General features: G+C 43.9%; 2 protein-coding genes across 2 annotated transcripts; both read right to left on the bottom strand.

Annotated features, from left to right (window-relative positions):
* Positions 1–3,464: 3,464 nt before the first annotated feature.
* Positions 3,465–28,412, bottom strand: FNBP4 (formin binding protein 4). Its single transcript, XM_056850892.1, has 17 exons — positions 28,269–28,412; positions 25,386–25,478; positions 23,426–23,559; positions 22,517–22,700; positions 21,627–21,774; positions 21,420–21,549; positions 19,212–19,550; positions 17,689–17,887; positions 17,245–17,369; positions 15,947–16,051; positions 15,444–15,577; positions 14,307–14,482; positions 12,925–13,226; positions 11,289–11,433; positions 10,932–11,197; positions 10,039–10,196; positions 3,465–3,785 (listed from the first exon to the last, which is right to left on the bottom strand). Exons 1-17 carry the CDS (start codon positions 28,390–28,392, stop codon positions 3,695–3,697), a joined length of 2,853 nt encoding a protein of 950 aa, XP_056706870.1. The 5' UTR covers positions 28,393–28,412; the 3' UTR covers positions 3,465–3,694.
* A 19,108-nt stretch (positions 28,413–47,520) lies between these two features.
* NUP160 (nucleoporin 160) lies at positions 47,521–103,849 on the bottom strand. Its single transcript, XM_056851406.1, has 36 exons — positions 103,716–103,849; positions 103,531–103,611; positions 100,017–100,227; positions 97,275–97,497; positions 96,273–96,351; positions 94,656–94,770; positions 92,515–92,673; positions 91,805–91,882; positions 91,254–91,351; positions 90,004–90,088; positions 88,121–88,189; positions 87,147–87,230; positions 86,362–86,532; positions 85,804–85,903; positions 83,867–84,032; positions 78,389–78,516; positions 78,125–78,285; positions 77,033–77,166; positions 76,034–76,104; positions 73,897–74,053; positions 72,558–72,627; positions 64,149–64,247; positions 61,326–61,445; positions 61,086–61,181; positions 60,870–60,964; positions 58,915–59,011; positions 58,725–58,830; positions 57,723–57,883; positions 54,453–54,513; positions 53,203–53,313; positions 52,606–52,729; positions 51,546–51,647; positions 50,264–50,405; positions 49,143–49,268; positions 48,605–48,709; positions 47,521–47,749 (listed from the first exon to the last, which is right to left on the bottom strand). Exons 1-36 carry the CDS (start codon positions 103,847–103,849, stop codon positions 47,663–47,665), a joined length of 4,206 nt encoding a protein of 1,401 aa, XP_056707384.1. The 3' UTR covers positions 47,521–47,662.
* Positions 103,850–105,028: the final 1,179 nt, after the last annotated feature.

The raw sequence follows: 105,028 nt of genomic DNA, 5'->3' as shown, positions 1-105,028 counted from the left end.
GAGGAAGACGCCGTGAGGCGGCGGCGGCCGTTGGCGGTTATGGAAATGAAGCCGGAGGCCGCGGCCTCCGGCTTCATTTCCATAACCGCCAACGGCCGCCGCCGCCTCACGGCGTCTTCCTCAAGCCGCCCTTCCCGCACAATCTAGAAACGGAGGGGGGGGCGGCTTTCCTACGCGACAGACACACCTGCCGCCCCTCAGCTCCCCTGCAGGCCGCGGCTGGGCGCGACGAGGCCCCCGCTGCTTCTACACGCTCGGGGGCGGGGGCGCGGCGGCGGCGCGGCGAGACGCGGTATCCTAGCAACCAGCCACGCGGAGCCGGGCGCAAAGAGATCGCCGAAGCGGCCCTGTGGGGGCGTGGCTGTCCTGGCGGGAAGGAGCCGCCGTTCCCAGAGCCGGCTGCGGGCGCGCCGGGTTCGCAGAGCCCGCCCCCCGGCAACGGCGGTTGGCTCTTTTTAAGCGTGTCAATAAATGTGCGACGCGCGGGCAGGCGGAAGAGCGCCGCGGAGGTTTGCCACGTTTTTTTTCTTGCCGTGGCGGCCCTCCGTGTACTCTCGCCATGGAACAGAATAGGCCGTCAATGTCGCTTGCTCGTGTGTCTATGAAGTGCCGTCAAGTTGCTTCCGACTCATGACGACCCTATGACTCAAAGGCCTTCAAATTGTCCTATCCTTAACAGCCTTGCTCAGATCTTTTCCTAGCGTGATTGCCTTTTCCAGTGACTCTTGTCTTCTCATAATGTGACCAAAGTAGGACAGCCTCGGTTTTGATCGTTTCCAGTCTGTGGGACATTGTTTTGTTATCCATATCTGTTGGCATATTCTTGTAAAGATTTTGATGGACTCCACTTCTGTGGCTTTGAATAGTTCTATTGACATCTCCTCTGCTCCCTGGTGATGTGTTTCTCCCAATTGCTCTCAGTGCAGCTTTGACTTCACTTTCTAAAACTAGGTTCTTCTTCAAAAGATTCTTCTTGGGAGGAATCTGTCATCCTTTCCTCTCTTCTGTATAGTTCTTCAGTGTAACGTTCCCACCTTTTCTTTATTTTGTGCTATTCAGTTAATGTATTTCCATGTTGATCATTCAGCATGCCTAATCATGCTTTAAATTTCTCCGTGTACCAAATAAATACCATAAAATGTAATGCCAGATACTAGAAATACAAACTTTATAAAAGACACAGTCAATTTTTTTACTTAAAACACAATGACATTGTTACAGTATTTTTTTATTTAACAGTCTTATTGTTATTAAGTATGTTTATACTTTAAGTAAAAAATAAAGTAAAAAATAATATCATTAATTGACTTTGCATGAGTCTTCAATAAAGTCTGTATCTTGAGTCCCTGGCATTAATTTAAAAATTTTTAAACTGGGGGGTGGCTGCCACGGCTGGTGAGCTCACCAGCTCAGATCTAGATGGGGGGGGGGGCTTGGCTGGTGAGCCTGCAGCCCTCCACCAGTCCAGAAAGAGCAGAAGAGACAGAGGGGGAAAGAGAGAGACAGAAAGAGTGACAACGATAGGGGAGAGGGAGAAAGAGGGAGGAAAGAAAAAGGGTTAAAGAGGGGAGAGAAAGAAAAAGAATGAAAGAGAGGGACAGAGAGGGAAAGAAAAAGACGGACGGGGGAGGGCTGATGTCTGGGCTCGTGGGGCCGGAGCAACCCCCGGAAGCCAAGAAAAGGATGGGGGAGAAGGGAGTGGTGGCTGGCTGCCTCGGATCCATGAGCCGGAGAAAAGCCCTCAGCGGGTCTGTTTGATACCCCTGCATTAACGTATAAATTGCCTCCCACTCGCGCAAAGCCCAGGAGAAGCAATTTTTGCAGAACTTTGTGGTAGAGTTGTTGGGGTAGGGGCCTCATTGCTAGGAAAAAACAACCTCTTTTCCAGAGAACGGTCAACTTAACAAACTTCATTAAAAAGTTGCAAAGCTGTAAAAATATAGCAAGCTTCCATACGTGTTCTTAGGAATTTTTAACAACTGTTCCTGTATACATTAAAATTGTACATTAGCTCCACACCCTTCATCCTCACTTCCCTTGTCAGTGAAAGCCATATTCCTCTCATTATTTATGTCTATACAACCAGGAAAACCCCTCTTCTGTACCTGTAAATCAAACCAAATTACAGAATAGTTAAAAAGATAGGGATAGCCCCCAAAATTCCCCTAGGAATGGGCAAGGGCTTGATTTTCTCACTAAGGATAACCTGGTTTGTGAGGCATCAGTAAAGAAGAAGGCAAGGCAAACCTATCTAACCCCCACCCCCATTTCAAGGTTTAGATATATAATAGTGCAAGCATAATGTGATTCAAAATTAACAGAACCACAAAAGACTGAACATTTGTGATTTCATTTGTCAATTTGGATTTCAATCCAACTGTCCTGGATATGAAATGATTCCAAAACATAAAAATATGCAGAAGAAACTGTAATACAGCTTGAATGGATATTAATGTTATCTTCACATCTGCAGTTCAAATAAGAGGAAGATTCAGAAGTATAAAAAAGAATTTTATTAATGTGTATGTACAAATTTACAAAGCCAGAAACTATAGAAATACAAACAGCATTCAGCAATAAATTGCCTTTTTTTTCAGTTTACAGGAAATCATTACAACCTGATTCAGATTTAAAAAACAAAACAAGGGACAGAACTCAAGACATTTACAGGTTGGATAAATATTCAGCCTGGCTTTCAGCAGACGAAGATCCTAATTTTCTGGAACTTAGCAGGTTGTTGCTTCTAAAGAATGGTTTGTGACATTGACAGAATGCCAGAATATTGACCAGAAGGGAGAGGGTACCATCTTTACTGGTAGGTAAGGCAAGACAAGACAGCTGGGGCAAGCACTGTATAGGTGGCATGGTTGCTGACTGGCCAGCTTCCAGAACAGGCTGCATGTTAATTACAGCAGCCTCTGTTAAAGTGGGCAAGTCAGCAACTGTACATTTACAGACTGCTGACAGTCACCCATGCCACTGCCTCACCACGCTCACCAGAAAAGGCAGGAAGACATTCTCCCCTTCAGTCTGTGCTCAGGAGTGGTAGGATTCATACGGAACTCTTCCCCACCTGACTGGCTACCAACTGCAGCCACATCAATGGAACAATTAGAATGTTATAGCACCAAACCTATAAAGAGAAGATTGTTGCGTTACAATGTTACAAGTGAAAATACTCAAGAAAAATAAGAGTGATACAGATAATGACAGGAACAAGAGTCCATTCTCCGCGTCAACAATCACCAACAAAGAACAATGCTGCCCAAAACCAAGGTGCTGGCAAAAATCAGGGATTTGACATATTCTACAGCTATGTGAAAAGAATATGCATCCTTCATTTGCCTATTCTGTAACAACAACCTGCAGCTAATGAAAACAGCAATTATAGGTGGACATTTTGTAGCTGGACATTTTGCAGACAGGAGTTAGATGAAACTTTTTTATCTTAGCAAGGCAGTGGAAACAGTATTTCAGTTTTGTTTGAGGTGGTATTTGTAGGAGCTTCTTAACACATTATTTCAGAGGCCTACTTGCCATAAACACCTCCAAAATAATTTCCGAATCCATGGGATCTCTGTCAGGTCATTCAACTGAAATGCTTGTCTTTTCTAAAAGGTAGTTTATTTTACAACAGTGAAACTTTTTGATATGAACTGTACATGTGTGGCTTAAAAAAATGAAGAAAGATGACTCATGTGGTTGAAGTGACTTTCCTCCTCTTGAGCCGAGCTCGCCAGTCTTCAGGCAATGCCTCAAAATTAGCATTTCTCTCTGCCATGCCACTGTCAAAAGCAAGAGGAAAAACATTAGACTAGCAAACCTGCAAAGGAAAAATTACAAAGATCAAAAGTTTTTCCAAAGCCATGTCAGTCTGCAACAACATAACCAAGGAACCTACTTTTTGATATGTTATACTGTGCATATATACAGCATAGTAAAAAAGAAATATTCTGAACCTATTGTACCACTTTTTCAGAGAACAGAAATGCTAACTGGACTGTCCCACATTTATTTGTAAGAGCAGCTCCCTTATCCCATGATTCTGTACCCCTTTTAATCTGATGGCATGATCATGGGGGTCTTGGAGATACTGCATGCAAATAAAATCATCCATTTTGTAAGGTATGCACATACTTCACCTCGAGCAATATTCTTTTTTATGTACACAGAGGCACATATTTATCATGGAAATGCCATCTTCCATTCTGTAAGCAAGCCTTTCAATATAAAGTGTGGCAGAATTTCTGAAATTCCTTACTGCAAAAAAGTAAACCTGGACGAACCTTTTGAGGGCATGTCAAATTTTTCGTTATGTGGTGATTCCACAAATTCTGCCACCCTTCATTGTGCTTCTGAAGTATGAAGCTAGTCAGGTTTCCATCTTCATACAAGCATGTAAGATTTCTGGTGCTGCATGCTGTGACTGCTGGAAAGGGACAGCCCTTCAAAATCAAAGGGGACTTTCATCCACTACAACTCACATTTTGTCTGATGCTGTAGCAGGAGGTGTAACAAACTTCAGCAATTATGCTTTAACTGCAGATAACTGTGATTAGACTGACTTAAGGCTTGCCAACACCACAAGTCACTGTAATTCATAATACTTAGCAACACACCTGCAAACGGCTCAAATTGCCTAGATTTTTGTGTGTGTGCCAAAAACAAGGTATTTTAGGGAGCAGGATAGGGAAACCACTTTAAGCAGCTCTGTGGTTTCTCAGATTACCTATCTACCCTTGACCAATTTCAATCTGGCTTCTGGCTTAGTTTTGGGATGAAAAGCACTCCACTTGCACTGGTGGATCTCAGAATACCGCTGTATAAAAATAATGCTTTCCTTTCGATCCTTCTGGATTGTGATGGGCAGGACAGCCTCCTGTCCATCACAAAGAGAAAAACACCCACTGATGAGCCCATAGGAGTGCTGCTCCAGCATCCAGTCACCTTTGAGAAGGGGGATGAGATGTTGGAGGGAACACAGGAGAAGAGAGGAGTTAAGTTCTGCCTCAGGGAGTGAGCAGTGACAGCTCAGGTCTGACTCAGGAAAAAGAGTGAACAGAGGGAAGGGCAGCTTTGCCTGGTAGTGTGGAAGCAGTTTAGCTCTATCCCTGGGAGGCAAGAATGCTTGGTTCTTGGGCCTGTCTCTGGTGATGAGTAGACCTTGTACAATTTAGTCTGACTCTGGGGAAAGGTCAAGCTGCTGATCTATTCCTTGAGACTAACCTTTAATAAATAAATATTCTAAGTTGTTTATATTCAAATCCTGCCTCAGTGATCTCCATAAATTCCTTGTGCACCACAAAACTTACCTCCCAGCAGCAAACCGAAAGCCTATAGGACAGAGCTTCTCAAACTTTTTCCACTCGTGACCCTTTTTTGCCCGAAAAAACTTTTGGGGGACCCCACCGGGTATATAGGTATATAAAATTGTATATAAAACATTTACTGATAATAAATCATAAAGAAATTTATTTTAAAACAATTCTTTGGTGTACCTATAATTATACCATTTATTAAAGGATTTTAAGGATGGATTTTTTCTCTACTGCAGGGGTGGGGAACCTTTTCCCTGCCAAGGGCCATTTGCATATTTATAACATCATTTGGGGGCCATACCAGGTGTAGATCTCTCTTGGGGGGGGAGATGCCAGGGTTGCCAGGTCTCCAGCCACCACCTGGAGTTTGGCAGCCCTATTAGAGGAAGGGAAGGGGGAGGGATGGAGAAAGGAAGGAACTGGGAAAGGAAAGAGAATGAAGGAACTGGGAAAGGAACGAACGAACGAACGAACGAGAAGGAAGGAACGGGAAGAAAGGATGAAAGGAAGGAAGGAAGTGGGGGGAGGGACAGGAAGGAAGGAAGGAAGGAACTGGGAAAGGAAAGAGAAGAGAAGGAAGGAACGGGAAGAAAGGATGAAAGGGAGGAAGGATGGAAGGAAGAAAAAGAAAGAGGGGGAGGGACAAAGAAAGAAAGAGGGAGGAAGGAACTGGGAATGGAAAGAGAAGGAAGGAATGGGAAGAAAGGATAAAAGGGAAGAAGGAAGGAAGGAAGGAAGAGGGGGAGGGACAGAGAGAAAGAAAGAGAAGGGAGGAACTGGGAAAGGAAAGAAGGAAGGATGGAAGAAAGGAAGGAAGGAAGGAAGGGGGGAGGGACAGAGAGAAAGAAAGAGGAAGGAAGGAACTGGGAAAGGAAAGAGAAGGAAGGAACTGGGGAAGAAAGGATGAAAGGGAGGAAGGAAAAAAGAAGAGGGGGGAGGACGGAGGGAGACAGCAGGCCTTTCTCTGACGGACGTGCGGCTGTTGAGGGGCCACCTGGCCCTCCGCGAGCGTCCTGAGGCAACGGCAGCGGGCGAAAATGGCAGGGAGAGAGGAACCTGAGGAGGATGACGATGGCGGCGGCAGCCTGGAGCTGGACTTTTGGAAGCCGCCTGAGGGGGACGAGGAGGAGGAAGGCGGCGAGGAGGAGCTGCTGCTGGAGCCTGGAGGAGGAGGCCCGGCCTCCTTGCTGCTGGCCTCCCCGCCGCCTGTCAGCTGTTGCGGGGCAAGAGGGGGGGAAGAGGAAGAAGCCAGCCGCGTGCATGCAAGGCAGGAAGCCTTCAGCCCTGCTGACGCGCTGACGCACGCACGGTGGGGGGGGGGGGAGAAAGGTACTGTGTTGGCGCTCTTCCCTGATGCCCCCCTGCAGAAAAAAAGTTACAACCTGCCCTTCGTAGTGCTTAGTCAGGGAGCGCTCGGTGAAGGGGGCTGGGGGGAGGGGGCTGGTGACTTTTTCGCAACCCCAAGATTCAATTACCCACACTTTGAAAAGCTCTGCTATAGAATACCTGGTAACTGAGGGTAAGGTTTATAGTCCAAAACAAACCCAGATCCCAAAGGAGGCAACCCCCCTCAGTAGGCATAAAAAGTCTTGTCACACCCATCTACCTTTTCTAACTTTTGGCCTAGTTTTGGGATGAAAAGCACTTTTCTTACACTGGTGGATCTTAAAATACTGCTGCATAAAGGGAATGCCTTCCTTTCAATCCTGCTGGATCAAGGATTGCTCAATCTATTGGAACAGTTTTAAAAATGGGGTTGAAACACATGGTGTTAAAGTGGTATCAGTATCTTGTATCCAACTGTATACAAAAAGATGAATAATGAAGAATCAGGTGCATGAGACTCATCCTGTCAGGTTCCAGAGTTCAAGCTTTTCGCCCATTCTGTTTAATGTATACGCAAGACATTTGCATGAAATCATCTGAACCTTTATCATCAATATGTCAACGACAAGTTTGCTCTGTACGCCTTTGAATAAGTCATCAGGCAGGGGGGTTTATGTACTAGGCCAGAGCCTGGAGGCTGTAGCCTAGTAGCTGATGGGGAATAAGCTAAAGCTGAATGCAGATAAGCTGGAAGTGTGCTGACTGGTAAAGCACAAACCCCCAAGAATTTCCTTGCTTATAATAGATGAGATCATGATTGAATTTGACCCTCTCAGTAAAGAGCATAGGGGTATGGTTGGGTCCTACCCTTTTAGAAGACCAGGCAAGCGTAATGGCAAATAATGTCTTTTACCAGTTGCATTTGGTACGACTCTCCTTTCATGAGTTCTGAGGATTCAGCTGTGTTAATCCATGCTTCTGCAACTTTGAAGCTAGACTACACTAGAGTTACACTCTTTATGTGGGGCTGTTCTTGAACGTTATACTAAAGCTTCAAATGGTGCAAAATAGATCAGCTCATTTGTTGCTTACAGCATGCAGATGGAAACATATTACTCCCATCTCAGAACTGCTTCTTTGGCAACCAATGTTTCCAAGTCTAATTCAAAGTTCTCGTTATGATCTTTAAACCTCTACAATCTGGACCAAGCTCACTTAAATCTGTCCCAGTATAAACTGTTTGGCACCTCAGATCCTCATATGGCTTCTTCCTATTGGAACCCTCAGAGTAATCTAATCATCCACAGTGCAGGCCCACTTTCTCAGCTGTAGAGATTCTTGTGTCCAATATATGGCAGCTGGGCACACCCTTGCCATCTTGAAATATTGGTTCGCAACAAGCTCTGGGTCTCTGGAAAGATCCTGGCCAAAGTCCACTTCTTGAATACTCAAGGCACTGTGGGTGCCTTCCCTCAAGGCACTTTCTATGTGCCTTCCCTTCACTCAGCATTGTAGAATGCCCTCTCTAAGGAGGTGTATAAGGGTTCCATGCCGGCTGTTAACTGACAGGCCAGACTGTTTGGGAGGAAATGAAGAAGAGGCACACTGCTTTTCTATCTTAATGCTAAATTGATTAGTAGCTGCAGGTCAGGTTTTTTTCTTTTATTCGTTCATTTTTTTGGTAAGCCATCTTGAGCAAGCACATCTGATTGTTTTGATGTGCAACATATACTCTGGACAAGAGGCTACTGTTAGGACAGAATATGGAGAAATAGAATGGTTTCCAATTGGCAAAGGTACCAGACAACGATGTATTTCATCTCCCTGTCCAATCTATATGCAAAACGTATAATAAAAAACCAGATTACATTTAGATGAGGGCAGAGTGAAAAGTGGTTGAAAGAATATTAGCAATTTGAGATATGTAGATAATATCACAGTACTGGCAGAAAATATTGAAGATTTGAAATGACTACTGATGAAGGTTAAAACAGAAACTGCCAAAGCAGGATTACATCTGAACATCAAGAAGACACAACTTTCAAGATGACATTGAAGAAATTTAAATTGTTCAAGATTTTCTATTTCTTGGCTCAATCATCAATCAAAAGGGAGACTGCAACCAAGAAATCAGGAGATTGAGACTGGGAAGGGAAGCCAAGGATCTAGAAGAGAATCTTGTGTAAGGATGTGTTGCTGGCAACCAAGATCAGGATAATTCATGCTACAGTATTCTCCATTGCTATGTATGGGTGTGAAAGTTGGACAATGAAGAAAGCTGACAGGACGAAAGTTGATTTACTTGAAATGTGGTGATGGAGGAGATGTTTATGGATACCATGGTCTGCCAAAAATACAAATAAGTGGGTTCTAGATCAAATCAAGCCTGGGCTCTCCCTAGAAGCTAAAATTACTAAACTGGGGCTAACAGTCCCTAGAAAACACAATAATGCTAGGCAAAGTTGAAGGCAGCAGAAAAAGAGGCTCAAGTTGAGATGGACTGACTCAATCAAGAAAAGCCTTCAGGTTGCAAGACTCGAGCAAGGTTGTTAATTATATGACATTTTGGAGGTTATTCATTCATAGAGTCACCATAAGTCAGAAGTAACACACACACACCTTGAACAAATGATTTTGGGGTGTTGGTGTGAACATGGCATATAAACATTAAATAAATAATTACTGTATCTAATAAAGTTGCTGCTCCCCACTGCAACACAAAAGCAACCAATCCAGGCCACTCACTGACAAAGTAGGAAGTCTCACCATATTCTGGAGACTCTGCCCTCAAAAAGACAAGCTGATCAAAGGAAAAAGATGTACACACACACCTTAATGAGAACAGAGTCTATTCCAAGAGGAAAACACTGATAAGTCACAGCCAATTTATGGCGACCCTGTAGGGGTTTTAAGGCAAGACCTGTTCAGAGGTATTTGCTGTTACCTACTTCTGCATAACAACCCTAGTACTCCTTGGAGGTTTCCCATCCAAATACTAAGCAGGACTGATCCTGCTTAACTTCTGAGATCTGACAAGATTGGACTAGCCTGGGCTATACAGGTCAAGGCAGGATTTTATCAGAGGCTATTTATGGGATACAGTGTGATTTCCCTTCTGTGATTCTTGATGCCCTCAACTTGTAACACTCAATTCTCGGCATTTATGTAAGTGCTTTCAAGTATTCTAAGTGTACACATTAGCTATTTCTTACAACATCCCCATATGGTAGGTATTACTGTCTCCATACAGTAATAAGCAAGACTAGCTTACCTAAAGTGAGTTAGTGGAAGAGGTGCAATTCAGATTAGCGACATTCTGATTCACAGATCAGCCCTTCAGCAAATATGCTACAGCAACTCCTACATCTGTCATACCTTGCAATTCCCATCATACCTGATTAACTGCTGCTGTTTCCATTCCTCGATTCGTTTATGTGACATCACATCCCGGTCCTCATCACTGGAGCTAGAGTTCTCCTCCTCATCTAATTCCCGCTGAATGCTCTGCCACTTTTTTACTAAAGATGGCATCTTTGTCTTGGTCTTTTTTCTCTGTGCCAAAATATTTAGCATGATGCAATGAGGATCAGAGTAATGATATCAGACTACCCCTTGCTCCCAATCGTGACACAGATGCTGGCTAGGATAATGTACAATTTAGGGATGCTCCCTTTCTTACAAGACAGATGGGGAAGCAATATTATAGCATCTTGCTCCTTGACTTCAGTGGGCTTAAAAGGATGTAAATCTATTCAGGATTGCTCTGCTAGTCTTACACTGGGGTAATTCACATCAAGAGAAAAGAAAAAGCTTTGTGAGGATAGTCAAAGAACAGCTTTCAAGTTGCATTTACATTGTATTCTAAGGAAAAGGAAATTCAGCTATTTGAGGTAAGGGATGAAGTTGACTCCTATAATCTCTACAGAGCAAATAAGATTTCTTTCTGGAAAAAAGGCTCTTTTGGCATTTTGGCTAACAGAGCACATTTTCTGGCACAGAAGCCAACACTCTGGCACAAGAACAGGAAAACAAACAGCTTGGAACTAGTAACCTTCCAGGTGATCAGAACTGGCTGACTCATTGTAACATTTTTGGTTTACTTTGCCCATGGGCTTTGGAAATCCCATAGCTCTCTCTGCTTTGAAGATCCTGCGATATCCACCTTATATCCCTCACTGCAAGGTGTACACCAGTGTTCTAAAGTAAAATATTGCACATCACCAGATGCAGCTTGCTGCTCACTTTGGCTCTTCCAGAGGAAAAAAAAATGTAATATTAAGTACTCACCTTGCCACCTCTCTTGAGTTTTTTTGACTTCTCTGAGGGAAGTGTTTTGGGAGCATGTGGAGGTGGTGAGAGAGGAGGTGGTGGTGGTGGTGGTGGTGGCGGCTGTTCTGTAGTGCTGGTGGCAGGTGGAGCTCCTCGAGAAGGAATTGGCTGTGTGGTGCTAGCAGGAAGTCCAATGGAGACACTACACTCTGAATAGCTCATGAGTGCTGGCTGTGTTACTCCAAGGTAACTCTGCTGCAAGCTCATCCCTGGGGTTTGAGGGCCTGCATAAAGAGAGAGAGAAAGATGGGAATATTGCTAGAATTCTCTGCCAAGTATCAAATAGCAAAGAAGAATCTGATTGAGGACACTCACCTGTACCCAGGACAGACTGGCCATAGAGTACTGGACAGCTTCCAATAGTTGCTGCTCGTTGCACCAACCCTGCATTCACTTCAGAGGCTTTCCTTTTTAGAGATTTCTCCAATGGAGGTGTGGCTATACTGCTCTCAGAGTTGCTCTGGAAAGAGAGACAACAGTTTGGGTTGTCAGTAACTGGCTTTTGGAACACTGCACAAACCAATTAATAGGCCAGGGTAATCATTTCCTTAAAGCCAGCGTGGCATAGTGGTTGTGGCAGACTCTAATCTGGAGAACCAGGTTCGATTCCCCACTCCTCCACATGAAGCCTGCTGGGTGACCTTGGGCCAGTCACAGTTCTCGCAGAACTCTCTCAGCCCACGCAGAGGCAGGCAGTGGCAAACCACCTCTGAACATCTCTTGCCATGAAAAACCTACTGGGTCGCCATAAGCCAGCTGTGACTTAATGGTACACACACAATCATTTCCTTGCATAGCTTGATCTGCCAATTTTAATAAATTCAATGGTTTCCTATCAGCCAAAAAAGCCATGTCACATACTTCATTTTCAGTTTCAGAAATCTTTGCACTACTGGGACATTTAAACATTGAACCATCTTCTTTATACACAAAAAACCCTTCTTCCACAAAGTTTTAAATAAAGAGCCTACTTTAACATATAGATGTGCACCTCTGTGTCTAGGAACTTCAGGATTTCTCCAACTATGACACACATAGAAAGGTTTTCAATATTCTATAAGGATCTCTGAAATCTTAATTGTTAACTTGCCTGCATGCTTAACAATCCTTTTTTTAGAAAGGTTTTTTTAAAAACCAACCCTATTCTTGGAATGAGTCATCTTTCAGAAGTTGTCTTGGAAGTGCAGAGATTTGAATGTTAACTACTCAGATCTTACCAATGAGCATCTTTATGGATATTTGACAGGTAATTCTTTGCACAAATGGGACTCTTACTTCCTCTATCTGAAATAGTTCTGTGGTTTCCCCATTTGTATTATCATCATAACATCTTGAGTATTTCCATGCTGCGTATGGGCCAAATCAAATTGTGATTAACACTTCATGAACAAGATAGCACTTTTGTAAGAACTTTATCAGAGCAGCCAAGTAACTGAGAAAAACCACTTTTACAGTATTTATCTACAACTACAGAAACACTCAAACTTCAGCTGCATTAGTTTCCTTTCAGTGAATAACAGTAGACCTTAAGACTACAGTATCGTATACTTTTTGAGGCTTGGCATTTTGAATTCTTTTATTTAATATTGAAAGTATTGGTTGTCCGTCAATTTTCTTCTTTGTTGCATTTTGAATTTTTGGTGTTGAAATTTGTTTTGCGAGTAGCTGAGTACTTCTGCATATTCATATGGTAATGAGAACATTCAGATGAAGTGGATCTTTACCTGGAAGGCCAGTGAGTTTGTGTACAACTACTGTTACATAATCACAATTATGTTGCATTAACTCATTTGATATAATTTGGTTACCTTTACAGGCAACCTTTTCATTCTTAGCAAAAACAATTTCATCATGCAGAACATGAGAGTTTACCGAAAGGAAATTTGCAACTCCATACTGCTCACACAATAATACCTGATACAACCTCCTCAGGGTCTGCACACTACCTCACCTGACTACTGGCAACTGTTGGGCGGAGAAGAGGCTTCAGAACAGCATCTTCCTCTGTTCCTGGTGCAGGTGGCTCCTCATCTTCCTCATCCTCCATTTCTACTTCTTGTATTTCCCCATCTTCCCCAGGTGGTGGAGGTGGTGGTGGAGGAGGCGACTCTGGTGGCGGGGGTGGTGGGGGTGGCATTTCCAAGGGTAAAGGGGGTTGAAGTACAGGGACAGAAGGCTGAAGAACAGTCCAGAAGGGACTAAGAGGCACGAGAGAAGCAGCTGCAGCTAGACCAGACTCCTTACCAAGAGAACCTAAAAGGAAGAACATGTAAAATGTTTGATTACCTCACATCCATACAGGTAAACCATCCAGTGCATCATTTTACCTCTATGTTTTTAGGAATCTTCTTTTTCCAGTGCGAAACATTCCTTGTCAAGTCATCCTTTTGGCTTACGTCATTAAACACCCTACTAAACTAGATCCCCAAACTCTCAAGTGCAACTGGACAATACCTCAATGTAAGCAGCAAGAAACTACACTTCCAGTCCCCAAATGGTGCTGGAGGTATGCTGTGTGAGCTTCGAGGATAGCTAATGTATAGTATGGGTGCAGGAAAAAATTGCTCTGAGCATAATAAATTCCATTCAGTTCACCTTCACTATCCAGCTGAATGTTTAAATACATGAATGCATCTGAGCAACTGTCCTCTTGTATCAGGGGAAAAAAAGACTTTGCCCCTTTTATTTTATATATATAATTCTAAACTTGGATCACAGGTCAACATTAAAAAAAACTTCACAGTCAGGCCATGTATGGATAGAGAGATGTTTCTACAAACTTGGGGGAACCCTCCCAACGTCTGCTGAAAAATCTAGAACCTAAAAAAAGTATACTGGCGTTTTCAAAACTTCAGAATAGTAGCAACAACATGTATGCAAGTGGAGACACTGGAACTTTAAAAAATCCCAACAGAGATCTTGCATATCTAAACCAAGAGATCTTTGAGGCCATTCGGGGGAGTGCTCAACACCTCCAAATATGGAGGAGGCTTCTGGGCCTCATTTAGTGTCAGTCGAGAGGCAGCAATGTGTGAGAGGAGGAAAGAAAGCAAGGAAGCTGAGAAAGGCCATGGGGGATGCTAGTGGGAGGAAAGGGGGAATACGGCCGGTGGAGACAGAAAGGTAGGCGGTTAGTTGGGAAGGCAGCAAGCTGGTAATGGGAAGAGGCTGTGCAGGCTGTCCAGGGGAAGGAATGAGGAAGAGTGTGGGGGAATGCAATCGTCTCCAACAAGTCCTTGCCAGTCCTACCATTTTAATTTCTGTATTGGGATTCTACCCACACCTCCCAAAAACAATCTTCCATCTGGTCAGCAAATCCACCACTTGTAGTACCTGATATGTGATCAGTAGATTCCATACCAGACTCCATTTTCTCCTTCAGTCCTTGTTTAGGAAGAGCTTCTGCTTTATTCTCTAGGTTTTGTCCCTCCTCTTCCTCTTCCCCATCTGGGAACTCCCACTGGGATTCGCCTGTTTGCTCGTTAACATAGAAATAGCGCCTATGGTCCCTAAATCACAAGAAAGAAAACAAGGCTTTACTCTCTCCCCTCTGTACTGACACCATAAAATGGTCCTCTCCCGCGACAGCGGAGTGCTCTCACAGGAAGAACCTCTTGCAGTAGAACTGCTGTTAAAGGCAACAAACAGCTTTGAGGAAGAATATACAATACGGGCTTACTCCAAACTGTTTGTGCTGCTCGGCTCTGTAATCACAGCCCTGACCCTCCACTCCAAGAATAGAGGGTTAGTGAAACTGCCCGCTTGTGACTGGTATACTATAAGGGTTGAAGGATGCACTAGGAAACGGACTTTTTAGGTAGACTCAGGGTTCAATTCCTTCCAGAATAGCAAAGGAGAAACAGCCCAATTTATGAAAGATGGCTGCTCCCCCATGGACTGCTCCAGTCACATTTATGATATTCTTGGTGTCAGACATATTGAATTGTTACTGAGAGGGAGAGGATCTGGGAGCTGAAAAACAAAAGAGCAAAGATTTCAAATAAACAAAAATAATCAAGAAAGCCAAATATAAGAAGAAATAGTTTGGTCTGACCTGCTGGCAGGAGATAGTAATCTTGTTCTTCGTTGTGATCCTCAGTCAGTGAGCTTTCCATAAGGACACAGATGTTACTTGGGAGCGGAGTTCCTGAGATCCTGCAATGTGCACAGAGCTCTCGCATGCGCGACCCCCCGTGCCCGCCCTCCTTAGCGCATTTACACTCAAGAGTAACACCAGCTCTGTCCAATCGCGGAATCAAATCCATTTCAACACACTTAACACAGACTTTATATCTCTCCAATTTTTGTGGCTGGCCAGAACTCTGTATGTGCCAGAGGCTCTCTGCCCGCTCAGCACCGCTAAGTGCAGCTGCTCTCAGTCTCCAGACAGATGACGGCACGTCGGCAGGTGGTGATGGTCACAAATCATGTCTGAGATGTGAAAGGTGAAAGGGGGAGAAGAGTGCGTACCTGTCCCAGTGGCAGGACCAGCCTTTAGGGGCGGCGTTTATTTCATACTGTTTTAGCTGTTCAGCTGCATCTTGCAATTTGCGTTTGAGGTAGTTTCCTTGGAGAGCTCCTTCCCGCCAATCTGCAATACGAGTCTATGGCAGAGAAGCAAGAAAGAATGAAACATCTGGAGACAATTGGCCTTCAACATCCCACTGGACCCTGCCATCCCAGACAATGCTAGCTCATTGCCACACGTGGCAAAACAAATGACATACAACAAGATCAAGGAGATGATGCAAAGACCAACAAGGCCTTACATACAATGCTGAATTAAAGCATTCAGCTGAGGAGGTAGTGACGGGAGTGGGGAAGGGGGCAGAAAGGACAAAGATCCTTCTGTCCCAGCCACAGTACCTAAACTTGCTACATTCAGTCCTCTCATACAGCAGTGCTGTCAGCTCTTTGACTCCCCATACTACCAGTATATAATCTATTTCAACAAAAGCTAAAACTTCAGTTACCTCAGTCTGCAACAGTAGCATGTGGAAGTTAGAGATGGATTGTCTACTGATGCCCAAGAACTCAAGCTTGCTTATCAACATGTTGGCCAGCTCTCCAATCTGAAACTGCCAGAAATAAGGCAAGCAAGAGGTCAAGAATTTGTCAGTCACAAGGCTATTACACTAATCCCTGAAGCATACAGACAACATCTGTTTTAACAAGATGTGTGACCTAAGCAGCATCTGGCAATTGATGGAATTTGATAAGTTTTGTGACAGTCAGTTTAATTCTAGAGAATGCTAGAGTATACTCCTCATGGAACACTTTGATATTCCTGCCAGGACAAAATTAAATATTCTTGTCTTTAGCTACGGGGGTTACATAACCCATACATACAATGTGATTTATTCCACTGTAGTTTATTTTCATACAAGAAAGGTTGTTTCCCAACAGTAATTTTTAAAAATAACAACAAATAATTAGGAAACACCAAAACACATATTACCCAACAACGTCTCTCGCTATTTACCTCACTAACATGCATCTTAAAGATAACATATTTCAGTGCCGCTTTTCCAAGGTGCCAAAAAGTAAAAAGACACTCTCATCTGATGATGACTTTGAATGTGTCAGTAAAAAGCAATGCCAGAAATCACCCTAAGGCATAATCATAACTTAGAACAATTTCAAAAGCATTCTGTGCAATAAGCTGCAAGACCTTCAGAGTCCCTCAGGCCAGGTTAAGTAAAAACTGGGATCCAAGGGCCACTTCACACCACAGGAGAGAGAAAAAGAACATGGGAGAGTGACTTTAAGAAAAAAGAACTGACTCTTTTTCCTGCTAACCTGGTCTGCATGACTGTATGGCAACCAGCTACATGCACATATTCACTACAAGCTCGGGTCTCAGGCAATTTATTTATACCTTACTTTTCTTCCCCAATGGGGACATGAAGAGGCTTACAACACTGTTCTCCACTCCATCATTTTATCCTAACAACCACCCTGTGAGGTAGGTTAGGCCAAGAAAGCAGCTGGCCCAAGTCACCCAGTGACCTTTCATGGTAGAGTGGGGATTCAAACCTGGGTCTCCCAGATCTGACAGTCTAAACACTATATCAAGGAAAGTGTGAATCTATTACTTTCTTGAAGAATTGTTTGTTGATACATGTGCAGAGAGGACATACATGATTGGTCATTGAGAAAAAAAGAAAGAACATCTAAGTCTCTCTGAAGGCACACAATCACGAATGTGAATTTAGCCCAAGTAGTACTGTCCTAACAAGGAGAGCTTCATGCCTGCTTTGGCCCATGGTACCTTTAAGTCCTGGTCTTCATCTTCCACTTTGACAGACCCTTGTGTTTTCACTTTTTCTTGTAATTCTTCTGTGTCCAACTCATTGCCTGAGTTCTCATCAGCAACCTCTGTCTCTTCCTTCATCACTGGACAGAGAGCAAGAAAATAGAACATATTTGTAAGCCTCGTTCTCCACTAGCCATTCCTTACAAAGGAAGGTAGAAAAAAGATACAGAAAATTTGCCTGAAGGTAGAAAAAAAGATACAGAAAATCCTGATTTTCAACCTAGCTGTAAGAGTCATGTGAGACAATGCATTGCGATTAGAGTAAGAAGCTTTAGAAGAGTGACCAACAGCTGGTTACTTTATATTGAAAATATTTAGTACTAATCACAAAACTTAAACTGCCCTCATTATTGGATAGAAGCTTGGAGATCTGATATGGCCCTTTGGCAGAAGACTTGCCTGTTTCCCCAGGTTCAGGACTCTCCTGTCCTGTCTTACTTGACCCTCGGCTGGTGGATTCTGGGCTGGCAACCCCAAATAGCTTCCATTTCCCTTGCTTTGGTAGCAACCGCCGTGCTAGATCTGATTGACTCCCCTCAGAAAGGGGACTAGAGCCTGAAATACTCCCATCACCTTCTTCCAAAGCTCGCAGTTCTGCCTAGAAAAAGGGATATTAATTTAGTACCACAGAAACAAGTTCATTTGTTTCACCTTTTATCCTTGCAGCTCTTATTTGTAATCACCCTGATCTGTATAGAACAACCTCCTTCTACACATGAAGCATTTCCTTTCCTCCTTTTAAATCTTTCTTCAAAACCCACTTCTTTTAACCAAGTCCTTCCTCGAATTACAGCAATAAAAGTACTTACTTTTTCCATTTCTAATACCCACTACTCACTTTAAATCCACCATCATTTTCCATGCTTCCCTGAATTATCCACCTAACACAAAATCTATGCCCTCTGAGCAAAGTCTGTGTTAATTCTGTGTCCTGCACAGTGCCCACCATGCTGCTAACACTATATAAATGTGTAGTAGTAGCAGGGAAGACCTAATATCGTTTTGTATTCTATGGCTATATTGTACAGGATAGGACAGCCTACTACTGCCTTGAGACCACATGAGAAAGGTGGACTGTAAATAATGTAAATAAATAAATACAATGAGGGCTTGTTCTTCCCACAGTGCACCAACAGTACAGCATCTCCATTGATTGAAGGACATGCGATTTTTGCCAATTCCTTCCTCCCACTCTAGATGCCCACTGCATCCCCTATGTCATTCACATTTGTTTCTTACTTGTTGGATGCAAATCCACATTTCCCCCTCAATGCTGTACTTTTGCTAGGCTATCAGATTTTCCCACTCAACCCACAATATTTCATACCTGGAAAAATACAGTACATCTCCAAATCAGAGCAAACACTGCTGTTCCTATGCTCCTAATTGATACCTAATTGAGCAAAACGACTTCTCCTGCTTCACCCTCTCTTCAAATGCATTCATCACTTGGTAGATTAAAAAAAACAGTTCTGTAAAGACTGTGCATCCCTCACTGAACAACCCCGATGGTGGAGCACTTAGTCAACTGGGAGGAAGGAGAAAGGAGATCCGATTCATAACAGAGGTGCATGCCTCTTCTGCCATTCTGTAAGCCCTCATCATATTATTCGAAGACTGTGCACTCCTCCACTTGTAACATGCATTGCTTTTCCCCTCCCGCACCCCCCAAAAAAGACAAATGCTACACACAGTTTTAGAATTGTTCCTGCAGGGCAGGCTTGTATCTTACAAAAGTCAGGGCTCACAATTTCTCAGAATCAAAAGAGGCTCTTGCATGGGATCTTTCTGCCTCGACAGAGACAGCAAATGTCACCTTTCAGCCTTACTCTAGTGTAAGTTATTTTCTTGTTTCCCAACTGATAAACTCATTTGAGTCCCATTAAGAAAGAAACCCTATATCTCCAAGGGAACTCACTCACCTTCTTCCTTTCCAAGACCATCTCCAGCTCAAGAGTGTCCTGCTCTTCCTCCTCCTCTGCACTTTCCTCCGATTGCACCACACTGCACAAGTCCTCCTGAGAAGGATCATCGCCAATATCTCTGTTGCCTTCCAGCTCCTCAGCAACAGTTGTTGTTTGCTCTACTGTCACATCCCCTTCCATCAAGGGCTCCAGCTCTTCCTTACAGATAACCTTCCTCCTCCAGCGCTCTTCTTCCTCCTTCACCACCTCCGGAAGTAACGGAGCCAGCAGTGATGCAGCCACTCCCTTTTTCTCTTCTTCACTGCTTGAAAGGGCTTGGATACCTTCATTCACTTCCTGTTAAATTAATGAGATTTTGTTCCAAAATACTGACTTTCTAAAGCCCATGACATAACAATTAAAGCCATCTTACAGATACAAGAATTGCTAGGCTAATGACTGGAGAGATCATTTTAGTCATTAGTCCATTTCACACCTAGGTCACCTGCCATGTATAAACACAGGTGTGAGCTCCTGCAAGCCAAACGGTGATAAGGAAGATACTGCTTATTTCAGCTACAGAAGGCCCAACCTTTGCCCCAATGTATCAGAGGACCTTCCCCCTTCCTTTTCATATGCCTCTTTGTGAATGCTACTTTGTTTTACAACTGGTCAGTTTATACACTGAGGCATAGCTGCTACTATCCCTACTCAAATATTTCCTTTACCATAATTGTTTCTGCTATCATCTCTACACCACTGCTACTGAAGAGGATTATTCAAGCCAGTGATTCTTGTGAAGATGTCATCTGAAATTAAATGCAAAACGTTCCTCTTCACCATGTGAAGAAGACGGGTACTGAAGCAAGATGCACAATATACATCATGAAAGTGATCGGAAAAAGTATGTCTGAATCTGCTGATAGCTAGGGCAGGGCTGAAAATGTTAAGCAGGACTGAAACTCTGCACCACCAGGGAGAACACATTGAAAACCCCGACCAACATAGGTAGATGCAAGAATGCAACAATGTCAACAGGAATTCATAGATGTTATCCACTTGCTTCCACCTGGTAAGATAAAACAACTCATCTTCCTAGCAAGTTACTCTATAAATTCCTACAGCAAGCTGCAGCTAATACTCCTGTCACACACAGGATAATGGGTTAAGTGGTATAAACCCACACAATCAATTCCATGTAGAAACAGTTTAGCTACTTTTTCAAGGCATAGACTCAGCAAAACTAATGCTGCCATTTATTCATAATATTACAATACAATTTTTCTGTAGATGGCTACCTCTTTTGGCCTGAGCCCTCAAGAGTGCTATACTCATGGAGCGGCTTACAATCCCAATGCCAAAGGAGGTCAGGACGATTTCAGCTTACATTTGAGCTTTTCCAGTGGTAGCTCCACTGTCCTGTGGAATGGGATGTCTAGAGAAGCATGGGAAGTGATATTTCTGGCTATTTTTAAGGGGGGGAAATGAAAGAATTATTTAAAAGGGCCTTTGGAAGCTTACCTGTTTTGCTGACTGCCTGATAATCTGCCATTGTTGGTTTTAATGTTTATGGTATTGCCTGTATTTATGGAAACCGCTTTGAGTGTAAGACAGAAAAGCAGTATAACTTTTAAAGATTATTACCACCACCATCACCCATGCAGGCAATATGCGTGTCTAAGCATGTTCTACGTCTACAGTTTTCACCATAGCAAGCATGGAATTTGTTGCCAGACATCCTGGGAACCTCAACTTGTATTTTAAGAAAAACAAGTTACTCGTTTGCACTACTACCCTTCAAAGTAGGGCCAGCATTTAATGAAGGTTCAAAAACCAGAGGGAACACACTCAGAGCTTATACTAACAAGGGGAAATGATGTTCAGATACATCAGGGATTGAATTTGAGACGATCTGCATGTAAAGTATGTGCCTTACTACTGAGCTGTGAAACCCCTTCCTTTGCCAAGACGGTTCTCCAGATGGAACAGGGCAAATCCATCCATGACTTATTTATAACATTTAATAGTATGCGATGCTGCTAAGATACTTTCAAAGGTTGTTTCTGCCTTGGTGCTTGCAGTGTGCTCTCAATATTGTGTCATCCAGATAAACAGAACACTCTGTACCCATACACAACAGATACTCCAAAGAACAACAACATTTTCTGGTGAAGTTACAAGAGTAGACACAAATATGGTCTCTACACCAGCCAGAGTGATACTGACCTTCTTCAGCTCATGCTTAAAGGGGGCTGTCTTGCGTCCAGCACTGCCAGCAACAGCACCACCACCACTTTTACCCTGGGAGCTTAGGTCTGCAGCCATCAAATAGTTTTCATCAGCTTCTGTTACAGAACTAATAGAACAGCATACTTAGTAATGGAAACTCAAGGACCTTCAAATTTCAGCTGGCATGCTGGTGGCCCTTCTTACCCATGCTGGTAATGCTGGAGACCTTGCACCTGTGTTGCCAGGTCCTGGGGGAGTTCCCAAGTGACCTCGTTGGTCTGAGTATTCCAGTAATAATAGCAGCCTGTGTTTTCATCCCAAACTTCCTGCCAGTCTCCCATCTCAACTCCCACTGCAAAAAGAATGCAAGACTTCAATGAGTAGGCACCTCCATTAGGGTTGCAGACAAATAAATACAAACTATAGTACTGAGTATCCTCATCTATATGCCACAGGAGACAGATAATGGTTGTGAATGTATCCTTTCACCACTCGCACTACTGCCACTCACTGAACAGCACAAACTTGGCAGATTAATTATTGCAGAATCTTAGCTTTCACCTTCCCCCATCACAGACTCCAAATAAAGGGAAGAGACACTGGAATTAAGGATCCTATTTATCCTTGCTATTCATATGTAGAATACCTTCCTTCCTCCCCAAAAGGCATTTAAAGCAGCTCACATCTTTCTCCTCTTCTCCATTTTATCCACACAACCATCCTATGAGGTAGGTTAGGCTAAGACTGTGTGACTGGTCCAAGGTCACCCAGCAAGCTTCCATTGCAGAGTGGGATTTGAACCAGGGTCCTCCAATAGGGAGAATGGAGGAGGTGCCATCAGATTTACAACATGGAAGTCATTTCCAGGACAAACCCAGAAACCATCCTGGAACCCGTCAATGCAATATCACTTCCAGGTTCAGCCTGGATATGATGTCACACCATTGACGTGACAGTGAATTCTGGTTCATTTTTTCTCCCATCATCCTACCAAGCAGTAAGAGTTCGGGGCTGCTGACAGGAGGTCTCCCACCGGCAGCCCTATAGTCTGAAACTCTAACCACTATACCACACTGGTTCTATATGGAACTCACCTCCTACCAGCGAGCACTGAGTGTCATACTGCCATTCTGTTGCTTGATCTGTTCCATTTGTAGTTGATAAAATTTGACTGGTGACAGATTCCTTGGGCTCTGGGCGTGGAGGGGTTGGAGGTGGAGCAGCAGAAGAAACAACAGTTTCAGAAGGCTGGGAAGGAGCTGTAATTGCATCTATTTCCTTTAAAAATGAAATAAAACCAACAAGAGGACAAATGGAAAAACGATATTTGGTTCAAATCATCCACACTGGGAACAATGCAAAAACAGCCAAGTCAATGATTTAAACATTTTCAGCCTGTCATCTTTAACACACTGGTCTATTGCCCCCTTATTTTATCCATTTCCTGTCTGCCTTTTTTGCCATCAAGTCACAGCTGACTTATGGAGACCCTGTGTTTTCAAGGCAAAAGACTAACAGAGGTGGTTTGCCACTGCCTGTTTCTGCGTCACAACCTTAATATTCCTTGACGGCCTCTCATCCAAATAGTAACCAGGGCCAACCCTGCTTAGCCTCCGGAATCTGATGAGATTGGGCTATCCTGGGCTATCCAGGTCAGGGCTCCTGTCTGCCTTACAAACTATAATTTATTTCGCGATGGGTAGCCATGTTAGTCAGTCAACAGCAGTAGAAAAGAGCAAAGGTCCAATAGCACCTTAAAGACTAACAAAATTTCTGGCAGACACAACTCACTTCTGCAGATACAACTAGAATATGATTCCATCTATCCTTAAGTAGAGAAGAGTGAATTAGACACACAATGGTAATGTAAATGTCAAAAGCAAGTAAATGACATTAGCAGGTGTGATTGGATTAGGTGTGATATGCACAGGGGTAGAGGGAAATTTCCCCACATCTACTACAAAGTTAGTCAATCACTGAACCAAAACAGAATTCCTACTAACCGCTAGAAAGTTTGCCAGGGTGCTGTCAATATCTGTCGAATTATTGCTATTTGCCCCTGTAGACTGTAGTTTGACAGGTATCTCATTGTCTTCTTCATCACTGTCTGCATAGGCACCAAGCAAACATAAGCCACCTAGAAGAAAAAAGGCATAATGACCACGAATCTAGCCAGCTTTCCCTCTCACTCTCACCCAATTCCCCTCCTTGCTGCAGTTCCTGCCCCACATACCTTTTGTCCATGAAGCTCCCACGAACCCTAGCATGGCCTTTCTGAGGGTCAACAGAGAACCCTGCTTCCCCACTTTTCATCAGTGGAAAAGCTGATGCAACTCCATATCTACCAATGTACAGCAGCTTAATATTATAATCACCAAAAGAAGGATTCAGGAGTTGAAATATTTTTTTGCGGAGCCCCACCCCCAAAGAAGGGGGGAGAAATGCTGTGCCAAACCAATTACACATTACATAGTACTCACTTCCGTAAGAAATGCCTCAAAGGCATTTTATAGCAGTGCAGCAAAAAGGGTTTTCTTTTTAAACAATTTTGCACTTTGAAACGTATTACATTCCTTCCACTCAACCTAAAAAACTCTGTCCCTCTCCAATTCTCTTACTCGCAAAGGTCAAACAAAAACTGTAGAGGTCTATTAGTAGGCCTAACAATCCCAGGACAAACTCAGCAAGTCATTCCATGCAAGATTAGGGCTTCATAAGGCTTGTCATTGTACCAAGAGAGTGATGATGCAAGCTTTCAGTCCAAGCCACATTGAACAAGTTGTACTGGCAAGCCATCATTTGTACTGCTATTAGACTATGCTACAAAAGCAAATTAGTACACTCCAGTTTTGAAGACTGACATTACTGTTGCTGACACAAATCTCTACTTCATTCCAGAGATGAAATTATTTGATGAGCCAGCAAACAGCCCTGCACTATATTCCAAAGCATTTTGTTACTGGCAAAACAAAATGCTCAGATTTTTTTCTTCATCATTAATATATGAAAGAATACCTGGAAAGTTGTTTCTAATTTTTTTACAGTAAGAATGCAGAGTTCATCTACCCAGATGTATGTAAAAATCTAGACAAGCTGACAGCAGACACGCTGTCTTAAAAGGTTCAACCAACTATGTATAGATTGCGAATTCCCCCCATATTATGGGCTATAGCATTCTTTACAATAATCAAAAGATGCTTTTGATTTTTAACAACCTATTCTGTTGTATAAGCTAAGAAAGTTTAGAATCTGACCAGACTTCCACAAAGTCCTTCAACAATAACCGTTTTTTTAATAAATAAAGGGCTTAATATTCCATATGTTTCAAAGATAAAACAAAAAACATTTTCTTAATAAAAAAGCACTTAAGAGATCCATCACACAGCAGACAGTTGCCTTTACTATGCTCTTAAGAATTATCCGGACATCCCATATCTGGACTGATCCAGACCTTTCGAGCCAGAATGCAGGCAGATCCATGCTGCCTTCTTTCAATGTTTCCTCTTGTCTAAAAAAATTATAATACTGTGTACACTGCATCATTGGTGGAGACTGAAAGCCTGCCACTGTTATTGTTTGTTTGATGTTGCTCTTGTTTAACAGCTGATACAGGTATTCTGGTGAGATATTCTGGTGAGATAGTTACACCTTTGCTTTCTGATGGTTCAATGTACACAAACATTATATAAAATATTGTTTAAAATTACATTCAGACTATGTGTAAAAAGTGTATATGAAACATAAATTAATTTGGGTAACGTCCCCAAGATATCTCATTATGTATATGCAAAAATTCCAAAATATTCCAATATACAGAAAGATCCGAAATATGGACCACTACTGGTTCCAAGCAGTCCAGATACAGGATACTCAACCTGTACTTGTTTTATTATCTACAGTGAACCAACTTTTTAATCTTCATAACTACAGATTAGGGTATAAGGAAATAGAGCAAGATTGTACCTGTTGGTTTGACAGCCACAGGCCCAACAGGCATCCTACATTGGGCTGGGTTTGGAGCTGTTCTTTGAGATTCTTCTGTTGCCTCAAATTCATCTGGAAAAAGTTACATGCAAACAAAAAATTCTTCAGAAGGATTCAGCAAAATTTACTGGATTCTCCAAAAACTAATTAAATGGCAGCATACATATACTTATCTATTCTACTGAAGAATAGCAAAATAGTTGATACATTTTAGTGGCACCACAGAACTTCTGTCAGTGCATGGAGAACTTGCTATGTTTTACAACTATTTTCAACTTCTTACTTAGAAGAACAAAAATAACACATTATATAGCAGCAGCCATTAAAATATGTCTATTTAAGGGAAGCTCTGTATTTGAGAACTAACAGCAGTTCTAGAAACATTTATGTTTTCATTCACTCCAAGTAAAAATCATAGAGTATTCATGGAGCACATGGGCAGACAGACTCCTAAAAGGTGGCACAGTACACTCCCTGAATACATTTTGCATTTTACCTCTGCATCCTGACTTTCTTTGAAATACCCCTCCCACCTTCACACTGGGATATAAGAAATCAGGGATCTCCATTCGTACGTGTATCTGATGAAGGGAGAATTGACTCTCACAAACTTATACCCCCTTCCTCCAAATCTTCTTGGTTTCTAAGGTGCTACTGCACTCGACTCTAGTTGCTCTATTACAGACCAACACAGCTATCCTCTACAACTATCTTCCTCTCTTTCCACCCAGTTTAAATTATCAACAAAATAGCTCCAAAAAGAAGGCATGCACTTTCTCTCCCTGAGTTACTCAGATTGTCCTTGTCAACAAAACAATCAACTGGATACCACTGTTCAACAAGCATCACCAACAGAGAAAAAAAGATAGCATTTAGACTCATTAGAATGATATGTAGCCCACAAGAACAATACAAAGCAATTCAGGGCACAAACCTCTATGTTAATTTTTTTTAGCCATTAGCAGGCCATTCTAAACAGCAAGGCTAACTTTACCTTCCCCATTTTCTCCCAATGTTGCATACCATACAATACCATTTACTTTGCAGTTAGCTCATTACAGGGTACCACATTACTTTTGGACAAAGCATTAACACAGTTCTCGTAATTCTGAAGGCCTGTACCAGAAAATCATTTCATAGTGCAATACATGTGCAATTGTAATTCATTTGCTAGGTAGAACATTGATATTTTGTCACTGGGAAAATAGCCTTAGTCCAGCTAGCAAGTCCATTGCTATTTTGAGTGCCACATACTGTGGTTGCAGGACTGTAGTAGACAGATCTACCAGGAATTGCCTATACTACCACTAGTGAAAAATTATTACACTCCATTCCATATCTTTCTGTGAAAATTTGTATTGTCTTGTACTTGTTTGCAGCCTCAAATGACAAAGTTTACTTTGTCAGAAGTGACAAGGTGAGCTTTGACTCACAGAAGTGAATGACCTGGAAAATTTTGTTAGTCTTTTAAGGTGCCACCGGACTCAAACTTAGGCTGATTCAGACACGGTCCTTTTTGCCTTTGGACCAGTAAACTAATCCACAACCACTGGCTAGAATAAGATAAAAAAGGTCCCTCAGTTATCCTTGCCTATTTTGCACATAAACCAAAGTAACTGTTTTGGGGAGTTACTGGATCATAACCAGTTAGATCTTTTGTTTGTTTTCAATGAGTAAGTAGAGCATAATATAAACGCCTAGTTAAAGTTGTGAAAGAGCTCGGATGGACTTAAAACTGAAAACCACACCAGAACAGATTTACTCGGAGGGGGCCTGAAAAATAAAACAGGGGCCCCCGTGGCACCGTAAAGACTAACGACGTTTATTCCAGCATGAGCCTTAGTGAGTCAGAACGCCCTCCCGAGTCATAAATCGGCCGGACTGTTTCCTCAGCGGTGTGTGTGTGTTAAGTGCCGTCAAGTCGCTTCCGACTCATGGCGACCCTATGAATGAAAGTCCTCCAAAATGTCCTATCTTTGACAGCCTTGCTCAGATCTTGCAAATTGAAGGCTGTGGCTTCCTTTATTGAGTCAATCCATCTCTTGTTGGGTCTTCCTCTTTTCCTGCTGCCCTCAACTTTTCCTAGCATGACTGTCTTTTCCAGTGACTCTTGTCGTCTCATGACGTGACCAAAATACGACAGCTTCAGTTTAGTCATTTTAGCTTCTAGGGTCAGTTCAGGCTTGATTTGATCTAGAACCCACTGATTTGTTTTTTTGGCCGTCCACGGAATCCGTAACCCTCTCCTCCAACACCCCATTTCAAAGGAATCTATTTTCTTCCTATCAGCTTCCTTCACTGTCCAGCTTTCACACCCATACATAGTAATAGGGAATACGATGGCATGAATTAATCTAGTCTTGGTGGCCAGAGTCACATCCTTACACTTGTCCTCAGCGGTACAAATTGCGATAACCATGGCCTTCACAGCGAGGATGAACAAAAAAAGAGAGGGACCGAGAAGAGACACAGAGCGCTTCGGCTGATGGCAAAACGCTTGAAAGCAACGGCGAGACCAACGGCTGATCCAGACGGCGAAACTGTGAGGCTTTAAACCGAGGCGAAAGGGCGGCCAAACGCGTCACTCCTGCCTTTGACCTCCGTGTCTGCGGTCGGCCCCACCGCTACGGCGCAGGGCCTGCCCAGGAGGGTGGGGAGAGGCCGCCGCTCCGCAACGGGGGCGCCGGGGGGGGGGCAACCAGCGCGCAAACGGAGCCAAACCCCCACCCCGGCGGGAGGAGCAGAGGCGCGGGACGCGGCCCAGAGCCGCGCGGCGCCAAACCAACCCCGCCCGCCCCTCAAGCCCAGCCCAGCCCTAGGCCGCGCGGCCTGCCTGTCCTGCCTGCCTGCCTGGGCCCTCACCCGCCTCCGAGGCCGAATCCCCATCGCCTGGCGCGGCTTCTTCCCGGCCGCCGCGAGGCCCCGGCGGTGACAGCTGCAGGATAGGCCGGCGCCCCACCGGCGCCGCCCGCGACTTCTTCCCCATCGAGGCCTGCCGCGCTTCCCGCTCCCGCGGCGAAGCCGAGCCGGAAAAGAGAGAGCGGCGGGGCGAGGGGAGGCCGGGCCTGTCAGGGGAGGGCGGGGCGGGGCGGGGCCGGGCCGCAAGGAGAGCCGGGATGCCGGGGCGGGGCCTGCGGCCACCATGGACCCGGGCCTGGCAGCGGGGACTGTTGTGTGTGGCTCGCCCGCGGCCGTGTGCGGGTCGCCCGCGTGAGCTGCAACGGGTCTTGAAGGAGTCAGACTTCAAAGTCGCAAGGCAAACGGTCAATTTTCTGACAGAAAATTATGCACAAGGAAAGAGCCGCGGTGACACAGTACTAACATGAATGACAAGAACGGGCGTTGGGAATAATGAGAGATGCCTGAAGGCCTGTTGGATACATTGGGAGCCCGCCAATGCCGGCTCACTCGCATGAGCGCGGTTTCAGGATGTCACAGTATTGGGTAATCGGGGCCCCAGTTCCTGTAAAGGGAACCCCGATATTTAATTTATCTGCTACCAAATCAGAGGGATTGGATCGTTCCTCTTGAACTATGAGAATTGAGATCACACACACGCACAAAAGAGGCAAGACGCATTTGTCTTGAAGTAAAACAATCTTTACTCTAACTCAGGGTAGGGAAAAAGTCACTGGGATACAAAACAAATAATATCTGTCTACATTCTATGTTTCCTATACTTGCCAAAACCTTTGGCAAGGCACTAAGCTTACTTACGAGTAGGCACCCTTAGCAAAAGGAGAGCCTCTCTCCATCCTGCCTGTTCAGCAGTCAAGCAAAAAGGTGGTCAACTGCTTTCAGTTCTAACAAAGAAATCGAAAGCAGTTGAACATGCAAAATAGTTGTATACGTGACCCTCAAGCACGATTGCAATGGTCACTACAAACTGGCCATTTGGTCAGTTACAATATTAACCCCTTAACTGTCTGACATGTAACAAAGCTCGCTCTCTAATACCCAACAATCCCCTTTTCGAGGTTTAGTTACATTCAGACATATAAACACAATGCATCACGCAAGTATTCAAACTGTTGTCTGGGCAGTGGCTTCGTCAGGATATCGGCCACCATCTCTTTACTTTCACAGTACTTCACTACTACGAGACCTCTTTCTTGTTTGTCCTTTACTGAGTCCATTTTGAGTCGAAGAAGTTTCTTCCCTTTCTTAGAGTTCTCGCCATTCAGTAGTGCTATACACGATTGATTGTCCTCAAACATTGTAGCAGGTGTCAGTTCATCTAATCCAAAGTCGCGTAGCAGTTCAATTATCTCTTCCAGCTCTGTACATGCGCACTTGGCTGCTATGCATTCTGCTTCAGTTGAAGATGTTGACACAACTTGCTGTTTCTGGCTGGTCCAGGAGATTAGGTTTTCTCCAAAGTAGAACAGATATCCACTTGTAGATTTGCTGTCTGTTCTAGTACCACCTAGACTAGCATCCATGTATCCTATCAGTTTCAGCTCAGTATTTGGAGTTATCTTCAACTTCAAATCAATAGTTTTCTTTAAGTATTGTGTGAGGTGTTTGATTGCATTCCAATCATGTTCTGCAGGTGTGCTGGTCCTTCTACTTAGGATTCCAACTGCTGCACTTATATCCGGTCTACTAACGTTGCTCAAGTATAGAAGTTTTCCAATAGCTTCTCTGTATTTGTGATTGTTAGGCAATAGTTCACCTTCGTCTAGATCCATATATGAAGGGTCAAGTGGAGTGTCCTTGGTCTTGCACTCCTTCATATTCATGAATTGCAGAAATTCCAGTATCTTGTTCCTTTGATTGATTGAAAATCCATTGTCTTGGTGTCTTTCAATCTCCATTCCAAGATAGTTCTTTACTTCTCCAAGTAGTTTCACTTCTACTGATTCATTCAGTTTGTTTGCAATTTCTTTTGCAGCTTCTTCAGTGTCAGAACAAATCAGAAGATCGTCTACAAAGGCCAAAACAAAGTCCCATCCATCATCCTTCTTCCTTCTGAATAAGCATTTCTCTATATTTCCTTGTTCAAAGCCTTGAGCTTTCAATAATGAGGTTAGTTTGTGGTTCCATGCTCTTGCTGACTGTTTGAGCCCATATAAAGTCTTTTCAAGTTTACAAACTTGATTTTTAGTATCACAGTCCTTTAATCCTGGTGGAAGTTCCATGTATATTTCTTCTGATAATTCGCCATTCAGGAAAGCTGTTTTGACGTCGAGTTGCAGTACCACTTTATTCCTGGAGGCGGCTATACTCAGCAAAGTCCTTATAGCCGTGTGACTAATCACAGGTGCGTAGGTTTCTGTGTAGTCAGTTCCATACTTCTGGGTAAATCCTTTTGCAACTAGTCTTGCTTTGTATTTGTCAACAGTTCCATCCGAATTTTTCTTGACCTTGAACACCCATTTACATCCCACAGTCTTCTTGTTTGGTGGGAGTTTGGTTAGTTTCCAGGTATTATTCTTCTGCAGTGAGTCTAATTCTTCTTGAATTGCCTTCAGCCATCTTGACCGCTCCCCATCGGGCAACTTTTGCAGTTCGTCCCAACTTGAGGGTTCCACGTGGCTGTCAATTCTAGTGAAAAGACTCAGTTTCTCTGCTGGTATTCCTTTTGTAGTCCTTGTAGATCTCCTTAAGGTCTGAGAGGGTTCCGCTGTTCCATCAGCACCGGGATCAACCCCTTTTGAATCTGCAGTCTCTTGCTGTTCCGCAGGAGCAGGTGGATTGCAATCCCATGCTGTAAATGGAATCTCTATGGTTTCCTCTTCACAAACCTCTGGATCATCAAAGTTATTAATTTGTTGATTATTAATAACATTTCTTTCATCTATATATACTGCATTCAATATTTGTAAATTGTAAGTCTTAATGTCCATTATCCTGTACCCTTTTGAGAAAGGATGGTATCCCACAAGAATTCCAAGTTCTGTAGTAGGATCCATTTTTCCCCTTTTCTCCTTTGGGATGTATGCAAACACACGAGATCCAAATGCTTTCAAGTGTTTCAGACTAGGCTTCCTGCCATTCCATCTTTCATATGGAGTCATGTTGATAGCACTTGAAATTGTCCTGTTGTAAAGGTAAGCTGCTGTATTTACACATTCTCCCCAGCAGGGGTAAGGCAAGCCTGCCTGTAGCATTAAGCATCTTGCACTTTCCATCAGAGTTCTGTTAAACCTTTCTGACAAACCCATTGTTCCTAGGGGTATATGCAACTGAGGTTGCATGCTCTATTCCTTCAGATTCAAGAATTTCTTTCATTTCTTTATTAAGGTACTCAGTCCCTCTGTCAGTGTACAATAACTTTATTCCTCTGTCATGTTTATTCTTCATCAGGGCAACATAAGCTTTAAATTTTTCAGCTACTTCAGTCTTTGATTTCAACAAATACACATATGCAAATCTTGAAGAGCTGTCTATGAAATGCAGAACATATTTTGCCCCTCCTGCTGAAGCCTTGAGTGGGCCAATCAAGTCTGAGTGCACCTCTTCCAAAATCTCTGCCTTAACACTGCTTGGCCTCTGCACGTGCTTAGGCGCTGTTCCCTTTCCTCTGAGACACACTTCACAACGTTCTTTGTCCTTAAAGCATTCCTTAACTGGCATTCCACAATCAATCAGCAGTTGCTTCACTGACTTAAAGTTTTTATGAGCTAGTTTCACGTGCCATTGGTACAAACAGTCCTTGTGGTTACAATCTGCAGCCTTCTGCTCTGTCAATCCTTTATTAAAAGCAACTAGGCACTTTGATTCTTCCTCAACATTATCCTCATTTCCATCAAAATCACTTTCATCAGAATCAACATTGCTCTCAAAATCACTACAAGCATATTCCTCCAATTGACTTGCAACATTCTCCAGGCAATAGTGTGAGCCTACTGATAGCACTGGGTATTCTCTCCCTTCAGAATCAAATAAGCGACATTTGTCCTTTTTTATAGACACTTCAAAGTCTGCATCCACTAGTTTATTCACGGACAATAAATTTTCATCTGAATTAGGCATTAGGAATACGTCTTGTAAGGTTAAATGCATTACATTTCCACAATAGCTTTGAATTGCAATAGAAACTTCACCTTTCTGAGTGCATAGAAATCTTTCTCCACAAGCCATAACTAATGTTTCATCACAAGGCTCTAGAAAGTCAAAAGCTGATCTCAGGCCAGACACATGTACATCTGCACCACTGTCCAGAACAAATGTATTTACACGCTTTAAATAATTTTTGGTTGAAGCTTTATTCGAGACTAGATAAGCCTTTGGCTGGTGATTGTGCCATCTGGGCTTCCCTTGGCTTGGACTCCCTCTTGTGGATGATTGGGGCTGTTGCCTCCCATTTCCATCCCTCTCCCTTTGTGAGGATTTGGCGGGCTTTTCTTCCCGGCGAGAGGGGGGGGGGGAATTTCTCCCTTTGTTTCACGTTTCTCACATTGAAACGACCGGTGACCATGCTTTCCACATGAGAAGCATCTGATTGTGGATTTGTCATTTACACGCAGTACAGACACTCCACGAGATAATTCCCTCTCTTGGCTCCTGTCTGTGTCAAACTGTTTAAGTGCAGTCACCAGCTTAGTAAGGGTTAAGTCCTCTCTACCCAAAAGATTCCTTTTTTCAGCGTTATATTTAGAATGCAAACTTCCCAGAAATAGTACGAGAAACTCCTCTTCACCGATTTCCCCTCCTACAGCCTTCAATTCTGATTCCATATCTTGCATTTTCTTAAGGTGTTGCAAGAGGGTCATATCTCCAGACATTCTATTTGCATACAGTCTAGTTTTTAAAATCATTTTCTGGGTTTTGGACACAGTTCCAAATTTCTCATTGAGTGCATTTAGCATTTTCCTGGCGGTATCATTATTCAAAATTATCGCTGTCTCTTCCGGATTAATTGCGTTGGCAATCAAATTCATTGCCTGGGCATCTGCAATTTTAAATTTCTTAAGGGCTTCTCTATCTGTGTCAGCTGGCGGGTCTTCATTCAAAACGTGATTCACCCCAATTGCTGTTAAAGCATTTTCCACCATTCTCTTCCATACGGGAAAGGAGGCTTGGGTGATATGGGGGACAGAAACGGATTGGGGCCCTTTTGAATTCATACTTTCCTTATCGTTGCTCATTCCAGCGGCTCAGGGCTGCTTTCTTCCTCACAGGATTCAAGCGCGGGGTTGTGTTTCCTGCCGTCCTTTGCAGACCAGGCTGCTGGCTCCGTCACAGGAAAATTCCCTCTGGGCGTTTGTAAATCCTTTCGTCTCCAGTGAAGATCCCAAAATCAAAAAAAGGTGCGGTGTGATCCTATCTCAATAGCCAAAATAAAAACCAACCGTACTCTTATTGGGTAATCGGGGCCCCAGTTCCTGTAAAGGGAACCCCGATATTTAATTTATCTGCTACCAAATCAGAGGGATTGGATCGTTCCTCTTGAACTATGAGAATTGAGATCACACACACGCACAAAAGAGGCAAGACGCATTTGTCTTGAAGTAAAACAATCTTTACTCTAACTCAGGGTAGGGAAAAAGTCACTGGGATACAAAACAAATAATATCTGTCTACATTCTATGTTTCCTATACTTGCCAAAACCTTTGGCAAGGCACTAAGCTTACTTACGAGTAGGCACCCTTAGCAAAAGGAGAGCCTCTCTCCATCCTGCCTGTTCAGCAGTCAAGCAAAAAGGTGGTCAACTGCTTTCAGTTCTAACAAAGAAATCGAAAGCAGTTGAACATGCAAAATAGTTGTATACGTGACCCTCAAGCACGATTGCAATGGTCACTACAAACTGGCCATTTGGTCAGTTATAATATTAACCCCTTAACTGTCTGACATGTAACAAAGCTCGCTCTCTAATACCCAACACACAGCACGCAAAGGTTCCAGTGAAAACGCGGGATGCGTTGAGAGAAATCTGCCTGGGCCTTGAGTGACCACCCCCAGAGCAGAACAACGGCCCTTGCGAGTAGCATAAGTGTTCTGGGACTGGAATGTGCGCCTCCAGAGTGGAGGGATGGTCCCTGGCAATAGGATAAGGGCTCTGGGACTGGAATAAGAGACCCTAGAGTGGAGTGAGGAAGACCCAACAAGAGATGGATGGACTCAATAAAGGAAGCCACAGCCTTCAATTTGCAAGACCTGAGCAAGGCTGTCAAAGAGAGGACCTTTTGGAGGACTTTCATTCATAGGGTCGCCATAAGTCAGAAGCGACTTGACGGCACTTAACACACACAAGAGTGGAGTGACGGCCCCTGGGAGACCCTCCCCCAGAGTGGTGCAACTGCAATCACAAACCGTAGAGTGGAATAAAACACCTTACATTTTAATTGATATTCCTGGAGGTTGCGCAATGATCCCTGAATCAGCTCTGCCTCAATAGTTGTCCTGTTAGCTGTTCTGTTTACTTCTTGGGTCATAAAGCTGGTGTCAGCTGCCTCATTCTGTATCACTGACAAGTATTAATCTTGCCCTCTTCTCTCTTCCTTTCCTTCCTTAGAGCCAGTGGCGGACTGGGTCTAAAAATATTGGTTGCCAGGAGGCAACGGGGGCCCACCCACAACTATAAGGCTATCATTTAATTTTTACTAATTTAACTTTTAACATTTTGTCTAATGTTTAAGGGGGGCCCACTTCATCAGCTGCCCACTGGGCCCATTTGCCATCGGGCAAGCTGACCCAATGGCCAGTCCGCCACTGCTTAAACCCTCAGTGTCCAGGTCTGCTTCCTTCCTATCCTACATATTTCACACCTTACTTGAGCTCCCTGGGCATGTGTTCCAGTCTCAGAGCAGTTTATCTTGTCCCAGGGACAATCTTGGGGTGTGTGAGTGTCTGATTCCACTCCCAGAGCACACATTCCACTCCCAGGGACCCTCACTCCACTGGCAGGGCTCTCATTCGAATCCCAAAACAGTTACGCTACCACCAGAGACTGTCATTCCACCCAGGAGCCTCTAATTTCAATCTTAATTGTTTATCTGGGCTCAGGCTGTCATTCTGTGTCTGTATAAAGTGCTGTCTGTATAAAGTGCTCTCTGTGTCTGTATAAAGTGCTGTCAAGTCAAAGCTGATTTAGGGCAATCCAGTAGGGTTTTCAAGGCAAAAGACATTCAGAGGTGGTTTGCCATTGCCTTCCTCTGCATAGCAACCCTGGTATTCCTTGGTGGTTTCCCATCCAAGTACTAACCAGGGCCGACCCTGCTTAGCTTCTGAGATCTGATGAGACCCTGGGCCATCCGGGTCAGGGTGTCATTCGACTCCAGGGACTGTCATTCAAGTTGTGTATGTGTTAAGTGCCGTCAAGTCGCTTCCGACTCATGGCGACCCTATGAATGAAAGTCCTCCAAAATGTCCTATCTTTGACAGCCCTGCTCAGATCCTGCAAATTGAAGGCCGTGGCTTCCTTTATTGAGTCAATCCACCTCTTGTTGGATCTTCCTCTTTTACTGATGCCCTCAACTTTTCCTAGCATGACTGTCTTTTCCAGTGACTCTTGTCGTCTCATGACGTGACCAAAATACGACAGCCTCAGTTTAGTCATTTTAGCTTCTAGGGTCAGTTCAGGCTTGATTTGATCTAGAATCCACTGATTTGGTTTTTTGGCAGTCCACGGAATCCATAACACCCTCCTCCAACACCACATTTCAAAGGAATCTATTTTCTTCCTATCAGCTTTCTTCACTGTCCAGCTTTCACACCCATACATAGTAATAGGGACTACGATGGCATGAATTAATCTAGTCTTGGTGGCCAGTGACACATCCTTACACTTCAAACTCTTTTCTAGCTCCTTCATGGCTGCCCTTCCCAGTCTCAATCTCCTTCTGATTTCTTGGCTGCAGTCTCCCTTTTGGTTGATGGTGGAGCCAAGGAATAGAAAGTCTTGAACAATTTCAAGTTCCTCATTGTCAACCTTAAAGTTGTGTAATTCTCCTGTAGTCATTACTTTTGTTTTCCTGATGTTCAGCTTTGGCACTTTCTCTTTTAACATTTAGCAGTAGTCGTTTCAAATCTTCATTATTTTCTGCCAATAATGTAGTGTCATCAGCATATCTCAAATTATTAATGTTCCTCCCTCCAGTTTTCACTCCACCTTCATCTAAATCTAATCCAGCTTTCCTAATTATTTGTTCTGCATATAGATTGAAGAGATAGGGAGATAAAATACATCCTTGTCTGACACCTTTGCCAATTGGAAACAATTCCGTTTCTCCATATTCTGTTTTAACTGTGGCCTCTTGTCCAGAGTACAGGTTGCGCATTAAAACGATCAGATGTAGTGGCACACACATTTCCTTTAAAACCAGCCATAGTTTTTCATGATCCACACAGTCAAAAGCTTTTCTGTAATCTATGAAACACAAGCTGATTTTCTTCTGAAATTCTCTCGTATGCTCTAGTGTCAGGCTTCAGCAAATACACGGCGCTTCAGGCAATAGAACTCAAATCCAGACAGAGCAGCGATTCAAGGATTTATTCCGAAAGTCAGTGATTTCAGTAAGGAGACAAGCAAGGCTGGAATACATGACTGGGGGAGTATGGATACATATATAGGGCTGATACAATAGGGTTACAGGAACAAAGAGACAATGTAGTCGTTTCCTGCCGGTAACGACTTAAGTAAAACTGAACAGAAACAATTGTGAGCAATCAATGGAGGAGATGACCGAGCTCTCGGCTTTGTGCGCGGGCCCCGATATCAGATCGGAGATTTACACGGGCAGGTCCCAATACAATTGTAAATCCCTGGCCGAAGCTCGTGTGCAAAACGGGGGGGGGCAAGGAGTGCACGGAGAACTCCATCTTGTTTGCAGGGAAACCATCTTGTTTGGGAACAGAGCTGTCAGAAGCCCTATGTGACTTTCCGCCTCTCCAAAGACCCCCTCCCCGGGTTCCCAGGTTTGTCGGGGCAACTCCGATGGAACTCGGCAATCAGAGAGGGAGCGTTCACGTGTTCTGCCGCGACCCACTCATCATGACTCGAGTTCAAGTGTTTCCAGCGCACCAGGTACTCCAGCTGACCTCTCCGTAGCCTGGAGTCCAGGACCCTGGAAATCTCAAAATGCTGTTCCCCCTGCACCATGATAGGTGTCGCCACCAGGGGTTCAGGGTGCCAATTGGGAGCGGGAGAAAAGGGCTTCAGAAGGCTAATGTGAAACACGGGGTGTACCCCCTGCAAGGTCTTGGGGAGGTTCAGTTCAGCAGTAACCTCATTGATTACCCGAGATATAGTAAACGGACCCACATACTTTTGACAGTTTCCGACAAGGACGCAAAGACTTTAAATTCTTGGTGGAAAGGTACACCTTCTCCCCGACCACCAGATCCCACTGGGGCATTCTGTGCTTGTCAGTCTGCGCCTTGTACCGTTCCTTAGCCTGGTCCAACTGTTTTACTAGCCCCGGCAAAGTATTTCTGATGGTGTTGGACCAAGCCGATACCTCAGGAGGATCGCCTCCTGGCAGGAGAGAGATTGCCCCTAAAGGGTCGAAATCCATACCATAGACCGTCTTAAAGGGACTTTGTCCAGTAGCAGAGTGAACAGAGTTATAGGCGTATTCCGCCAGGGGTAGCAGGTCGACCCAATCATCTTGGTGATAGTTAGTGAAGCAGCGCATGTAGCATTCAACGACGGCATTCACCCTCTCCGTCTGCCCATCCATCTGGGGGAGGTAGGCGGAGGATAAACCCTGTTGTACCCCGACTATCCCCAAAAATGCCTGCCAGAATTTAGAAAGGAATACCGAGCCTCTGTCGCTCACGATCTTCCAGGGAAATCCGTGCAGACGGAAAACCTGTTGCACAAAAAGACGGGCCAATTTGTGGGCAGAGGGCAGCCCTTTGCACGGAATGAGGTGGATCTGTTTTGAAAACAGATCCGTGATCACCCACAGTACGGACTTCCCCTGGCTGGGAGGGAGGTTGGTCACAAAGTCCATACCGATCACTCACCAGGGTGCCTCCGGAGTCTCCAGGGGTTTTAGTAGACCGGGAGGCTTCCCCATAAGGCGTTTATTGGTGGCGCACGTTGGGCAGGACCTTACAAAACTATTGATGTCCTGTCGCATCCCGGACCACCAAAAGCGTCACCTAACCAGGTGCAGGGTCTTAACAAAACCAAAGTGCCCCCCTGTCTTGGAGCTGTAGCTCCATTCTAGCACCTCCCGGCGCAGCTTCAGGGGGACATAAGTCTTTCCCTCCGGGGCCCCGGCCTCTTCCCTCCCAAGAGACTTCCCCCCTCATTCTTCCAAAAGGGCTTCCCCCCACCTAGTCTGGGTGACAGAGGGCAGGTCGCTAGGGGGTCCCTGCGAGCTGGGGGGTTTGGCTGCTTCCTCTTGCGGGAGGTCAGGGGGAGATGGGGAAACTGTCGCCCGGGCCTGAGCCCGGGTCTGGACTCCCCGGGGGGGGGCGCTGCCGGGCTTGGACCCTCTCCGGGTCCAAGCCAAGGTGTTCTGGGGTAAAAAGGGACCCAATCGGCCGCTCGACTCTGCAGTCGTATTGCGGCATACAGGAGAGACCATCCGCCAGGTAATTCTCCTTCCCGGGAACATGCTTGATAGTGAAGCGGAATCTAGAAAAAAAAATCCGCCCAACGAAGCTGTTTGGCCAAGAGTTTCCTCTGCCTCAGGATGGCTTTGAGGTTACGGTGGTCCGTCCAAACCTCGAACGGTACCCACCCCCTCCAAGAACTGGCGCCAGACCGTGAGGGCATGTTTAATTGCCATGGCCTCCTTCTCCCCTATCGGCCAGTTGAGTTCGGCCCCAGAGAACATTTTGGAAAAGTAGGCGCAGGGTCGGAGCCTCCCCTGAGCGTCCTTCTGCAAGAGCGCTCCCCCCATCGCCCTATCGGAAGCGTCCACTTGAAGGGTAAAAGGTTGAGAACAGTCAGGGTGAGCCAACACGGGCCCATTAGTAAACTGGTTCTTAAGCAAGTCAAAGGCCGCCTGGCAGCGGTCGTCCCATGCTACCCGATAGTTAGCAGCAGTGGCCACCTGACCCCTCCCCTTGGTCTTCAGGAGTTCCGTGATCGGGAGGGCTATTTTGGCAAAATCTGGGATGAAACTTCGGTAGAAATTTGCGAAGCCCAGAAATGGTTGAACCTGTTTGTGGGTCCGGGGTGGTTCCCAATCCCGGACCGCCTGGACCTTCTCGGGGTCCATGATTAACCCGTTGGGAGACACCACAAACCCAAGAAAAGTAAGCTTGTTCTACTTAAAGGCACACTTGGACAGTTTGGCGGACAGGTGGTGTTCCCGCAGCCAGTGCAAAACCTCCCGCACCAATTTCCGGTGCTCTTCCGGGTCTCGTGAATAAATTAAAATGTCGTCCAAGTACACGATGACCCCCTGAAACAACAGATCATGCAAAATCTCATTGATGAGTTGCATGAAGCAGGACGGAGCACCAGACAACCCAAAAGGCATCACTCTAAATTCAAAAAGCCCATAGCAACACGAGAAGGCTGTTTTAGCCTCATCCCCCTCTTTAATCCAAACCCGGTAGTAGGCCTCCGCCAAGTCCAGTTTAGAAAACACCCTGCCCTCCTGTAGCTGGCTGAGAAGGTCAGGGATGAGGGGGATGGGATACGCGTTAGTTTCAGTAACTGCATTAAGCCCCCTATAGTCCACACACAACCGGAGGTCCGAAGTCCCCTTTTTCTTCATGAAGAAGCAGGGTGAGGAGAACGCAGCCTTGGACAGACGGATGAATCCCTTAGCCAGATTCTTATCCAGAAACTCCCGCAATACAGTTTTTTCCTGGGGGCTCATGGGGTAGACCCGAGCCTTGAAGGGCTTCATGTCCGCCGTTAACTTAATGGCACAGTCCGTAGTGCGGTGAGGGGGTAGTAAGTCACAGTCCTTCCCCTCAAAGACATCCGCAAAGTCCTGATATTCCGGGGGCAGCGTTATGGGAATCGCTGTCGTGGCAGTCACCCTCCCCTCATCGGGCATGTCCTCCCTGCAATGCCACCTGCATTGGGGGGATTCAAACACTACTTGACGCTGTGCCCAGTCGATGCAGGGATTGTGACCCGCCAACCAATTGCTTCCCAGGACCACCGGGTAAGCGATCCCAGGGGCTATGGTGAGGCTGATTTGCTCCCAGTGATCCCCCACCCCTAACAACACAGGGTCAGAGCGCAAATGAATGGGGGCCCCCTGAAGGTCCCTCCCGTCCGTTTGACGGAAGCGCAAGGGCTGGTCCAACTCCACCACCCCCAACTGTAATCGGTCAAACACTTCTTGGTCTATCAAAGTTCTGGAGCAACCAGAGTCCAAAATACCCACTACTGCAACTGGATCCCCTCCCTGGGGATTCTTTAGCACCACAGGTATCAGGAGAGTCTCTCCCTGGTCACTCACCCAGGTCGGAACCGATTTGGTTTCTTGTGGGGTAGCCTCCTGTGCCGGTTCGCTCACAGGAAGCTTCCTTCGTTTTTTGATGGTGAGGCCTCTCTGGAACAGCAGCGATGTTCACACAGAGCAGGCTCCAGATCCGCGCTTAAAGCCGCCGTTCCACACCGGGTGGGTGTTCCCTCCGTTCTCTTCAGGTCCGGACCTTGGTAGCCAGTCAGAGCCCTCCTGCCTGTCGCCTGTCTGGGCAATCCGCTGGTACACTTGGCTGCGAAGTGCCCCATTCTTCCGCAACGTAGACAGGACCTCTCTCTGAGGCGGCGCGCTCTCTCTTCCGGGAACCGGCTTCGAGTCCCCTCGCCTCGGTGTACCTCCGACGCAGCGTTTCCCTTGGTTGGGCCTCTGGGGGGGGGGTTCCTTCCCCGGGCGATCCTTGGTGAACTGCAGGGTAAGCTTGCGGTGTTCTACTTGCCCTGCCAGCCGGATCCAGCCCTCCACAGTGTCAAGATCTCCCAGAGTCAGGCAGCCGTCCAACACTTCCCAGCGTAGTCCCTCGCGAAAGTGTTGGACCTTGGTGGCTTCACTCCACTCTCGCACTTTGCACACCAGGGACTGGAACTCCTGGGCATATTCTAGCACTGACCGGGACCCCTGCTTCAATTTGCGCATGGCAATCTTGGCCCTTTCTGCCCGTTGAGGGTCCTCAAACCGGCAGTGCAGGGCTCCCAGGAACTCATCGAGGGAGCGCAAAAGTCCAGGGTTAACTTCTGTTGCTGCCACTGCCCACTCCACTGCCTCCTTTTCCAGAAGCCTGATGGCATACCGCACCCGGGCTTCTTTGGAAGGAAAAATCTCACCCTGGTCGTTCATGAAACCAGAAAGTTGTAATAAGTGGGGTAACTGGGTGCAGGTCCCATCAAAGGAGATGTTCAGGTCCCGGGCGACTGTGCGTGGAGGATAAACGGGGTGGTGGTGGCCGCAGCGCCGATGGACGATCGGAGTCCTCTCACTGTTCCTGCTAGCGCTGTCATCTCCCTCTGCAGGGCTCCCAGCTGGGCCTGAAGGTCCCGATTCTCCCGGGTCAGGTCGTGGTTTCACTCCTGTAGAAGATGGTGTTCCTCCTCCCGGGGGCAAGGGGTCGAGGTGACTGGCGCCTAGTCTCAAAGCGGTGTCTCCCTCCTGGAGTACCTGTCTTCCAGCGGGCCTCGGTACAGGTGAACGAATCTTGGGGTCGTTGTCGATCGGTGGAGCGGTGCCTCCTCGGCAAATTCTGCGGGGTACCCTGCCGGGGCTGCTTCCTCCTGGAGCGGGCCGGCTCCCTCCGGGCCTGCTTCTTCCCGGAGCGGGCCGGCTCCTTCCGGGGCTGCTTCTTCCCGGAGCAATGCCTCTCTCTGCCGTTCTGACTGGCAGACACGCTCGTACCGCCAGATCAGTTCGGCGGATCGGGACGACATAGAAAACATCTTTTTAAGAACAAAACTGGTAGAAAAAAAAATAGCGATTCCAGCCTAATGTCAGGCTTCAGCAAATACACGGCGCTTCAGGCAATAGAACTCAAATCCAGACAGAGCAGCGATTCAAGGATTTATTCCGAAAGTCAGTGATTTCAGTAAGGAGACGAGCAAGGCTGAAATACATGACTGAGGGAGTATGGATACATATATAGGGCTGATACAATAGGGTTACAGGAACAAAGACAATGTAGTCGTTTCCTGCCGGTAATCACTTAAAACTGAACAGAAACAATTGTGAGCAATCAATGGAGGAGATGGCCGAGCTCTTGGCTTTGTGCGTGGGCCCCGATATCAGATCGGAGATTTACACGGGCGGGTCTCAATACAGTTGTAAATCCCTGGCCGAAGCTCGTGTGCAAAACGGGGGGGGGGAGGAGTGCACGGAGAACTCCATCTTGTTCGCGGGGAAACCATCTTGTTTGGGAATGGAGCTGTTAGAAGCCCTATCTGACATCTAGTAACCAGCGTATATTTGCAATATGATCTCTAGTGCCTCTTCCTTTTCTGAAACCAGCTTGAACATCAGGCATTTCTCGTTCCATATATGGTAACAGCCTTTGCTGTAAAATTTTGAGCATCACTTTACTTGCATGAGAAGTTAATGCGATGGTCTGATAGTTGCTGCAATCTTTGATGTCTCCTTTCTTGGGAATTGGAATGTAAATGGATCGTTTCCAGTCTGTGGACCACTGTTTTGTTTTCCATATCTGTTGGCATATTCTTGTCAAGATTTTGATGGACTCCGTTTCTGTGGCTTGGAATAGCTCTATTGATATCCCATCTGCTCCTGGTGATTTGTTTCTCCCGATTGCTCTCAGTACAGCTTTCACTTCACTTTTTAATAGAACTGCTAGTGAACTGTTTTGACCCCCCAGCTCCTTCATTTCCTTATGTGCCTGCCACACGGCCACCCAGGATATGAAGGAGGGGGAGAGTAAATGCAACCTTCCAAGAACTCCGGTTGCTACTGGAAAACTAATCACCTTTGACACCTATGACAATGCCCAGGCAGACCATGCTTCCCCTTTTGGCGACACGAGAAGCCCTGGTTTTACAAATGGGGGTACACGTTAGCCCATGAGGCCCACTATGTGAGCCACATGGGAATGGGGGGAGGTTGGTTGGGGGAACTTATAATCTTTTGATTTAGTTATGTAGTTATGTAATGATTAAGTTTTGTACTAATTAGTCAAGTTATTTACTAATACTGGATTATCGTGGGTGAACGCATTTCCCACAGCCATGATACATTCCTGTTTTCCTGTTTTTATTTTAAGTTCTTTTTCCTCCTCACTACACCAGCCTAACGGAGGAACGTGACATGATTACTAAATATGTTTTGTCTTTCTTTAATACTTTTGAGGGTCACCCAAGGAGAGGTGCAGAACTCACAATCCGTATGGGCTGACGTGGCATAACATCCAGCCAGGGGACCTGGTGTGGACACTGACATTCCGCAGGCACAAGTTCCAGCCAAAGTGGGAAGGGCCGCACAAACCGCTCCTGGTAAACCAGCTACTTCTACCAAAGTCCAGGGAAGAGACCAGTGCTTCACACGCAAAGGTGGTGGTGTACCCTGAGACGACTGCAGAACAAGCCAGCCGAGAGCCAGGCCAACCAGGAGAAGACAACTCTATCCCGATTCCCCCGCCTCTCTTTACGCTACAAGAGGAGGCGCTTCCTGCGACCACCAGCCCAGTGCCCCAATGAGAACCATATTTGCCTACAACCACGCCACCAGCAGCCAGAGACACCTCATGACCCTTGTACATACTTTAGCCCCCCTGTACCAACTGAACTGTTGGGGCGAATTCTGCCGTTGGAGTGCATTTTTGTTTTGAACTTTTGAACTTTCATTTTGCTTTGAACTTTGACTCTCTGATCTACAACGACAAACACTTGCTGATAATAAAAGTATACAGTATTGCCACCCCATCTGAGATAGTAAGAATTTTTTATTGGGCAGATAGTCAGGAGTATCCCACTGGACAGGACTCTGGGAGAAATCCCTCACCAACCCCCAGGACGCTTTAATAAAGAGAAAAGAAACCCCATTACCCCATGACAATCCAGACCTATTTAGGGAATTTTGTAAGTGTGTGTGTGTGTGTGCAGTGTTTTTCGGATTGGTACTAAGCAATGTCTGTGAACGTTGAATGATGGTGGGAGGTATGTTGTTTTCGTTTCTGTGGGGGTTTGGGTATGGGATTGTTGAATCTGTGAAAGGGCTCTAAAATACAGGGCTGTTCTGTTCACAGTTCTAGCCAGCAATCTAATCTGAAATATTCCAAATTTAGTTATTTTAAATATACCCCAGGATTCTTGATTCTGGACATAGTTTATGCAAAGCAAGCATTTGTTATGACTAAATGGGGGACCTCAGTATGACAACATTTTACTTTACAACAAATTGTAATAAAATGGTCCCAATATATATTACATCCATTCACAGACACAACAACTTCATACCACTTTGCAACGCCCACACACACATTGAAGGAGGAGCTTTATAAAAGTGCTCCACAGAACGATGGTATGTAGACAGGAGAATATATTAGAAAGTGTAAGGGAGGTGTCCAATAAGTTAAGGAAATAGGATGCATAGAATGGTTTCAGCAGCTAGCTGATAGAAAACAAATGAAAGCAACTTGCACAGCATGACATTTATGCAAACACAAACCCCAGGATTATTTTTCATTTACAGAATTGGTTTCCAAGATTGACAGGATGGGTTAAGATACTTGTGTAATGGTTAGCACTCTGGACTTTGAATCCAGCCAGCAATATTTATACTTTTAGGCCGCAACCTGCTAAATTGTTTGGGTTTTTCTTAACCCAAAAATGGGGGACTGTAGTGAGAATATTTTATATTAAGTTTGTGTTAAGAAAAACCAATTTTATTAATCTGTAGCTTATTAATCTATAACTTAGAAGCCATATGAAGACCTGACTTATAGCTGACCTCAGCTCCAATTAGGATTTTGACCCTAAAGGGCATAGGAGATTGCATTGCTAGGAGCTAGTCACCCAAAGCACATTAAGTGCTCCAATGTTCAGAGGAGCAAGGCCATTTAGAGGGAGATTGTTTTGGTACATTGGCTGACCGGACAGAACAATCAGTCATCAAACCTGGACACTGAAATAATTATTATGGAACAAGAGATCCTCTAAACAACTTACAGCCATGATTTGTGAAATCTCATATCCTGAAAAATTTGGCAGGAGGGGGCCATGTGAGACCATCTCCTCACGGTCCAGCCTATAAAAAGGCGGTCCAAATGTCCAGTCCTTTGTCCTTCCCAGGGAGAAACCATTCCGTCTCTCTTTTGGAATGACCCAGAGCAGCTCTGATTGTCTGTCTGTGTATCAGTCTCTATGTGGGGTGTTGTTAAATCTGTTTAAGTATTCTTCTCTTTGCCTTACAACCTTTTGTAAGTTTAATAAACCTATATGCTTTACTGCTATATGTGTGTGGTCTGAGACTGTCCTAAGCACATGGTTTGTGTTTCCCTATTACGTTCTCTGACTTTGCTTTGGTAAAAGGCAGGCAAAGAGGGCCATGCACAACGAACTCAAATTTTCTAGCCACAGTCTATACTCAATGCAAATGCATTTTAGCACCTGCAAACCAATTTATAGTTATTATTCCAAGTCTGCATGCACACAAATAAACATTTAAATAAAAAAACAGCAAGACAACAACCATATAAACAGAAACTGGCTGACATTACTTTAGTGATTACTGGACGAGATGGATTATCTGGATCCTTTTCAATCTGATTTCCAGAAGTTTTGGGGCACATACTATTTTGCAGGTGATCTATGCTAGGGAGGAGTGTGTCCCTGTTGATTCCTCTGGACCTCTTAGCAGCCTTTGGTATTATCAACCATGGTTTCCCACTAGACCAATTTTGTAGACAGGGAGTAGGGTACACAGTTTTATAGATGTTCTAGTAATGTTTGGTAGGCAGGTGCCAACTGGTGAAGCTGGGAGTCTACTGCTATTTCAGTAGGATTCCATCTTATCCCTCATGCTATTTAACATGTAACTGCTGAATGTCACAATTCAGAATCCTGGAGTTAGGTGAAATCAATATGTGGATGACATTTATCTCTCTCCATCAGATCCCAGTGAACCAGTTGACAACCTTGGCTGCTGTCTAGAGTCAAGCTAACTTAATCTAGAAAAGATCAAAATCCTATTAATCAGTGACAATAGAGGGAATAGGTTTACAGTCTATTTTGGATGAGGTGGCACTCTTTAAGAATCAGATTCATGGATTGGGTGTACTTCTGAACCTGGTTCTGTTTTCTGGAGAAACAGTTTGCTGAAGTGGGCAAAATTCAAAGAGCTGATGATGACTTTTAAACCCGATATAGATCAGCACCAGCATTTCTGCATGACTACTTTCACCCATACCTTTGAACATAAGATTCTCTGAGAGTCTTGCCCCGTATACCCCTAGAACTGGAAGCAAGGAGAGTGGACATTCTGGACGAGGCCTTATCAGCAATTTCCCCCAGATTATGGAACATCTGCTCTGAGAGTATTTGCTCAGCCTCCTCACTCCAAGAATATCAGGTTAAGGCATTCTAGTTCCATAAGACATTTGGTGAGCTACTGGTTGATGCTATTTTCCTATTTTATGGCTTGACTGCTGCACAAACCTTTTAAAATGCTGCTGCTGCTTTTCAAAACTGTATGGCTTTTTATGAATTTCTTTTATTGCTATATATTTTTGTGAGTCACCTTGGGCATTGTTTGTTAGTAGAAAGGTGGGATACAAGTGTCCTAAAATAAACTGATTTTCTTCCAGCAGAGAATTATCATTGCAGGCAGCAAATAGATACTTCCAAGGAAGGCTGCTGATAAGTTTTGCCATTCCCATGAAAATGCCGATCACATTTTGTTTCCTTCAAAACAGGCAACCTTAGAAAAGATACATAATTTTAAGCCACTGAGATTTTAAAACAAAGTTTTCATTTTATTAAAGGCAATTCAAAAGTGTCACAATAAATAAAACCTTATTTAGAGCCCATGTATTGTACAATACAAGAAAAGAAGCAGATAATACAAAATATTTCAGTAGAAAGATGGTGGGAACATGCAATATACAAACTTATATTACTGGAAATGACCACCGACTTTTATGTCAATTCAGCATCTCCAGTATGTTATAAAACATCTTCCGTTTCCTCAAAGGGAATGTTTAGGATCATTATGAAAAAATAAAATTTGTATAATAGCACCACCAGCAGCGCACAGGGCTCCTTATGGCCCCAGCCAACATATTCAAAGCTAACAAATCTCACATATTTCATGACAGTTATGCACATCAGTCTCGAGCTCAGTTTTTGTAGCTTTGTCTTGGGAGCCACCAGGCACAAGGTGATTGAGAGAGGCCACATACTCCAGGCCATTTGCTAGTTTTGAAGATACAGGAGATCATGAGTAGTCACGGCAACTTGTTGTTGGTAGTCCTCTAATTTGTCATGAACCTTCTGGTATAGCTGAAAGAAAAAGCGGTGTGATCACTTGATGGCAATAGGCATTAGTTGCAGAGATTCAGAATGGAAGATACGATTGCCTTTTATAATCCATCTTGCCCCATTACTGAAGGGGTTTATCTGTGACAGATCTGTTTTTATGGAATAATTTTGCTTGTCCCCAAGTAAGAACTGGTGCCAGGATTTGTGGGATGTGCACTAGGTCCTGCCTACACTTTTTTGAGCCTGAGTGAAGCCACTAGAGCAGGGGTAGGGAACCTTTTTCCTGCCAAGGGCCATCTGCGCATTTATAACATTATTCGGGGGCCATAACCAGGTGTAGATCTCCCGGAGGGGGGGGGGAGACTATGGTTTCCAGGTCTCCAGCCACCACCTAGAGGTTGGCAACCCCAGGGGAGACCACGCAGAGGCCTGGAGGGCGCCCCCAAAAAAGAAGAAGAAAAGCCTTCCCCCCCACACAAACACCTGTGCACGCCGGCCCCATGCGACCAGGCCCCAACCTCCACGCCTCCCCCCCCCACACCCCCGGCCCCGGAGCTCCTGAGGGCCGCAGAAAATGTCCTCAGGGGCCGCATACGGCCCCCGGGCCTGAGGTTCCCATCCCTGCACTAGAGAAACCTATTAATTTCCTACAGGTTGGAATCTAGGTTCTGCTAATGGAGTGAACTTTCAAAAGTAATTTTACCTCCTTCATCCACACATTTCACCCAACAGCCCCTGTGCTCCCCCCCCCCCACTACTGAGTAAGTAAAACAGTAAGTCATACAGCACAGGGAGCTGCAGCAAGAACAGGAAATCAGGCAAACACCACCCATCCCCCCAGTTTAACTAATTCTATTTTTCACTCGATGTACTTACCACTGTGTTGTGATGACTGGCTGTGTTTTCCCCTAGTGCCTGAAGAAGCTGGTCAATGGCAGAATATGGAAGCCAAACTCTTGGAGATGTAGCTGACAATGGGACCTAAACAACAAAAAAACGAAACTTGAATATAATTTAACTACGGAGATTCCTATACATTAACTACATCACGAAGGAAACATCCCAGCTATGACTGGAGTGAAGGACCACTATTTGGACCCACAGTTGGCCAGTGTCAAAATTGCACTCAACCAAAATTTCAAAAAGGTTTGAATTCTGGATTAAGTAAGAAATTTTGCTGAACTATTTCCTTCTAAACACATTTATTCATGTTACCAAAATAAATCCTAAAAAATGTAGGCAGTAGGAAGCTTGTTTTTAAAAGGCTTCATTGCAAGCAAGGCACAAATATTTACTCTTTTTGCACTTTAAAAATCCATTGGAAGCTTCAGTTCTATAAGCTATATACTCTGATAATACAAAAACACTTTTAATTTTTTTCCAATATATTATGAATTAGCGAGCATTTCTTTACCTCAATTCCAAAATAGCTGTGTCCTTTCCCAAGTACGGCATCCACATACTCTAATACCAAATCCACAGCTTCTTCTAGCAGGTCATAGTTCAAATAGAGGCGGAGAAGTTCAGCAGCATCTACCTTCTGTGAAGAAATAAACAAAATTCAAAGCTAGCTTGCATGGTGGTTTCCCAGCCACAAAACGTTTTACATTTGAGCAGTGTGATGAATCATCAACAAGTAGCCCTCATTTGTTGTTGATGAGGTTTCCAAGAATCCAAGGCAAGCCTGTTACCCAGAAACTCCTTGCAGATTATTGCAAAATCCTGGATCAATTTATGACAATCGAGGAAAAAGGCTATCTTGCACTTAGCCTATGGCAAGTTCACCTTCCTGCCATTCTCTCAGATCCCTGTATCCCTTCCAATCTTCACCATCTTACTGTGCTCCTTGGTAAGGCAGGAAACAACTGAACTCCTGCCCAGGAGACCGGAAGTTAGAGTTTTGGTTCTGCCTCCTTACTGGACAGATAGGACTCACCCATGACAAGATGCCCCCCCACAGAGTGAGAATAAACACTGAGTGCCAAGCACAGGTCAGCAAGTCATACAAGAGGAAGAGGGGATTGCTGAGTAATGATGCCAATGGAGTCAAGGCCAGGTCCATGAGTAGCAGACCCAGAAAATCAGAGTCAGAAAACCAAGCATCAGGAGGTATGCCGTACTGATGAACTCCACCACTGAGTAACTTAGCCTCAAACATCCTGCTACTGCTGTATGTGTGCAGTAGCAGCATGAACTCGCAAAAATCAGCAAAAACGGTAGTTCTTTAGGGGCTTGCTACCCATCAGGTAGGGCTCTGTGACCTAGCTGAGGGTTCCAACTCATAGGTTCACAGGGTAAGCCATCTAATGGTATCCTAAGGGGGGGGGGAGGGGAGATTCCCTGTTCTATTAAGAACACACAATATATATAACAATTCTGATCTTGAGTTCCTTGAGAAATATTAAACAAGTTTACACAAAGCTACAAAAAAGCCACTGAAGTTAAGTAGTCACTGAAATAGATTTAACACACATTGTTTTGTAACATCCATGCTCCCCAAACTACAATTTAATAATGCAAAAAGAAAGTATTTACTTTGTAACTGTTGATAAGCCAGTTAGGCAAGGGCACCCCATGAGACAGTAACTTGTTGATTACACAGCGATGATGTAAGTTGCTCTGAGACTTGAATCTGTCCAGGTAGGATGATAAAAGACGCCATGCTTCATCTGTTGCACTACAATTCAATTAGAATACACTTTACTATGTTATCAGATCTACCTGTACACATAAGTATTGGGCTACCAGTGGAAAGCTCTCATCCCCAAATTTTGGCTTGACTTTTATTAGCCAAGCTATTATTTGTGGTTGCTTCTGGCCTTTCCCTAACTCCAATGACATATACAGACGACTAATATTTTTACATTGGGTTTTTGCACCCTTTCTGCAGTCCTATATTAGAGAAACTGCTCTGCTAGTACCACCCAGACTGGGATACTTAAATTGAAAGAGCCCCTTCTATCTGGGACTTTTTACTGTTGTACAGGCCTGCTTGTCAGGTTTGTCTCTTACTGGGTTGTTACTTTTTGGTTGGTTCCATTTTTCCCCCCTTATGCTGTTAATCTCTCTCACCAGTTAATATTAGTGTGTAATGTTTCTTCGAATCCAGACCCTGATGTCAGTTTAATTTCATTTCCATTCCATGTTTGTATACTTTCTTGTCTTGCATTTTTTATTGTTCAGTTGTTAACAAGGCTACTTTTAAAAGGCAGTTATTTAGTCTGTACAATTAATTTAATTTGTGTTATTGCTTGATATACTTTATACTGTGCAAGTAAGCAGCTCTGAAAACCTCAGTAGTTGAAGAATAGCATATAAATCTTTCAAACAAACTTCTTCAAGAATTAATTGATCCATCATAGTTTTTCTTGCTCTCACTGTCTGATTTGGTTAGTCATGCATCTGTCATCATACATCTAGTTCCCATGATGACACCCCCCTATATGGATCAAAAAACCAAACAAAGCGGGGTCCACCCAGGGAAGGGAAGATCTGAAAACTAAAATGGGGGGTTAACACCCCCAAGTATAACATGATGTATGGAGCCATTAAGGGAGGGGGGAAAGACATGCAGGTGGTATTTCGGGTTGCTGTAGCAACCTGAAATTATTCCTCAATGTAGTTTTCAAAACAGGTTTTTAAATGGGGTAGAATAACAGAGGGGACATAGGGGAGAGGGCATATGATATGGGCTGCCATAAAAGGCACAATCAGAAAATATGTTACTTTACTTACAAGAAATCTTTATTTTTATGCAGATTTACCACAGTTGTTTTGCACACATTAACAGCTTATTTTCCTACAAGGATGCCATTACCTGGTCTCTTTGGTTGCAATAACTGATGAGAACTGATTTGCAGCTAGCCAGTCCCATGCTTCTGTCAAAGCTGCTTCTCCTCCAAATTGGAGCTGAATGCATCTGGAATACACATAACAAGCAAAGGTACATAAAATGTAACTAAAAGTGTGTGTTTTTTAAAGGAAAAAATCTTTTGTATGCATCCCTTCCTGTAAAAATGGCATACAAGAAATTATCCTGTTTTACCCTGGCAATCATGTGTGGTTGATTGTGCTGAAGAACAGAGATATACCCAAGGCAACCTGACCAGGGATATGGACCTAGGCCTCGTTCATCCTCAAAGTCTACCCCTTATACTACACTGGCTCTTTACTTCAATTAGAGATAACTAGGGCAGTGACTAAAAATGGCTTCCAATGAAGAGCCCTAGATAGAAACCTGGCTAGATGGGCACTCTTGGAGCATGTGGAGCTGTTTTGCTGCCAATGGGAACACGCTGGCTCCATTACTGGCCTACGCTTGTGTCATGCCTCCCCTTATTCGGAAAATTTAAAACCCAGGGTACAAGGATCCATGACTGAACTGGCTATAGGGATTGTTGAAATCAAATCGGTGTGAGCATGAAAGCAATCTCATCAACAGGAAAGGAAAAACACAACAATACAAATAAGACTGATTCCCACAATGGATTGAGTAGAAGTAGTGAAAATTAACACCAATAGTAACGTTTTCACCCAGCAATTCACCTAATCTCATTTTGCTTCCACAACTTACAGCAACTGTTCACCAAGGCAACACATTCCACAGATCTCCAAGCCTCTCGAACATTTCAGCCATATACCCTCATCCGTATCACATTCTCCTTCTTTACCAACCAGTCCCAATGCTATAGACACAGGACTGCATCCAGAGGCAGAGAAATCGTTTTTGTGGCAGACTATGGTTTCAACCAAAAAAGGATACACACACTCAAGCATAATTTAAAGACAATACATTATGACAGCAGATCAACAGATGTTCCTTGATATTACAGCACTAATGTTAAGTACCTGAATAAGCCCAATATTTTGTTACATACTTGAAAGTAAGTCCCTCAAATACAGGTGTTAAGGAAAGGTTGAAGGTCTGGCAGAGAGAAATGGCAGTGTCAAAGAGACCAGCCTGAACCAGCAGGACAACCAGCTCCTCAGGGGATGAGCTTCCTGGGTAAAGAATGAAACTGGATTAATGTTGCCTTAAAACCAAAGTACTCAGGATTTCTGGTTAATCAATATGCTATACTATTACACATTTCAATACTATCAATATAAAAATCCCAATTTCAGTACTGGTCATAATTTTACACATGCAGCTGTTGCAACGTTTTTATAGAGGAAACCACCCAACCCACCTTTAATCATTGGGTGAACTGGGTCCATTATGGGCATGAAAGCCCTAACAGAATCTGGCTGCTTTGCATATTTAGAGACATCATAATAAATGATGGCATTTTGTGGGCTGAAGGTTTGCCACAAATTAAGATTTCAATTCCACTCCACACAACTGCAACATACAGAAGCTGGAATAAGAAGTGCACAGTAGCACCCCCCTAGCTGGCTTCCACCACCACACATGTAGACCAAGTTACTCACATCTGTATTATACTTAGGTGCTGCAAATACAATTCTAATCATACCTGCTACAGCAGCGGATGATGAATCATGCTGAGCCAAAGTTAGCCGTATGTGAGCCAGGGTGCATTCTCTTTCCAAATCTTTTAGTTCCAAGATTTCAATCTGGCTTCCCGCTATATTAAAATATAATTTCTTTATATTGGCAAGTTCAAGTGTCTATTCTTCAGACTTTAGAGTATAAACAGGCAAAATGAGGACCAAAAACCAATAATGGCAAAATAGCACTATCCCCTTTATTGCACTAATGTAATCTCCATTTCATAATGGAAGCCAAATAGAAGTCATACTTATCCTGACTTAACAAGGACTTTGATTTTTCTTCAGCGTTAGTATAAAGGATCCCATTAAACAACCGTCTGCAAGTCAGCGAGGCGGGAAGCAGAACCGCCGCAGCCACACCCGCCTCCTTCACCCCAGCCCCTCAAAGACCTGAGAGGCTTCAGGGACTGCTGGGCACTGAGCACCACAGTGGGCATCTCAGAGGGACAAGTGATGCTGCAGGGGCTTCACAACAATTTAGAAAAACTTGGGTATTATAAGCTAAAGAGATCTTATCACCTTTCCCCTCAAATAACTACAATGACAGCCAGAATTCTCTTCTACTCTACTCATGAAAACATAGAAGCCCTCTTAACATGGGGACTTGGCACCCTTCACCTGTTTGGCCTCCTGTCACAGTACTTCAGTTCCCACAGTTCTTGACTATTCCCTTCCTGACAACAGCTATCATACTCCTTTTAAGGCAGTTCTTAAAATATGTACTTTTAGAGTCCAGATATAAAAACCTGAAAAGTCAAGATTAATTTCAAACACTGATTTGAGCTTCACTAAACCTACCATACAAAAAGGGAAATAAGGATACAAAGGCATGCTTATTTTCTTAGTGGTGCGCAGTTTTATTCTTGTTTACTGAGTTGGCATTGAAAGATTTTAAAGTGGAATGCCAACATGGTACTGAAAACTGTTACAACCATACAGCTATTGAGCCAGAAATGTGATAGACCAGCAAGCCAAACTTTTATATCTCAAGGAGATCTTCTAGCTACTTAAGCAAATACACATGAACACAAGGAAAAGAATGTGTGGTGACAAGGCCAAAGGAACGGAAAGATATTACTTAGAAATCCAGCGAACCAGATATAGTTTAACCAATCACAATTTAACAGTATTCATTACATTTATATCTAGCTTTTCTTTCATTATGGAACTTATGGCGGCAGGCACAGCGCTCTAAGAACAGTAAGCCACTCACTTGGGACAGCAGCACATTCACCATCATGACTTCTCTTGGGAGATGCGCCCGGGCGTTCATACTAGTATGAAACAAGATAAGCACTCTGAATTTATTATCTGTCCCAAGTCTCTACAACATCTTCAGAATTACTTAAGGAATAATCAGGATTGTGTACTTTTCCATCCAAAATTTCACTACAAAGGTATGGAACATGGCACCTTTACTCTGTCAATCCTCTCAGCCCATCAATTCTAGTCCTTTTTGATAAAAGGAGTATTGCTAAAAAGGATAGCTTAGGGAGGAAACCTATCTCAAAAGTCACAGATAGGTTCAGAAAGCAGTCCATGGAAAAAGTTTAAATTAAACTGAGCAGCCCCTTGCCATTTTGACCACAGCCCTATTCCCAGGCTAAAACAATTCACCTATTCTCATATCCTTGTTTCTCTTCTCCAATACTGAAGCTACCGAAAGCAATATGACATATTCTGCAGGAAACTGGGAGATTAACACAGTAGAATTGGTCAGACCTACAACTTCTTCTACCATCACATAGGAACAGTGTTCAGTTCTTCACAAAGCAATTCAGCACAGTATATATTTGTTGCACAAGACTTTTCCTGCTGTCAGTGGCAGACCTCTCTTCACGGTGTTTTAAATGGAGTACAGAGACAATGCAAAGAATCTCATATGCACACTTACCTTAATCATGCTTAATATACTTTTATCTGGAGATTTTTCCTGACAGGACACACTGGGACAGTGTATCTGTGGCTAGTAAGCCATGGTGACTAAATGGAGCTTCCACATTCAGAGGTAGTAAACCTCTGAATACCAATGCCAGGAGGCAACATCAGGGGAAGGCCTGGGCCTCTATGTCCTGTTGTTGGACTGCCAGAGGAACTGGCCGGCCACCGTGTGAGACAGGATGCTGGACTAGCTGGACCACTGGTCTGATGCAGCAGGGCTCTTCTTATGTTCTTATGTACCGGTACCTTTTTTAAAAACAGCCCTTCAGTTTTTTTAACAGCCTCCTTGGACAGGCAGCAGGAGGAGAAGAAACTTAGAGTGGGGGGGAAAACTCATGAAGTTAAAGCCCCCACTGGGCTGCTGCCCCCCAGAGGCTGCACACCACCAGGCTGCAGCTTCGTCGGAAGGCAACGGCACGTGTGTCATGTGACATATTCCTCCTTTCCCAGTCTGCTCAGCAGCAGCCATTGTTGTCCTCGTATTGCCCTGGCAGTCTGCCTGCCACTGCAGAAACAAAGCAGGTAGTTAGCCAAGGAGAACCCTCTCTTCTTGGGAAAGGCCTGTCCAGCAACACAGACTGACTGCAGCTCGTTCTTGGGGGTGGGAGGTCTGCACAAAGTTCCCTCTAAAGTGGATATTGTTGGCCAAATGCCATGCTGCATTTAACTGTTTCATTAAACGTGAGCTGGAATACAATTACCCTGCTAAGACAAGTTCCTGGGATTTAATGCCACCAGTGCAGAAAGGGCTCTTTTTTGCATTATTGTCTCTGGTCTGCTGGACATTTGCTATTTCACCAGAAAGCAGAACTTTCCCCACCCACTTGGCCTGTCTTCCTGCCAAAGAACTCTACCAAAGATGGGCATCTGGGTGGGGGACAATTCAGTTCACCCACCCCTCTTGAAAGTTCACCAGAGCAGCCCTCCAGCAGAGCAGCTGCCCTTCAGAGCAGCGGAAGCCCAATGGCAGGGGGTAGAGGTGGAATGGTTCTTTAGGATGAACCCAGCGTAAGAAGGGGAGTCAGTGGTAGAAGGGTGTGTGGCACTGGCCAATAAGGAAACAATTCCTCCGATTACAGCTGCTGCTGCTGAGCTGATCTTGTCAGGTCAGATTGGGGTAAAAAGGAAGAATTCCAAAGGCCAAAGTGAATACAAGAAAACCCTTGTGGTGTGTGTGTGTGTGGGGGGTGGGGGGGTGGGGGGCTCCTGGCAAGGGTTTGCAGGATTTCCGGGTTCTGTACTCTACCCTTCTCCTCTGAGTTTGCTCTGTGACTCGAATGACAGCCTGACCCACAGAAAAGAAACAGGAGGAAGCTTTTGCTATGACTGTTGCTCTGTCACATGAAAAAAACACAGTTCAGGGCACCTTAAGGACTCCTTGTCCCATTCTCTCAGTGTATGTGTGTGTTTGTGAGTGTGAATGAAAATGTGGTACAATAAATTGGTTCTTCAAGGGCAACTGAAGCGGTTTGTGTTGGAAACTTAAAAGGGTGTGTTATTAACGTCTGCCCATCCCCACTTGCAAAGTCTGTCATGCCAAATGAGGAGACCTCTCCACACATGTGAGGAAAGGCAATGAGAACAGAACTGCTCATACTGTAAGGCCTCTGTATAGATCCACAGCATGGTCTCATTTGGAATATTGCTTACAGTTCTGTTGCTGCATTTCCAATAGGCTACTGAAAAAGCTGGAAAAAGAAGATGGCAACCAAAAAGGCAATGGAGTGATCAAAATAATCAATCATGTGGTGGCTTTCTGAGGGAGGCTTGTGTAGGCACCAGAGGGGAGAGATGTGTGTCTGTGGGCTTCAGGGTGGGATGGGGGGGCTCTGCGTGTGACAGGAAATGAGAGCGAATGCATGAGAATTAATCTCTTAACATATTTTAATCTCTTAATTCCATATGATTCCTTATACATTATTTAATTCCTTATGTATGAGTATGTGTCAGGCACTGGCCTGGAAGTCATGCCCTGAGCGCAGGTGGCTCTCCAAGGACTCTGGCTTGTGTAGCTTTGCTATTGTTTTGTCTGCTGAAATTGCTGAAAGTGTGATAACTGTAAACTGTAAGCCTTCATGGGAACCAGGGAATCGTCCTGGTAACCAACGTACTGTTTGATTTCTGTTATTATGTGCTGCCCTGTCCCTTTCCCCCCATTGAAGTCCATGACTAGCTTAACGTTAGTTTCTGCTCCTCACTGTATGCTTTCCTTAATAAACCTGCTTCTTAGGATACCTGCCTGGACGTCTGGTTTTTGGGAATTGCTAGGCGAACTCAGAGCTGACAGTATGGGCACCTTTTTGTTGCAATTTTTTCATCAAAAAAGCAGTACTTTTATCTCAATCAAACTGTCAGATAACTTAGGGGAATTATTATTGTGAAAGTTTCAAATTACCTAGCCACCTGTCTGTCTCCAGTGTAATGCTGGAAAATGTTTTACATGCGCTAATGAATATGCTAATCACGCAGTAACTGGATATTTATGAGAAAGAGACTGCTAGTAAGCAAACCCTAAAAAAGGAAAGAAATAAATTGTTCATACCACTGCACCAGAGGCTGGCTGTACTATCCAAGCATATTCAGGGCGAATCAGCCGCAAACAATTAATAGCTGCAAGGTAACAGTTTGCTTGCTTCTGCAGTCCACGAAGTGTGCGAACTTCTCTACCCAGACGCATTCCATATTCAAACATCACTGTTCCAGCTAAGGAAGAAAATACATAACATTTAATAACAGCACCATCTTACTTCTCTGGAAACTGCTATTTGAAATTTAACTAGGCTAAGAAATAATTTAAAAATTATCTAGGGTCTAAGGAGCAATACACAACAAAACCAGCCACACACACACACACACATATACAAAAGTGTAAATTTTCAGAGCTGGACACTAAGGTCTGGTTTACACATGCAATATAATGGGGTGATAGAGTGGACTTTAGACTACAATGATAGTTTTATGTGAAAAAGCATTTGGAAGTAGAAGCTGTCTTCTTGAAACACGAAGAAGCCATGTGCTATGAAAAAGAAAACATCACTGAGCTGTGAAAAAAGCTTGTTCCAAGAACAGTCATCATCAAGCTCCATACAGAGCAAGACTCCATCACATATGGGTCGTATCCAGTGGTGTCCAGTTCTTAGATGCCTCTGATGCTTTTCTTCAATTTTTATAATAATTTATCTAATTGATCGGAGATTCAGAGTAGAACTAGACGTTATTTTGGCAAACACAAAGGGCTGGATCCAAACTTTTGCAAAGAGAACAAGTTCATAGAAGCAGATCTTTTCCACCCTTCACTTCTCTCAGCAGCTGAACAATAAGCCAAAATAATAAGCCTCACGGCACATGGTTTTGAGAGTCTGGAAGCAGCAGGGGCAAAAGAGATTGGAACTGTCTGGCACCCATTAGCTATTAAAAATAAAGACTTTAATCCTATGTAGCATGTACTAGATGCCACCTTGTAAGCTTATCATATATGTTAAAGGCCACATGAACTGCCATTTGGAAAATCAAGGCAACTTCCTTTTAATTCAATCAGACGTACCTTTCCGGTAGTTATGGCGATAAATGTGGAAAGCATATAGCAGCTCATAGTAATTGTGAGTCATCAGATCTACTGCACGAGCACGATATTCAATTATCCCCACAACCTATAACACAGATAATTATGAAGCATAACTGAAGTATTCCCTTATACACCCTTACCTTGTCTCTAACAACCACAGACTACTTACTTCATTATGAAGATTCACATAAGGGAACTCCACAAGATCCTGAAGCTGGGAACGCTCACAGAGAACCACTACCAACTGTCGCAAACAATCCAGTTGCCTAGGGAAAAACCAGGTCAAGTTTTCTCTCTTTCAAATACTGAACTTTACTAAATAATCCTATACATGAATAGCTTATAAGCAATAGGATCCTCACATGTTACGTTGATATGAAAAAAGATTTGGCATATAGGATATAAGCCTGATTTGCTGTTGAATCTCTCTAAGAGAACAATGTGTGTGGCTGGAAACAAACTGGGACACAAGTTAGTATTACCATAGAAGGGGAACAACTCACACGAATACCTTCTCTGAACACGTTACAGTGTCTATCACCCCCATAAGAAAGTCACATAGAGCAGATTTACACAAGTGTTCATTACTCTCAACACAATTTGAATCTGAATGTATAAAACAGTTCTATTAAAAACAATTGAGAGTACATGGAAGTTCATTCTGTAGTGTTTCAACTGCGATAAAACTTAACATTTGATCCTGCAGGAGAGTGAGAAACACTAGTGGCAACCATAAACTTAATTATGGTGACCAATGCTCGTGTGAGGTTCTCCAGCCAACCTCGGCAATCCCAAAAAGTCACTCGCTCAGACAGGCAGGTCTAAAGCAGGTAAACGTTTATTCAGGAGCCGCAGGTACAGCATAAGCAATCCACAGATTCAAAGATGCTAATGGCAAACCAAACTACAAAGCATAACTTTAAGCACAAAGCAATCCCAGGTGCAAAACCAAGCAGGCCTGGGAATTAGGAGATAACGGTGCCTGGTAGGAAGTAGGGAGTGAGCACGCCATAATACTGAAGTTGCCTGCCTGAGACTCAAGGTCAGAGCAGGGGGGGAAGGGAAGGAGCGGGGACAGCTTGAACAGCTCAGAGAAACAAAACCAAAAGATGCACTTGAACAGAAATGGGCCTAACTCATGTCAAGAGCCTGTCTGGACAGCATGACTCCTGACAGCTCGTCTCTCTTGTGAAAGAGCAACACCCAGACAGTGCAAAAATCTGAGAGATCCCCCTGCACACCTAATGCTGGATGCAACAGAATGATCTCCCTGACTTGAGCCTCTGTTCTCCTCTTCCACATTATGCAATATTTGGTGAAAATCAGAAGCAGTATGAATGCTTCAAACTTTATCCAATTCCTTATGCGGCCATACAAAATAAGAGATAAGGCTGTGCCTTTCCCTAAGTTTTCTGCATGTATAGGTGTCTGATTGGGGTGGTGGTGGAAGTAAATGGAGAATGAAGTAACAGCTGGCAACTAAACTCAGACAAAATATGTAAATATATGATAATGTGCACTGTGAATGTGCCCTAATGAAATACTGAGCACAGAGATTTGGGTCTCCATAGTCATTACCAAAAAAACAACATCTAAGTATAGATGCAGGCTGTATTTAAGTATGGTAGGGGAGCCAAACATGGACTGGCCCTTTCACAAGAGGAAGATACAGAACTATGTATCATGGGACTGCAGAATCCACCAAACGGAGGGATAAAGAGGTCACATAACAGTCCTTTAAACAAACCTGCCTGCCTGCCCTCTAATAGAAATTTGCAAGTGTCAGCTAGAGTTGCTTACACGTCCAGCTTCATTCTGGAAAACAAAATTACCTGTTTAATAGATATAAGAAAGAAAACCTTCTTTTCTCCCAAACAAGATCTTCACCTACATTTTCTCTGCTACTGTTCTTTCTGCCAGAATAGACAAAATGCTTCTGGCAGTGGCAACACTGCACAAGTGAAAATCCAGCTACAGGCACAGTTCTCTCCCATGCACACACTCCTCTTCTTTGGCCTAGAATTACTGTCACTATTTTACTACTATAGCAAAAAGCCCAAACCAGTCATTACAAGCTGCACACAATTCAACTATACTACATAGCTAGGAGATAGGCAATATTACCTGCTAGAGTCTGGATTATGGGTCAAGGCTTCATATGCTTCATTGTTATGTCCTAAATCCAAGTGGTGTTTGAAAATGCACGTCCTCAAGGTAGCCTATGACACAAGTACATTAGTTTCAACCAAACTATAACCTGCAACAAAAGTTATTTGATGTAGGAGGAAAATGTGGTATCAGAAGGGAGGGCAACTCTGCATGAGGAAATTAACCCCTTACCTGACTTCTCCAATCATCAGCTGCTTCTGTAACTGCTAAAGTTGCCAGTTGAATTATCAACTCAGGTAGACCTATTGTGTCTAACAAACGTAGAACCTAGAGAAGAGATATTCAGCCTCTTAAATGATACCTGATCTACTGTGAAGTCTTAGACTAATAAAATGCTATGTTACCTCCCATAAACAGGGAGCACATGCACACCATTAGAAACAGTATTTCATCCACTTGTTAACAAAATACCTTATCATAGTACTGTAGCCGTGGGGTTGACACCATTTCTACATCTTCTGATCTAATTAGCCTGTCTAAAAATTCTTCTTTTTCAACTTCTGAGGCTGCTTCACAGAAACAGTCCAGAGCCTGTAAACAAAGCAGAAATCAAGCTAACATGCCCCATATAACACAAATTAAGTCATGAGAACAGAATAAACCAGATCAGTTCAGACTACCGTTATCAGAAAAGTGTTACCCAATATAATAGTATACCTTACAAAAATAAAAATGTTATTGGCTGGGATCCAAAAGTTGCATACACAGGAGGGCTTTTCAGCTCTCCTTTGTTACCACAACTCCCCACCCCCCAACAGCCATCCCTGTAGATTGGAGAGCCTACTAGAAGGGCACTCAACAGGGTACAAGAGGCTGCCACTGGGAGAGGACCACCCCTATGTGACCAGAATCTATGTGAATGTATGTACATTAGCACCACTGGATTCCAGCCTCTGTCCACTTCCTAGCCATCTTAGCAAAGCCATCTAAGATTACTTCTCACCCATTTCACTCCTGTTAAAAAAATCATTCAAGTAGAGCCTAACATCATGATGTTACATAAGTAGGAGGAAGATAGGCTTAGGTAGTTAGTCAAATTGTAATTTATTATATTTACAAAATTTATGTCCTTTCTGCCATCATAAGGGCCACCAAGGGGGCTAACAATTTAAAACATACATGATAAAACCACATTTTAAAACCATTAAAATCAACCCCCTCAACATATATCATTAAAACAGAATTAAAATATGTACAAAGACATAAGAACAACATTTAAAACAGGTAATGAAAGAGGTAAATTAGGCTTCAGGTGATAAGAAATTGAAGGGAACAGCTGCTCTAATCAATGCAGAGGCATTACTGTGAAACTGCAGGATATCGCTGTTTCTAATTTGGTAGCCCTGGCCTCTGTGCAGACAGCAAATCCCATCCAACAAGGCCAGGCATGGGGGAGGGGAGTTGCATATCCAACTTTTGAAAAAAACAACTTCTCTCTTAATACTCAAATTAGGGCAAGCCCTTCCCCCCCAAGGATGCAGCCGAATAATTAGGATTCCTAACTGCTAAGGTTGCAAAGCAATCTAAATATAGCATGTGAATTCTTGTGATACTTCAGGCACCATTTTGGGTTAGCTTGACAAGCCAGATGATTGCCACAGCTTCTGCTCCCATTGTGCCATGGGACCCTCCAAACTGTACAGTGCTCTTAAAGATCAGTACCACACATCTGATGCTTATAGAATCATAGAGTTGGAAGGGGTCACCAGGGTCATCTAGTCCAACTCCCTGCACAATGCAGGAAATTCAGAACTACCTCCCCCACACCTCCAGGGACACCTACTCCATGCCCAGAAGATGGACAAGGTGCCCTCCCTCTCTCATGATCTGCCTAAGGTCACAGAATCAGCATTGCTTAGCCAAGGGCACTGCACTCTGCAGACATGATCCACAGCAGAACAGGAACTGCATGCCTCAACACCCATCAGGTTGCTGAAGCAACCAAAAATGCATGTGAAATCTTACAATGTCAACTTGCAAGCAAGCGTCATTTTGGGCTGCAATAGCCACCCAGCAGATGCCAAGGCCAACCTGCAAGTGAAGAAGATGAACAAGACACCCCGATTTTCTCTACCATAAGGAGTCTCAAACTGGCTTACAATCACCTTCCCTTCCTCTCCACACAACAGACACCACGTGAGGTAGGTGGGGCTGAGAGAGTTCTAAGGGAACTGTGACTAGCCCAAGGTAACCCAGCAGGCTTCATGTGGAGGAGTGGGGAATCAAACCTGGCTCTCCAGATTAAGAGTCCACCACTCTTAACCACTACACCATGCTGGCTAATGAGGAGGAGGAAAATGAGGGAACCCTCTGCCATTCTTCAGGGGTTATTCAACTGCATATTATTAAAATAAACCACCTGTTAGCAGGCAATAATCCCCAGATCTCGATCCAGGTCACTAGATACTGCATGTTAATATGTAGGGCTTGAAAATCACAGCGGTAATTTTTAACTTTAATTTATTTATTTTAACAGTCATAATTTTTTTATAGTATTCCTATGGTTTGTCTTTAAATTTGCCTTCTCTTTATTAGTAAGGCTGAGGATATGCATTTCTGTATTTTTATAATGCTCGTCAAATGACCGTAATAAATTGAACTTGAACAACTGCATATTTTTTTCCAGTGGCAAGTAGTATAGTTAGGGATCAAGTAGCTGTCCATATGAGTTGGAAGACACAAATTTACATATTTTATACATCTGCTGAGTTCTGAGTAACATGAACTGTAATGAAGATGTTATTTCAATCTCATGCCTGTGGGTAATAACTTTTCCATCTTGTTAGGTAATAGACCAAAGCTTTTAGAATAGCAGATGAATGCAATACTGGAAAAAATCTTATTATACTGTATTTGAAGTAACTTGCATATATTGTAAAGTACCATGCTAAGTGAGACAGCCAATAGACAGTCTGGCACACAAAATAGCTTAACCTCAAACAAAGTTGCAACCAAATGCTACCCAAATGCTCAGGAAGATGTGCTCTCTCACACAAGTCTCCTGAAATAATTTCTTATGAAAGTTCCCTCACCCCTTTTTCAGTGCCCTTCTTGCTTTTCCCCTCTTTTATATTCAACCCAATATTTCCAGAGTCATTTGAAATTAAGAATGAAATCAAAAAGAATCTAAAAGCACATCAAGCTCAGTGCATAATACTCTTTAACAGCCACTGCCTAAATCAATTCTTTTGTCTCAAGCGAGCAGACATTTCATGCTTGGAAAGAAAAGGTTACCTTGTGTCCTTCACCCATAACAAGGTAGCATCGTCCCATCATAAAGCAGCAGGATCCCACATTCACATGACACCAAGGTTCAAGTAAACGAATATATTCCTAAAATAAACACAGCTCTCACCAATTAGAGCAAGGTTCTTTCTTACTTACATTCTTCCTTCCCACTGGTGTTAAGTAAAAATCCCCTTTCCTCAATGAAATTCAGTTAGAATGTAGACAGCTTGAGTTCTGACTAAGACATCTAGTTTGTATCTATGTTTTAGGGACTACCAAATCATTATACAGTGCTTTAGTACACAGGATAAAAACAGTGTTGCACTTACCTGTAACTGTTCATCTAGTGGCCTTCTGTTCAGGCACACGTGAGACTGCGCATGCACAGGGCAACCGCGGAGAGCTCTACAAGCTTCTAGAATCGTTGGCTCTGCCAACAGTGCTCCCCACTCCCTTTGGGTAGCAACAGCTTCCTGCCTAAACCATCATGTGACCAAGGTGGACAGGGCACTCTTTCCCTCAGTTCTCCTCTCTGCCGCTGGGGACCACTCCTGCAGGCTGAAAGATTAGTCCACTGCGGGGAAGGAGAGAGAGATGTGTGCCTGCACCGAAGACTACTCGATGAACAACAGTTACAGGTAAGTGCAACACTGCTTTTCATCTTCGTGGCTTCTGTGCAGTCCCACATGTGAGAAAAGCAAGCTTTCCTACCAAGGAGGCAGGAGTGTGACTGCTACTTGAACAGTGATTGAAGAACCACTCTCCCCACAGCTGCCTCATGAATTGAGTGGACATCCATGGAGTCGTGTCTCACGAACTTCAACGGTGTGGACCAAGTCACTGCCTTACAGATGTCAGCAATGTCAATACGCGCCGAGATAGCAGCAGATGCAGCTTGCAACCTAGTGGAACATGAATGAACCTGGAGAAGAAATCCATTGAGACAGGGTCTGGGAGGACATTGTATTTCCCTTGTTCTGACCCTTAAAGCAAATAAGTTGTCTTGTTTCCTGAAAATAGCTGTACTGTGTAAGTAAAATAATAATACCCTCTGAATATCCAGACAGTGCAATGAGCATTTGGATGCAGATTCCAGGTTAGGAAAGAAAACCGGGAGGACAATGTTGTGCAACAGGTGGAACTGAGGATGACTTTAGGCAAAAAGTTCAAACTGGGGTGGAGCACCACCTTGTCCTTATGAATGGCGGGTCATGGCAAAGAGCATAGGGATTGCTGACACGCCTAGCCGATGTTATGGCCACCAGGAATGCAGCCTTATAGGACAAAAATGATATATCACAAGTAGCCATAGGCTCAAAAGGGGCTGTCATAAGGCGGGATAGCATCAAGGAAAGACTCCACGGGGGGTGGGGGGTGGAATGGGAAACAAACTGTTCAGCCCTTTCGAAACCTCTTAGCTAGAGGGTGAGAAAAAATGGAGCCTGAGTCCAATCCAAAGTGGAAAGCAGATATAGCCGCTAAGTGTACTTCAACTGACGTGTTAGCCAACTCAGAATCTTTTAACAATAAATAACTGAACAGTTCCGAGAGAGAACAACGCTCAGGAACTATATCTCAATCAGCAGCCCATCCTGAAAATCGTCTCAATTTGGCAGCATATGAGCATCTCGTTGAGGGCTTTCGAAATGCTATCAAGACCTCTTGCACCTTAGGAGGCCATTCTATGGGGGCATTATTCGCCATGCTGCTAAGCGTAAGGACACTAAATCATGGTGTTACAGTGCCCCCCTGGACCAAAAGGTCCTCGTATGGATGGTATAGTATGTAGTTCCCCTTGGGCAGGGCCATCAGAGCCGAGAACCAGACCCTGCTGGCCCAATAAAGGATGACCATGATGCAGTTGGTCCTGTCCGCTTTGATTTTGGCAATGACACAGCACAACAGGGGGAATGGCAGAAATCAGTAGTAAAAAGCCCATCCACCAGATCTGAAAAGCATCCCCCAGAGACTGTGTGCCCACCACTGACCTAGAACAGTACTGTGCACATTGGAAGTTCCCCTTGGTTGCAAACAGATGTCTGGGACATCCCAAATCTTGAAAATGTGAGCTAGGTACATTTGTGTTGCTCGCTGAGGTGTCTCTGAGCATGTTGGCCAACACATTGTCGTTCCCTGCATTGTGAATAGCTGACAGAGTATTATCGTGCAGGGATGCCCAATGCCACAACTTGGTCGCCTCCACACAGACTGCAAGGAAACCTGTGCCCCCTTGCTTGTTCACATAACACTTTGCTGTTGTGTTGTCTGTGGTAATCTGGATCGATTTCCCTGCAACCAGAGCTGTAAAGGAGACAAGACTATACCTAATGGCTCTAAGCTCTAGCAAGTTTATATACAACCTAGCCTCAGCAGGTGACCAAGCCCCTTGTGCAAACAATCCCTCACAATAGGCACCCCAGCCTGAAAGGGAGGCGTCCGTCCCTAGAAAGACCTGCGGATGGGGAACCTGAAAAGGGACCCCTCTAGTTAAATTAACTTCAGAAGTCCACAAGTGTAATGACCTGATGACCTTTCTAGATAACAAGCATTTCCACTGAGGATCTACATTTAGGGTGAAGTTGTGCAAAAACCAGTTCTGTAGCATCATTTGTAGTTATGCCTGGCCCACTACAGCAGTAGTAGACACCATCAGTCCTAACAATTTTTGTATGGAACGGGCTCTCTGAAACCTATTGGTTGAAATTTTTTTACTATTTTCTGAATTGCACGAATGCGCTGAATGGGTAATTAAGCTCTAGCCGTTCGCGCATCCAGCCTCGCCCCGATAAAGTTAATGTTTTGTGTGGGGCAGAGCTTCAACTTCTCATAACTGATAACAAGCCCCAGATCGTCTAGTGTTCTTACTACTAACCTGGTCACTGAGGCCCTGTTCTGATTGCCCAACAAAAAGCCAATCATCAAGAAAGGGGTACACAGAACATCCCATAAGCATTAAGTGTGCTACCACCACTGCTAAACACTTTGTAAAAATATGCGGTACCATGGTGACGCCAAAGGGAAGGACTGTGAATTCGTAATGGGAATCCCCACACCTAAACCACAGGAATTTCCAACAATCCTCTCATATAGAGATGTAGAAGTTGGCATCCTTGAGATCAAGAACAGCAAACCAGACACCTTCATCAAGCAGTGGGATCACCTCTGGGAGCCAGAGCATCCTGAATCTCTGAGCTCTCAGGAATTTGTTGAGGCCATGAAGGTCCATAATAGGCCTCTTGCCCCCATCCTTCTTGTCTATAAGAAAATATTTGGAATAAAATCTCCTGTGTTGGTCAACTTACTATACGAGTGGCCCCTCTATTCAACAACTCTGATAACTCATCCCTTAGCAGAAGCGAAGGGGTAACAGTGGACATAGGAGGTGAGGAGGCAAGGATCAAAACTCCAAATGGTCACTGAACTTTATTATACTTGACACCCAGTCATCATTTGTAACTGATTCCCATGCTAAACAAAAATGGAACAGTTGGTCTTGAAACAGAGGTAACCCCATTAGTCATGCTGACTTTCCTTATTATCCCTTGTGGGAAGTGAGGAAGCCCCTTTACGGTTCCTCTGCCTGCCCTGAAACGTCTTTCCCTGCTGGGACCCTGGGAAGGCAGGCGGTATTGAGGTTGACATTGGCCCTCCTGGTACCTGTAGGCTCTCTGGTACTGATTCCCATACCTTGGGTAGCACCTAGGCTTGAATGAGGCCTACGACTGGGGGGCGATGCCCAACAACTTTGTGTTAGACTTTGTCTTATGCAATCTTTCCAGGAATGGGCTGGCCTGATCACTAAATAAATTCTGCCCATCAAAGGGCATGACCTCAACATGTATTCATGTATCAAATGGTAAAACAGACGCTGAGCCATGAGTGGCGGCGGCGGACTATGGATGATCCCATCACTTTACTACAACTGTCCACCACATGGCATGAGGCACTGAGTTGTTGCTTCCCCATCTTCAGGCCCTCAGCCTATATGACCTTTGCCAATAGCCTCTTTTCGTCAGGCAAGGGCTCTATGTACTGAGACATCTTGTCCCAGAGGAAGTACTGATACCTTGCCATTATCATAAAAAATTAGAAATTCAGAGACCATGGGAACCTGATGTGTATTTTCCTGCCCACAAGGTCTAATTTGCACCCCTCTTCATCATTAGTGCCCTCCTTAAAGTGGCCCAGAAGGGGTTCAACCACCATAGAGTTGGCTGAGGAGTAGTTAAATAAGAACTCACAACCTTCTCTTTTCACTTTATACAAATTCTCCACCGTTCTGGTGGAAGACGCAGTCGAAGCAGGTCTTAACCAGTTGGCCTGGATAACATCAGTAGCACCCTTAACCAGAGTGGCTCAATGTCTGTCTTATAAAGAACATCCAGAATGGGGTCTAGAGGCCCCTCATCAGGAGTCTTATATTCAAGGTTCAGGGCTTTAGCCATTCTGATGATGTGCTGGTTAGCTGCCAATGCTCCAGTCTCCACTTGCAGTGTCTGAGATACTGCTCCAGGCGGTTGGCAACAGCAGGGAGAGGGTAAAGAAGAGTCCAAAGAACCAATCCGTTTGCCAAAGCCAGAAATCAGAGTCCAGTACTTGCCAAATCAGAGTTACAGTTTGTAGTCCAGGTAGCCGATCCAAGGTCGAGGGTCACAGAGAGTCAGAGGTCCAAATAGCCAGTCCAAGGTCTAAAGGCACAGAGAGTTGTTCAGGCGTGGGAGGCAGCAGGTTGCTCAGGTATGCTCTGCATTGCTTCCTTGACCCTGGGCTGTTCAGCGGAGGCTTTTCTGGCATCTGGCTTCTCTGTCAGAACTGTGGCGTTGGGATCTGGCATGCCGATCTTGGTCCCAAGATTCTTTTGCTGGTAAGTTCTATACCCTGCCTCGAGTAGAAATGCCAGTGGGGTAACCCTGACGGGGACCAGGACCTTGGCAGGTACAGGAATGACAAGGCTGGTGGTAATGTCCCCTATCCTCATAATGTGGTGGTGGGAGGGATCTATAGACCCATTTTGTTGAAAGCACCCCAGCAAAACCTTCCTCTGGTGAGGAGAAACATGGCGCCTCTGTGATGGCGAGGGCAACCTCAGCCTCGGGGAAATGTCCCAAGAGCGGCGTCAGTACCATTGATCCACATGGTACCTATGTACCCTATGTAAATCGGAAGGCACATATTCTGGGTACTGGGAGGATGACTCTTGCCATTCTGTTGACGAGTGTCCAGGCCCTTCCTTTGGCGGCGAAGCACACCGGTGCCAAGTTGGGGACTCTGTGCTGACCTAGATCTCTCTCAGTGCTGAGGAGGAGTGTGCTGACCAACCAGGGCGGGGTTGCTGCTGTGGCAGTGCGGTGCTAGGGAGAGGTCTGCAGTGGGTGTGGCCGCAGGCCAGGGTCTCTGAAGCCGAGGTTTCTACAGCTGACAGCTGTACTAACTTGGGACGGGCGGTGAAAGCGCAGTCCAGTCAACAGTCCAAAGGTCAACAAGGGAGAAAGGCAAGAGGCAGGTGCAAGGTCAAACTGGTCCAGTGTTGGACAAGGAGTCTAGAGGCTTTCAAGGTCAAGGAACAGTTCGGGTCAGTACACAATAGGCCAGAGTAGAGCTTAACAGGTTTGCAATGCGTTGCTTCCACAGCTTCCTACTGACTCAGCCCTCCTTAAATACTGTAATCACTCAGTCACTGTCTCCGACATCAGCCAGGCTCCTTCTTTGTTGTTGCAGCCTTGCTGAACGCCGGCGTTGTTCTAGCAGGGCCCGGCCCACTTTCCTCCAACGAGACATAGGAGACATCTGTTCCACACTGTCTCCCGACTCAATTGGCACCTTTCTGGATGTTCCAGGGTCAGGCGGCATCTGGTCTTCCCCAATTACTTTAAGGTCTTCAGCCGGTGACTTTAAGGTTTGGCTTGGCAATGAATCACCATCGGCTGCTTCCTCTGTCAGTGTGGGTGGGGGAGGCAGAATCTGGTTCTGGTCTTCGTCCGTCTCTGAATCTGTCGCAGGCCAGTCCCTGACAGGGAGTCTCTCACCTCACCGAAGAAGACCGTTGTCTAAGATGAGGTGGACGGTCAATGGAAACTGAATGGTCTCGACATCGAAAAGGAAGGTCCCTGCCATCAACTGGCGAGTGTTCTCGATACTGAGGTTCCGGTTCTGATGGCAGGCGCTCAAGACACCTGACTGAGGCCATGTTATGAGCCGACGGCGAGCGCTCACAGTGCCCCCTGTGCTCCAGGTGCAACTGCTGGGTAGGTTCCTTAGGAGACCATTGACGCTAGGCAGGTGATTGTCCCCGACGGGTGGAAACCAAAGGACTCCATTCTGGCAATGTTGGAGCCAGACTGATCAGAGAAGGTGTACATTTCGGGCCTGTAGGGGGTGACTCAATAGTAATGACCTCCAGTAAGTTCTCCTGATGGGGTGATAGACGTGGCAGCCATGTGGCCAAGACAGAAACGATAGAGCACTGTTTTTGATCTTTTGGGCCTTAGTCTTAGCAGCTGCCTCCACGTCCAGTTGCCCCGCATTGGATGGCCCGACGGCCAAGACCACTGACGGAGCCCGAGGGGCAGTTGAGGTACTGGGAGCCCCAGCGACCTCTCCCGCAACAGCGCTTTGAGGTGTGCGGATCTTTCCTGGCAGGCTCTGGGTGTCAAAAGGGCACATGCCTTGCACTGAAACGTGCCTCCTCCCAGACAAACTAAGCAGTCTGACACAAACTAATTAGTCTGTATGGCCATCAGTCTTAACCATCTTGCCTCCGCAAGATTGGCATTTCTTGAACAAAGCCTGGCCTTTTGAGGAACCTTCTATTTTATTAAGAATAGCAGAACCTAAGAAAAAGCTGTTCTCTCTGTGGCGGCAAGAGAAGAACTGAGGGAAAGAGCACCCCTCCCTTTTAGTCACATGATGGTTTAGGCGGGAAGTTGTTGCTAACCAAGGGGAGGGGGGAAACGCTCTTGGTAGAGCCAAGAATTCTAGAAGCTTGTAGAGATCTCCGTGGCTGGCCTGCACAGTCCCATGTGGGACTGCACAGAAGCCACGAGGATTAATACTATGTTCCAAACCGCACAACTGCTGATGTCTTAATCTTGCAAGATGCCAAACCAATTGGTGGCAATGAATTAAATAGATGCTCCCAGCTAGGCACAATTCCAATCTAAATAGCAACAGAAACTGTCTAAAAACTGAAGAGATACATGTTTGAATGTGTTAGTTAGCTAATAAGCTTAACAGTTTTCCAACAAAATTTTGAAGTTTCTTTAATTCATTAGTAATGTTTTCTGTTACTGTAGATGCCCCTTGGGGTTTAGGGCTGTGTATACAACAGGGGTCCCCAATGGGGTACCTGCTAAATGTTGCTAGAAAGTGGACGGAGTCAGTTGGGGCTTTTGGCCAGCAAGGCTTCTGATTGGCTGTGCACACAACACTGCAGTAACTGACATTACAACACAAGGAACTTCAGTTTGACTGAAGCAAAGCTGTGCGCATGCAGAAAATATTTGTAAACAATATATACATTTTAACAGGCATCCCATTAAACTGTTCTGCGTAAAATGTTGAAGAGTTACTATTAGAATTATGCCTGAACTCACGCTCTGTCATTTTTGGCTCCATCTCTTATGGCAGCCATTTTGTGGCTGGCTCCACCTCCTGCAGCAGCCATTATGTGGATGGAACCACCACCCTGTGTCAGAATTCCAAAAGTGCTCGCAGGCTCAAAACTTAACTTTGTGAAGTGTTTGAGTATCACAATTCATTGGAGTTAACTAAATACTTCCAGCTCAGTGCTGCACAAGAGGGAGGAAACATGTGAGCCAGGTTCATATCTGTCACAAACACTCTGGTTCGTTCATGACATTGGAACTGAGCCAAAATGTGGTTTCAGATCCTGGAATAAGAAGAAAGCTGGCTAGCTTCAGCCATTCTTAATAGTAGTGCCAATTTACAGCTTAAACAGGAATGATAAGTTTGCTCCAACAACAGGGAGCCTCACATCACATCTGTAATGGTGATATTACTTAGCAGTTTCTGAGAAAAGTATATAAATGGCTACCCAGGCCTTGAAGAATTAAAAATAACTTGTAATTGTTTCCTGTGTAAATATGCAAAGCTAACTATAGCACTATGGCTCCCAATCCTTTTTATCATTATGTAATCGATTTTAATTGATAAAGTTTGTAGTTTATCTGGCTATCGCCGTAATAATAAAATCATTCAATCCTTTTTATCATACCATAGAAACCTATGACTGAGGACAGCATACATTTTTTAAACAAAACAAAATACATACATTGCTTAAAGTTAGCTACTAAACAAGCTCCAAAATTTATTTTAAATATAAGGGTTACAACTTAAGAGATATTTCTATACCTATAAAAACAATTGTTTAGAAGATTTTCCATTTAAAGGGCTCACCTGCAGTTGAGTATATTGACAAGCCCCCATCAGACATTCTGGAAAGAGGAAACTAGGATTACTTGGCCACCTGAGTGCTGTATAAGGAATTTAAGTTCTTGATGTTTTTGACAAGACAGCAGCTTCCACTTTCATACAAAGAAAACAGAGTGTTCCCTGTGCGGCCTGCAATGTGTTCATGGGCACACTAGAAACACAAAACAACTAAACGCACTAGAAGACTAGAAATCAAGATAAAACATAACAACTTGATAAAAATCATGAAGAGAGCTTGGATGTTAACAGCTGGGTAATGCTTAAGTATTGTTATATTAGCTGCATCCTACATTCCCTACTAAATACTGCTGTGACAGCTGTTTCTAGTAATTTCTGTTTGGCTCTTAGTTTGACTTCACTCCTACCTCTAAGGGCTGGTTTTCTGCATAAATAGATAGCGACAAGGAAGGAAGAACAGACTACTTGTTTTCCCCAGAACATGTCTAGAAAGCTGTCTACTATGGATGTGCACTCAGACATATCTCGTCTAAATATATACCCAAAAAGTACCTTATTGGTATTTTCAGGTACTTTTATTTATTTAACACATTTATACGCCAGCTTTCCACTCAAATAGGGTTCTCAAGGGTATATCAGGTACCGGAAATGGTATTCGGGCTTCTTGGGAATACCTGTAACCAGGTCCCATATTTTTCCAGAAACATTCAGGACTATCCGTGGCCAGCATTTTAAGGATCCCAGGCCTGTTTTTCCTCTTGGTTTCCTGGGTGAAAGAAGATGGCTTACAGCCAGCAAGAGTGTCACCTGGGCAGGGCAGCTTGCAGGTGGCGAGAGTTTTGCATGGCCTGGCAAAGCAGGGGTCTAGTTGGCACCTTCTCCGTCCCCTCCCTCCTTTGTGGTGGAGGGACCCTTTTCCAGGGCCTTTTTCCCCTCCCTGCAAGTAGGACTGCTGAGGGACCTCGTTCAAGGACCCAGAGAACGGGACCCCTTAGTCCAATTTGCTTGAAAGTTGTCAGGCAGCACTTGCTCCCCTGCAATTTTGGTTTCATTTGGCTAAAAAGCCACTGCAGCCCCCCTGAAAAAGATCCCCCATAGGGAATAATGGAATCAAGTAATTCCAGAATCTCAGAAAACCCAGACCTGAATCCCAAGATGGCACTGAGGGACCCGAACACCAGTATTTACACACTTCCTAAAATCTGAATCTGAAAAATACTCCCCCCGGGTACACATCCCTACTGTCTACAAGTTGAACGGAAAGTTCACACTATTATACCGGAGGTCTGGAGAAAGCAGCTTCTTTCCCCTGTTTGGACAGAAGCTGCAAAACTATGAAGGATACAACAACTGCAAGAGACAACTGGAAATCTCAGAAAACATCTGAGGCCAACTCAATCCCGTTTCATCCCAGGCTGCATTAGATGGGAACAGCTGAGCTATTGTGTGTTTCCGGGCTACCTCCTGAAAGAAGAGCTCCACAATAGTTTGAGGGCTGGTCACTAGAACAGATTAAAAGTAAGTTATCAATATTACATAAAGCTACTGTTTAAGTTTTACGTTATGCTCATTCGACAAATAACATACTAGTGCTACAGTAAACACATCATTTACTCAATCTTAATGGTTTTTCCAACCTTATTTCACATAAATCCACTTTAAGTACCCACTTTAGAAATTCTAGGGCACAAAATTTACACTTTGGGGCATAATAAATTTATTTTTGCAGCTAAAGACTAGATTTTCATTCACTTGTGTGACAATTTACTAATTTGAAAAGCCCAAACAGTGAAACTGAAACAAAAGCACATTGAGACTATTCAAGTCTGGGAAATCATGTCATTAAAAAAGAGAACATTGGTAAATAATGTGGAAGTTTCTTCTTGTCGGTGGATGGAGGGAAGCCAGGTTAGGTTCGCCCTTCCTCTTGTCTCACAGGCAGGACTATGCAAATGAGCAGGGTGTTAATCCATGCCAGCGGCAGGAGGGACCTCTTTACTATGGGATGTAATGTAGCAGCAGTGACAGAACAGACTGCTTTTAAAAAAGCATACTGTAATAGTAGAAAAAACACAGGAAATTTTTAGTGCCTTTTAAGTAACATGAAAAACTGCTAGAAACACAGCAGGGTAGTGGCCTGGAATAGAAAATGTAAGTATGTGAGTACAGAAAACAGAGCTTCAATCTTATAGCGCTGCTCTTAACAGTATCCTAGGTAGTGACGGATTCCCTCCGCTTACTGACAAGACACTTTCATAGTAAGTAACAATGTTCCATTCTCTGTCAATGGAGGAAGGAAGAAAAAAGAGGAGAATAAGACCCAACCTAAAAACAGAAGCTGGGTACCCAAGGTTGGGTAAAAGGAAAATATATCTATATCTGTATATAAATAATGTAAATATAATTTATTGGAAGCACTATGTAAAGGTTACAAATATTTTAAAAACATTAAAATAGCACAATGGCATTTCCTAAGGTTGACATCTGTAACCACAACCAAACGCGTTTCGGCATATTGGGCCTTCATCAGTGGTTAATTAAAACCCATGTTAAGCATGCACACATTTACAGAAATAAATAAATAAATACATATACAAACAGTTCAAACCCAACCAGGCATGTGTCTAGATTGTAAAATCTATTGCCAATTACTCAAACATCTGGTCAGATTAGTTCTAGTTGACAATGACAATGAAACCTTTAATGGCATAATTATTATTATAGTTGTTACAAAATAATCATAAAACCTAATATCAATGAGTTCAAAAATCAAAGGTTGCAAGCTTTAGAATTTTCATCACATCCATCAGGAAATTGGCAACATCCACAGTAATCTTTGGAGCAAAGTCATTTAATAGGAGTTGACATTTTGCTTTATTGGATAGATAATATTTTGAATGTATCCAATTTTTGAGCCTTCTCTCATGGGATATTTGGTATAGGGGGCAGTCAAGCAGTATATGATCAATCATATCCATAGTTCTAGTTGTAATACTGGTTAGTATATGTCTCTCATATACTACGTGTGCAGGTATCAACCTAGTAGAGCAGTGACCCCTTAAGTGTTAGCTTAGTTACTTTTCTGACAGCAGTTCCCATGTAGCAGGAATCATTTAAGTTACCCAATTGTAGGAGATTACAAGGATCCCACATATGGAATTGGCACCATACCAGAAGAGGAGGAAGGTGATGATTCTACGTGGAAGGTTTATACCAGTGACACAATTAAATGTTGCCTTAGCTTTGCGATCATAGAAAAGCAGTTACTATGTAATGTGAGTAATGTTTAAAGTGCCCCTAAGGTTTTTTTTTAACTTGGCTGATGTGATTCTTAGCGTTAAAATATTGTACGACCTTGCTTTAAAGCATTTCATGCTGAACCTTGGAAATCTGAGGCCTATGAAACAGTTCTAGCCACCTGGCAAAGTGTTAAACACTGTAGGTTAAGAGATTTGTGTATAAAAATTTCTACAACCTCTTACCTAGTTTGAGTGGTGTTAGAGATGTGGAATCTGTCAGCTTTAGTACAGAAAGATGCTGAAGGTTGGATTCCCTAAAAAAAGAACAGTCTATCAGACTAAGAAAAGTATCCTTTAGAGTCTAACATGACACAAATATTAACAATTCTTCAATTAAAAAAAGATCAAATCAAATCTGGAGAGTCAGTGTAGTATATTACAGTGTTTTACTAGGATTAGAGATACCAAGGTTTAAATCCCCACTTAGCCGTGCAACTCTTGAGTTACTTTGACTCTGTAAATCTCACAGAGTTACTGGAAGGAGAAAATGAAGGAGAAGAGAACCACTCTGAGCACACTGGAGGAAAGGTGGGATAAAAATCTGATTGCTAGATAGGAGCCATGGAAGGATGTGTGGAAGAGAAACAGACTATGTACCATTTTCCAGTCTAAAGCAAGAATGAGGCAGTTTGGAAATTCTCAGGGCCAAGTGACTTGCTAATATCTTCATATGATGACTTACATCATTATGGGTAGCAGTGAGATGTGCATGTGAAGCAGTACCAACAGGTTAAAAAAAGCTGAAACTGCTGCTTCTTAAAAAGATTTCAAGGAGTTCCCCAGACAAACTCATAGCTAATTTAATTTCAAGATCTCACACAATGTTAAAATGGCACAATAAAGACAAATGAAGCTTTACAGTTCTAGATCCTCAGACCTTGGTATTAAGCTTCTCAAGCTTTGTGGCAAAGCACCAACATACAAAAGTCATGTTTGGGATGAGACAAGCTATACTCAGTTTTGAACTTGGAAAGTTCCTTCTGGTTAGGAACAGCATTTTTACTATGAAGACCACATGGAAAAGACAGAAAAAGACTCTGAAATAACCCTGACCAGGGCCAAACAACAGAGCTTGTCTAAATCAGTTGCTTATTATTGTAAAAACATCTTAAGTCTTTCACACTAAGTGAGGAGTTGACTATGCCTAATTTATCATTCATATTAACACTGAACATAACTTACAATTCATCAACTGGAACATCTGATGCCAAACGCTGACTTGCCCACCTGATCAGGTAATAAGATAAAATCAGAACAGAAGTACGATGCAGTAGGTCCTGCTGAGTGTGGAATACCTGGCCTCCTCCTAAATTTGCCTTAAAAAAATCACATTAGCAGCCATTAAGCTTCAGTCAAAGCAATGACACATCATTACAAATCACTACAGGATTCATCCTCTCCTTTTGTGTAAAATAATCAGTTTTATTACTATCCCTAAATATGAGCTAAAACCGAAGGAAGTCTATGAAGCAAGACAATCAAAGATAGAAGGGTTACTTCAAGTAGCTCAAAGGCTTAATAAGAAAGGGAGCTCTGGTTCTCAGTCACCAAGAGTTCATGCAGAAACCCGAAGGAATTTTAAAGTTTGTGGCCTGCTATGATATAACAAAAGTTAGCAGGGCATGGAGCAATATTAGGAAGCAATACCAAGAGCATTTTGGACCCCAAGGGTGTTCCTGTATGCCATGGAGCTGATACCACTAGCATTAGAGGAAGCTTAACAGCGCAGCATTTATTCATTACAGCTGTAACTTTTCCTTTAGATGCCAGGCCAAAACATTTCTCTTTACCCCAGCTTTTAATGGACAGGTTCCATCAGCTGCTTTACAGTCTGCTTTTTAGCCAGAGGAGTGTTTTATGAATACCATTTTAGGATGCTCAAAGTTTGCTTTATGCTGTCGAAGGCTTTCATGGTCAGAGTTCATTGGTTCTTGTAGGTTATCCAGGCTGTGTGACTGTAGTCTTGGTATTTTCTTTCCTGACGTTTCGCCAGCAGCTGTGGCAGGCATCTTCAGAGGAGTAACACTGAGAGACACTGTCCTTCAGTGTTACTCCTCTGAAGATGCATGCCACAGCTGCTGGCGAAACATCTGGAAAGAAAATACCAAGACCACGGTCACACAGCCCGGATAACCTACAAGAACCAATTTGCTTTATGCTGTTTTTACGCCCTAGCTTCTTTGGTTTTAATGTATTATTTTAATTGTGAGCCACCTCAAGCAGGTGTCCAGAGAGGATCCATATAAATTGTCTAAACAAATAAAGTATACTTACAGCATCACCAAGTCGCAGCAAAAGCTGCTGTAAAATCAGCAAGTCCCGACAAATCAAAAAACGGGTCATGGAGACCTTGTACACACCACGGCATACCACATTTACTGCTGTGCTACTACCATAGAGCTGTGAAAGATGCATACGCACATTCAGGGGTTGAGCTGTTTAAAAAGAGGTAGAGGAAAAATGTGTTATCTATAGACTTGCTAATCAATTTTCACATAATTGGGGGGGGAATAGGAAGTAGAGCTGTTGTCCTCTCACCATTGTTTAATCTTCTCTCCATTTCCATGTCTGTTTCATAATCCATTTCCCGGATAAGCACTCCAATGGCATTGATTGGGTTTTTGATCTCTTGTAACTTGCTGTGAATATCTTCCATCAGATTCTCTCTGTGGGGAAAAAAAAACAAATGACATGCATTAGGCTGCATGAAATACATTGAGAACTTCTGAAAATAGATGTGATTCACAAAGAAAGGTTATCATAACCCAGGGGTCTGCAAACTGCAGCTCCCGAGCCGCATGCGGCTCTTTGGCCCGTTGAGTGCGGCTCTCCGAACTTGGTTCGGAGCCCCTGCTCTTGTGCCTGCTCGCGCCGGCAGCCGGGCTGCGAAGCCGGAGCGCCTGAGAGAGAGAGAGAGAGAGCGGGCGCATTGTCTCTCCCCCCCCCCCCGCCGTGGAGAATGGCCGGGTCCCCCTTTCCCTTGCCCTCAATGGTTGAGATGCTAAAGCCTCCCCTCCCCTCTAGCCGCGCGATTGCTGGGCCAACACCGTTTCAACCGCCTGTACCGCAGCCGCCGGCTTTCCGACGGGACCTGAGGGCCACATTTGACGGTTGCGGTGAGAAACTACCCTACTTTTTAATCCAAGTGGACGGATTTATGAGGGAGCAAGGGGGTACGTTTCTGTCTGAGGAAAGTCGGGTCCGGCACGTTGGTTCGCTGCTGGAAGGCGAGGCAGCTAGTTGGATGGTGCAACTGTATGACCTCAGGGCCCGGGAGTTACTCACGCTAAAAGATTTTATGCATGCACTTCGGCGGAGGTTCGAGGAACCACACCAGAGCGAACACGCAAAGACGACTCTTCTGCAACTTCGGCAAGGGTTCGAGTCAGTCGCGCAGTTTGCGAGTGAATTCCAGCTACTCGCCAGTAAAGTGGTGGACTGGAGCGAGGGAACACGCGTGCAATACTTCCGCGAGGGCCTCAATCCAGAGATTTTACGATGGGTGTTTATGCAAGGGGACCCTCCCGATCTGGAGGGTTGGATCCAGCTGGCGGTGGAAGTTGAGAATCGCTAGCAGCTATTGACTCTGTCCAAACAGCGTAGGGCTCGAGAGCTGGCTACACAGCAGGAGAGGGGAGGTCAGCGCCACTGCCTTCGGAGAGGGCGCGAAGGCTGCAGACAGGTGCGTGTCTAGCCTGCGGCGTGTTGGGTCATTTCGCGGCTGACTGTCCCTCTCATGCGCAACACCTGCCTGTTACCCCACGACCCTCACGGGAGGAAGCTGCCCGGCGCGGTGCCAGGGACCGTGAGAAGAGTGCACGAACTGGGTCAAGGAAAAGCACCTCCACACTCAACCTCAAAACAGCGGGCTCATCGGAGCCAGGGATTATAAACGAGCAGGGCTCCGACCAGAGTGACTCTTCCACGTCTGACGGGGAGGAGCAGGTTTGGTGGTCGCCAAAAAATGACCCGGGTCTGCTGTAAAGGGCATACCTCAATGAAGGAACAACCGAGAGCTCCAGAGATGGTAAGCGGAGCAGTAGACACTCTGCTACTCAATGTGACGTTACAAAATCCCAAGGAGGGACCCGAGATTTCAATAGTGGCTCTAGTAGACTCTGGCTGTGCCCGTACTTTGATTGACGAAGCCACTTTCAAGCGTTTGGGGGCGCTGTCCGTGGAATTGTCGCAGCCGGTTTATTTTTCTCAAATGGATGGAAGCGAACTGAAGGGAGGACCGGTGCACTGCAGCACCCGCCGTGTGGCTTTAGGGGTCATCTCATTGGGAACAAACAGTATAGTCCCAGACATTCAGTACCCTGTCATGCTTAGGGTAAACTGGCTTCAGAGCCACAATCCCACCATAGACTGGACTATAAGAAGGGTGGTTTTTGCATAACCACAGTATGATCGCCACCGCAAGGAAGTGGCAGTGCGTGGTTGCGAGGCGATGGTTTCCCTAGACCAGGGGCCGTCCCCTCCAGGGTTACCCCAAAAATATCATGACTTTGTTGACGTGTTTGATGGAGTAGATTGCGATGTCTTACCCCCCACCGGAAAACAGACTGTGCCATTGAGTTGGTGGGGGACACTCAGTTACCTAAAGGAAAGGGGTATCCCATGAGCCCCAAGGCGAAGTTCGTGCTAAGAGAGTTTTCGGATAAGAACTTAGTTCAGGGTTTCATCCAACCCTCCACGGTGCCTTGTTCAGCCCCCTCTTTTTTTGTGCGGAAAAAGAAGGGCAACCTCCGGCTTTGTATCGACTTTTGCAGACTCAATGCAGTGACTCAGACTAATGCCTACCCCCTTCCATTGATTCCAGACCTCTTAAGCCAATTGAAGGAGGGACGGGTCTTCACCAAACTGGACCTGGTCAAGGCTTATTGAGTACGGATTCAAGATGGTGATGAGTGGAAGACGGCCTTTTCCAGCTGTTTTGGGATGTTTGAATATTTAGTCATGCCGTTCGGTCTTTCGAGGGGCCCTAGTGTCTTTATGCAAATGATAAATGAAGTGTTACATGACCTGCTGTTCAAAGGGGTGGTTGTTTCCTATGATGAACATGTTAAACTGGTGAAGGAGGTGTTAAAACGGCTGCGGGACAATAATTTGTTTGCTAAACTGGCTAAGTGTGAATTTCACCAGGATAAATTAAGTTTTTTGGGATACGTCATCTCACACGATGGGCTGGCTATGGACCCCGCCAAGGTGCAAACGGTTCTAGAATGGGAAGCACCCACCGCACGTAAACAGTTATAGCAGTTCCTGGGGTTCGCAAATTTTTATAGAGGGTTCATCAAGGACTTTGCCCGAGAGGTTCTGCCTATCACGGACCTGTTGAAAACTAAGGGGAAGGGCACCATAGCAACCCAACCCTCTGCCCGGTTGGACTGGTCCCCCAATTGTGAAAAGGCTTTTCAGACGTTAAAGGTCCTTTTTACTTCAGAACCAATTCTCAAGCACCCCGACTGTAAGCAGCCTTTTGTAGTTGTAGTAGATCCGTGTTGGCGAACCTATGGCACGCGTGCCATTTCCGGCCAGCGTTGCTCTTTCCGCCGGCACGCCCGGCTCGCCGCGGCTCAGCTGCTCCTCGCCCCTCCTCTCTGAGCTGAGGCCGTGACTTAGCTCTTCCTCCAAGTCGCTGGCCTTTCCGGCTCTGCCCCGCCCACCTCCACTGTAGCCTAGTAGCGGTTCCCGGGTGCCTCGTGGTTCCCAGGAATTATTTTGGTCCGAGGCAGGAGCTGCCCGCCTGCCTGCCTCCTCCAGAGGCCCTCCCACGCCCGGCAGCAGCAGCAGATCAGCTGCACTTGGTGAAACTTGGCGCTCACCGGCTACCTACTGGCGAGTCGCCTCCCTACGTGTGAGTCGGCTGCCCCGCGGAGCGTGCATGCGCCTCCCCGAGCCCTCCCACCAGGGCGTCCGCCTGGCGAGCGAGAGCGCGAGAGCGCGAGAGCGCGAGATTGCAGGTGGGAGAGGGAAGGGTCTGCTTCAGCCAGAGGGGGTGGGGGGGATCAGCCTCCGTTTGCATAGTCTGGGTTTTCGTGGGGGGGGGTGTCGTTTGCCGGTGGAGTTTGCAGGTGGGAGAGGGAAGGGTCTGCTTCAGCCGGTCGGGTGAGGTGGCAGTTTGCCTGGGGAGGGGCTGTGGTAGAGCATCTGCTTGGCATGCAGAAGGTCCCAGGTTCAATCCCAGCATCTCTGGCTAAAGGGACTAGGCAAGGAGGTGATGTGAAAGACCTCTGCCTGAAACCCTGGAGAGCTGCTGCCATGAGAGAAGAGCTGGTCAAACTGGTGTCTTTGCCTACAAGAACACAAGGGATCGATATCTTCAATGCTGTGATGGAGGCTTTTTTGTCACAAGACATAAGACCAGAAAAAGTGGTTTCAATAACTAGTGACGGGGCACCTTCTATGGTGGGGGCAACCTCTGGTTTCATACAATTCTTTGTTAAAGAAACAAAACATCGTCATTCAGTTCCACTGTATTATACATCATTATCACTTGAGAAGATAGAAGGGATGCCAAAGGATAGCACAGTTAGTTCTGAAAACGAAATCCTTAAAGTGCGGAATTCTCTGCCAAATAATTTTAAGTCAATGAAAGCACTTGGGATTGCTTTCCTTACTTTGTTTGGATCGTCTTATGCTTGTGAGCAGCTGTTTTCAGCTTTGAATTATATCAAATCTGACACCAGAAACAGACTAACAGATGACCTGAGTGCTGCATGTGTTGCTCTCAAACTTACAAACTATGAGCCAAGGGTGGACAAATTATCAGCAAGCACACAACAACAAAAATCACATTAATTGTTCAAAAGCATGCAAAATGCAAACTTTTACCTTTCAATAAAAAGTTATTTGTATCATTGAAAGCTCTGTTATTGTGTTTTTCTTTTAAGTCAAAAGATGTTAATGTATGCGTTGTTTTTTCTAAACTAAAACCTCAGTATTCAGGTTAAATTGCCGCATTGGCACTCTGCGATAAATAAGTGGGTTTTGGGTTGCAGTTTGGGCACTCGGTCTCTAAAAGGTTCGCCATCACTGTAGTAGATGCTTCCGATGTGGCAATGGGCGGGGCTCTGCTTCAGAAGGGAGCAGAGGGATAGCTTCAACCCTGCGCTTATTTTTCCAAAACGTTTTCTCAGTCGGAACTCAATTGGCCCATATGGGAAAAAGAGGCGGCTGCCATTAAGTATGCCTTAACTGTGTGGAAACATTTTTGGGAGGGAGCTGACATCCCTTTTGAAGTGTGGACAGACCATAAAAACCTTGAAGCTCTACAGGGAAATTGCAAACTCAATGCCAAGCAGATGCGCTGGGCTGAGTTCTTTTCCAAATTCCGTTTCGTATTGAAGCATGTCCCAGGCAACCAGATTTCGCTAGCGGATGCCCTCTCCAGACTTCCTCAGTACCGGAGTAAGATTGATCGCCCAATCGACTCATTGTTTACCCCGGAGCAAAGGGGGTTTCGATGGGGCTAACTGTGCTCACCCGATCACAGAGGGTGGTACCTGATCTGGTGGAGGGACTCCCAGAATCTTTTACAGACTCTTTGTGTAAGGCAACCATGGAGGAGGAGCTGGTAGGCACCTTGCCTGACACTTTGAACTCTCAAAACGGATACTGGTTCAATGGTACCAAACTGTACATCCCTGAGCCTCTACGGAAGGAGACACTGGAAAGTTGCCATGGAGCCAAAGTGGCCAGGCATTTTGGCTTTGTAAAAACTTTGCATCTATTGCGCAGGCAGTTTTGGTGGCCTGGGATGAGGCAGGATTTGGACCTGTATATTAAGAGCTGTCCCATGTGTGCCATGGCCAAGCGAGTGTGGGGGAAACAGATTTGTATAAGGGCAGTATGACAACAGTTTTACTCTCTATTCCTGTTCCAATTACGGCCAATGTTTTTTTTCACAACAGCTGCACACTGAGTCGACATTTTCATTGAGCTATCCACTACCATGCCAAGATCCCTTTCTTGGTCCTTATAAGGGCTTACTAGTTCAACTCCTATGCTTACGTGTCATTAGCAATCAAGTCCCTCAGGATCTGTTCTGCTGCTCTCTCTGGAGGCTGGAGGCGGCAGCAATCCATTTCCATTGTGAGTGCCATCTCCACAGAAATTGACTCGCCGATTAACCGCAAGCACTGAATGAGACTTACAAGATCATGCGAAAACTCAGACTCTGTGACCAAAAAAAGCACAGCACTTATTTCAAAATGATGACATTAACAACAATACAATTGCCAATGGTGGTAGAAGAAAGCTACAGCAAAAATAGAACAGACCTTCACCCCACATTACCTCAAAAGACATACCGAGAGTTCTTTTCTTTCCCTAGATTTAACAGCCACTGGCTATCCATCAACCACTTCACAATTTAAAAAGGGGAAATGTCAAAAGTCATACCAAGAGTTATTTGACCACTATCTATTACAGTCAGCAGGAAACCTGAAGTGGGTTAACCTCCCTAATTAGCTTAACCAAGCTCAAGTTTGTGACCTTGACACAGTTTTTATCAATCGTTTCCTCATGCAAGTGCTCAGCTGATATCATTAGCTCTTGAGGAGGAAGGCCCGCTAAAGAAACAACAATTACCTGGTGAAGTCTGACAGCAAAGTTACAACCATGCCTGTATATTTACTACTTAGCTGGACAAGAGTGGGGGAAAACTATCCAAGCAGCAGATCCTGGTAAAATGCCAAAGGGCTGACAGCAGCCCCTGAAAAATATGGTCTCAAGTGCTGCAGAGAGGAATACAATTATGTAATTATGAGTGTCTTCTGCTGCCACCCCACCTCCTTTTTCTGCCAGCTGAAGAGGATAGTTCTTCTGGTATACATTTCCCACCCATATAGTTAGTGCGACATCTTGATAAGTCAGGAAGCATAACACTGGCTTCCTTCTCATAAAGAGATCTCCTTGAAGTAGGCCTTCCTTAAATCTGTGTTTTTCATGCAACTGTGGGACACGCATTAGGGGGGCAGTGGCTCTTAGCTGAATGCTAGGGGAAGAGTGCTTCTACTCATGGATAAACACTTATGGAAGAATTGACAGAGATGACTTTTCAAGGAGAGAGGCTACATGGTCCCTTCTCCACTCAAAATCCTTTTATATTGGACAAACTTAATCCTGTTTACCTCCTTCTTGTCTATTTCACTTTCCTCTTTTGTACTGAGAAAGAAAAGTGGACAAGGAAAATGGGAAGAAAAGCTCTTTTATGCAGGTGGATTTGAAGAATCTTCTCCTTGGAGAAATAGTAAAATGTGATCCAGGAGAGAAACTGGATGACTGAAGGATTTTTTCCCCTCCTCCTCCAGATATGCCAAGCTAAGGCCCTACTTCAGTTTAGCAAAACAAAACATGAGCAACTGGAGATTTTAAGCAGAAAGGAATTAAACTAAAAATCTCAAATAATTTTAAAACTTGGCCTGTGAGTCCAAGGGGGCTTTACGCTTGTCCTTTATGAAAGGCAAACTGCTTTTAAAACTGAAGGTAATTTCTAAAGCAGTTTGTGATCATGGCCCAGAGGTCAGCTGTTCAAGGTAAACATTTCATTAGATGATTTTCCTGTTTGGGCTTAAATAGCTCTGTGGATCCCCGACAATTTTCTAGGGAAAAAAACGAATTTTGAAAAACGTAAAGAGTGCACCTTGAATTAGGCTTCTGTTTTCCTTGACAATACAGATGGTTACTCAAATGCCACAACACCTTTAAAACAGTGCACTGAATCCTATGCACTACCAGCAGAAGGCACTAGTGGAAGCAGCAACTCTCTGTGAGCCCCAAAACACAATGTCAGGGGTTGGAGGACCCGCACAGGCAGTAAGCCATGCAGCACAGGTGGCTACAGTGAGAAAAAGGAAGTGGCAAAATCACTTGTGCTGCCTCTTCTGCCAGTGTTGTTGGCAGTGCACAGTATCCAACCTTGAGAGTTTGCTCCATCTCTCCATTACCATCTAGGCCAGTGCTCTCAACTTCATTCATCAGGGGATCATCAGTCAAGAGATACAGGTGATCCATTAGGGAGCAGGGCACAAGAAAGGACAGGTACCCCTGAGGAAGAAAAACATACCCATCCTTTAGTCTGTAAACATTAAAGCAAGATGTCCTCCAAACATTTCAAACTGCATTTTTCTAAGTATGTATGGTGTCTTGAATGTACTCTTGACTGTGGAAAACCAAACCAACCAATTTGTGAGGAAAATGCCTCTAGCCAGGGCAAGCCACAGATAGAAACATAGTTGAAAATATAATTGCAAATAGTGATAGCATAAAAAAGGTTAAAAGCTCAAATATTTAACAATTTTCATCGTTTCTGAAGCCCTCCTCAGAACTGACAGTACCTGACCACCATCTGCTTAGGGGGGAAAAAGTAAAAAGAAATATATTGTGTCCAATTTGTAATTTGGCACCTACCATGTCTATAAAAACGTTATGCAAGTTAAGTGATATGCTAGTTAGCCACATGTTTATCTTGCTCCCATTTTGCTTCCTAGTAGCCTTTTCCTTACCTTTTTCAGCAGACACACCATATTAGTGTATGGATTCAAGAGAAGTGCCAGTGGACGTGAGAGTTCTTCTTGGTACTGAAGGCAGTAGGCATAAAATTTTGACCAGAACTCTATCTGTAACTGTCTAAACTCTTCCTGTGAGAATTCATATTCAGTAATATTGCCCTGAAACTGGAAAAAAAGACCAAGATTCAAGACTAGCTGTTTACCTGAGAATGAGAATTTTTTACACCTGAACAAGGTGCCATCATTTAACCATAACAGAAATAATCATCCTCCAACTAACATTTTTTGGCATTCTGCATAAACTAAAGAAAAAACATCCTCAAATCCCCAATCTGTTATGGAAACTTGATGTGTGATCATGGGCCAATAACCCATTCTCAGCCTAACCTACCTCACAGAGTGTTTTGTTGCAAGGATAAAATGGAGAAGAGAACAATACAGTTTAAGTTGCTTTGGGTACCCACTGGGGAGAAAGGCAGGTATAAGTGAAGTAAATAAACCCCCAAACGTATTATTTCAGCTTTGATACTTCGTCTGGTGTTTGTCAAATAAGTATCTTCTGGTTAGTTATTTGACAAACCATTGGATCACTGATCATTACATAACTAAAATGGCAGAAATATGCAAAAGTCACCAGAATCAGAACATTTGAATAGCCATGAATTTCATGTTGGACAGTTTGATATATGCAAGAATCTTAGGTATGCTGAGTATTTCTGGTGAACAGTTATTGAAAAACAATTGAGGTAATGCGGAATACAGACAAGAATAAATCTTACTTCATTCTCCACAGCTATAGTAATTTCTCTTTTCAGCTCATCCCAGGACAGGTCTGAGAGTCTCTCAGCTCCTTGAGAAAAGATCTAAAAAAAAAAAGAAAAAGTTTCTCATACATTGCTGAAGGAAGAATCACCACCAAGTAGTCACAATTTCATACACGGGTCTAAGGAAAACTACCTTCAATAAGTGATTCTTCACATTTCTTAAGAGTATCCCAGAACTTTAGCTTAATTCACCAACCACTGGTTCACTTACCAGCAAAACTGACAAGTCATCCCCTGGATTTGCTCCATTAATGTCACTGACGTTCAAGTGACAAGCAGTGTGATTAGTAAATAACAACCTTTCCTCTTTTTCCAGCCTTCATCCTACAAGGATTTTCTGCCACTAAGTAACAATCTCTAACCTTCCAGTCCTATCCTTTCCTTTCTTTAAACTCAAATCATTGCCTTCAACTCTAAAGCTCATTGTCTACTTCATACTACAATCTTGATAAGCACCTTTCACTAGTAAAATTTACTCCCATACTGAGACCATTTGTGGCTTCCATGACTATGACAGCATCTTCCATGACTATGACAGCATACATATGCTACACTCCATCACCTGCATTGTGTGTATGTGTGTGAGAGACGACCTAACAGAAAACTACTACAACTCTCCACATGTCTGAGCTCTCTTGATCAGTCATCTAAATCATACAGAGAAGTGATCAATTTAATTTTGTCGTGGATTTTCAAGTTTTAAATTTGTTCCCCAACTGCTACCCAAGAGAATCCTCTAGTTAGGTGACAGTTAATAGCAGGCTACTGTAACTGAACTGGTAGAGCAGAGAAGTATCGCAGTTCAGAAGCCAATCTTGCCATTTAATGCCACAGAACTTTTAGTTGGTTTGTTAATGCCAATTCCCATTAATTTCGTAAGCTCTGCAACAGAACATACAAAGAAAATACTTAATGAAAAATCTGCTCACCTGTAATGCTTTAAGCAAAGCAGCATTTGCAAATTGGCCAAGCATGAAGATAGCCTCACAATATGTTTCCTGTAAGAGACAGCATGATTGGAAATAAAATTTAAGAGGTCTACAGGATTCATTTTTAAAGAATGCACTTATAATTTTAGGCTACTTCCAATACAGCTGAGCACCAACCACAGGACAGCATTATGTCCTAACTATTGTCAGGCTTCAGCAAATACACAGCGTTTCAGGCAATAGAGCTCGAATCCAGGCAGAGCAGTGATTCAAAGATTTATTCCGAAAATCAATGATTTCAGTAAGGAGGCAAACAAGGCTGGAATACATGACTGGGGTGGAGAGGATACATATATAGGACTGATACAATAGGGTTATAGGAACAAAGAGACAATGTAATCGTTTCCTGCCGGTAACGACTTAAGTAAAACTGAAACAGAAACCATTAAGAGCAATCAGTGGAGGAGATGGCCAAGCTCCCGGCTTTGTGCGAGGAACCCGATATCAGATGGGAGATTTACAAGAGCGGGTCCCAATACAAATGTAAATCCCTGGCCGGAGTTCATGTGCAAAACGGGGGGGGGGGGGGAAGGAGTGCACGGAGAACCCCATCTTGTTTGGGACCAGAGCTATCAGAAGCCCTATCTGACAACTATGTCCAAAGTTGAACTTCGCATTTTTAGTACGTGCCAAGGATACCAAGCTTATGAAATACACTACAAAATAGGCTGTCTACACCTGCGAGAAAAGACTAAACTGAACTGAGCATCACTGCATTGCCCATACAGCAACTTTAGAATTCCAAGCACACCAAGACCGGTTTATGAGAAATATGAAAGAATACACTTACAGAAAACAACAAACACCCCAGTCAATGTACAGATTATTTTTTTTGACATGCTGCTTCTGAGCCCTTCCATCCAAATACTTTAGGGCCCTGGGAGCACCAACAGCAGCATCAAGGACACCTAAGAATTATTGTTTCAGAAGCACAGCTTGCACTTCCATATAAGTCACTTGTTTCATTCCTGATGTAGGAGCAGTAGAGAAGCTTATCTTTCAAAGATTGCCTTGTGACCTTATCCGCTTTCCCTTTCAATGCACTGCACATTTTCCCACATAATGTGAATTTTATGCTTGCACAGATCACTAAACAGCAATATATAATCATGTATGTTTCAACTGCAGCCAAGAAATCAGAAGGAGACTGAGACTGGGAAGGGCAGCCATGAAGGAACTAGAAAGGATTCTTAAGTGTAAGGATGTGTCACTGGCAAACCAAGATCAGGTTAATTCATGCCATCGTATTCCCTATTACTATGTATGGGTGTGAGAGATGGACAATGAAGAAAGCTGACAGGAAGCAAGTAGACTCTTTTGAAATGTGGTGTTGGAGGAGACTGTTACGGATACCATGGACTTCCAAAAAAACAAATCAGTGGGTTATAGATCAAATCAAGCCTGAACTGACCCTAGAAGCTAAAATGACTAAACTGAGGCTGTCGTACTTTGGACACATTATGAGAAGACAAGAGTCACTGGAAAAGACAATCATGCTTGGAAAAGTTGAAGGCAGCAGGAAAAGAGGAAGACCCAACAAGAGATGGACTCTTGAAGCCACGGACCTCAGTTTGCAAGATCTGCCAAGGCTGTTAAGGATAGGACACTGATTCATAGGGTCGCCATGAGTCGGAAGCAACTTGACGGCACTTAACACTCACACACGTTTCAACATTCAAATCCGCAATTGCTTTACACACCACAACTTCTAGCAACGAGTATACAAATCTTATTTGCCCACAACCCAACATGCTTTGCATGACTCAGTATAAAACCGAAAACTGAAAAATGTGATTATTTCATCTAGTTTATAGTCTGCTCACCCTTGGGTCCTGGTCATCTCTAATATCTACTTCCTCAGCTGGCAGGGGCTGCACAGACACTTGATTCCACTGACCTGCTATATTACTGAAAGAGGATTGCACACATTTAACAAGACCTTGTATCAAAGGCTTAATACAAATCATTAATGATTATTTCCAAGCAGAACAATTAACTGCAACATATTTAATATGGATACCCATCAACTTCCATCCTTCTTCCCCCACACTGCTGACCAAAGATATCATAGAATAATGGAATGATAAACAGACCCATGCAGATTTCTCTGTACATGCTTACAGACTCCCAACTATCATTGCCCGTGCCCCTCAGTGCCAAACAAATGCCTCTAGTCTACGTATCTAGCAGAATATGGTGGTAGAATGCACTGAACCACTTCAGATCTGCAGGCTGAAGGGGAAGGACTGCATTTTTAATGCTCCCTTTTATAAAAAGTCGATGCAAATTGTTTTAAAAAGTACATTTGGAAGAATAGTTCAACCCTAGCCCTTTGTATGCAGTGCTAGATTTTACTTACAGGGAATTTGTAATATAGAGCACTGAAAAAATGTAATCCCTCATCTGCACTCTGAAATGGGGCAGTCTATTATACTACTTCAGCAGTCGGCCACCTTGTTTTCATCTCATTCTTTTGCATGCGAAGACCAAGTCTCAGTATGTAATGGACACTTTTCCAGCACTTCTGCAGCCTGCAGATACTAAGCAATCTTCTTCCACTTGCAAAGGCTTCCTTTGCTTCTAAGCTTCCACCAAAGCTCAGAATAGTGAGTTTGCCAGTATGCAGAACAGAAAAATGTAAGCTTAACCTCTAGTCCATGCATGGATTATTAGCAACCACTTTCTGAGGAAGCAGCCAGTCCAAAGTCAGAGGAATAGTTAGGTATGTACATGGTGAGAATCTGCTATCTAGCAATTCCCAGGATCAGTGTTTGTATGTACAGGCCCAGCACATTGGGAAGGGGGGAGCTATGACCCCGCTTTGATGCTACTGTGCTACTCTACATTCTACACCTTTAAAATAACTAGCATTGGTTTTCACAGGAGTTTTATTTAGCCACACTGATATTCTGACATCAAAACGGAGTATAAGGAACCCTAATTTTCAAGCGTTTCAGGTCTTTGATCTAAAGCCCTTACTACTGATTCTTCAATGAGAAACACTTTAAAATAAATACTAAAAGCTTACTTTTAAGCTAACAAGCTTTCTTAAGAGATAGAGAGAAAAACTTACTGCTCAAAATTGATGTATTTTACAGTAGTCTGATTTTCATCATCATGCCAGAGTGCCCAGATCTCAGCTGTAGTTAAGGCAAAGTCAACAAGCGTCTCCTAAGCAAAGAACACATCACAATAAGCAATTAGACATGAATTTAAATGTCAGTCCTAATGTAGCTTAATTTAATAAATCAGAAGAAGGGAATGGAATTATGTTGAGGATACAACTCAAAATTCTGATAAATCTATAAACACTTTTTTAAAAATTCTGTTTACTAGCAGCAAGTATGGACACTAAGGACCACTCACACAGTACGTATACACAGAAGATCCCAACAGGGTTCAATATGTTCCTTTTATAAACTCTGCTCCATCTAAAGGCATGCAAAAGTAGAACAGAAACTTGTTGCAGTGATGGCAAATCTGTGTCTCATATATTCATATTCAGGGCCCCCTCTCTATCCAAGTTACATGCCCAAACAAATTGATCTCATCTTTATCTGGGCAGTGAACAACAGCCAGCATCTCTTCAGATTCATGGCCCCCAGAAGCAAATTTGACTCCTACCTGAGAGGTGAACAATGATGATATGTGATCAAGACTATAGCGGTGACTCTCTGTGCTCACCAATTGGAAGACACAGAACTGCAAGGAAAAAACCCTGTGGTTAGTGAAAATAAATATGATACAATTATATCCTATACAATGATGCTTATTCAAGACATAATAATAGCACACGACCTTGGGATGCTCTAGACAGGATAGCAAGTAATTCTCCACCACCACCACCGCCCATACTGTGATTGGACCTTTTCACCCCAATGGGTAGACCTTCAAAGGTGGGGAGCACGCACAGGAAATATAAATCTTTGTCCATCCTGCAATAAGATTCTCTAAAATTTAAAAACTACACAGATGCCCCTGTGGTAAAAACAAACTAAGTGAAAATTTCAGCTATGTATTTGTAAATCCTTAAACTTTCTTCGCCCTAAGGGACCAGTGAGTTGCAGTTGCCTGCTTTTTCAAAACAAAAAGAAATTTGAAATTGCAATGCTAAATTATAAACTTGAAGATATTGTCAATCTAAGAGCTACATTTATATAGCAAAAATTACAAAGTTTTGTAAACTGCCTGGAATGCACAATGAAAGTCAGAAAGCTCTTGAAACAAATATCTCTCCTCTGCAACTCCGAAGCCAATTTATCATACATGTAAGTCCTCTGCCTCTGAAAACAAACAGAAAACTTTTATTATTGAAACACAAAACATTCTAGTACCTGTCCTTGCTTGGGTGCATGCAAGTAAACGCCAATATAAAGCCCCAGAGTCTCAGAATATGACAGCTGTAGCTTGTGTCCAATTCCAGCAGTAAGTCTCAAGTCTTTACTTACAGGCACAAAGTCTAACATATCAGCCACCATCAGACACATTTGATCCTGCCAAGGTAAGATGCCAGATGAGTAACACAAAGCACCCCATACAACAAACGTTTAAATACAACTTTCAAAATTACAGCTAGAAAAACTGGACATTTTCTGACTTTCATTCATGAACAGCTCACAATATTTTTAAAGAATTATTCAAATTATATATTAAATAAAACAGAATATGACTAAGAGGGGGGAAAAGATGAAGACACCATACAACTTATTTTACAGCTTTACAAAATGTTATCATCATTCTAATCAAAATATAAGCATTGTTTATGTTACAATGAAGTCTTTATGAAGGTTCTTGATGTGTGAAGGGTGAAAAACTGTTGAATGTGAGTTGATGAATGATACAAATTGATTCCAAAATAGAGGTAACCAGTGCCTGTTTGCTTTTTTGCTACTCCAATTTTAAAACAGCTCTATTAGAACAAACCTCGCCAAATCATATTTTAAAAAGTCTACAACCATATGCCAACGGTACTTTTATCAGATTTCTAGTGCTGAAAAATGATGGATCATGCTGCTAGTAAAATACATTTTATTAAAGGTTTGTGATAAATTCTTATTTATTGATTTTTATTTACTTCATTTATACCCTGCTTTTCTGCTCCATGGGGACACAAAGTAGCTTACACCATTCTTTTCTCCTCCATTATATCCCCACAACCACCCTAGGAAGTGGGTTAGGATGATTGCGTGTGACTGGCCCAAGGTCACGCAGCACGTTTCCATGGCAGAGTGGGGATTTGAACCTTTGGTCCCCTAGGTCCTAGTCCAACACTTTAGCTACTGCAACACATTGGCTCTCATTTACATTTTATTTATTTATATTATCCTACGTAAGTAAACTTAATAAAGCCAATTTTAGGTCTGTTTCTAAACTCTTTTTAAATGTGTTGTTGTCTTCATATCAGTTGCCAGAAGGCTTTTTTACAATTCTACATATGAAACTGTGAACCTATATTAATTTACTATCTCAGGCGCTGTGCAAAGGATGTTTTATGATACATTTAAATTTCACGAGTGATATACTGCCTGTACAGTACCTTTAAAGAGGGCTCTCTTATTGTAGAAATTGATTTTAAAGGATACCTCTTCCCAACGGATTCCTAAGTTCAGCTTGTATTCCTGATCCTTAGTCCCCTTCCAAAGCATTGTGTAATTTACTAGTATTACCAAAAGTGCCAAGGGCCAAACAGTCTTGATGTTATTTTTTCCTATGCATCTGCTCCTTACAGCTGTACAAACTCTTTTTCAGATCATTTACATTTGTTTCCAAGGAACTTAAAGCTGCTACTTCCAGTTATTTCTGACAGATCCCTTCCTTACACAGCCCTTGCGCTGTTGAGTCTGACAGACCCATACTCACTGTTCCCTAGAGGTTCAATCACTTCCACTTCCCACACCAGATTCCAAGTACCACCGGGGATGAAATTCAGGGTTATCTTCCTTTTAGTTAGCTTTATGACTAGGAATTTCCTCTCTTTGTCACACTTTGAGCAGACTTTTGCTCAGTCAGTGTGGGGGTAGTTTAAGTCCCCCATTATTACAACATTATTCCCTTTAAAAGCCTTTCTGATGTTTTCCTCCAACCTTCAATCAACCACAGAGCTTTGGTGACAGAGAGATAAGTTTGTTCCTCCTATGCATTCTTCAAAGACCCTGTTTTGCAAAGTTACCCGATGAAGCTGAACCTCAACTACAGCCAAAGCAAATCAACAGTCCTATTCAAGTTTTGTTTGGGAGTTAACATGAATTTACTGCTGAAGCACACATCATGGCTTAGCATGCACAGCACAGTCTACATTGATGAGCTGCAAGTGACACATAGATTTTCCACTAATTCATGTAACTTGTGCTGCATACTTATTCAAAATGACAAATTATCAACAGTTGGCAATTAGAAAGTATCATTAGTCACATGAATAATCAATCACTGTAACTAACAACAGGTAGATATATCGGAAACAAACTTTCATACTCACTTTGTAAGACCACATCCTAAGTTTATGATCCTGATAAAGTGCAAAGAGGAAGGCATCGTGCTCACGGCAGTGAACTGACAAGCTAACAGGAAGGTCTGAAAGACTTTGATCCCCTCTGGAATTAAATGTTTTAAAATTAAATACAATAAGCAAGCACAGAGATTTAAAAAGAAGACGTGAAAGGAAGAAACTGCTTCAAAACTTGTATTAGATAACACTAGTAACGGTGGTTACAATTCGAAGAACGCTCCGAAGTTGCAGATATGGATATAGCTTTCAATGACTATATTCTCCCTTTTAAATCCCCAAGTGCTTTCCTCTATTACTCATACAAACCCACCCAAAGAAAGCATATGGGAAATATTCTTTTAAAGCAAGTCAGCTGAACACAGACAAGAGTGTGAGTGAAATTAACCTAGTTTGAGATGTAGCGTAGCCTTCCTCACAAAAGGGATTTAACAATTTCAGGAGATTACGGTATTTTTCTAAATTGTTGGACTGTAACTAACCCACTCAAACCTAACAGCAAGGGACAGACAACACATATTTATATATGAAATATCCCCTCAAAATAAGATAGAATTGGTCTACTATTAACTAGCTCAAGTAAAGATGATTTCTGAAAAGGTTCAGTTTAGCAAATCACTCAAAGTAGGACATCCTTGCTCTTTGGACTAGGCACACAGGATTGCACCCTTGATTTGGATTAAGAGGAAGCCAGTACAGGGTGCCACATACTGTGATAGCTAGTTTTTAATCTAAAGCAATTCCTTTCAGAAGGACTACCAAGTTCAGCTGCATTTAAAACTCCCAAGAATCACCCAGAGCAGCTCCATATTAAGTGCATTACAGCAGTTTAACCTCGAAATGAAGGGCATGAATTTATCACTTTATTTGATACTTTCTCAGCTCCGCATATACTGAATAAATGTTATGCTTGTAACAACTCCATAAAGCAGATTAGCTGTGATGATTACTAAGTTTTGTAGTTAAGCAGCAATTTGAACTTGACTTCCCACTTCCAAAAATTAACTTCTATATCACATCAGCTCTGAACAACAAACACCAGTTTTAATGTTTAAAAAAAAGGGTACAGCCTTCTTACTAGCTGGAATTGTGAATAGCACCCTTGTTACCTCTGCAAGATGGGATTCTAACTGTAGCCTAAACCCAAAAGCATTTCAGGGCTTCAGATCTCAGCTAAACAGAAAAGGCTCAGCTCCCTCAGTTCTTGAAATCCCTTTCCCCTTCAAGTCATAAAGACACACTCTCTAGCCTTTCTTTTTCTGGATGCCTTTCATTTGACTACCTGAATATGACTACGTGAATAATCTAGCATTTCACTAAGTAAGTTTAAGACAGACCAACTAGAGAAACAGCACATTAAAGCTCCAGTGTTTAATCGGATCTTGATGCCAATCTGGACATGGGTGAACAGCAAAGTACAAATTAATTTCTATGTTTAATGTGGTTGGTAAAACATAAACATAATTCAGTCAGTAGCACTTTAAGATTAATGGAAGACCAAGTGCTCATTTGGCACTTTCTCTCCATTCCAACTCCACCAACAGCAGCAAATTGTTTCAGTCTAGCCTTGTTTGACAACAAAATACAAACCTGATAGCTGTTGGCATCCAACCTGTAAGCAAACGCTGCATGACTGAACTCTGTTTCAGCTCCACAGTTGAAACTGCCCCTATAAACAAGAAGGGAATCGATCGGTTAGCAGCTCACCTGCGTCTGGCAAGCAATGAAATGAAGAAATGGTTAAACTACAATAATAATCTTATGGGAGTTCCAGAAGGAAGCATATAAGACAAAATTAGTCATGAAATGTATAAGAGATGAGCAAGGGTGCCCAAACAGCACTAGGAAGTTGTACTGATGGTGCACACTGAGATGAACAGAAAAAGTTCTTTAGGATGACATGAAATGGCATATTACATCTTAGTACAAATAATCCTGTTGTGATGAGCCATCAATGATTTATAAGGAAAGGGTAGCAACCCCCCACACCAAGTTGCAAACATAGAACACAGTGAGAGAGGGAGTGTTGTTATTTAGAAAGTTGTCTACGAAGTACTACTGGCATTCAAATCACAGCTTAATAAATTTGCATTACAATCTATTTCCTATAAATAAATAGTTTATTACAACCAAACACCATTTTACACATTGAATTACAGAATATATGCTGCTCAGACCTCCTTGGAGGAAAATGTACCATAAAAATGTGCTACATAACTAAAGTATGAACACATGAACACATGAAGCTGCCTTATACTGAATCAGACCCTTAGTCCATCAAAGTCAGTATAGTCTACTCAGACCGGCAGCAGCTCTCCAGGGTCTCAGGCAGAGGTCTTTCACATTGCCTACTTGCCCAGTCCCTTTAGCTGGAGATGCTGGGGATTGAACCTGGGACCTTCTGCACGCCAAGCAGATGCTCTACCCCTGAGCAACATCCCCTCCATTCCTATCCCAACAGGGCCTTTTGCCAATACAACATCCCATTTTGTTTCCGAGTTTCCTGACCTTTGCGGGGAGTGCAGGAGGATTTCTGAAATTTCTAACAGCAAGCAATCTGAAACAAATTATCTGATCAATTTATATTCTTACCATGAGCATTGTGAGGTGGCATATTAAGAACAAAAATCCCACCAGACGCAGACGGCAGAGCAAAGAGCGCTCCACCATCACTGCTAAGCCAAGCCGCAGAAGCAGTGGAACCGGTTGCCAATCCAGGTATTGTGGGAATTACATAGAAGTTTGAAGGATCCCTAAAATGAACTTTTCCAATATCCGTAAAAATAGACTGCATTTGACTTTCTGTTATCAGCTCCTTTAAGAAGTAAAAATAAGTTTAGTAATCACCCAAGAAAAAATGTCAAATGATTTTTAAAATTATTATTTTTCTTCCACTGCATTTGATCAAGAAGAATATGGAGAGAGAATTCAAAAAACAAATTCTTAAAATCTGACACTGCTTTTTAATAGTCTAGGCTATGATAATCTATTTATTTTTCTCCACAATGTACCCCTGGGGGCTGCGGAGTTATTGCAAGGTGATGGTTGGACCTTACAAGATAGAAGGATCGCATTGTCCTCAGCCTTCAAGCTAGGAGAAAGGAAAGGATAGACAGGTTCCTCCTCTCACCCTCTCCACCATCCACCACCAGGCAGGTCCTGCCACAGACCATACCAAACTCCCCTCCCATCAAGCCCTGAGGGTGGGGTTCAGAAAGTCCAAAGAAGCACCTGACATGTGCAGTTGCCACTACCACCATGGCTTGCTGTGCCTGTCTCTTTTTACTTGTTGCCTGTCTCCCAGACAGCTGGTGCTGCTCCCCTGTGAGAGCCTTGCCAGAGCCTCTCGGGGGGGGGGGGGGGGTTCAGGCTGTGCCTACCTTACTTAGCCTGAAGCAGCATTCCACCTGCCTCGCTGCCATCCTCCTTTGAATCCTTTGGCGCGTTAGGAGCAGTAGAACTAGGAGGGGGTTGCCAGGTGGGGAGGAACCAGTCTGACTCTTGCATGGCCATCTCTGTCTCCCCCCACTTGTCTCTGGCAAGTGAAGCCTCTGTCTACATCAGCCCTAATCAGGATGAGACTCCCTCCCCAACCTTTCAGAGCTGTATGTCTGGCAGAAGTTCAGTCAGTGGTGGGAGGGAAGGAAAGCCCTGCCCACTGAATCTCTGTGATGCAAACTTGCAGGTGCTTGCTAAAGTTTTCCCAAACCACTGCTCTTTCACCCTCTGCACATGAAGGCAGACATTCTCAGAGAGAAAGGCACTCAGATGCCCTTTAGGGATCTGTAATATAGTGTTTCCCCTCTCCCTTTCTACTGAACCTCTGGTTTTATAATAACAGCTTGGGCTTCTGCTCCCACCCACCCCCACCCTGTCCAGAAAGGAGGAAACAAGAGCGACAAGAGGAAATAATGTTATTGAAAACACAATAAGAAGAATTTGGCAGCTTTTGAAAATTCTAACTGTAAAAAAAGAAAGAATACCAAATAGTTGGCTAAGAAACTACACATTTCAGAGTTCACCTCAACAAAGGCTCAATTCAGAAACAAGATACTGACTCATGTACTCCCCCCTCCTCTCTCTCATGTACAGTTTACTGTTTCTCGTTCAGAGCTACAGTTTCCAATTTAGTCCTCATGGCAAACTGTGATTAGTAGTTGTCTTCCAAATGAGAATCAGAATCCTAGTATACACAATAATTTTTGATACTGGCTGTGAAAGCCATAGTTTGCCAATTCTGAAAGCACAGCCAGCTATGGATAGTGCCAAACATGAGATGGAAAAATAAGCCTTACATGAGAGGCGAGGAGGGACCATATGAGCCTGCAGTAGAGATGTGAAGGCCTTGGAGAAAAAACACACAAAAAAGACAGAACGCACACAGGACACCTCCCCAACTTTTTCTCAATTTCCCCCTTATGCTCAAAGTAGAAACTATATATTAGAAACTATATCAATCTCCCCTCCCCCACAGAAACTACTAAATGATGTATGTTTTTTGAATGAGTTAAACCCTTTTTAAGACCAGGTTTTATGCACTCAAAATGCTAAGAACTCTATACTATGAAATTTTTTTAAAAAGACTATCTACAGCACTAGATATTAATGTTTGTAGTCATATTCAACATATTTAAATTTAACTGGTTCTGTTCACAATAAATATGATAATGAACTACTGAAGATGTTTTCAATATTGCTAAGGTTATATCCAAATCTTTTAATAATGGTATGATTATATAAAGACTATTTCTAGATCCAAATAAGGGACCTTGGGGGTTCTTTTACCTACTAAAAAAAAATCATCCACTTCCCACTTTTAATTTTTCCTGCTTTTCAAATGGCAAAACTAAGGTTTGTGTGCTTAGGTACCACAGGCCGCACCAGTTTTCAGCACTCTCTCACACTATATTTGCTATTTTGCTTGAACTAAACTAACAGAGTAATCCTAAACAGATCAAAGTTATAGGCATTGTAAGGCACTTTTACTTTTATATATTAAAATATGTCAAGCAGAAATAGTACAATTTTATATGCTATGAATTATACATTTTATGTCCTTAACTGGTAAAAAATGTCTAGGTTCTCAATTTTCCCCCAAATTTTATTTCTTCCCTAAAACCCCTGAGAAAAATTTGGTTTTTCCCATGACTAAATACTTGAAAATTTTGCATAATTGCCAATCATTAAATAATTTATAATCATCCAAATTATGGTTTGGAGAATCGTCAGAACTGAGCACATTCAGTGCACATATAGCAATAATTTTGCCTAAATATATTTAATTAAAATTTTCAAAATTTTGAAAAAATATAAATAATTGAACAGAATACTTACGCTTCCATACATTCGAGCAGGATGTGGTAACATCAATCTGTGCACTGTCTGATTGGTTGAGATCAAGATAACAATATTATTCTGTGTTTCAAAGATATGCACTCCTCCAGGTAAAAGGCTACAGTTCTGAAATTTTAGCTGAACCGCATTGTTCAAAAGGTTTATATCCAGGGACTCCTCTACCAGCTTTAATGTGCCACCCGAAGTAGCCCTGAAAAAAGGGAACAAGTCAAATGATTTACAAACAAATCAGTTATACACTTACATTACTGAGTATGGGCCACAATCCAACCCAGTATTTGTTTGCATGGAGGTCATGCTATAGATCGGTGATACTCAGTGGCTTGAAAGCCAATTGTTACATGCCAGCAGTGCTGTTCTGAGCACTATTCCCTACTGTGACACCTGCTCCATGTCCCAGGAAAGCATGCAATGCCAATGCCTGGTAAGCTTGTGATTTGCAGGTGGTTCCTACCTCAAAGCTGCTGCCAGGACTGGAGGATGGGTAAAATGTGAGCCTCCCAGACTTGTGGACCCCATGCTAGGGATGGAAATAAAAAGCCCTTCCTCTCCAACAACCTCCCACCCTTCTCTGCAGCCTCTGCACTGTCATCCCAGCACCTGGGCAAATGCTAGGAAGACAGAAAACTGGAACCACAGAAAACATAGTAAAATCATTGTGGCAGCCACTTGGGAAAGCAGCAAGCTGGCCACAGTGGGGGTGGTCTTACTCCCTTTTCTCCATGACCACCTTGCTCCCCTTTGGGAACCCTGGCAATCTCTCAACCTGAGCTGCTGTGCCTCATGCTGAGAAAAGAGAAGCCCTTCCCATCACTACAGATAAATAAGGTAATTAAAAAGATTATAGTCACATATTTAAGATTCATAGTTAGATCTTATATTATTGTATGTGTTTGATGCAGTGGGCAGGGCATACAGTAGCCATGTGGCTCTTTGGGTTGATGGTAATTCCGAATGTGGCTCTTGGCTCTCCATGGCCCATGGAGTGAGTACCATTGCTATAGAGGTCTCACTGCATAACATATCACAAAGCATCAAGTGTGTGTGTAAGATCCTTTGTAAAATCTAGCAGTGCACTATTCAAAGCTACACAGCTTACTCACCCTTTACTTGGGAGAAGCTGGGGCAGGGGCCTTCCTGCACCTGCAACCATGCTCCCTGTGCTTGGCACAGGAAAGGGAGAAGTGAGCCAGCAGGAGCTACTTATGCATAGGCTTTCTGACTTGGATGTGGGGCAGCCAAAACCCAGCTGCCAAGAAGTTCAACTCTGCATCAGCACATAGATTAATAACCCCTGAATAGGGATTTCAGGAATTACTGAAAGTGTAGGGGGTCAGTTATAAGCAACTCCTCATGAGAATCACAAGTTCTTTCTGCACACCCTCATGGCAAGTAGGTTGTTTCATTAAGCAATCATTTATCACAATCTATTCTCCACAAGGAAGTAGTTGTGCGTGTAAAGTGCCGTCAAGTCACAGATGACACATGGCAATCCAGTAGGGTTCTCAAGGCAAGAGACTAACAGAAGTGGTCTGCCATTGCCTTCTTCTATATAATGAACTTTGTATTCCTTGTTGGTCTCCCATCCAAATACTAATGAGGGCTGATCCTGCTTAGCTTCTGAGATCTGATGAGATCAGGCTAGAAGTAGTTACTAGAATCAAAACAAAAACTGTTATGATATTTTGGGTCATAATAACATTCAGCCCCAAATGTAAGAGACTCCTTGTGGGAAAAGACAAGAACATTAATGACAAAACAGAATGGGCAGTATCTAAATAACCATACAAAACGGAGAATGAATTGAATAGCAACAGGCACAAATAAACTTTTTGAAATGCTTATCAGGATTGCCTGGCAGAACATAGAAAAAATGGCCAATTTAATTGCAGCAAGCCGTAAGACGACCAGCAGAATTTTATATTGTCCAAATAATTTGTTTGACTTGACATGGGAACCAAACTGAATACCATGGAAACTCTCATGGGTATCATCAGAGAGGTTAGTACAGAATGGAATAGTACTCAGAGTCCCTCTCTCCCAAAAAATTCAGTGAAAAATTCCAGCACCTATAATTCCAATGGCACCTTTGCCTTTCTTTCCACACACCACCACAACTTTTAATTATTTTGGTTACTTTTAATAATATTACCTTTCCCTAATGACTGCCAAAGAGTAAACCCATTCACTGTCACAAGCACCTTGCCATACCAGTTCTCAGAAATCTCATACTCTGCTCAACAGACATAATGTTTCAGGTTCACAGAGTACCACTCAATTCTAAACACTGCCATTCCACTCATTTTGTTGCGTTTTGCACCTACTGTAAAAAAAAGGTAAAGGTTCCCTGTGCAAGCACCGGGTCATTCCTGACCCATGGGGAGACGTCACATCCCGACGTTTACTAGGCAGACTTTGTTTTATGGGGTGATTTGCCAGTGCCTTCCCCAGTCATGTTCCCTTTACCCCCAGAAAGCTGGGTACTCATTTGACCGACCTCGGAAGGATGGAACGCTAAGTCAACCTTGAGCCGGCTACCTGAAACCAACTTCCATTGGGATCGAACTCAGGTCGTGAGTAGAACTTGGACTGCAGTACTGCAGCTTACCACTCTGCGCCACTCAGCTTACTGCAGGGCCACCACTCTGCACCTACTGTAGAAACCACTTATTCTGGAAACACAGTTCCTCCTTCTCAACATGAGCACAGACATTTTTACTAGCCTTAGTAGCCAGTCAAACACTGTAGTACCCTGGTTCTCGTAGGTTATCCGGGCTGTGTAACCGTGGTCTTGGTATTTTCTTTCCTGACGTTTCGCCAGCAGCTGTGGCCGGCATCTTCAGAGGAGTCAAACTGAAAGACTGTAGTACCCCTTTCTCCAGTTTGGGTGAGGGGGGTCTTGCTTCTGATGCTAAGCTTCATAATAGCAGCCCCCTTTTGGTGTCTTCAAAGCCTAGCACAAGGTCAGGGATGAGCCCTGTTTGTGCTATGACAGTCACTCCCCTGTTCAAAAGACAGGGTTGCCACCAGCAAGCTTAGCCAGCTTGTTGAAGCTCAGTTACATGATCACTCGGCTTTTCTTTCACCATATTTACAATTGATCCCTTGCACCCTCAAGCTGGTGCCACGTACAGTTCTGATATTCACTTACCCTTTCATTTCAACAACCATTCTGTTTGCCAGGTATACTTACCAGTAGCTGTTCAATTACTGCCACTGTTTTAAAAATTCTTCCTCCCCCTACGATAGGCTCTTCTTTCGTTTTTGAATTAGGGCTAGCTGAACACGGTCTACGGTGAAACAGGACTTCACAGGCTCAGGCAGCAGAGGCCTGCCACCCCAAACGCACCGCTGTTCCTCTTCGCTCCCCCCCTAGGCCTGGGGCACCCTTCCCAGCAGAATGGATGGGCCCGCACGCCTGATACTGACTGGCCGCTTACCTGGCTAGGAAGAGAGGGGAGGCGAGACCATGCCCCCCCCCCCCAGTACTCACCAGTGGATGCAACGGTTTCTGGTCACGGATCCCAGCTGCCCGCTGCCCTGGTACCAGTACCCGCCTGCGCTGTCCGCGTACCTCACGGCCGAAGGGGACCCGCCGCCACCTGCAAAGGGACGGGCCAGGGAGGCGGGGCGGTCAGGCCGCGCGTGGAAGGAAAGCGCAGCCGTGACCACAAGAACCACCCCCCCCCGGCCCCAGCCCAGTCGGCACCTGGGAGGATGAACTCGAGCTCCCGAACCCTCCGCCGCGCTCCCCGCTCCGCCGCGCTCAGCTCCAGGTACCCCCGGTCCGCCAGGGCCGCCGCCGCCGCCATCTTCCCTTCCCGCGCGCGGCGCCGCAAAGGCTGACGGGATGGCGGGAGGGGGCGTGGCGGAGCGAGGCCTGCGACCGCGGTGCATCACGGGACACGAAACAAACGGCGAGGGCGGCGAAGGAACAGGTTTATTCCATCCAGCGAAAGGGGCGGGGGCGGGGACGACTCCGGCGGTGACGTCACAAAGGGGCGGGGGAAAGCAGGGCTTGGCGCTGCCCGCAGAGAACAGGCGGGCGGGGCCAAGTCGAGCCAACGTCCTCCAAACATGTTGGGAAACTAGTACTAACTCTCTTGGTGCAGGGTGTTAGAAACTTCTGTAGTGTCACAGTCTTGATTAATAAAGGAAACATGTTGGGAAACTAGTACTAACTCTCTTGGTGCAGGGTGTTAGAAACTTCTGTAGTGTCACAGTCTTGATTAATAAAGGAAACATGTTGGGAAACTAGTACTAACTCTCTTGGTGCAGGGTGTTAGAAACTTCTGTAGTGTCACAGTCTTGATTAATAAAGGAAACATGTTGGAAAATTAGTACTAACTCTCTTGGTGCAGGGTGTTAGAAACTTCTGTAGTGTCACAGTCTTGATTAATAAAGGAAACATGTTGGAAAATTAGTACTAAATCTCTTGGTGCAGGGTGTTAGAAACTTCTGTAGTGTCACAGTCTTGATTAATAAAGGAAACATGTTGGAAAATTAGTACTAAATCTCTTGGTGCAGGGTGTTAGAAACTTCTGTAGTGTCACAGTCTTGATTAATAAAGGAAACATGTTGGAAAACTAGTACTAAATCTCTTGGTGCAGGGTGTTAGAAACTTCTGTAGTGTCACAGTCTTGATTAATAAAGGAAACATGTTGGAAAATTAGTACTAAATCTCTTGGTGCAGGGTGTTAGAAACTTCTGTAGTGTCACAGTCTTGATTAATAAAGGAAACATGTTGGAAAATTAGTACTAAATCTCTTGGTGCAGGGTGTTAGAAACTTCTGTAGTGTCAAAGTCTTGATTAATAAAGGAAACATGTTGGAAAATTAGTACTAACTCTCTTGGTGCAGGGTGTTAGAAACTTCTGTAGTGTCACAGTCTTGATTAATAAAGGAAACATGTTGGAAAATTAGTACTAAATCTCTTGGTGCAGGGTGTTAGAAACTTCTGTAGTGTCACAGTCTTGATTAATAAAGGAAACA

This window comes from Euleptes europaea, chromosome 6 (genome assembly GCF_029931775.1).
Source record: "Euleptes europaea isolate rEulEur1 chromosome 6, rEulEur1.hap1, whole genome shotgun sequence".
NCBI classification, from domain to species: Eukaryota; Metazoa; Chordata; class Lepidosauria; order Squamata; family Sphaerodactylidae; genus Euleptes; species Euleptes europaea.
The sequence above is the reverse complement of the archived record's forward strand: the minus strand, read 5'-3'. Positions and strand labels throughout refer to the sequence as shown.

Excerpts from the sequence above, each read along its gene's own strand:
- NUP160 (XM_056851406.1), bottom strand. The coding sequence starts at position 103,849 with ATGGCGGCGGCGGCGGCCCTGGCGGACCGGGGGTACCTGGAGCTGAGC. Across the intron at positions 78,517-83,866 it reads GACTTGATTGCTAATGACAC|AGAGAATCTGATGGAAGATA; the intron begins GTAAGCATAGGA and ends TTTTCCCCACAG. Across the intron at positions 58,831-58,914 it reads ATGTGAATCTTCATAATGAA|GTTGTGGGGATAATTGAATA; the intron begins GTAAGTAGTCTG and ends TCTGTGTTATAG.
- FNBP4 (XM_056850892.1), bottom strand. The coding sequence starts at position 28,392 with ATGGGGAAGAAGTCGCGGGCGGCGCCGGTGGGGCGCCGGCCTATCCTG. Across the intron at positions 17,888-19,211 it reads TGGTCTTGGAAAGGAAGAAG|GCAGAACTGCGAGCTTTGGA; the intron begins GTGAGTGAGTTC and ends CCCTTTTTCTAG. Across the intron at positions 15,578-15,946 it reads TGCTACTGTTGCAGACTGAG|ACTCGTATTGCAGATTGGCG; the intron begins GTAACTGAAGTT and ends TCTCTGCCATAG.